Source organism: Tyto alba, unplaced genomic scaffold (genome assembly GCF_018691265.1).
Source record: "Tyto alba isolate M040663 unplaced genomic scaffold, T.alba_DEE_v4.0 Super-Scaffold_38, whole genome shotgun sequence".
NCBI lineage: Eukaryota > Metazoa > Chordata > Aves > Strigiformes > Tytonidae > Tyto > Tyto alba.
In genome coordinates, this window is record NW_024881313.1 from 23,677,931 (window position 1) to 23,821,102 (window position 143,172).

General features: G+C 40.5%; 5 protein-coding genes across 7 annotated transcripts; 3 read left to right on the forward strand and 2 right to left on the reverse strand.

Moving 5' to 3' along the window:
- The first annotated feature begins 532 nt into the window (after positions 1–532).
- On the forward strand, positions 533–31,180 carry ACBD5 (acyl-CoA binding domain containing 5). Of its 3 annotated transcripts, XM_042801849.1 has the most exons (14): positions 533–602; positions 808–990; positions 2,266–2,386; positions 3,906–3,978; positions 7,541–7,652; positions 7,781–7,813; positions 18,164–18,301; positions 19,063–19,263; positions 19,980–20,086; positions 22,112–22,388; positions 23,646–23,845; positions 24,917–24,967; positions 25,263–25,372; positions 29,152–31,180. In XM_042801849.1, exons 2-14 carry the CDS (start codon positions 915–917, stop codon positions 29,162–29,164), a joined length of 1,512 nt encoding a protein of 503 aa, XP_042657783.1. In that variant the 5' UTR covers positions 533–602; positions 808–914; the 3' UTR covers positions 29,165–31,180. The 3 variants fall into 3 exon arrangements, with proteins under 3 accessions (XP_042657783.1, XP_042657784.1, XP_042657785.1); XM_042801850.1 differs by lacking the exons at positions 533–602; positions 7,781–7,813; XM_042801851.1 differs by lacking the exons at positions 533–602; positions 7,781–7,813; positions 29,152–31,180 and having other exon boundaries at positions 25,263–25,376.
- A 2,337-nt stretch (positions 31,181–33,517) lies between these two features.
- Positions 33,518–53,780, reverse strand: MASTL (microtubule associated serine/threonine kinase like). Its single transcript, XM_009965969.3, has 12 exons — positions 53,558–53,780; positions 51,363–51,500; positions 49,773–49,912; positions 48,927–49,015; positions 47,473–47,579; positions 47,010–47,142; positions 46,249–46,421; positions 43,857–45,101; positions 41,787–41,925; positions 38,033–38,146; positions 37,846–37,947; positions 33,518–35,481 (listed from the first exon to the last, which is right to left on the reverse strand). The coding sequence occupies exons 1-12, from the start codon at positions 53,768–53,770 to the stop codon at positions 35,324–35,326; spliced, it is 2,751 nt and encodes a 916-aa protein (XP_009964271.3). The 5' UTR covers positions 53,771–53,780; the 3' UTR covers positions 33,518–35,323.
- Positions 53,781–56,709: 2,929 nt separating this feature from the next.
- YME1L1 (YME1 like 1 ATPase) lies at positions 56,710–80,234 on the forward strand. Its single transcript, XM_032991182.2, has 19 exons — positions 56,710–56,946; positions 59,621–59,752; positions 62,261–62,423; positions 64,481–64,579; positions 66,318–66,427; positions 67,574–67,724; positions 67,815–67,922; positions 68,732–68,814; positions 69,637–69,727; positions 71,271–71,423; positions 72,707–72,839; positions 73,348–73,410; positions 73,900–74,012; positions 74,383–74,538; positions 75,262–75,413; positions 76,280–76,406; positions 76,507–76,580; positions 77,220–77,306; positions 78,424–80,234. Exons 1-19 carry the CDS (start codon positions 56,917–56,919, stop codon positions 78,565–78,567), a joined length of 2,169 nt encoding a protein of 722 aa, XP_032847073.2. The 5' UTR covers positions 56,710–56,916; the 3' UTR covers positions 78,568–80,234.
- A 2,547-nt stretch (positions 80,235–82,781) lies between these two features.
- PTCHD3 (patched domain containing 3) lies at positions 82,782–93,539 on the reverse strand. Its single transcript, XM_032991296.2, has 4 exons — positions 90,110–93,539; positions 89,766–89,887; positions 87,942–88,087; positions 82,782–85,513 (listed from the first exon to the last, which is right to left on the reverse strand). Exons 1-4 carry the CDS (start codon positions 90,842–90,844, stop codon positions 83,919–83,921), a joined length of 2,598 nt encoding a protein of 865 aa, XP_032847187.2. The 5' UTR covers positions 90,845–93,539; the 3' UTR covers positions 82,782–83,918.
- Positions 93,540–106,265: 12,726 nt separating this feature from the next.
- LOC104361927 (highly reducing polyketide synthase PKS6) lies at positions 106,266–126,687 on the forward strand. The gene is made up of 8 exons (XM_042802174.1): positions 106,266–106,701; positions 107,364–107,669; positions 114,699–114,767; positions 116,242–116,395; positions 117,997–118,157; positions 120,006–120,209; positions 120,308–120,489; positions 120,653–126,687. The coding sequence occupies exons 1-8, from the start codon at positions 106,266–106,268 to the stop codon at positions 126,209–126,211; spliced, it is 7,071 nt and encodes a 2,356-aa protein (XP_042658108.1). The 3' UTR covers positions 126,212–126,687.
- Positions 126,688–143,172: the final 16,485 nt, after the last annotated feature.

Here is a 143,172-nt window from a genome sequence, read left to right on the forward strand (position 1 = left end):
GGGTGGTGCGGGAATCTGCTGAGGGTAACCGAGGTCCATAAAATAGGAGGAATATAGCATGCCTTGAAATGTTCATTATCGTGTAATTTTAGCTATACAAACAGGGAAGAGAAAGTGTAGGAAGGAAGCGGAGCAAAAGAAACAAGGGAAAAAAATCTGAAAAAAACTCGAACTGTTTCTTCAGTCCACACGAGACACGCTCCCCGGGATCAGCATTTCAACAACTTCCCGGGCCCCAGGTCCGAGCCCGCCATCACCCGAAGCAGCTCTAGGAGGCCCGAGGGGACGGGACGGGACAGGCCGGCCCAGGGGCTTCTCCGGGGCTTCTCCTCGGCCTCTGCCTGGCCGCCGGGGCCGGCCGGCCACCTCCGCACAGTCCTCGCCCTTCGCTGCGAGGGGCTGCCGGAGCGGCAGCGGCTTGCGATGGCGGCGGGAGGAAGAAAAGGCGCTGAGGGGTGGACGGGCGGTGGGAGCCGGCAGTGCCGCGGACTACGGTTCCCGGCCTGCTCCTGGCGGCCTCGGGGCGGTGCGAGGGGAGGGGAAGGGCAGGGCAGGGCGCTGCTGTGGGAGGCACAACATGGGCGCCTGAAGCCGGGGCGAAGGTAGGGGTGGGTTGCTCGCTGGGCTGGGGGTGCCGCGGGCCGCGGCTGCTCCGAGCTGCTGGGCGGGTTGTGCCCGGCCCCGCCGGAGGGGGAGGGCTGGGGGATTGGGGCGGGCGCCGGGCCGGGCCGGGCCGGGCACTCCGCCCCGCTGCCCCCGGGGGCGTCTGGCTGTGTCCGGGCGCCTCTCAGCCACTCTCCCGTGCAGGCGGCTGCGGGCACAGCGGCGAGTGAGGCTGAGCTGAACCCGCCCCGTCGGACGCGGCCCGGCGGCCGAGCAGGAGGCGGCGGGCGGTGACGGGACGGGACGGGGACATGGCGGAGACCGGCTCCGTGCACGCCACCAGGTTCGAGGCGGCCGTGAAGGTGATCCAGAGCCTGCCCAAAAATGGTGAGTGCGGCCGGGGGGGGGGGGGCGAGGAGCGGCAAGCCCGGTGGCATCGGCGCGGGGCCTGGCCGCCCGGCTGGCACCGGCGGGGAGGGTGGGGCCCCGCTGCTGCCGGCCGCCGCTTCCTCCCGGGCGAGCGGCCCCGGGGCCGGGGCGGCGGCGGCGCGGCCCGCTGGCTGGCTCAGCCCGGGGCGGGCGGGCCGCGCTCCCTCAGCCCCGGCCCGGCTGCCCTTCAGCAGGCGGAGGCTGGAGAACCGCTCGGAAAGCTCGGCCTTGGTGCTGCCGCCCGTCTTTCCTGAGGAAACACCGGTTCGGGGACTTCCGAGCCTGCGCCAGAAGTTCCCCAGAGAGGCGGCTGCAGGAGGGGACCGGTACCGGCTTCCGGCGGTGCGGTGTGGGGAGCGCCAGGGGAGGGCTGCTGCCTCCCCGCAATCCTGAAGTTGGTTTGACGGCTTCGGAACTGTTATCATGAGTTCCCTCTGCTGAAAGAGTTAACAGAAAAGCCGAAAAATCAGAATGTATCTTTTTGATAAGAGTAATAAAAACAAAACAAAACAAAAACAGTTGGTTATTACATACGTGTAAGTAAAACTAGGATTGTTCAGTGTTAAGATAAAGGTCCCTGTAAAATTCTCCACATTACTAGAATTGAACCTCAAAGTGTTTGATTTAACGGATTGGTTATGAATCTTCCCTGACAACTGTTACAGTTTTGTATTATGTTTCCTACCTCTGAAAAAGTGTGTTTCACAAAGGAAGGAAACAAAACCAGGAGATATGGTGAAAGCACTGTCATATACCCAAAGTAAACAAAAACACTGCGAAAGGCTGTGTTTTGGGTTTGTTATGTTAGGGGGATTTTTTTTTTTTTCTAAGTTTGGAGTTTTCAATAAGGTATTGTTTCTAACAGTAAGAAACTTGCAAGATACTTTGTTTACTGGGGTCTAAACCTGTCAGTTTAAACTGAGTGAAAGGACACTTGCTTTATGTTACCTATTACTCTTTTTTTATTCTAATTGTGGAGTCTGACCTTAGGAGTAATAAAGGTTATAGTCCCCTAAACTCAATATGAAACTTTATGTTTGTGAAGTAAATATTGTCAGTGGTGCTGGTTCATGGTAGTTGGAGTGAAAATGTTCTCCGTTGACTTAAAGTGTACTGCTGTGAATCGGGCTGTAACAAACTGCAGGCTATTTTCTCACAGAAATACTAAGCTTGTAAAATACTTGTTAATATTCTTGATTACAATTTAATTGTATTTTAAAATTCTTTCACTAGGTTCATTCCAGCCAACGAATGAAATGATGCTCAAGTTCTATAGCTTTTATAAGCAAGCAACCCAAGGACCCTGTAACATTCCACGACCTGGATTTTGGGATCCAATTGGTAGATATAAATGGTAACCTTTCATGAGTTGTTGTTTTGTTGTTTTTGTTTTGTTTTTGTTTTTTAAATGCTTGGAGTAGAGATGTTTAGAAGAGTAGCACTTGGAGAAAAAGTTTAATGATTTGCTTATAAAAAGAACATTCACAGCCTTTGATGCTTGAATTTGTTTTCTGTCTTGTGTTCCAACTTTTTATCTTAGATAATTTATAACTTCTCAGAGTTGCAGGTGAAAACATTCCCTCAGGTTCTGTAGGTGGGCAGGTTTTTCTTGGTCAAGCACCATTATGGTACCTCTTCAGCGTTTATCTCCTGTTGTAGAATGAAATTGTAGCTGCTCTGGAGAATAAGTGATGTGGATGAGTGTCTGGAATTCTTCCTTCTCAAGTTTTCATGTATGATGTGAGCCTGAAGTAAGTGTGTGCTCATTGACAGCCACTGATACAGCTTCAAGCTCTTGAGGAGCGGTCTGGTTTATGTGTCTTTCTGGTTTGTCTGCTCAGTGTCAGGGCTTCCCACTGTCTGTATTCTCCTTGTGCTGGGAAGACTTCTGATTCACCAAGATGCTAAGATCTATTTGAAAAGCCATAGGATTGATTTGCTTATTATGTTTTAATAATGATTTGTCCTGAAGAACAAGTATTATTGCTGTCTTCATGATCATGGTGGTCTTGGGATCTGTGAAATTTTGACTTTTTTTTTTTGACTTTTTTTTTTTTTTTTTCCCCTCAGTCTCCCCAAGTCAGAGTGAAGGGGGGATCTTTGCAGAGGACTAGGGCAGTAAGCTTCCACCCACCTGGCTGGTTGTAGCTGAAATGTGAGCCCCCAACCTTGAGGTTTTGCTGTAAGTGGGACAAATACTCTGTCAAGAGGAAGGGATGGTGTCAAATCAAGTTTAGGACCAAGTAAACAAATGTTTTATTCCAGTTTCTGTGATGACAGATTCCTTGTGCAATACTGTTAAATGTGATTCGCATTTTCTGTCTTGCAGAATTGGAGAAGGGAAAATTTTGGTTTTGGTCTTATATACTAGGAGTGTAGCTGCTTTGGTAACTGGGGGCGATGGTTAAACTATTTCCCAACTACACTGATGTGTCTTTCTCCAATTGCTAAACTCGAAAAGGACAGATTTTTCTTGTAGCCTGTCTGAACTTGCTGACAACTGTTTGCAAGTGCTAGCTGAAGTGCCTGCTCTTTTTCTGTAGCAGAGGGTCTTAAAAAAAATATGAATTTAACCAAAAGGGAAATGTGTGTGTCTCATATCTGGGCTTGTTAACAACTTACCATGTACAAGATCATAGCTGGTCAGTAAGGAACTCTTTAGTCCCTAGGCTGTTCAGTTTGTTGGTTCTTTGGTGATGTACCACTACGTAATTATCCTAGCAAATAATATATTTGACTTAAAAAACCGTTGTGAATTGTTACTGCGTTTTATTAGTATCAGAGAAACTTCAGACATTACATAACTGACCTACTTAAGGCCAGGCTGAAAAAATCCAGTAGGCCCTGAAGATGCATGCGACTTTCTTTCCTAGGGATGCTTGGAGTGCCTTGGGAGACATGTCCAAAGAAGAAGCCATGATAGCCTATGTTGAAGAAATGAAAAAGGTAAGTTTACTAAGAAGTGGAAGGGATCTTCTAGAACAAATGTTTCAGAAATAAATCAGGGAACGTGAGGAGGTTCTTTGTTGACTACTACTGTCAAAGCTCCAAATGAGTTATTCCCTATGTGAACTGTTGCATTTTAGTACTGTGGTGTTTGGTCTGCAGGGAGAAGAATATGTAGTTCCAAAGCTATAGAATTTGTGTTGTTTTCAGAGAAACAGGAGATCTCTAGCTGATATGAAGCTTAAATGGCAGAGCTAAAGAAAGTGAAGTATTGAAATCATGGTAAAGGGGGCAGTAGGGAAAACAGTGGAACTTGAAGTACAACAAAAGAAAAGCTGATTTACTGCAAACTGCATCAGTTCTCAGAATTGAGAGAGGTAAGTGATCTGTATCTTGAAAAAACAACCCTCCAGAAGGACTTTAGGAGCAAGAGTCTCACTCTCATGAGTGGAGACATGAGTGTAATCGAATAGAAGAGAAGTTGGCAACCTGGATTTTCTGTACTCATCATGACAATATTCCTTGTATATTATAGTTGCAGTTAAACAATTAGCATTGAGTATTTTGGTCTGTCTTTTTCAGAATAGATGTGTAACTTGTAAACAGTCATAGTTACTATAGTAAGGAGGAATTGCAGCATTAACTAAACATTCAGAATTAAAGTTTCTTGTCTTTTATTAACCTTTTCACTGCAGTCTTTTCACTGAAGATCTTCTAGATGGCCTTTCCAGTTTAAAGATTATTTACTGTCAATCCAGATAAAAGTGTAATTGTAATCTATTATTATAATGAGGAGAGATGTCACTGAACTTTTAACATACTTAATGATTGATACACCAAAAACTTTTACTAGGCAAGGAGCTGGAGTCTGACTACTGTTCTTTTACCTGTCTCTAATTTTGGCAATTTAATTCCTTCTGGTATTACCATAGCTGATTTGAAATGAAAAATAAACAACTCCAGAAAACACAGACGCCCAAATATTATTAATTTGGTCAAAAATTCCACTAAATTTTAATAATTCCTTTTGAATGCATGCCACAAGATTTAGTGTTTAATTTCAAATCTTGGATTCAAAATGTGTCGATACTTCAGTATTTTTTTTTTTTTTTCAATGTAGTAATTGGTTTGGTCAGGACACGAAACCTAGGTGAAACTGCAGTGTTTTAAAAAAACCCCTAATAAGCCTCCTGTGAGGAAGTCTGCTTCCTTGACCCTAATGAAGCACAAATATTCTGCCTCTCTACAGATAACATGTAGGGATTAGAGACCAAATGACTTTCTGCCTTGCTCAGCTCTGAAACGGGGCAATCTGTTTACTCTGCTTTGGTGCTGTTTCAGCTCTCATTTGAAATACTAGCTTCAGCTTTTACAACCCAATTGATTCTACCTGAAATGTCAATGGAAGTGCATTTCAAATGGATCCACTGGGTTGTTCTATCAGCACATACTGCACTAATCCTTGTAGTATTACTGTGGGTGTTCTGCTGTTGCTGCATAGGTATCCATGTCTAAGGGGGCAAAAAACCCACTTGTATACTGATATCACAGGACTGTGTTTAAGGTTGTATAAGATTGCCGTATTTCCCCCCCTGCTCCTGGGGCAAGTCCCTAGCAATTGCATGTTGTGTTTGGGCTATACATGCATCAGATGACCCTGTCACAACACACTTTTATAATAAATGTGTTTGGTGTTTTTTTCCCTTTATGTGGCAGCTTGGAAAATGGGAACTGTTGAGGAGCTTGTCTGGGTGAGGTTTTGAAGTGCTGCTGGGAGATGACCAAACACATCTCAGTCTTAGCTAAAAGAATCTGAGCTCAGGTGCATTTTGTTTAAGGTTAATTTATCTTCCAGGTAGCATTTCTGAAAATTTTTATTACAATACCATTTAAACTAATTTACTTACACTTCAGATATCACTCATTTCTCATATATAACAAAACAATATAAAGCATAAAGAAGTGTTAACAGTGTGTGGTATTTCTAATTTGAAACAAGAGTCTTAATATATTAATTGTCTCACCTCCAAAGAAAACAGTAGTTCAGGATACATAATAACCTGTTTTGCTCTTTCAGATTTAAAATTGCGTATTATGCCTAGTGGCTATATAAGGAGTTGATTTTGTTTGTAGAAGTATTTGATGTTTGGCTCACCTAAAAGCTAACATTTACAAAACTAACAGAAACGGTGCGGTAAAATTCTAAGAATTACTTCAAGTTGCATAGAGTATATTAAGGTCTGTTTAGAATAGATGAAGAACAGTTATGTGCAGACATCATAGAAATGCATGTATGAAAATGTTTACTCCAGACTGTACACAGTAAATACAAATGTTATTCTAGAATACGTTTATTGCTTTTCTCAATGCTACTGAAGTTTAAAAAAAAAAATGAAAAAAAAAAAACAAAAACCAAAACCACAAAACTGTCCTGTCTCTGGTTTGTATCCAGCTCTGTATTTGAGCACTGAACAGTTCTCTCTAACAAATATGGAATTAATTATAGACACTGAATAGATCAGAGAAGTGGCAGTGAAACTGCAGTTTGGTAGGATGGTAGTCTCTTGGTGTCCTTGATGGGTTTGCAAGTGTTGTCTTGCCACCTGCTAGCCTGCCTGGACCTCCTGCTTTGTGAAGTAATGCTGTAGCTTTTGCTTCTACTACTTTGTGACATGCTTGGTGCTTTTGAGCAGCATGTTCTGTGGCAACTCGTACCTCCATCTGCTGCCCTCTTGGTGCTCTTCTGGAGGAGGAGGTATATTGTGGCTGTTAGTTTGCTTCTATCTGATTTTTTTCCTGTAGCTATTGCCTCTTAAAAAATAATAATAAAAAACGTAGAGTATGGAAGAGGAACAAAGCTATCAGCAAAAAGCTTGGTTGAAAGGACTTAAACTAGAATGGGACAATAATATCGCATGCTTTTAAAATAATATTAAATTATTTAATATGTTTAATCTATTTTAGATTTATGTTTTTGCATTCCTATCAGATTATCAAAGGTATTGGTTTTGTAATTTAAAATGAAGACATATTTCTCAAAGGAAGAGCTCCAAATTACTTCAAGAGCAGAATTTGGTTCTAGTTTGCTCTGCTAACTATGTCTTTGCACTGTCCCAGTTTTTCTGTATTTTGTCCCTTTCATTGTTTGGGTTTACATCGACCTGGTAGGGCACTTTTGCTCCTTACTTTCTGCAGAAGATGGCAGGGTTTGACAAATACGAAGAGTCCTCTAAGGAAAAAAAAGTTTTTCAGTTGAAATAATGGCTTCCAAGGTCTGTTAATACTGTGCTGAGGCGATCCTTTAGAGATGACAAATGCATTAGCTCTCATCTTCTCTTCACCTAGAAAAAGTTATTACAGCTAGCCAAGATTCTTGTTTGGTAAATTAGGCTTATGTTGTTTTCATTGAATGGCAAAAATTAAAAAATCAGAATAACGTGTTCAGTGACTTAGTGAAATGTTACTGAGCTTTACAATGACCAGCAGTTTCTAAAATTAGTTGAAATGAATGGATCATTGAAATGCTGTTTCATAAGATGCTTCATATTTTGGACTTGTGCAGATTCTTGAGAGTATGCCAATGACGGAGAAAGTTGAAGAATTGCTACAAGTAATAGGCCCATTCTATGAAATAGTAGAAGATAAAAAGAACAGAGGATCTGACCTAACCTCAGGTTCGGACAAGTAACTTCCTTTGTACTACTACTAATCACAACTCCAGATATTTTTGGGCTTGTTTTCTATAAATGATTTTAAAGCTAAATGTTGCATCTTTCTGTTCATTCTCTTTACCATATGGCAGTTCGAATGGAGAAAGTCTCTAAGTATTTGGAAGGTAGGAATAATAAATTATGTGTAAGTCCATCTTTCCCATTGTTTTGGTGCTGTAGTGACTTCCTGCTAACACTTGTGACTTCTGGGCTTGCCACCTCATTAGGCTGGATTTGATTTTATTTTGCTTTTGAGGTACAAACGAAGTTAGTTCCAGGAAGCTGCATTTTTAGTTCTTGTCTACAGGCTTTTTGAGCTCTTGAAAAAAGGAGGGTATTTAAAACAAACAGCTCCCCCAACCAGGTCTAGTTTCTGCCTTTCCATTAATAAAAGGAACAACTATTTGAAATGTGTACTGCTACATCCTGATGTAGCTGTGGATTATCAAACTGCATGCAGAGCTGGTAATCTAGCTCTGTCATATGATCTAAAATAAAAAAAAAAAATCCACAATCAAAATTAATGCTTTTTAAAATCATGGTTTCTAATACATACATAATCTAAGATGGGTTTGTAAAACCTTCAAGTCGAGTTTTCTGAGGCTCAAATTCATGAAAGGAGTATCAATTTAAACATTTTAAATCTCTGACAAGTGGCAAACCTAGTGGTGTCATCGCTGCATAAAAATCAATGTGGTGATTTTTATTTAGCAATACCAGTGTGAGAATGTTTTGATAATAACAGTTATGTTACAGGTAACATGTTCATCAGTTTATAATACAAGGCTTACAGTTGTTTAAATCTGGTTTAAAATTACAGTTAAGTTTTGCTCTGTTGCATTTCAATGTTTGAAACAGTTTTTAAAAACAAACCATTGCACAAATGAATTGGTTGAATGTGTTTAAGAAGTAGGAGTCAGCTGGTTAAGTTGCCTTTTGTGTGTGGCTTTTTTCCCCCCCACAGTCTCAGAGAAACAGAAACAGTTTTTCATTGCTTTTGAGGAAAGGTAATAGTAGAAGTTTTTGAATGGTCATTTTGAAAGCTGTGTGACTTTTTTTCTCAACTAAAATTGTGTTTGCTTCATGTCTGGGATTTAATGAGCTTGCCTGACAGCTGGATTGACAGGCAAGATTATAAGAGTATCAGTAGATTCAGGTCAGTGATCTGTGTAATAAGGATTTAGTTGGACTTGGTGTCTATGGCACAGTGCCAAAAGCCACTTCTTTAAAAAGTGACTTACCTAGGCAAACAGAGAATCTTGGAAGTTAAACAATAACTGTTTCAATAACAAATTTAGCATACTTGTATTTTAAAGAGGCATCTTAAACATAAGGCAATGAAAGTAAAACAGAATAGCAAATTTCAGCTTTATCTTGTTATGCCACCATGAATTAAGACAGAATTTTCACAAAGTCCATTGTATGTTACAACTTTACTATTGCATTTAGGACTTTAAAACCCTTTCTTCAGCTCTCTTACAACCTTCCTGATTAAAAGTGAAGCTGGTAAGAAGTATTTGTTAACAGTACAGGTTTCAAAATGATTCACAGAAGTACATACCTCCTAGTCTTCAGACAGATGGTAAAGAACAGAATCGATCTGTCCAAGTCTGTCTGAGATGGTGTAGACACTGGTGACGATACAGTTAAAAATTTACAGGTGATCATGTTTTCATTGTGTTAGTTCCTCTAGTCCTGTTTCTTCCCCTGCTCCCAAGCCCTTACTCTCTGTAGCTTCTGTTGTGGAAGGTGTTTTTTCATAGTCAGGCAGTTCATATGTTCTGGAAACTGGGACCCGTCTCTTACTTCATACTGTACTCCCCCTCCATCTTCTGGCCCATTCTGCTTTGAGTTTGTCTTCCGTTCTTCTTCCACCACATTTTAATCTGTATGAAGATCATTATCTAGTTGTTTAAGAATTGGATGCCACTTTCTCAAAATCAACAGTATTCTTGAATTAGTCAAAGAGATTTTCTGGAAGTTTAGTGCACATCAACTTGATTGGTGTACTGTGTCTAGCAGATTGCGCCCAAACATGAAAGTGCAGCCTTTTAAAATTGAATTTCTACTCCTTGTGGTTTCATTGGAAATGTTGAATACAAACCATTGAAGTACTGCCATCCTGAATCAATAGAGCCTGTGGCTCTCCTTAATTAAGAACACGGAAGCCTCACATGGCAGCATTAAAATGACTTGTAACATCTACTAGACAACTAGGACAAACTTGATGGATCCATGGGTTACAAATACCCAGATTTATATGTGTTGGTAAAGAAAGGAAAATAGAGAACTCCCTCCAATAGGCTGAATAAATCTGAGGGGTGTTTCAAAAGCATGTAGCCTGGGTAGTGTTTTGAAAGCTCATTCTGCAGCTGCACAAGAAGCTTAGGTTCTCTGGAAAGTTCAGTCAGTGGTCTCTGACAGGTGTGAAGTACTTCTTTACAGAGAAAACTTTTGACAAATTATTTTCAGGTATATAAAATACTAGACATCAAAGAAGAAAGTTGGGCACTTCTCTTCTGCCATGCTGTGACAGCTAATAGGTAGAAGGACCCTTTTGTTTCTAGCTGATGAAGAGCAGAGGAAGGACTGTCAGGTAAGGGCACTTACTAATAAATGCACAAGAGATCTGATGTCCAAGCCAATGCTAAAAAGACAAAGAAGCTTCACAATGCCATTGCTTATTGAATTTGAAATGTTTATAATGGGTATTCAAGCTTTCTTATGGTCATACCTGAAGAAGCCAAAGGTGGACTAGAATTGGCACCTTACTGATCTGATACTGGGTGAAAAATAGCAAGAGTTTCAGAGCCAACTCATCCTTCTGAATGTTTCCTTGATAATATTTGTGCATGTTTTTTTTTTTCTGAATGTGAGTAAATCCAAAGGGTGGCAAGAAATTCCTTACCTGGCAGGCCTGCACTAAGTTATCTCAACAGCTAAGAAAAGTATCTGGAAATTGTTCAGAATTTCTACAGTAGAATTTTCCTGTGTACTCCTTCTGCTTTGTGACAAGGCATTTAATCTGTTTTAAAATCCTACTAAATAAAGATGACCCTTCGCCTTTATACTGAATAATAGTACTCTTTGTAAGCCTTTGTGAAGACTAAATGTTGCCTCCAGTTACCCACTGCAGAGGCTGTGGAAAGTTTCAGCATTATAATACTCCTAAACTTTGTCATCCTAACGAGTGTGTCTCTCCTGAAAACTTTGCTCCCAGCTGTATTGCAGTTGCACCAGATGAAGCCCTGTTGAAGCAAGGTGACTCATGTTGCTGCATGCACTGGCTTTGGACAGTGCTGATTGCAGTGTAGCACGTTTGCGCTAGGAGCCTGTGCAAAGCACTGCTTCAGTAGCAGCTTGTGTGAATGGCAGATGTTGGCCTGGCTCACAGGCAGATACAGCTGTTTAACAATTTGCTCAATGGCTTGCTGGATTGGATATGAGAGCTCGGTTTAAAAGAGGATAGATACTCAGCTCTGTGTGCTTTAGAACAACCAAATACACTTCTATTTCAAAGGCAGTAGTTAGTACAGGACATAGGTAATTTTGGAGGGGAAGATTGCACTTGAAAAAAGTGAGTCTATTCTTAATTACTACTTTCCAGGTAGAAACACTTATTCTGGCTCTTAAAATGCAATGTATTTTCTAATTGTGCTTCTGTAGCTTGCATATGATGAGTTTCTCTTTTCAAATAGCTTTTTCTTCTCAAATTGCTTCTCATGTTGTTTTCAACATCTTTGTTTTGTAATGGAGCATTTGGTGGCATGCTTTTCCTGTTTGTGTTTGGGCCTCATCTGAAACACCCTCTGTTTCATAAACTCACTTTTTAATTTCTGTTTGACTTCAAATATACTTGCTAAGATGATTTATTTCCTTCTCCTCCTCTTTTTCTCACTAGGATTTTTAAGGAACTCAGTGGCTTAATACTTTGTAAGAAGGGGAAATATATAAAATCTCCATTACTCTGATATTACTATGCTTTAGTAGGACATGTTGAATGGGTGGCAGCACCACAGCTAGGAGATGCATTAAGGCAAGGCAAGCATGGGGCAGGAGGAGCTGGTGGGTGGATGAGAGAGGTTTTTAGAATTCTGTCCTTTAAACTTTTTCTCCTCTTCTAGTTTCCAATGATAAGTTAACAGCCATAGTAAAGGTTACAGATTATAGTCAGGGAGGCTAGTGTGAAATTTACTATACAAATATTTTTGTTAATAGCTCAGTAGTTTAATAGCTTGCCTTCAGAAGGCTCTAGAACATTCTCTGCACCATTTGCTGCAGGATAGGATTATTATAGGATTAAGGGCTGGGCCAGCAAGTGCCAAAGTCAGTAGAGAGTCTCAATGAGATGTGGATCAGTGTCTCAACAAGCTGTGGCTTGTCCTGTTGCAATATATACCTGCTTTGGGCCTTCCAGTTCAAATCTGAGTTTACTTTGTGATTTGACTTCAAACAGATGGTTTTATGCCAGTGCTGTCTACCAATGTTGGAAATTAGGGCAGAGCATCAGTATAGCTCAAGCCTGAGGATATCAACAGCTCCTCTCTAGTACAAAGTAGTAGAGAAGATATCACCACAGGGTGAGCAGCAGAGTATCCAAATGTGAAAAAGTAAGAATTAAAATTCTTTCAATTTTTAGTGAAAAAGTGGAGGGAGAAGCTTTCTTCCATGAAAAAACAAAAACAAAAAAAGCCTGTCTATATTCTCTTTCATGCTGGATTGACTCAACAGTTTTTGTTCATAATTGGCTGTCGGAACTGTTTTTTTTTTTTTTTCCTCCAGCCAGACAACAGTTCCCTGCAAAGGGGGAAAATAAGTTGTCAAAAGCTCTTCAAGTTTTGAGAATCCAGCAGATGTACCCACTTGCTATAAAATGTTGGTGTTATACATTTTAGAGGTCTCACTTGTAGTTAAGATCTTGTGATGAGAGACCTGACATCCAATTTCTCCCAGTTCTGTTCTACAAAGACAAGCTACAAAGAAGTAGTAGTAGACAGAGGTATGGGAAGCTGGGGAAGAACAGATGTAGGTAGTTATATCTGGATTGTTCTCAGAAAAGTGCCTAGTGGGCATGAGCTGGTGTTTCATGCATGATGTTACAGCAAAAATAATTACTTTAGTCATAGCCTCTCAGATACATGGAAAAACCATCTGTATTATCTGTGAGGCTGTGTTTAATATGGACATTGTAAAAAGCTGTTCAACTGGTAGGCTTGGAGTAGGTGGCAGAATATAATCTTAATGCTCTTTCCTGTTAGGTTGTTTTTTTTTTTTTTTCTTGTACAGGATAAAATTTTTGATTCAGGTCAGAATATTACAGAGTTTCTGGACTATAAGTGACTCTGCAATACGGTTTTCTGTTGCTTTCAAGCATAATTCAGTTTTCTTTATGGGCTTCAGAGTTCACTATGTCCATGCCTTGTATTTTCTGGAACAAAACTGAAGAGTGAAATGATCCCCTCTACTTGCTACGCAAAAGTTCCAAATGTTGACTGTATCTCTTCCACACAGAAGAGAGCTTAGCAAGTCCTGCTCATCCTTTCAGAGGGGAAGTAATACCAGACATGGGGACATCCTGGATCCTGGAATGATCTTGCTATTCTTGCAAGTTACTACAAAGATCTAAGAAGCAGCTACTCTTTATATTCATTCTCACATGTGATCGTTGGGTAAGGTGTTGACAATAAGTTGGCAAAGTCTGGATCCACTGGTCTTGCTGCACATGCACCATGTAACTGAGCTGCGTGTGCCTGGTGGCCTGATACTCTCTCTGTGCCCTGGCCTTCCTGGAACCACCTGCCAGTGCTGGAAATGCCTGTGGGGCTGCTGCTGTTCTCCCTGGGCTGCTCTCTCTCAGGAAATCCCAGGCAGGTTGTCTACTGGAAGAAGCCTCAGGGTGACAGGGAGGAGGGAAATGTATCTAAGTCAACCCAAAACCTTGGTAATATTATATGGAAATATATATGGAAAATCTTATGAAAATTTAAGGTAACAGGTACTGATGATATGGAGAGAGAAGAGAAACTCTATCCATATTGAAAAGTGTAAAGGTCCAGGATGACTAGTCAGTAAGCCTGAATGCCATACTTGCAAGTTAATACAAATGTCTAAGAAGCTGCTATTGTCTGTGTTCATTCTTATCCACAAGCTATTGTTCTGATGTTTATAAATGGTAAATAAAGACATGGATATTCTTGATTAAATTGTTTTTTGAAATACAGTGGCATCTCTGAGTGTGACAGTTTGGAAAGCACATGAGCGGAGAGAGGAATGCTGAGAAAACAAGGCTGTAGTCTTCTGGAGTATATTAAAAGAAAAAGAAGAGGCTTATTTTTCTCTATTATAATAAAGTTTAGGAAGACTAAACAATAAAAAGGGAAACTATGGAGGAAGACCTGGCTGCTGTGATCTATGTGCTTAGGGAATATATTTTTCAGAGAATTTATACTTTATGCACTTAAAATTACTTAAAGTAGGGAATTTTATATTATTATGTCTCTATTTTTGACAGACCTGTCTAAAATCTCTTTATTTGTGATGGCAGCTTGTTCAAATATTGTGGAACAGATGTTACAGAGCAGGATGGGCCCCTGAAAGTTTTCTTTGTAGTGTGCTATATTGAATGGAAGGAAGTGAGGGTATAGGAACTCTTGTTCTTCAAGCTGAATAGCTTATTGCTACCAGATGCTTGCATGTACCCTTTCTTTTTTACTGCGATCACTCCTTGCAGTAAACTCCTTGCAGTATTGGGATACATCAGTTTCAAAAAGGAGGTGGAGTTTTGCATAAGGAAATGTATTGGAAATGGCAAAATGTGCCAATGCATAAACTTGGATTTGAAGCAGGGAGCCTACTTGGATTAGTAACAAGCATGAAACATCAGGTTGTGATGGCAAGAAAGAATTCTAGTTACCCGATTATCAAAACAATTTTGTACAGCATATAGGTCTCAGACTTAAATTTGACAGAGCTTGAGTTTACTTAAACATAGGAGTGCAAAGAGATCCCTATATAAGGTGATACAATCTTTTGGTGGCTAAGATTTTTTTGCTGTTGGGCAGATAGTAAAGTTACAGTATTTTACAAAAGCACATAATGTTTATTAAATGATGAGGGCATACACAGCTAGTTAAATGTTCTATGATGTGTTTCACCTGCTGTTGTAGACTGTTTCTTGACCACTGCTATCTGTGAAGAATAAAAGAGGCTGTAGGACTTATGTGAGGATTCTGTATTGTGCTGAGCCACCCATCAGTACAGCTCCAGCAGTGCATGTTAATTTTGTATAAGAATTATGTGCCTGTTCAGAAAACCAAAAATACAAGGCATTTTAGAAAAACCTGCAAGGCTAGCTTTTCTCTGTAAAATGACCCTAGAGGTGGGGCAGATTCTCAGAGGCATTTAAGCTCCTAACTACCATCTGGGTAACAAAAATTGCCTTGAGTTAGAAATCAAATATTTTTGAGAAACTTGGCCCTGTTATATAGGTCACTGAGAAGGATTGTAGTGCTGCCTTTAAAGAAGTATATTTAGAATTGCTCTTGGGAAGTGTCTTAATAGAGCTGACACAAGAAAATAAACATCTACTGAAAGCTTGTAGAGAGACTGCTTCTCTTCTTCACATCCTTTCCATCTTGTTCTTTTCTTTTGTTAAATCCTTCTTCCTTCTGTCTGCATGTTGTTACTGTTACACAGCTCTTACTATATAGCATTAAAAAAAAAAAACAGTCCAGGCTTTTACAGTAGAATATAACTCCTTGTACAGCTACAGAGCAGTACAGCTTTGATTTAGAAAGCTCTGCCACAGATCTCACAGTTTGGTGTTGTAGGCAGCGAGATGAAAATAATAAACCGAGAGGGATTCTATAGTATCTAAACGAGGAAAACAGAGAAAGCTACTGATATTTTGCCTGCAGTTGGAGTGGGTAAACAGAAAGAATAAAAGGTGGGTGGATGAGATTAGCACAAAGCAAATAATGTTTCAAAAGTTAGACTCTTATAATTCATATTAAAAGATACATTCCTCAGGAGGGGGACTGTAGAAGTCACTGCTAGTTGGCTCTGTTTAGTCTTTAACCCTGTCACCCACAGCATTAGTCATCATTGCTGGTTTTTTAGCAGATACACAGAGTAATGAGGATGGCAGCAAGCGTTTGTATTACCTTGTGGTAAAAGCAATTGGGGATGGACCTGATGAGAATAGCAGTGTAAGGGTTGTGAGGAAAGGTATACAATTAAGGATGATATTTCAAGTGGTCAAAACTGTGTACAATGCTGTGTTCTTCCAAGAGTCGTCATGAAAGCAATGCCTCTTTGTGGTCTTTAGGAGCACTGTTGATAAGAATAGCTGTGGAAGAAATATGATCCTGATGGATTTCAGTTATTCAGGTGTTCCCTGGCATGGTACCATAAATCTGTTACTGTTGAGACTTTTTCTCAGTTCCATCTCTTTATTTAAATATACGTGATGTATCACTTCAAAGTTTTCCCAAACGAATATTCTCCTTACTGAAATTAAGTGAAGAGGGAACATGCTTGAATATTCAAAGACCTTCCCCTCAAAAAGAAAAAAGTAAATCTTAAAGAAAAAGCTTATGGTATAGCCGAGGCTTTTTACAATATCTTTGATAGAGTAAGGAGCTTTACAGTTCTAATTCACCTTCCTTCACACCTAATGTTCCTCCTATTCTTGTCTTTCTTGTTTACTCCCACAACTCCCAGGACATGTGGATGATTGTGCCCCCGCCCACTTTTTGTCCCAAAGGGAAGGGTGATGCCTGCCTTACCATGCCAAGGGAGCTATCTCTGTGCTTAATGATCATGCTGTGAGGACTTAACTGCTACCTTATCCTCCCTGCACTGCTGCTTCTCAGAAAAACATCTTGAGAATTGGGTTTCACAATAAATGAAACATGCTTATGAGAAATAAACTGGGAATATGTTGGGGGTTTTATTTTATGAAACAAATTTCCTTTCAAATAAGTGTTCTTCAGTAAGGAGAAAATGAGCATGTGATCACTTGTCTGTCCTGTAGACTACAAGGATACAATAGCTTTTCCAGTTCTCTTTTTACAATAAAGAAGCAGGTTTTTTAATCTTCAGATAAAAGGTTGGATTAGATCAATCTAAAACAGCGATGCAGGGTGCCTGCAGAAAACTTACGTTGCAGTAAAACTAAGGTGAATAGGATATTTAACATATTAATTATTTCTATACAAGATAGTAAGTTACTTTGCCTTTTTTTTTTTTTTTAAGCACTATGAATAAGCTTTGAAACTAGAGAAATGTGAGAAGGCTCTTCATTGCAAGATTAAAGCAGAAACCCCTTAGCTCTAAATTACCATGCAGCAAAAGAAGTAGCGGAGCTGGTTTGGCTGGTTTGGTATAAGTGGATATTCTTTTGCTGCTTAATGTTGAGCATAAATGTAAGAATTAATCTTTCAAGGTTTTGACAAGGGAATGTAAAAATTATGCAAATGTAATGCTGTTGTGACAGAACAGACAGACTTCAGCCTTGGAGTCAACATGTAAAATGTGTGAGTGTCTTACAGAAACTGTCTGCTCTTTGTACCTTATTCGCTGTGTCCTAACATAGGAGGCTTTAACAATCATCAGGATGTATTAAGCCGTATCTTTTTTACAGGAGGTAGTAGAATTGTCCCTTCAATTCCTCACATTTTTAAAGAATCTTTACCTCGCAGTTCTTTGTGCAGTCAGAGTAAATTGTTTGTGATCCTTGGAGTGATCAAAGATGTGGAAAATAAGGATTTAGCAGTTACTTTATCTATTTCAATATTTTATTTTAAATATTTATGTAATTAGATGTGCAAACAAATGTTCAGTGTATTTATTTCGTCATCTTTTTCACTAAAATCAGAGAATTTATTTCTATATGACCTTTGCCAAATAAATACCTATATAAACTTGAGTCTTCTTAACACATTTTGCATCTGCAGAAGATGATGAAAGGGATATTGTATTTTCCTTCTTATGTGAGAATTATGTTGCTCACATAACTGAATAGAATGTTTTGAATTTGCCTTTTTGTGGAGAGCAGTTTTGAAACATTCCAGTCAAAAAGGAAACTTCCATAAAAATGCTGACTTCTCGGTTTAAAAGAACGTGGTCACATTGGTTCTAGATAAAATGTTACTGCAGCTATACCATAAATATGGATAATAGTCTTGGTCTGAGAATTGGTAGTGAAAGTGGCCTGCTGTCTCTTTCCAGCAGTCTTCCTCAGAATCATTGAGAATCTTTTCAACAGTAGTCAGGCACTCTGTGGTGAGCCACAAAAGAGAAACATTAAACCAATTAAGGAAGAGCTTGCAGAAATCATGTTGGCATTATTTGATACATCTTCGAATATGGAAATACTTTTGTAGAACTATGACTAATTGTTTGAGAGGGGGGAGGGTTGCATATTTGTTTCTTTTAAAATACATCCTTTTTTTCATCTTTGAATTTTTTCTTAGACCTTAGTAATGTCATGAATTCCACTTCAAATATAAAGGCTGTGAATGGAAAAGCTGAAAGTAGTGATAGCGGAGCAGAATCAGAAGAGGAAGGGCTACGTGAAGAGGAAGAAAAAGAGATGCAGCTAAATGGAAAGGGTATGTTTGTGCACTTAGACCATTGTTTCTTCCAAACTTAACCACCTAAGTGGAAGAAAATCCCAAAGGATCATGAATGCTGAACTTCTTCAGGGGAATTACATGCAAGTACACATGGATGCGTGCGTGAAAACTGTCAGCGTCTCAACTTGCATTGTAAGATTTAGAACTAGTACAAATTTGTGAGCTATGCCATACAACTTCTGACTCAGCTAGAAAGTTCTGTTGGTAGGTTAGCTAAAAGTCTATACCCTGTATTGTTTTGGGTTTTGTTGCCAGTGCTGTTTCTAAGAGCTGTGAATGGCTACATGGGGTGTAACAGTAGAATTGAAAATCACCTTTTTGTCTTCAGAGAAAAAAAACCCAGAACTTTCAATGAGATTCATTTAGGGGGTCCATGAAGAGTTTTGAGAAGTACCAGCATCAAGTGAAAACCAAATTAAATTACATATTTAGAATTCTGTACATGTTTTTTCCTCCAAGGACATTGGGATTATTATTTAATTTATCAGAAACCCCTATTTTAGATTTGCTTACTTATGTTCTAAATATAATCTGCTCTTTATGCAAATTAAATTTTATATTTACACTTTTTACAAGAACAAAATCCCTGTGAATTTGAATCTAGAAGCATTTATGTATTTTGTTCTGCAGTTACATTATACTTACAGTCCATTAGAAAGTTAGCTACTTGAAGAAATATGTTTTGAGCTATTAGTTGCATAGCTTTCTATTTGCAAGGATTTCTTGTTCTTTTACAGACTACAAGAATGTGAAACGAGAATCAGCAGTTGCTAAGGATTTGGAAAGTATTGTTACTAATGGCTGTTGCAAGGACACCTTTATCACAGATATGCAGAATGGCATCCAGACCAAATCTGCCCTGAATGGCTTGAACCAGGAGGAAGAAATGAAGAAAATGGAGCCAAGCCTAGAAATAGCTAATAACAGCGTTCATCAAGGTATTGTTCTTGCAAGACTATGTTTTCATTTACACATGTTTTTCGTGGAAAATATTTTCTTAAAAGCTTAATCTTGGGATTCAGAGGCTAGTAATGGTGGCTTTCAGTTCTAGAAACCTGAAGAAAGAATACTCAAAAAAAAAAAATCAAATTTAGTGCCAGTTTAAAATAAGGCTTTTTTTAAGGATCTCCCGCAAAAGGAGAGATTAATTCAGAGACAGGCCCAAAACCACAGAAATACAATTGTTGTCTTTTAAAATCATTATACTACCTATGTAAATACTGTTTGCCTTTGAAAGCTAATTTGTAATGAAATGAAAATCACTATATCTTATTTGTCATTCTCAAAGGCTGAAAATATTATAAATTCCAGTTTGTTGAAGCTGTTGTCTAAATATGTAATTTTAAAACTAACAGATAACTTAGGCAAAACTGCTTTATACTGAGCATAGGAAGGAGAGTGGAATGAGCAAGGTAAAATTATCAACTTAAAATGTAGAAATGCCAATAGAAGGTATAGTTTTCCCATTATTAAATGTTTTCTGTAATTCTTATATTAATATAACCTCTTCATTCAGAATCTAACTTCAGGATGACAGCCTTAGATAAAAGGGGCACGAGTTGCATCTCACTTAGACATTTTAATTTGTTATTTACTCTTTGCCAGGATTGGCTTACACTTACAAAGCATGTGTGTGTATCTCCTTTCCATACAGCTGCAAATGAAGAGAATACTGAAGAGGTCTCGGCAACTCAGCACTTAACTAGTGATTCAGACAGTGAAGTTTATTGTGACTCCATGGAGCAACTTGGACTAGAAGAGGTAGGGGCTTAGTATTCCTAGGTGTATTTTGAATCTGGTATGCTTATTTTTAAATAAGTTCCTATCTATCAGATAAACCTGGACATGCAGAGGTGAATGAAGTAACTCATGCTTAACTTTCTCATGTTTGGACTATCAGTTTTTGTTCTTTTTATTGCCAGTCATTTATAACTTGGTTACTACTGATCTAAAAACCTTGAAATATTTGCCCTTGGAGAACATATGTGAGGGAAAGGTATCAAAAACAACACTACAAAGGAACAACTGTCAAAACCAACAGTACAAATAAACGAACAGCTGTGTTCATGTATGAGTTTAGGGTCTCATAACATTTGTAGGGGCCAGAATCCTGTTACCTCTAAGAAGCAGGGAGTGTCTTTGTAACAGTGAGCTTTTTACATGGTCTTTTTCTGGCCTGACGGATCCTGCATTTGTTTCTTAGAATAAATGTAGAGTAAGCCTTAGTAGGTGGCCTGTAGGCTAGTGCCTGAAAGTGGCCTACGGCTAAAGAAGTGGGAGATGACAGTAGTTTCTGGCTTCTCTTGTCCTCTCTTCAGCCGTAATGTACATCTCTAACTTCTGTATAAAAGGTGGGCACCAGCTGTGCTGGCTTAGTTGTGACTGAATTTGTGCTTCTGCTGATTGTATTAACTGTAGTCTTAGTTGATTTACTGGCTTGGACCTAATTCAGAGGTCCAGTTTAAGTGTGGACTTTGTAGACTGTAGTCAATCACCTATTTGCCTGATTCTGGGGAGCCATATATGAATGGTGCAAGGGATCAGAAAGACCAGTAAGCACTCTGATATTGCATCATTCTCTTGTCTAGCTGTTTCCTCAGGATCTAGAGAATTCCTTTTAGCAAATCAAAATTTTACCCAGTAATGAAGCATGCGGGGAAAGGTGATTTGGTAACGTCCTGCAAGCTCTCTTAGCTAGATGATTTCCCAATGATCTTGTGTATCATTCGAGCTTGTTTGAGATTCTTTAATTGAAGTGGGTGGATAATTTGTCATAATTTCCCAACCTGCATGAGAAGAGTTCTAGTGTCAAATGAAATAACAAATGTTGAGGTATATGTAAATAAATATACAAGTAGAACTACAGATGGATCAACTCAAACTACAAGAAGTTCATTTAAAGAATTAAATACAACTTTTTATTGGAAAAGATGCAGCAAACACTCTGTCCTCTAGCTCTGATGATACAGGTTTATGAACTGCTACTTGACAAATGGGATTTGGCAACAGTTTTCATTTCTTTGCTGCTCCTTTTGGTTATTTCGGATTTTTCATGGATTTATTTTTCAGCTAGCTGAGGTCCCCAGTCTGCTTCAGCATATACTTGTGCAAGTGTGTGTTCTTGCACTGAACAGAGAGTTGCTTGAACAACCTTAAGGCAGTCCTGTTGCAGAACATGTAATTGTGACCTGATCAACACGTATGTCATCCATTTCTAATAGCTACCTACAGTATCACTGATGTTGAGTGAGAAGTTGATAGAATATCATGCCTGTCCTTTGTTTGGTGAGAGGTACAGGGTGTAGCCAAGCTGTTTTGAACAGGTGACAATAAGCAACATGATCTCTTTGCTGTGAGTGTAAATGCTGCCTACTCAAGGTTGCTAATAGCATGTGACTTTTGACAGCGTGGCTCACAAATCCAAGTTAGGATACCACTTCACTGTGTAGGAAGCAAAGCCAATTTTACAAGGGAAAGCTGAACATTTTCAGATCTTTATCTTCTATTTTAGTGATTACTGAGTATTACTGTATGTTGGAAGTGTCTAAAGGAATTCCAAGTGGTATCACTGTTTTGAGAATATTTGCCTCAAATGCCTTTTTGGTCTGAAAAGGACATTTAGACAATAGTAAGTACATTCTGCAGGAAGACAGCTGCTCCTGTTAAAAGACTTCATTCTGGGCAAACTATTTTCTTAAAGTGAAAGTAGAGATGATGTTTTTTCCTTTTTATTGGTTAACTGTCACATTTTACAGAATTTAATTACTTGCTAATGTTAATTTGTAGCCCTTGGAGATCATCACATCAGCTAGAGGATCTTTAAAGCATTCATCCCATTTCTTGGATGTAGATCACAGTCTTCTGTTAGAAAATACGGATTTGCCAAGGCACGCTTGCATGACTTACGGGAGTCTCCAACCTGGAAATACTGTAGAGGGAGCAGCTCAAGAACAAGGTGAAGTCAAGTGTGGAGGAGAAGATGGCAAAGCCAGTAATGGGGGCCCTCACAAGGAGAAGAAAGGTGGAGAAAAAGCAGATTTCTACAGTTTCAGAAGAGGGAGAGGTACTGTGTATGCTGCTTTTGTGTTTCCTGCTCTCCTGACTGCCATAAGTTACTGATGCCTGAGAAACACTTGCCAGCATTGTCCAGTACAACAGTCATGCTGTATAGTGCTGCTGTCCTTCATAATAAAAATAGATAACAAAATTCTAATTACAGTGGGTAGCAATCAGTTTTTACTTCAGAGTATTTATTTCATTCGTTTCTTCTTCTGCTGTAGAGATCTTATATTAAGTATATTGGATTCTTCTGTTTTGGCTTACCTTAGACTCCAGCTGCTGTTCACGGCACCTGTCTTTTTAGAAAAGAAATCTTCAAAACCTGTCTATGTATGTGAAGAGTTTCTTTACAAGTCACATATTTACTTTTAAATGGATATGCATTTATACCTCCATGGTGTTTTATTTGAAACTGTGGAACATCTTGGAAAGGTGTCAGTGACGCGTTGTTTTCTATATAATTGGAGTGTTAGCCACACCCTTGAGTGATTCTGATACTATCTACTATGATTCTTAAAACTTAATGATTCTTAATCACATAATAGTCCAGATATTCAATTTATGTTGGACCTCTGCTCTTTTTAATTTTGTAATATTTCTAATATGTATTAGAAGTAGGTACTGCTCCTAGGTGAGCAGCATAAATTCCAGTGGTATGATCTGTAAAGTCAAGGATAAAGTTTATTTTTCTTGTACTAAAAAAAAAAGAAAAAGCCAGAGAGTATTTTATTTATATATAGCATACCTTTTTGTATGACACTTATATGTAATCAGATGCAAAAGATAAAATTCAACTGTAACAATTATGTTGAAAACTATAATGGAGAACATATTATAGTTTAAACATCCTCTTCCCTCTTTTGTTGTTTTACTTACGTTTGCTACTTGCAGGCAGAAACATGATAGGATAGCTGGATATAGTTTAAAGGAGTACTGTAGGTTTCCAACGATTCTTTTCTCATCACTCTATTTTGGTGTTCTTTGTTTTCCAGCTGGAGGCTTTTCGACTGGATGTGAATTAATACTTTTTTGATAAATGTTCATGCAGTTCTAGGACCTTGAATGATACTGTCACATGGAGGGAAACATCTCAGATGATGTTGCAGTAACCTCCCAGTGCTTTTGAACTGTCTGAATATAGCTTATGATGAGGAGTATCACACTCAGTTTGGGAGGGAGAAAACTGAACTGTTAAATGTTTTCAATAGAGTTGGTAGCCAGTTCTGTGTGTTATGCATCTGTTTTTTCTCCCTCCTAATAGGGCATAGACTTCAGCCTCTAGGCGATGGTTCACAAGGTGGACAGATGGGTAGTGGAGGGGATGGAGAGCGCTGGGGATCAGACAGAGGACCCAGGGGCAGCCTCAATGAACAGATTGCAGTGGTGCTGATGCGGTTGCAAGAAGACATGCAGAATGTCCTTCAGAGGTTGCATATGCTGGAGGCGGTTACAGCATCACAGGTATCTCTCATCGAAGTTATTTGATTACTTTTTATTAAATTTCCTTGGATGTTTTTATGCTTTTTCAGGTTAAAATTTCAGACAATATTTTCATAAACTGTGAAGATATTTCAGTTACGTTCTGTAGTTTATTACAATCTAAAATTTCTTACTGAAACCTGCTCTCAGGAGCACAATTCAGGACTCTTGTACATGTGAGCAAAAACATTTTGACCTGTGAGATGCACATATTCCAAATCTAAGGCAGCCAGGGAAAAGGATTTATTAAAACCATGATTTCCTCTGTCACCGCTGTTCAAGAACCTGATGTTTAGATACAGATTGAATTTTCTTTTTTTTGCATGAGCAATATATGAAGAAATAAAAGATTCTTCCCCAGTGGTTCGTGCTGTGCTTGCTACCCTTACCAAAACAAAAACAGAAGCTTCTATTTCACATTTACATAAATTAAGAAAGACCTAGAAAACTGACTGCTTTGTTTTTGTGGAAGAACAATAGTGTATGGGAATAGTCCTGAAAAGTTTCTGGTACTTCTCATTTTCTGGATTGCCTGGAAGATTTGGAACAGAGTGTTCTCTTTCCTTTATGCTGTTAGACATGCTGCAGCTATAGCTCAGGGCAGTCTAAAACAGTGCTTCTTGCCTTTGCGTAGACTTGTGTTGAAACATGTAATCGTGCAAATTAAGCTGCTGAGTTTTCTACTCTGGGTTGCAACTGCTGGGGCTGGACCGAAGTTGAGGAAGTTGCGATGACAAGTTGGGCAGGGGGGCCTTGAAGAACCGCAAAGAGGTCCAGCAAGTGACACTGATTCATTTTTTTAACACATAGAGATGTGATAAAAGTGCTATAAAGAGTAATGGAAACATGAGAGGTAAGTTGGAAATTTAAGTGGTGAAAGGGGGGTTGCATGGGGGTGATTCTGTTCCTTAAACTGTCATATATGCAGATTGCAAAGCCTTCACAAGATGAAAAACTTCATATTCTCATTTTGTGAAGCAGAAAAATTTTAATTGCTGTTTTTTATTTGCAGTGTCCTTTTTTATACTTACTAGCCTTTGTTTGTATTTAAAGGCAAAATCTGCAACACTACAGTCAAATTATCAGCCCGCCTCTTCTGTCAAGGTAAAATACTGTTTATTCTATTTGTAAAAAGCAGTATGAATGGTAAAAAAAGATGAGGTGGATATTTTATATCTAGCTCTTAGTATGTGCTTTTTGTATTGTCTCTCCCTTGACTAGAAGATAAAAAAATATTCTGTGTCTGAAGAAGCTATTTGATAGGTTAATCTTTTTTATCTGGTGTTACTAGTATTTCCTGCTTCGATGCTGTAGTGTTTGAAGTGATTGAGAAATACACGTGTGGTATTCAATATGTGCACGCCGATTGCTGATTAGTATTTTTTTCTATTTTCCTTAGAAACCATCATGGTGGCCCTTTGAAATTTCTCCTGGTATTTTAGCTTTTGCTATTGTATGGCCATTTATTGCCCAGTGGTTGGTACATGTGTATCTTCAAAGAAAGCGAAGGTAAAGACATGCATTCAATAGGGCATATATACTGTGTTTCATCTGTTTAAACCAATACGTAGTATAACAGGTTATTTAGATGGGACATAAAATACTGCTTTCATGCATAAGAAGAACGCGAGGGTATGCTCTCAGTAAGGCTCTGACAGTGCATCTGAAACATTGGGTCACTATCAAAATGGGAAGCTTGATAATAAGCGTTTTGATAAATCCTGTTTCCTTGAGTTCTTTCTTTCAAGACATGTCTTGTTAATGTTCCACTATGTGTAGCAGTGACTCAGAGCTGTGAAGACACCAGGCTAAAGCAGACTGTACAGTAGAGCCCGTGGTATGGTTATGGTAGGAATGTGCATGTTTCTGTCCCAAGAACTCAAGCCAAATGCGCAACAGAAAATTCTGGAAGATAGTAGGAGTGCTTTAGGGAGAGACCCCGAGAGCCTTGAAAGTTTATCAGCATAAGAAAGTACTGGTTAATTTGTCTTTATATGTGCTATGCCTTATATGTGGCAATTTAGGTTAAATCCATGAAATGTGATGCAGGGTAAATAATTTCAGTGAGCATACACAGGTGGGTGAGGCTGGAGAGCTTGGAAGTGTCTCCGTGACATTCTTTGACCCTCTCACTCCCAATATCCTCTTGAGCCATTTTCACTGCTGTCAGACTCCTTAGTCCCTTTGTGCCATGAGAAAATTCTTCCCTATCAAATCCTTTGCAGAGTCACATCTGTCACCTATTTCTTATTTAACATTTACTAGCACCTTACTACAATATTTTTGTAACTTCTACTTTGACTTCCTTCAGCTGAAGGACAGTTGTACTCTCATCTTACCTTTTCTCTACTCTCTAAGCATCAGAAGATCAAGTGAATGTTCTCTAGTTGCTATCTACTTCAACCTCACACCTGACTTTGTTAGCTTAGTGTGCTCTGACCTTTTAAGTTTTTTCCTGTCTGCAGAGAATCTGCATATGTGTAGATCTTGTTACGAGTTAGCTTAAATTGTTCTAGCTTTTTAATGTTTGATGGTTTTCATGATAGAGTTTTCTCTCATACAGTAAATCACAGAAGCACAGAATGGTTGTGGTTGGAAGGCACCTCTGGAGGCCATCTGGTCCAACCCCCCTGCTCAAGCAGGGACACCTACAGCCAGTTGCCCAGGACTGCGTCCAGACAGCTTTTGAATATCTCCAAGAAGGGAGACTGACTCCACAGCCTCTCGGGGCAACCTGTGCCAGTGTTCATCCCTCCTCACAGGAGTGATGCTCAAGTCCTTTAATCATCTTTGTGGCCCTTTGTTGACTCTCTCCAGTATGTTCATGTTTCTCCTGTACCCAGAGCTGGACCCAGCACTCCAGGTGCGGACTTTCCAGTGCTGAGTGGAGGGGAAGGATCCACCTCCCTTGACCTGCTGGGAGCGACAGTGCAGCCCGCCATACCATTGGACTTCTTTGCTGTGAGGGCACATTGCTGGCTCGTGTTCAGCTTGGTGTCCCCCAGGACCTTTTCTGCCAAGCTGCTTCCCAGCTGGACAGACCCCAACGTGTACTGGTGGCTGGGGTTGTTCTTCCCCGGGGGCAGGACTTGACACTTCCCCTTATACTTCATGAGGTTCCTGTCAGCCCATTTTTCCAGCCTGTTGAGGTCCCTCTGGATGGCAGCACAGCCCTCCGGCTGATTTTTTTTGTCATCAGCAAATTTGCTGAGGGAGCGCTCTGCCCCATCATCCAGATTATTAACAAAGATTAATAATAATAAAACAGGACTGGACACAGTGCCAACCCCTGGCACACACTGCTAATTACTTGCCTCCAAGTAGGCTTCTGTCACTGATCGCCACCCTCTGGGCTCAGCCCATGGTATTGTAAACAATGCAATGCCCACAAAGGCTGAAAGTCTTCCAGGGAGTTCCCCTGTCTCAGAGCTGTCAGCAGCACTGATGATGGGCTGTCTGATGAAACCAGAGATTTCACTTGTAGGGCTTTTGGGCAGTTAGACACATTTGCCTTATTTTCTGCACTGGTAAATGGAGATTTCCATTTCACCAGCAAGGACAAAGTTTTTTAAAATCAAAATTTTTTTAGTACCTTATTTGAAGCTCCTATGAACGTCAGTGTTGTTTAGCTAGTAGCTCTTGAATGGTCATGTTCTCTCTCTCTGAACAGTATGCTGTTCTTGTAAACCTTTTTTGATCATCTATTCACAATCAATTCACAGGTTCAGTCAGAAATCGGTTTTTAGAAAAGTGTCCTTTTGAGCAATTTTTCTAGTATATTGTTATTATGATTCAGAGCTTAATGTACCATTTGCTTGTTTATTTATTTTTAGTTTGGATTTGTCGAGCTTCAGCTTTCATCCATTGCATTTTCCTAGATCTTTATCTATTGACAAAGAGCCCGTGGTGTGTTTTGCACGGGTATTTTATTGCTATCACGAGGTCATCTCTTAATCTCTTGCTTATACAAAACAAATGGAGCAACTGGAATCTCATTTTAAAGTTATTTTACAGTCTTGGGGTGATTCTGGTGGCTCCTTCCTGAATGCTCCACAGTTTATCTGCATTCTTTTTGAGTTCTGGACACCGAGATTTGTACCACAGTCTACTAATGGTAATACCAGTATCTCTGTGAGATGCAGAGGTAGCGTAGCCCCAGAATAGCCCTTGTTCAGGTTACTCATTCATGGGTTGTATTGAGATGAACTTCAAGAACACAAACAACTAAAGAAATTTCTGTACTCTTCAGCTTTCCTCTCTGTTTCTGAAGAAATCTACCCATAGCCAGAATTTAAGGACTATTTACTTCTGCATCACCTTTCCCTCCAGAGTTCCATCTGCTTTAGCAACAGGTAGGAAGTTGATCGAGTACACTCAGAGAGAAAATGGAATTGTAAACCAGGAGTCCTCCTCCATTGTCCCATTGCCAGTTTCAGCTTGTACTCTGTTAAGGTGTGTAAGCTTTTGGGCAGCAGCTTCACACAGTACATATATTGACCATATCAATGTATTTTTGGTTTTAAAACACATAAACTGCCCTGCAGCAGAAACCAGGAGTCTGTGCTACCCTGTGAAGTTTTCTCATCGTGAAGCCATGACTCCAGCTCTTTTGCACAGTGGAGCAAATTCCATGGAACTTCTGTAGCCAGCAGCTCTGTGTTGAGCTCATGTCCCTGGGAAGGGGAAGCTCAGCTCACCCTTAGCACCCTACTGTATGGTGTTCTGGACGTTTAGGTCATCTTGCGAGCCCCTTAATCTCTCTCATTCCTTTGTAGGGAACTTAATGCTGAAAATCTGGTTACTCATACTGGAGTCTTCACTGAAGAAAGCTTGAAAACTTGAATCCTAAGGGCTCTCAAACCAGATGACAGATAGAAGTTTATTTTTAGTAATAATTGAGAGTTGTTAGATTCGGCTCACAATTTTAGAACATTCTGATTGCACATTTTCCAGAGTCACTGGAAAACCAGCTCATAAGTGTTGCTCTGCTGTGAGCCAGCAAACCACTGCCTGATGTGGTCAGGGCCTGTTCTGAGGAATTTAATCTACAGTTCAGAATTCTTAGTGGTATTTTATACTCATTGCTTTAAATTGTGCCAGTTCTGTAAACTTGCAGATTGTTTTGTAACTTAAGAGGGCAATTTTTCAGGTATCTTGAAGCAGTGTTGTATTTTAATGGATAGGAAATCATTCACATGTAACCTTAATTGATTTGTTTATTTAGACAAATGAAGAATTGTCTCACATACGAAGGTACATTAAACTAGTTTATTTGGTTCCTCTTCTAGGAAACTGAACTGAGAACTCATGACTTTGCTTAAAGACTTCTAGAAGAAGATGGCCCTGGAAAGCAAAGGAATTCTGAATTCTCATAGAATGTCAGAATCTGGGATGATGTTCCTTCTGTTATAGTAATATTTTGTACTACCTTTGAGCTAAACATTTAAGGACTAACATTACTGAAACTTGAATGACTCACAGCTCCTAGGTTACAAATAAATCTAATGATTCCATCCTCAAAACCATATGAACATTAATTATTTTGGAATGTGCTTGTGGATGGGCCTTCAGTAATTACTAGTGTTGCTGATGTCAGATGATTAAGAGAAGATCATCTTTGTAAAAGAATAAGTGAAAAATATGTTAAACTGTCACTTTAATATAGAAATAATTTTACAATCACAACATCCCTGCCTGTTTTTCCATGGGGTTACATATTATCAGATGAAAGCACTAATAAAATATGAATTCAATACATTGTAAGATGTTGGAAAAATACAGTATAGCTCTGAGGAATTCAGCTGGTTATTTTTGCTGCTAAACCAGCATGGGATAAATTTCCATGTAAATTGGTCAGGAATGAAGTCAAATCCTTCACTTATCCCTTAAGATTGTAAAGGAGATCTGGGAACTGATATATGTCTTGGAAGTTAGAGCCATTAATAACAGAGGGACTGTCAAATACAAATTTGGAAACAGTGTGAGGTACCAAGGGATCCATCTAAAGAGGCTGCACCTTATATTTTTAACTTTGATAATTATATTATTGGTGACAACAGCTTGTTTTAACTGAAATACATAGTTTAGGCACAAGGTGTTTTAAAATGAAATGAAAGCTAGCTCTGTAAGTATATCTCTCAAGATTTTAAAAAGCTCAGTGCGCTGTAAGTTTTCTGTTGTCAGTTTATGTCAAATCGAAATAAAATTTAATCTAGCACTAATCTATTGTGGACTTTTCCCAAGTCACATTATGAAAAATATCAGTTCTGGTATTTCTTTTTCTTATCCTCCTTCCTTTCAAAACAAAACTTTTCATCTAATTTCGGTACTGTTTTTTTTCCGCCCCCGGAGTATTTATTAACCAATATACAGATAGAGTTACAACCTTGTGAAGTTTGCTTGATTAAAGCATGCTTTACACTTAATTTTAAAATAAATTAATATATGTTGTCTAAATCTCTGGAAGAGGGAAATGCACTAAAATTAGATTTGACAGAAAACTAAGACATTAATTTGCTATAAAGAATTACATCATAAAATAACCTGTGTTTAAGAGCTGAATCTTCAGAAATTTGACCATATTACTGATGTGTTCTCATTATCTACCTGGACTACATCTGACAAATAATTTTTGAGGAAAGTTATTTTTTGTCCTTCCTGAAAATCTTTTATAGTTTGGAAGACATTTTTCATACAAGCTATACTGTATAAAAATGTAATCACAGAATTTAATGTTTATTTTACCAGAGCAATTTTAATCTTGTTTTTAGTTAAGTGCAGATTCTTTTCAAAGTTATTTTTGACCTCTTCCAGTTTTCTTATTGTAAAACTGAATTAAAAAATAAAATGATCAGAACCTCTTTGAAGACTGCTGTAACAATCCAGTGGTTTCATGTGCCGGAGATGAGTTTTGGCATGAGATGTACTGAAAACTCAGGTTTGAACAAAGCTTATGCCAGAAGGGAAGATCTGCTGTGACCTGAAGCCACTGTGCCTACAGTTTAAAGCTCCTCGAGTGATTGACTTATAAAATGATAGAAATTATTATACAGGAACAATACTCTAGCTGGAAGGTCATTTTTAAAAAAAAGCCTCCTGAAGCAGTAGGTCTTCTGCCAGGAGCAGCACCCAGGAGTGCCTCCTGCCCCAGTTCATAACCATATTACACGTAGGTGTCTAGCTTTTAGAGACAGTACAGTCGTTCTCAAAGGTACTTACTGTTAACTTCCCACAGAAATAATTGTAGGCATGTGCCATCCTTGTTATTTATTCATGTTTCAATAATCAATCATGTTTCAATAAATCAATCCCTTCCTATTTTGTATTTTATTGTGAGCTTTCTTAATGCTTAGTAAGAGCTATACATTGGATGCTTTGGCTGTACAGAAGCAGCTGCTTCTCCATCTCACAGTTGTAATATAAACCAACATCACTTTTATAACCATTTACTTGTAACTCATAACCAGGCCTCAGCTGCTAGAGGTATTTCAGATTCACCCTAACTTAAACAGATTTCAAGTTAGCTGGTGTTTCATCTTAAAGGTAAGGAAAAAATAATTTTTTTATAATTTGCTCATGTACAAAACCCTACAGCTTTAAGTCTGAGAAAGTGGCATAAGCAGATCATTTGAGCTCAGAACTGGGCTATGTTGTTCTAGCTGGTGCTCTCCTGAGGACAGCTAGTGCTCAAAACATCTGGAAACATCTAGACTCAGCTCCAAGTGGCCCTTCTGAAGCAAACGTCCAACTGCTTTCCAACAGTGAATCAAACTTCATCTAAAAAGCACGCTTGCTCTGGCTGAAACCAGACAGAATACATTCCACCTACTAAGAGGTGTTCAGCCAAAGAGCAGGAGGGGAGTGGAGGGCAGCTGTTCTCACCTCACACACCCCTTTCTTTCCTGCTCGGGGCTGGTGGCAGCACCCCAAGTGCTGAGGGAGATGGAGCCCCTGTCTGGCCTTGACTTTTAGTCACCCCAGACAAGCAGACTCGCAGCAGGAGTTACAGACCATCCCAGGACTCTGCGCCTCTGCCATTAAACACACAAATGGAGCTTATAATAAAGATTGCAGTAAGGTGTTAGCAAGTTATGAACAGAAGGGTATGCGTACCTGTATCAGAAAGCGTTCAGTATTTCCCTACTTATACTCACTGTGTGAGTTTCTGTGTAAGGATCCACCTCCTACCCCCCCAGGAGGGTCAAAAGTACAAGACCATTTCAAGACAAAAAAATGCAGAAGCAAGCAACAGCCAGACTGCAGTATTTTATTTTATGTATTTACACAAAAGTGTGCAAAGTAAATTTTTTGAGACTGTAGTAGAGAGGAAAAGAATGCATTTTACTGTAAGAGTAACCATAGGTAAACCTGATCATGCAGAAACTGGAACCTACTAGTTTAAGAACCCGTGGCATCAGTTCAGTGATTCAGCCTCCAAACATTGCACAGCATACAGGTGAACCTAACAGCAAGTGAGGGGTAGCAAGAGTTAGCCCAGCCTGCTATTTATTTCTGTGTAAGCAAGCATGGCAGTTACTGATCTCTACAGGTTTTAGCACACTCGTGTCTAGCTCTAAACAGCAGATAAACTGCCTCCCAAGGTAACATGGAAGCTACAGTTCAGATGTAGGTCACCCACATAAAGTTTAGGCCTTCAAGGAACACCATATAACAGCTAGAGTGTGTGCCAAGTGGTATTCTACAGCTTCTAAGGACCATAAGCTTTTGCCAGTTTACACAAATTTGTAGTTGGTTACTAATGAGAAGAAACTTTAAATCTCTTTCTCCTACTACAGTATAGCTTTTTGTACTTTGGCCTGTAGTATTTCAAGTCAAGCAGTAAGTGGGGATTAAGAGTTGACAAGGAATTCCATGTTGAAGAATACGGCTTTTTAAACAATAAAAAAAAACCCCACACCACCTGCAAACCCCAACAATCAACTTGTTAAATTCAACTCCATGTTTGCTACGATCAGGATAAATGCAAGATGTGAAGCAAATTGTGTATTGCAAGTCTTCAGTGGTAACTGCAGAACTTACCAGTTGCAGACAGCAGTGATAACTCTTTACATTAAACATTCCCCTGTGTCAGTTGGCCTACTTACTGTTCTACAGAATTTATGCTTTTATATTGCATTATACAACTACAGTAGAACCACCATAATTTTCTTTTAGAATAAGGTTTTTATAAGAAGGTTTGAGGTTTCGTAAGAAAAAACACAGGAAGTTAAAGGTTCTTTATGCCTAATGTTTTGGTGTACTATCATCTCTAGCTCTATATACACTAGCATTAGATTACCTAAAAGATTTTAAAGCAGTTCTGTAGTTCATTGTGATTAGTCAAGAAAAAGTTTAGATAGAAACTTACTTGACCCTTGCAGCTGACTAAAATTATTTCAAGATGTTAGAGGTTATCTTTAAAAATGTCATACCACTATTTTTTTTCACTTTGAATGGAATATATTATACTACAAAATGGGAATGGGTTGTAATCATTTGTAAAGTACTGAAGACAAAGAGCTATTGTGGTGTTCAGTTCACATTATTGCCTAATACATTTTTAGAGCGTTTTCATCAGCATGAAACTAATTCACTCTTGTAAGACTAGTTTGCTTAAACCAGATTATTAGAAATGGAAAAATAAATTGCATAAAATACTAGCGATTACTTAAATTTATTCCTCCTCCCCCAGTTTATATATTCTAACTATACAGAGTAAAAATGCTGAAAGAACTTATATTCAGATAGTGTTGTCTATGGATACTGCTTCAGTAATGCATTAATACATTTGATTGCTTGAACCTTTTTCATGTACCATTAATTTCAGTAAGATTCAACAAATTAGACATTTTCTGAAACTGAAGTCCTTAGCAAAGGGAGCGAGTGAGAGTCCCTGTATGTTTTGCAACTTGTCAAGATTCTGTTTCAATGTGTTTGAGTTCTCACACCCAGAGCTGGTGTTTGTCATTCTGAGCTATTAAGCATTAGCTCTCTTTTGGTCCTTCTAGGAAACCTCCCTCCTTTTTCTCCCCTATTCCCATTCCTTTCCCAGCTACGCGAGTGGACAGCAGGAAGACCAGCAGACACTGTTTGCTCAGAATTCCAATAATAAATCTTGTCTTCTAAGAACCAGGGCAATGAAGGGACAACTCACCCCCTCTGCAAGAAGGTTCAGTTCATAAGACTCAAAAGCCACATGGCAAAAATCACCAGCAAAATGCTTGGTTCCTGGCATGTGGCCACTGGCCGGCATCACCATCTAGCGCAAGTTATCTTTATCTAACAGGTACAAACCTGAAAATAAAAAAATCTTCAGTAAATCAGCTGAGGAGCATACCTATGCAAGAAAAATATTGAAGATAATTTAAACAGAATTGCCTACAAATAAACCTCTAAAGCCTAGCAGATGCAAGTTGTGTGGTGTTTAAAAATAGATTTAAATATACTTTCCCCTAATGAGAATTTATAATACTGAATATACAGTTGTAACTTAAGTTCTAGTAAAATCTGAGATCTGGTTGTGAGTTTACAGAACAGTCTGTTGATTTGCAATACATTATAGTGTTTAATATACAGCAGCTCGAGTATGAATAATACTTCACTTGTTAGCTAACACTCAGGTGATTTTTGTTATCCATCATCTGACATGAGTGAGCACAAACACACATACTCAGCATTTTCTATTTAAAACAACTCATTGCTAAAACTTTTGCTGCTCAATCCACTTCCTCCAGTGGAAGTGGCTACAATGCAACAATTCAAACGGAGCATTTGTTGAACAGACTTGCTCCAAGTATCCCTTCCCTATCCTATTTGTCTAGGAAAGGATAACAACCTGTCCAGCTGCTCAATCGCACACACCACATCTAGCCAAGTTAACTTTGAACAACACTGTCTCTCTTCATTCTTCTTGGGATAAGGTAAATAGCAGGAAGACACTGCAGCCGCTGCATTAAGATTTCAATTTTCCACCTAGAATAGAAACACCAGCTTTGCACAGTTGATACATATTCAAACTGGTCAGAAGGGACTACACCCAAACAAGACTGCCATCACACTAAACCACCAATAGGCAAAGTTATAATTAGATGCAATTAGCATGCATTTATGTCCTTTCCTTATTATGTTTAACTGGGAAATAAATTCACACCTCCTAACTGGAGTTACTCATTGCTATTAAGAAAAGCCCCATCACTGCCAAGTGGTAGGAGCTCCAAGAAATACAATGCTCTGGCCTCTTAGTAAGGTGCAGTAAAGGAGATAGAAGTAGTGTGAAGGCACTTGATACCAGCTGAGCTTCATACAGTAGTTTCACTTTAGGAAAAAGGATACCATAAAACTAGACCGCTAAGTTAAAACACATTCTAAATTTGGCAGGGAAACTTAATTAAGACCAAATTAGTGTTACAGGACAACTGGTAAGTGTGCAAAAACATGGAGAAAGTTCACTTTATCTTGAGGTTATAAACTAAATCCAGACACAGTCAGGTGCTGAGCGTTATTCCTAGCTTCAAAGTAAGAGGTATCAGTTTCATCATCCGGCTGAGGTATAAACGGCATAGTTTGATTCTGCAGATTATCCCAGTCCACACCATGAAAGAAGGGGTGATGTTTCAGTTCTGAAACAGAAGTTCATATAAGCGTTAAAAACTTCCTTTTGTTAAATCTCCATAGTCACTTTGTTCCCCTGATGTGTAACTGTACGTAGATTTGCTCTGGTTTGGAAAAATCACAGTAGTGCAAATTGCAATTGGATTTTGATTATCCCCAACTTCAGTGGGATCAAACTATTGTGACGCCAACTAACCACCCTCCCCCAGCTGGAGAACCTACTCTACACAGCACACACAGTGGATCTGGGGTGCCTTACGGATGTTTCTCACGAGAGGGCACCACAGAAATTTTAAGCATCACTTCAATATCTGTTTCTTATTTTGCCAAAGTTCTGTGCTGAGTAGACACGTGGGAATCGCTCTCACCCCTCTCCGCTCCAGGCCACCTGCCTTTCGCTCACTCATGAAGCAGTCCTCTGCTTTGTACAGTCCCCCTCAGCCTATCATCAGACACAGAAGTCTAAACACCCATATGGTGAAGTTACCACTGATCACCAGATTCCTCTTTCCCGGCCTGAAGGTGGGATAACTAACCAAGCTGCATGACTCAAGGGGGACTCCCCTGCCCTGTTTGTTCTGACCAGAAGGTGACTTCCTGGCACCCTGGATGTGATGAATCTTCAGCATAACCTCAAAACACCACTCCCTGATGAAAGTGGCTTTGATACTTTTGATTCAATCCAAGAAGTCACCTTTTCAGCTGAGTGTGATACAAACCCATGTTTTTATCACCTGCACCACAAAAATCAAAAGCAAGTGGAAAAAAATAATAGGACAGGTAAAAGTCATGTTTAGAAGGAAGTGAAAGTTTGACCAAGACACACACTCACTACAAATTTTAATTCTAATCAGGTACCACAGACTTTTAGTTGATAGACAGTAAGACATTAACATTTGTTTATTATTTCTACATTTCCCAATCCAATAATAGCACAATATGAAAGTTTATTTTGGACAAAAGGCAATAAATCAGAAGACTAACTCCCAATAGCTTCAGCAGTCACACATGCAGCAGGACACTGCACAGATCCACTATCTCAGAATTGCATATAGTCCTGCTCTTCAAGTTCTCATGTACTGAAAGCTGTCTTCAGCTGAAAAGGCAGGCAGACTTCATTGTCTTTTCCAAAGAAGTATTAGTGTGTACCATAGCGGACAGCTCCTGCCCATGCCTCGGAAGAGGCAAGTAAAAAACAAACCCCAACTTTGGACACCAGTGTTCTCTGCCAAATACTGCTTTAAAGCTTCTCTTATCTGGAAAGACTGAACCCATAGAAGCGCAGTACTTAGGAAATTACATTACTGGGATTTCTCAGTAAGTTTGGCTTCACACTGGAGAAAAAGAGAGGGAGAACATGTGTGCTAGGGGTGGGAAGAGAAAAGTGACAGACAGTGGTGGAAACTCAATTACAGTGAGGAAAACTTAATGGTTGTCCTGAAAGCTACTCATCCAACTTCACTTCAGTGCCCTATAAATCAGATAAAGACATCAGTTACAGTTAAAGATCCTGAAAAAGAATGAATTTCCAAGAACTTCAGATCAGAAGAAACCTTTATGTCATCTAGTTTAAATTTCTACGCATGACATACAATTAGATTTCACCCTAATATCCAGGAATAAAGACAAGAACTTGTGTTTAACTAAAACACCTTCAAACTAAGGCATTAGATGCTTTTTGCCAGACATTAAAGAGCCGCAGAATTCCCCACTGACGTAATTATGTTAATTTATAGCCATGTGCCTTCTCTAATTTGATTTGGCCTGATTTCAGTTTCTAGCCTTTAGTTTCTTCATGAGTAAGCATTTCTATAATAATTTCCTTCTCTAGTGATTTCTTGAGCAGTTCTCCTAAGATTTCCTCCTCTTTTTCCAAGACGTCTTACTCCAAGATCTCTTAATTTTAAAAATTTTTATAAATAAAATATAGTCACTATTACAATAACAAATGTTTAAGTTCTTCTACAAGGGAAACAAATTATATATACTTTGTGTAATAGATATTGTGTAACTATTGTCAAGGTTCTTAAAATCAGTTAAGTCAAAAAAACCCCAAATGACTGTTTCTGAGTTAGAGAAGACTGAATATTGGTACATTAGATGGCAAACACTAAACATATATAGCAAAGGAGCATTAAAGCAAAGCAAAAGTTCAATAAAAAAAAAAAATCCATCCCCTCTCCCCCCATTTCCTCATTCAAAAGGGCAAAATCCCACAACAAATACAGAAAATACAACTTGTTAAGTGTTGTAGGCACTATATATGGAACCTAAATAGACATTAAAGTTTTTTAGTCTAAGTTTCAGGAGGAGGACATCACTTTGAAGCTTTTAATTAGTTTTAAAGAACACAAGAGAATTTGAATACTAACCCTTCAGTCCAGCTCTCTTAATACTGTCAATTGTTAGAAGAATATCTATTGCATTTTGGGCATTATCAGACAGCTTTTCTTCACCCTCAGGCCAGGGAATATCTACAAAGGTGCAGACGAGTTGTTAATTCCAACCATAAAACAAATGTTGAAAATACATATTTTCCCCAATTACTGAAATAATTACCTCTTTTTAAAATATTTTGGAAGACTTGTGTTGGTGTTTCATCATTAAAAGGTGGAATTCCGGTTAGAAACTCAAACAGACAGACTCCGAGGGCCCACCAGTCTACAGCACAACCTGATAAGAGAAATCCAGATCGTTACACTAGCACAGTGGTTTAATGATATTTGCAAAGATTTTAAGATTTGCCATGGCAGAAATTGAAGTGTTTAAATCCTGCAAAATTTATTAGAAATGAAGGAAGATTCAAAATATGTTGTATTTAATAATCATGCAGAAGATTAAAAAAATATTAAATGGCTTTTTAAAGCCAGTCTGCTCCTTAATTCATTATAGATAATACTGGGGTTTACTGATAAAAGTAAGGGGGCTCTTCAAAAAAAATCTAATTATCAACTCCAATCACAAGGAACCCAGGAGCTGACTTCTCCATGAGATTGTTTTGTGACAAGAAACAGTTGTCTTTTACAACTACCCAAGAGCCTGGATGAATCCTCCATGTTGCAATCCATATCTTTTTTTTTTTTTTTTGAGAAGACTCCAAGGATTAAAACTACTGAACTTAATTTTCAATTGTTTAAAGTTATGTCAAAATATTGAAGACAGCTTGTAGAGAAGAACCAGCATGAAAAAAGCTGGAATTACTTTCCATTACACTAAAGTTGATTAGAGCAATGTATAGCTACTAGCTATCTCTCCTTTGTTATTAAATAATTTTGTTGTTCCAGGTTATTAACCTTCTTAAAAACAAGCAGGCAAAGCAATCCCAGACACTACTGCATACATTCTAAACTTTCTGCAGCTTTAAACTATGCCCACTTCACTGTAGAAAGAACAGATGCCACACTTGCTACCAAAAAAAAAAAAAAAAAAAAATCTTTGAAAGAAGTGTAATTTTTCTTGCCTTTTTTGGCATATAAAACACACCTCCAAGTTAAGAAAACAAACACTTTGAGCTATTTCAAAAGGACTATTGAGTAAGTTTAGAAATGCTGAAAACTGAAATGTATAATTTATAATCTAATGCACTTTCAGCAACTTTTAACAGCAGTGAGTGCCCCACCAAGCTGAGCAAATCAAAGCAGTAAGATCATATCCACTGTTAGAGGTCACTTGGATGTTCAGATAAAAAATTTCTAGCTTCAAATCTATTAAGAACACAACTCTGAACAATGTAGTAACACAGGTTTCAGTAGCAATTTTTCCTACCCAAAGTTTAACTAAAGATTAGATTAACTCCTACCATATCCCTGATAAATTATGTCTATCAATATTTGAATCAAGAAACAGAAATACCATGCCTTGAGCATGTGAGTCTTCTTCACTCATACACAAAGTAAATCAGATTAATCACAAAGTAAAAGGAAGCAATGAGAAAAAGTGCCTCTGGCTTATTTCCTGTTACACAACGTCTTTAAGAACACCGAATTAACTCCTTAAATATAGGCTTATGTGTGTGATTTCTGATAGCCTAGTCACAGTGATACTGATGCTTCCAGAATCTTTTGTGGAAACATCACACATTCTTATGTGGAGTGTGTACTGGACATATCTTTCTATATAGGAACATTTTTAACCCAAAGAATTTTCTTGGAAATTGTGATCTAGTTATACTTTGACTGTTCAGTTATGCTGAACACTCCATTTCTCTACAGTATATAGCAAACTCAGAGATCAGTCTCTGCATGTGGAAAGACAACAAAGCAAGAACATTAGAATTACTGCAAAAAGGCCTAACAAATATAAACATCAAATATCAAGTATGATTCTCTGAAGGCATAGGAATGCAGAGTTTTTTCTTAAGGTTGTAATTCAACAATAAAAAAAAGATGGCAACGTTATATGTGAGTTACAAATAATAGCTTTGTAATATTATAATTTAGGATTAAAACTACATTTACAATAAAGTTAACTCCAGAAATATTTAGTGAGAGAAAGTTTTGATTTCTGAAGCTGGAAAACCCTGGCTTCACCAAAGGTAATGGGAGATTTAACATTTCCTGACAAAGCCCAGACTCTGCAAGTTATCACTGAAGTCCTGAAAACACTCAATAATTCCAAAGTCACCTTGCAACCAAGTTTCACATTGTCTAAGTAGCGCTGATTACATTTCCAAACTATTACCCGGTTTTAATGCCTGCCAAATAACCAGGATTCCTAAATGGAAGTGCTGAAACAAAAAAGGCCCAAACAATAGGCCTCAAACCAAAGTTGACTTCTGAGTGAATTCCCCTACCATCAACCAGCATCTTATCAGCAGCATGAAGCAACCAGCATCTTATCAGCATGAAATGCAACCCTGGGAAAAATCCCTGAAAACTATAAGTAAACAACAGGAAGTAACTCTAAATCCCAAACGTAAAGAAAAACAAACTCCTCAGGCGTGCCTGGATCCTGGCCAGATCCAGACACGCCTGAGTGAGGCATGTCAATCTACCAGATATCCCCTGTGCATTTTGTATAGACTTGTTTGTTCACCTGTATAAAAGCCAGACCCTCTCACAGCACAGGCAGAGAACGCAGACCTCACCTACCAGCGGACGCCCTGCGTGGGACTTCCCAATTGCCGGGAAAGGCTCTCCGACCCTCCTCTGTGAGGGGGGTCCCCAGCTGATGCAGGGATCTGGGTGATGGTAAAGTAGGAGGGCAATTGGTGATGGATCTTTCTTAATCACTATAGCTAGCTTTATGTAGTAATGACCAGGTGCATTACCTTGCTTATTCTTTCTGCTGCTTTAAACTAAAGTAAAATAAGCCTATTTCTTTAGCTTGGTGTCTGTGTCCTTTGTGTTAACCCCGTCAATTGGCAAAACAAGTGCAAAACAACAACTACAGATGTTTAGTAATTTTAGTCATTAAACTGTTAAATCTCCTTGTTGAGAAATAGTGATTACTAATCTGTGGAACAGTAAAATTCTGCTATATGCAGCCAATATACATTAACTAAAACTGCATGAAGATCTCAATTTTCCTAAGACTATTAGCTCTACAAAATGATAGTATACTTTTGAGATGGAATAAAATGTAATTATAAATACAACAAATGTATCAGGGATACATTACACTTATTTGTTAATGATTGTTGCAAATTAGCAAGAAAATATTTCAGACTTTTTGTCGCTCTTAGTGGAGCTCAGAATTTGAGCCAAAGAAATTTATGTACTTTGAAGCTGTGCTATTTTATTTTCTTATAGTACTTTGCAAAAAAATATTTGATGGCTACTACTGTCCAGTTGTATAGAAGATCCTGCCAGAAATCTTGTGTTTTAAGAGGTCACTCAATAACTGATTTTATTTCAACTTTATAAACTTGTTTGGATGCACATAACACTTTAATATCAATAAAAATTGAATAGACTAAGAATAATTGGAGGTTTAATCTCTTCATACTAAATTTCACTAAGTTTCACTCCCCACTCCCACTCCCTCAAGAATCTTTAAGGACACTGAGGATGACAAAATTGTGATTCCTAAGCCACACACAAGCCTCAGGATGCCCATGCACACTTTCCAGAGCATTAGATTAGCAGCAGGCAAGACTATGCTAGACAGTCAAAACCTCTGGTCATGTGAAAAAAAGTAAATGGAAGGAATGGATGAAGCAAACAGTCATCCATACTGGCAAATGCTAAGCACTAGGTATTTTTAAAGAATGGACTACTGTATTCCTTGAAGGGTTTAAAGCACTAGAGACATTTAGAAATGTAGTTATGTCACCTTTTAAGTATTTACAAACTGCATGGTTTGTTTGTCTTACCATGGGGCTTTGTTAAAAGCAGCTCAGGTGCCAGGTAGTCCGGAGTCCCTAGGATGCGTTCGCCTTCTACTGGGGCAGCTCCTCTTCTTACGCTCTTTGGAGTCCTATAAGGTGTGCCAGCATCTCCCTGATGAGGTGTCTTAAAAGATGCAACAAAGATTTCAGATGTCAAACAAAACCAGAGAAACTCCCATTTCCAGGTTTAGTAATGAGTGTAACAGTTGATACTTAGGTTCACGTCAAGAACGTGTCACAAAACGTACATTCTCTGAAAAAGGATGTGAAGTGTGCTTCCATTTATCTATCTCAACCATCCTGAGGCATAAAAAGTTAATCAGTGCCTACTTTTTAATGACACTTTTCTCTAAATTATTCCAGTATTAAATCTAGAAGTAATGTCTCAAAAAAAAAACCCCAACAAAAAAACAACCAATCTTAAACTTCTCTTTCAAATTCAGATCTGATAACTAAATACCATTCAGTTTTAACACTGAGTTCTTAATATTAGCCAATGAAAAGCAAGCATGTGTGTCAAACCTCTGTAAAGTAAGGAGAATCCTGAATTTTCTTATATACTGCATACCAGATGTACTCAAAAAATATATTAAACGAGCACTTTGTTTAACCTGTATCCTATGGGTTAAACTATGTCTGCAGATGAAGCTCTGCTCAAGTTAGTCTAGGTGGCTGTTTACAGCTACACAAACCTTCTGAAAGTAATTTGGAACATTATTTGAAGATAAAATATGCAGGCTTGCAAAGATATCAATAAATTCTCATAGTCAATAGGCCGACTGCAATGAAAGATTTCCTGTTATGACCTGGAGATAGTAAATTATCTTATAGAGTCTTCACTGTTTATTTTTCAAAATACCCTTAATTCCCATATATCTTGTATAATTTTGTTTCTAACTTCATTGTCAGTGCAGCAGAGATCAATTCATTATCACTGTACCATAAAGAATACAGAATCCACTATTAAAATAGAAACCAGGTAACCAGGTTGCAATGATACGATTTTAAAAAGAATCACAAAATTATATGATAAAGGTATCCTCCTGTTCAAATCTAAGTTATAAAAACATGCAATGCCATCAGTCATTTATTTCTCAGGAGATTAAGTGCATACTATTCTGAGTCCATTTCAGATGAATGCAAACTAAGTTTCATAGTCAATTATAACTGTATGCAGATGAAACAGAAGCTAGCAATTCAGACAGAGACATCAGAAAAAAGGCCTTCCCAAAAATATCATTCTGAATGTCCCCTTTTTGTACACCAATCGCTCAACACACTGTCAGTTCTATCAGAAAGCTTTAGATCCTGCAACTATAATCTAAGTAACTATATGAAGGTCTTGTAAAGCTATGCCAAAACAAAACAGAAAGCACTGATTGAAAAGGATACTTTCCGTTTTCTCACATCAGGGCTCTAATTTACTTTGGGACAGTAAGATTTTTACTTATCTGAAAGATTAAAAAGGTCAAAGCAAAAACTTTATAACCTGCAAGCAGCTATTACTGTTTACATCAATCTTTGCAATAGGTTTGTAATTAGTACTTGACAGTATGCATTACGCCGTCACTTTTACCAGGACAAAAAAGGAACATAGCAGATGTTTCAGCAGTTACTAGCAGCTGAACAGAATTTGCAGACCATATTGGGAGCAATGCAGGATTAAAGGAGAAAAAAAAAAAAAAAACACTTCCTATAGTATCAGGAAGCCTATAATTACTCACAGGAAGTACCACACTGCACTAAAAGTAGGATGAAACAAAATAGCACAAGCTTTCTTTACCAATTCAGAGTAAGAACTAAGGGTTTCTCAGAGGTGGACAGACAATGCATGTTGAGCCAGAGACAAACTAGTGGACATACAGTTATTGCTAAGCTCTTACAGAAATTGTAAGTTTGGCCACACAAATGCAGTAAGTTAAAGTCTATCAAAGGTCCCTTTGGCAGACCACCTTAAACTATTTCAATTTTCCTTAAATTAACAACTGAAGGAAATAAATCCAGATCACTAATGTCTAATGCACGCACAAAGTTTCTACATGCCTCCATACATACCTGATAGACCCTATATGGTCTTCCTTTCTGTAATGGAGTAATGGCTGTTGGGTAAGAGCCACTACAAGCAGGCGAAAGATCCATGATATCCAAAGAAGCCATGCTACATGGCTCAGAGACATTGGATATATTAATTGGACTATTATAACTTCGAAAAACAACAGCATTTTTTTTTATGAGATTAAGTGCTTCCATCATCTTTTCTGAAGGAGAAGATACTGTGTCAAGATAAGTTTCTTTTGGGTGTTTTTGGTCATTATCCTTTTCATGATGTAATGGCTTACAGTCCTGGACAGTATGTGCTGCTTCTCCATTTTGTGGGGCATCTCGAGACTCTGGTGATGTTATTAGTATGCATTCTGGTTTTGGCTCCTCAAAGGAGAGGTCTTTAACACTTTTGTCCAAATCTAAAAGCTGCTTTTCTAAATGGCTTTCTGTAACAGACATGTCAGGAAACGATAAGTTGGAATCAGCACTGAGAACTCCTAAAGCTTTTTCATCGTTGGTGCCTAAAAAACTTGAGTTTGCATACTCCTTTTTATCATCTTTTTCATAGTCTGCATCCAGATCACACATAAGACTTTTGGTTGTAATTGGAGTAAGTGATTTTTCTGTTTGCTGGTTACCAGTAAAACTCTTAGCCTCTTCCTTGCTTTTGCAGGTGTCACGTAAGCATCCATCATCACAAAACATTAAGGACTGAATTTCTGTTGTCAAACCTGTACTTTTGTTTGCTAGAAATTCTGAGATCTGACAGCCACGTTTATATTCTGCGTTGCTTTTTTTAACATAGTTAAGTTCCTGACAAGGACTAGTGTCAACTAATTCAAAGCTTCTTTTTACACCTGGCTTTTCAAAAACTTCCTCCTCTTGGATAGACTGGACAGGCTCATTCTGCCTCGAAGGTGACTGTGGTTGATTGGAAGTTTTTGCTGTTTCATTAGTCATACCTCTGTTATTAACAAGGAGTTTTTCTTCCCAAATCTTATTTTCAGAAAGACATTTTCTGACTATGCCTTTCACATCTAATGAGGTCAGAGGAGTATCTGTTATATCAGAAGGTTCACTTCCCAACTTCTGCCTACTGCCAGAATCATTCCTGCTGATGGGAGAAACAGCAGACTCCAGTTCTTTATTCTTTATCACTTTAATACCTTTGCTATTCGGTAATTCTACATTTGAAAGGAGAGCAGACTCACTGTTACTTGATTTGCCTGTTGTAGAACATAGTTCATCTTCACTTTGCTGCAAATGAGCACATTAAGTTTTGAGTATCAAGAAAAATAGGATTACAGCATAATAGAAATACCTTATTCTCCACTTCCATAAGGAACTGCAAATTGGCAAGCATTACTTATTCTTTATAGCCACTAGTAGTGACAAACATGACATGATACATTCAAAAAATTTCAAAACTAAATTAGGGATGATTTGACATTTTAAGAACGTAAAATAAGTTTGCTATAATGCAACAGAAAATGCAGTGTTTTTAAATACCTAAGGATGAAGAAATATAGCAATTAAAGTTGTATTTGTGATTTTATGTTAAGAAGTTAAGCTACAGAAGTTCTGTTTCCAAGAATCACCAAACCAAAGAATACCCTCCTACTATCCTGTGGCATATTATACTTCAGAAGTAACAAAAGATAAATCTGATATTACTATTTTGGAAACATAATACTAAAAACAAGGCCTTGGGAAATGGACAGATAAAGAATTATCAATTGTTTTAATCGTAAGTTTTTGTATGTGATCTAAATAGGAATTGTGGCAAGGGACTAAATAGCACAGCAGAGTTCTGTAGAAATACAGGCCTAAAAGAATTTCACTAACAGCTTAAATTAGGAGAAAGTATTTCGTATCAGCTGTAATTACTGGTTAGGTTAGTTGATACAAAACCCTTCAGTAATATAAACCTTAAACTTTTGAGGTTTTAATAGCTACTAGAAGTTTGAAGTGTATTTTGTTTATTATTTTTCCCAAGGTCTGCCTTTTAAAGAAATTCTTTTGCCTGCACACTGAGCTAATAGAACTAAAGTGACAAGGTCAGCTTCCAAAGAGCCAGTGCTCCCAGCATTGCCCACCTTGTGAAGATCAGGGCTAAATCAATGTCGTCCAATAGAAGCTGTCTCTTTCACTCCTTTGCTGCAGGCTAAATGGCATTTGCTTTTCCTGTTATGTTGCACAGGACTACTTGTCTGAAGAAAAAACAATACTATTTTGATCCAAAACTCCTACTTGGCAAGGATTACAACCCCCTGCACTTTCTCCTGTGGGACAGCTTCTCTACATTTGAAATAACTGTGGGAAGTAAGTAGAGGAGATCTGCAACAGTGCATATATAAGTACAAACTAATTTTAATTTATAGTGGGAAGATGAAACAGTCCTGACCTCTACATCTTTCTCCCACCTGGGGCTGCTGCAGCATTCTGATTCCACACTGGAAAGGTATGTGTGCAATGGACTACTGGCACTGGAGGTACCAAACCTTTTTCTTGACTGAAGTAGAGTAGGAGTTAAACTTCTCACTGGCATCATAGGAGTTAACTGAGAAGTATCAGTATCTTGAGAAGAAAAAAAAATTCAGATGTTGATACAAATAAACAGTCTATATTAACCACCTTCACACTATGTCAAGCTTTCACACTGAAAGAAGTTATGGAAAGCCATGTGTGACATCATAATTTTAGTTTGTCTTTCCTGCAGTCAATTCATTCATTTTTTTTTGAAGTAGAAACTTGCCAAGAATTTAAAAGCAATATGAACATTAGCACCATAGTAACCTTCTTTCTCTTTTCAGGTTAGAAATGAGTAAGCAACAAGGTAAAGAAATTTAAATGAAAGCACCCATTTTTATATTAAACCATTTTTAATGAAAGTATGCCAAGAATTGACACTATTTCTTTAAAATCTTATAGGGTTAATTTGAATTCAGTGGTTGTGCATTTGGGAGGAAAAAAAAAAAAAAAAATCAAAAGATGACATAAGCAGTGTTGGTGAAAACATGTCAGACCTTAAGTACTGGAGGAATGGTAGACAGCGAGACACTGATAGAAGCACACCTTTTATGAAGTGGGTCCAAGCTACTCATATAAAGTGAAAAGACCACAACCTTACAGCAGGAGTATTAATACAAGGCTTGGTATACTCACATGTTTTGAATAATTTAGTTGAAAGAGGGGTATTTTCCTTTTGGAACATTGGTAAGGGAGAAACCACTCCATGCAGGCTGTCAGATGATTGACTTGAATTGCGCTCTGGCATTTTCATTCCAACAGGAGTATACTATCAAGCAGGAAGAAGCATAGTTAAAAGTTAATGGAGCCTGAATAAACATTCAGGATCGATAGTGTAACTTCACACATTCTTTATTATGCTTGCATTGGAGCTTAGCCATGCCCATTTACCAAAATTTTTAAAGCACAACTGATAGTCAGCAATTTGAAATACAGTCCAAGATAATCACTTCAGAACTTCAAAGTACTGGAAACATGTAATAAATCATTCTACCAGCTGGCAGAAGAGGTACAAGAATAGCCTTATCACTCTTATTATTCCATTTAAGATAGCAAGTAAACTAAAAGAATTATTTCAAAGACAGTGAAAATTACTTACAAAACCCAGAGAACTGATGAGAGACAACAATTGTCCTGGAGTACGTGAGTAGTCTTGTTTTGGCTTTGCCATTGATGGTGTAGTAAGGATATCTATCATATTTATCTCTACAAAGAGAAAAAAAAAATACAAAGCAGGTCAGGTTTTCCTTTTGCTATTAAATAACCAAAACTATAGGCATTTACTTAAGTTTTATCAAGAGGGGAAAAAAAAATTTAGTTACATACTGAACAAATATACAAAAGAAGCCACTAAACCCAAGTGAAGACATACCCATAAATTCTTATTCAACACAAGCTGTTTCTTCCTGTACAGCCATCATAAAATTACAGTTTATAAATACTGAAACTGTAAAAGACCAGTTTATTTTCCAACATACTATGTTGGAAGTGTTACATTTTCTAACTTGATACCAGCTTTGTTTTTTAGGTAGCAATTCCAGTCTATGGCTTGTTGGCTAAGATAGTAAATTTGATTCAAAGCCTGCCTTCTCTCCCAAAGGCATCTCAAAAGAAGCTACAGACAAATTTTCATAGGTGAAAAGTTAACCTTAGATGACATTTATTGCTCACTAGATGTAAGCAGGCTTTTATCTTGCACATCATGTTCAACTGGACACAATAATCTGTTCCATTAGAACTTAACAATTAAAGCAGTATATTATAGAAAATACAGCATACTTAGGATTTTCCTCTCTTAAAACTATGAATTGGAAACTCCACTGACAACTCTAAATTTCTACATTCCTTTAACTATATGAAAAGAGTACTGTATGTACCCACTAGCAGCTGTCTCAAACTAAACTGGTTCTCTGCAGCATTAATTTGCCCAATACAGCTAACAGGTTGCAGGTGCAAACTAGTTCAGGAACTGGATATTCACCTTAATACCTGTAGCCTATTGCCTGTGCCAGAGAGTCATTTGACTGTTCAGGTCTACTTGAAAATAGTATGTTCATATGCTAAAGCACTGATCTATGATCTTCTGTTAGGGAGTCACCACCTCCCCATCCCTCACATTAATATCTGCAAGGTCCCAGTTCAGGTTGGAAATTAATATATACAAGGACAGAGAAACATGAACTGAAGGACAGAAATAGCCAGAGAAACACCAAGAAAAAGCCATAATTAATCATTCGCCCTTTGAATTCTCTTAGTGAGCCTCATAGAAAACTCTGAAATCCATACCCCTCAAGATAAATGGTTCTAGATCATATTTCATACACTCTTGTCCCAAAGAATAATTATTTTATCTTCTGAAGTGCAGTGCATAAAGCAGACCCTTTACTAGTATGTACCTTATCAGGACTTCTCAACTGGAAATCAGATATTAGTGCAACATTTGGGCTTATTTAATTGAAAGCTGTCCTCTATAGAAATGTAAAGCATTCAGGAATATGGGAATAACACAAAATTACATTCTAATACAACCAAAAGGATACAGACATCTCTTACCTCTGTTCAGAGTAACTCTGGAAAGCCCAAAGTCTGTCAACTTTATATGGCCCTGATTAGAAATGAGCATATTGTCTGGCTTCAAATCCCTGAAGACATGAATATAGTTGAAATCAGCAAAAAGACAACTGAGCAAAAGTTAACTGACCAGAAACACTCAATACACCACACTGATTACAGCCGTTTCTCAGTAACATCTTCGTCAGCAGAAGATTCCAATTGGAGGAATACACCAGAACAATTAAACATATCTAGCACCAAATATTGTACAAACATTTCAGGCTTTGCAACATGCATGGTGGTTCTATAAGCCACATATTTTGTGTTTCAGGAGGTTTAACACCTGTTCTTTATGAGTACTACCCATTACAACATTTACCAATGTGTAGTTCACACATTTGGCAAGTAAACCTCTAGTAAAAAGTTTTCATGTGTGTTCTCTGTAGCACCAGCGAATGCAGCAAAGAACTGTCACTACAGGGGGAGCATCAGAGTAGTGGATGTCACTTTGTCCTACAGTTACATGCTTGCAGTATCCAGAGGGTTCCTGAACTAACAGTCACTTAAAAGCCACAGCGAGAGGGGACATAGAAGGCAGCATAGCTAATACACCACTGTACAGGGAAAAGCAGTATGTATTTGTCTGCCTAACGTATATGGACAGATTTTACTTCAGGTCTTGTTTCATGACATTGCTGCAGTGTACACATGCAAAAAGAGCTTCCAGAAGCTCTACTAAATGAGGTAGCTGCTACTATGAAATGGTGGTTGGTTAAGTGAAAAATTAAAAACCCAAACTACCAAATACTTATTTGTAAGAAAAAAAAAAATAAATGTAGGTTTTACCTGTGGATTATCCCATGCCTGTGAAGATAGTCAAGAGCCAATGCTGCTTCAGAAATATACTTAACAGCCATTTCTTCATCAAAATATCCATATATATGGAGAAGAGATTTGACATCTCCACCAATAAGGTACTCCATCACCTGCCATTCAAGTGTTTTAAATTTAACATTTTAAAACACACTTCAAATTTGATAGTAAAATATAAAATAGCTTTGACTCATAGGAAATTATTATTTCAAGGAACAGAAGCTGATAGAAGTTTCCTTGTGCTAACTTCACTTCCCACACAATACCCTTCACTTGGATAAAATAACCAAAGCTTCAGCTGACAAAAGAAATAAAACATTTTCTTTTAAATAATATAAAATAAGTGGTCTATTTGCCTAGCCTACTTCCTGTAGTCAACTGTCAAATAACTACTATAGTCAGCTATTTAACTTCTGAAAGATTTCTATGTTACAGAAAATAAATTGCAAAGCACTTCTATGAAACTCAAGGCCTGAAGCAAAAGACCAGTGACATTTTTATTTGTATAGAACAGGTATCTCACTGATTTAATTTTGCAAGTTTATAAACAGTATTAAATTCAGACCTAATCTTTGTGAAATAACGGCAAACTTCCAGAAATGCATACAGTGAGAGCTACTGTGCATTTAAGACATTGAAGTGTTTTAAAAAAACCCACACGCATCCAAAAAAATTATGCCAATGCCACACATTATTATGGCTCATGTCATATTCAAGATAAAAGAAAAGTCCGAAGGGTTTCAGAAACTCACTCTTCAATGACAACAATGAATGTATGGGGTTTTGGTCAAGAAATCTCACCAGTACTTACATTTGAATACACAATACTATTCCATATATGCCTCTAGCATCTCCTTTACAAATCCTCCGTTCTAAGCTCCTCTACTCCATGCAGCAGTTAATGGAGATTCCAGGAAAAGAAGCCCTCATTTACACTCAAAATGGATTGTAGGAGTGCATAGCAACCTTACCTCTGAAGTTAATCAGGCTGTTCATTGTGTGTGCTTACAGCAAGCCAGACAAATTACACTAGACCCTTTGTAGACAGTTTTAATCCATACTATCTTTATGTGGAAGCAGTATATAAAACTATATTCAAGTCCTACTGTACTCCACAGTGCTCCATGTAGACTGACACTTAGTTTTGCCACTCAGTTATCCTCTTGTCATCTAGGCCAGCTACCATAATCAATTTTGAGCACAAGCAACAAGTAAAAGATTTCCTTTTAAGTGAGCCACAGGATATCTTTCAGTCACTTGGACTCCGCTTGAACAAAATGATTTCTTGTATTGTTTCCCCCCAAGATTTCTACATATTCCTGAAATAGATTAGCTATTAGAAAAGACTCCCTTTTTTAAAAAAGGGAACACAGGTGAAAAGATCTCAATGGTACCATGGGAAGGGAAATATTTCACTTGTTCAACCATTCTGAGAAATAAGAAAGTACAATTGACTAAAGAATACCCACTCACTACCATAAAAATATGTTTTCAGACATGAATATAGTTCTGTACTCCATTTTCAACACTAACATAAAATACTACAGCCATTTATTTACTCACTAAATAGACGTTATTAGCTGACTGAAGTGAGTAGTATAAGTGCACAATGAAAGGACTTTTACTGAGAGCCAATGCATCCCTCTCTGCCTGGACCTGGTGAACCATGTTTTTGTTGATCATGTCTGCTTTTTTCATCACCTGAAAAACAAAATAAAATAGATCAACATCCTTTCATTTGCTCAACACACAGTTCTTTAGTCAATTCATTTATCTCTATACTGCAAACTTGCATACATATGTACATATGAAACACAGCTATAACTTCATACACTGAATTTTAAAACCACAGGCTATTACAGAACCTTTTTCATTGCTCTCCTAATTCAATCCTGAGTGCAAATCACACTACCAATATTTACTGCAGTTGCACACACTGAAAAATGAGTGTTTAGGCTGTGTCTGCAATTAAGCTGCCTTGAGTTAATTTTCTTATACACTGTGCACAACTCAGAACCAGGAAAAAAAGTGTTCAATGCCTAGATATACACTTGCTGACCAAGTCCTTCCAACTTTTCAGAGGCTGAGATAGATGGCTTGAGGCTTGAAAACAGAGTACAACAATAAGCCATCCCATCTTGGTATCCTCAAGCACATGACTGCAACTATTCCAGCCTCTAATTCTTAACTTTGCAGAGAAAGCAAGTGAATTTTTGCTTAATTTAAAATTTATGATCAAGTCACCCAACAAACATTTGCTTCCTCGAGAAGAAGCCTCCAAGGCACGCAACTCGCAACGAAGAAATTACAAGCTTAACTGTGAATTAGGCTCCAATTCCTGTATTGAATTACTCTACTATATGTTGATACCCACTCACCATTAATCTTGAATAGAAGATGAATAATAGCACAGCTGACATGCATATGCAATGGTTGCCTAAATACCTTGGAAGTTTGCCCATCTTCAACATCTTTGATCTAGATATGTATGGTGATATTAAAGCAAGTTTAATTTATCTACTCTCTATGCAATACAACTAAAAAGTTGAGTCTACAGCTACCGCCACCGTTCAATAACAGAATTTGATAACATCTAAAAAGAGCAAGATGTAAGAAGTGCAATTTGATACCTTCTATGCAAGCTTTGACCTTAACTGTAAAAATATTTAGCATATATTAAATTCAGTAGCTTGAATCATCCATAAATCTCACTACAATAGGGATAAAGGATTTAGACAAAAGCTTTTAAATCAGAGTACTTTCAATAAATTTGATGTTAAAAGTAATGTAATTGAACCACTCTATATGCAGCATCTAAACTGCAGAAAATTACTTTCCACAACTACCATCACTATTATCAAAGTTGATGCAAAAAAAAAAAATCTATACACAAAATGCATACACCTACACTTTTAATGAGTGTTGACCTTAACTGTACAAATATTTTGCACATGTGAAATGTTGTGGCTGTGAACAATCCACGAACTTGACTGCATTAGCAATAAAGGATTTACACAAAAGCTTTCACCTCAAAATGCTTATAACAAAATCACGTAAACAGACATATATAACTCTGAAGAGCAAGGTCTATTTTCCGTTACTCTCTTACATTTCCTTTCCTTTATGTATTATGCAGCTGGTTATAACCCTTCTAGTTGCAAAGTCAAGCTCACGCAAACCATCAGTAAAGCTTTTACTACTGACAAGCCTAGTTTTTAGTCCTTTGTGTATCAACATAGAAAATGCAACATTTTTCAAACGTGCACACAACAAAAATATTTTTAGCAACTTGTTCTCTTTATACATCTCAGAGACAGACTTCATTCATGAAGAAATGTGAGAACGCCCTCCCAACGGCACGACAGCTGAACGTAGTCAGTTATAACAAGTATTTACAGGCAAGAAGCAAATAGCGCAGTGACGCTTTAGAAGGCTTCCGGCGTAGTTTCCTCCACATTTAAGGTACTTCTAAAAGCAGCTGTCGTTATCAGGTGTCTCCTAACCAAAGCCTCCAGGCGAACAAGAACGCGAGGGGAAAACTAAACCCATCTCCCCAGCACTGGGCTTGTGCCGGAAGAGCGGCAGCTCCCCAAGAGCCGAGTGCCGGAAGGCAAAGGGGACTTACGTGGGGGCCGCCCCCCTTCCCACTCGGGACGCCCCTTTCCTACGGGAGGTTAAAGGAAAGCGGAGGGTGGCAGCGCCGCAACACCACGCAACGAGGGGACCCCCGAGGGGAAGTGCCCCGCGCGGCCCCTCACCTTCACAGCATAGAGCCTGCCCGCCTTGCGGCCCAGGTACACTTTCCCGAAGGCGCCGCGGCTGATGGGCTTCACGATGGTGAACTCCTCGATGGAGGGGGGCCGGGGAACCTCGACGCGCCTCGGGCCGGCAGTTGTGGTGGCGGCAGCAGCAGCGGCGGCGGCGTCCGCCGCCTCCGGCCGCGCCCCAGCCAACGGCTCCACCGTCCCCATGTCGCGCCCCGGCGCTGCCGCCCCGCGCCGATTCAAAGCGGCGCCCGCCCCGCCCCGCCGCGTCCCCGGCCAACGGGCGGGCGCGGCGATCTCGCGAGACCCCTCGCGCGGCAGCCGTTAGCGGCCGCACGGAGGCGGCTGTAATGGTGGCCGGGGCGGGTGGGGCCCGCCCGGCAGCCCCGTTCCTCCCGCGGGGCGGGCAGCGCCGGGGCGCTTCACTGTGCCCGCTCCGGAGCGCGCCCGCCGCCGTTCGAGGTGCCTGCCCTCCGGTATCACCCCCGCGGTGCTGCTCAGCTTCGCCCACAACCAGAAGGAGTAGATAGCGAAATCGGGAATAAAACTCCATAGATTGAAAGCTAAAGATCCCTCTCCTAAAAGCCACCAGCGGCTGCTCAGGACCACCGACGACCCCCCTCGGAAGCCCCTCAGAGACCCAAACCGCATGCCTAATAACGATGTAAATATGATCATTAGTACCGGGAAATTTGATGCATATGTATGTAACAGAGTAATACAAGCCTTGGTTAAGGTAACGTACGATGGACACGCTGGGTGGAATGATTCCCTCGTGTCCCCGTGTTATAGGTAGATTAAGGCCAATCATCCAAATATGGATTAATGAATCTTTATTAAGGTAAGAGAGCAAATGCAGCGCTGGGGTGGCCGAGGAGTCGCAGCTCCGTCCAGGCTCACCAAATTGTTTAAGTTTCAAACCCGCTTTTATCCACCCAGCTGCCGGTTTCAACACCTTCGGCGCGCCTCCTGGCTTCTTCTACAATCTTTCTTCAGTCCTGTGGTCACGTACACCTTGTCCTTCAAGTCTGGGCCAATTTGCAGCTCCTTTGTCTTTTATGGCTCAGTGGTTTCAGTTCCTCTCTTATCTCAAGGACAAGGGATACCAGAGATGGCCCATTCTGTTCTTTCTCATTCCATTGCAAAGGAGTTAGCACCCTTTGATACGGACCATTTGATGAGCATCCCAAGAGGGGGGGCTGTTGGGTTGGTGTTTCCTCAGATCAATTCCCCCCTTTTCTTTTCCCAGTAGTAAAGTCTTTTTTTTTAAATTTGGATCATTGTACTAATAATAGCTTTAGCCTAAGAAGTAATTGTTTAATTACTTTTAGCGAAAGCAAAATTCTTCTATTACTTATCACACCCAGAACAAATAAAGTAATGCCTTCTAAACCCAGAGTTAAGGAGTTTTACTCCCAATTTCGGTGAGAGTTAAATGTTCGTTATTGACACAGACAAGCTGAATAAGGATAGCTGCAATGTTACCCTCGAGGTTTGTGAGTGTTGCTCTAGTGCAACGATTTCTGATGGTCACTGTCTCTAGCTAAGCCCCATTGCAGCCTTGCCAGCTTGATTGGAACTTCCTAAAAATTTCCTTGTTCTCTTTATTGTATATAGCAATTAAAAAAAACCCCACATCATTCATTCTGTGTATTTTTTTTTTTAATATTGTGACAAACTGTCAAAGCATTGATCTGACCAAAAACTACTCAATTTGTCATGTAGGTTTCTAATGTGACAGTATGTTGTTACTTGCTACGAGCAGGTAGACTGTCCTCATTTCCATGGGATGCTTGAAGGTACAGGAATTCAACAGAACTCTGTGAGACATTAAGGAAGGTAATATTTAGAAAGAAACAACTAATGCTGGTCCCACATACTCATCTTCTCATATGCTTCACTCACATTCTCTCAAGCTTGCATACTCACAAGCTCCAAGAGTTGTGCGTCCAAATGGCGTAGCCGGGATGGCTGGTGTGCAAGAGTACACTGCCTATCCTGGTCTTTACTATTGCTGCTGACTCCTTACTGCCTCTTGGCGTCCTCCAGATTGGTGGTGACAAACTGTGTTCTGGGTAGGTCTTTTATGATCAGGACTTCGAATAACAGAATTTGATGTTTCCTTCCAATTCTTGATTACCTCAGCCTCCATTAATCTTAAGCAGGGTTGCTCCCCATTCTTTGTTTCCTTATTTTGGATACACCCATGGCTATATTCTGCCTTCCCGTTGTGATGACATTTACAGCGCGCTCTGACCTTGCTGCCATCCTTCTGTTCCCAGAGCACAGGCCGCCTGACAAATCATCTGTGATAGCGCCTTATCAGAGCGCAGGCCTTCTGCTCTCAGTTTACTCAGCACAGTCCTCAAGTTCACCAGTTTCACCACACTCAGCTGTGCTCTTGGTCGTTCTTTTAACCCCTGCCTTACTGCTTTTATGTTGCTTTCACATACACATTGCTGTTCATAATTCATTTACACCAATCTTAATTGTTCTGTTGCAGTCTCTACATCAGCAGAGAGCTAGCTTTATAGTCCGTGCAGAACTAGGGGGTGTGACTGCCCTGTTTCCAACCTGCACAGACCCCCACACTGGAAGTCCTGGTCTGAGCAGCGTCTTGGAATTTGGGGGTTTAGAGGAAGCCCTTGGGCTCAAAGCACCGTCTGCTTCTGCATAAGTGCCAACACCGAGGCACGGCCACAGCACACCCCGTGGCCAGCCCCGCTGGCAGACTGCAGGCCCCGCCGGCAGCCTTCCTCACTCCTTTGTCACCAATCGTCCCTTCTCGGCCCCGGCGAGATGGCGCCCAGCTCCAGCCGCTCCCCGGAGGTGATGACCACCGGGCAGGGGGTGGCCTGGCAGCTCCACCGCCCCCGAGTGACAGCGGGCACCCCGCGGGGCTCTCCCTGGTCCCCTGGTCTGGCTGCGTCCGCACCCCCCGCCAGCCTCGCTGCTTTCCCTACCGACGGGCCTGCCCGGGAGGATGCTCTGCCCCTCATCCCCCTCCGATAGTTCATGGTTCGCTGCTGCACGCAGAGTAACCGGGAAACGCGGGAACCCAGCGGTTGCTAGGCGACCTGGCTGCGAGGCGGGGAAAGGGAGAGGCGACCTGGAAGTTCTTCCGTCCGCAGCCGCTTCCGGGGCGGCCCCGGGCCTGGTCACCGCCGCCGGGGGGGCGGCCATTTTCCCGAGGAGCGGAGCCGTGGGACTTTCCTGCTGGCGGCGGCGGCGGCGGCAGCGGCTGCCACAGCGACTGAGCAGCGGAGGCTGATAGGCGGGCACGGCTTCTGCGGCCGCGCTGGGAAGCGGAAGGGGCGCCCGTGGTCGCCGCTGCCGCCGCCCCCGCCGGGAGGATGTTTTCCTTCTCCACCGTTCAGCCTCAGGTGAGGGGGTTCGTGGCGCGCCCCGGCCGCGGCCCGTTGCGGGGCGCAGTTTGCCGCCTTCGGGGCCCCCTCTTCACTGGGCTACGCTTGGCGGCTCGTTTCGTGGCCGAGCGGCGGCACTCGGGAGGCCCGGGAGTTGCGGGCCTCAGCTGGAGGAGTTGACATCCCGACTGCCGCGGTTTTAGGGGCTCTGGAGAGCATCGCCCCGGCGTGAGCGAGAGAGGTTGGGGGGGGCTGCCGGCCCGGTGGCAGCGGGTGTCGCAGCGCGGGGGGCTGCAGCGGCCTAGGATGCTTACCTAAAGAAAAAAGTACGTAAATGGAGGAGATGAGGGTACACTAAAAGGTTGCAAAATCTGAAATTAAGAAGTCACCTGGAGATGGTGCTTTTTAATATCTGTTTTTTTATAATAGAAGGGCCTGTTACTACAACTAAAGTGGAACTCTGCTGTTGTAATGGGTGGTTGTTGAAACCAAAAATAAATCAATTGGAAATTAGAAGAGTTAGTGGAGGAAAAGCCCTTCAATTATTTGTTATAAAGAATGGGATGGATGCAATCAAGAGAGCATCTTTTATTAGATAGTGAGTTGGATGAGACTAGTGGGTTTTATGGACTTTAATCTGAACCAGTGGTCTTTTATGTTTTTTTGCTAGAAGGATTAGTATATAATAGTCATATTCCTCAGTGGGATTTGATTGTTCTTTCCAGTTGTGGAGAGTGTGTTAATTGCTTTTGTTAGTGTAGTGAAATGACAGGATTTGTAATGGTATTTTGAGGAACGTGTCATTCCACCTTTTCATAGTGGGAAATGGCGGAGGGAAGCTTGGTTAGTGGTTAGGACACTGCCTTTGACTTCTGGAGGCTTTATGGTTTTACCACAAATGACCAGAGTTTAATTATAACTTTGGACAATTAATTCTGAGGCAGTTTTCATGTCTCGCAGCGTTGTCTCTCTTGATCTCCTGCCTAGTCAATACAGGGATGGAGGTTCTTGCAGGAGGACATTCATAGGCAGAGGCTTAATCGAGTATTGCAAGCAGGTATCATTCCAGCAGCCAGACTTGCACCCCAATCCTCTTCCCTAGTGATACGTAGTGAGACTGAGGCGTTTTGATAGTGTTGGAATTATTTGTACCATATAGCCACAATAGACATAGTCATGTGCTAGAGGAGGAGCCCTGCGATATGGTACACCTGGGTTTCTGTAGTGATTCATGAGGTGGTGTCACAGACCTGATGTGAGTGCTGCTGAGCTGCAGAATTGACTGTGATATGTGTATATGCTATGTATAGGTTTGATACTTAGGTGTCAAACTAACTTGCTGAAGTGGGATCCTGTAGAAGAAAACATAAAGGAAACTTGGGAATAACTTGTATAATGCAGGAAAAAATATAGATCTTTCCAGTTATAAAAGCATTACTTAATAAATGAAAATAGGTGTTGTTTGGAAAATAATACAGAAGTCAGTAATACTGAAGAATGGTAATCTCTGAATCAGTAAGATGTTGATAAATTCTCATGATTTAATGCTTTTCAAAAGCACCCACTGAGCTTTCCGTCCAAGTTGGTTCAAGAACCGGCTTAGTGAGACCTGTTGCTTTGTTGTCTGTCCAGGGATAATCTAGAATTTACTATGTTATAATGTTTCATCTTAAAGTCTGAATTTAAGGCCTACCACTAAGTAGTGTACCTCATCTATCATTCTTTTTATGTTTGTGTTGTTTAAAGAACATTACTTATCTTTTGTGACTGTGTTGTAAAGTCTCAGCAGAATGATGATCATAGTTTTGTCTTGGCATGTGCCAAGACAGGCTCAGTATTATTTTAAGTGAACAATTCTTCCAAAGAAGAGAAAGATCCCAAATGACAGTAACTATAAACAGGTTTTAAGCATTTCAGGAGATGGTGTCAACTTGCAGGCCTTCTAGAATATAAGTAATTTGCTATTGCTTTTCCTCTCTTTTTTCTCCCCATATTGATTGTGTTTCATTTTTTGTCTTTTATTGCTGGGGGGGTGGAAAAAACACCTATTTGGAATGTAAGTTAATTGACTGTGATGGTGACTACAAGGGAAAAACATTGTTTCATAAAGTGTTTTATTTTATTTGCATTAAATAATTGTGAAGTTTGTAATATTTGTCAAAAGACAGCAACAATCCTTGCTGTTGTCATCTGGTTGCAACAGCACATACCTAACACAGCAAACAAGTGGTATGTTAAAAAAAAAAAAAGTTCTGAAGGATGTATTAAGTGTAGTTGCAATTTTGATTCCCTGATGCTTTTGTAATTAAACATTGTCTTAAGTTCAAATTGAGGACAATCTTTGTATTTCCTAAGTGTTGATGATCTGTACCTACTTCTGTATTTACAAATCTACTGATTATTTTCTTTAAACCATACTCATGTTTGAAAACCAGGAAATGTAGCCTTTTTTTTTCTCTTCCAGGCTTCATGACCTGATCTGTCATGCATACTTCAACTTTTTTTTTTTTTTCTTTAGATAGAGGTATCAGCTAACACTGTGGTGTTGAAGCTAAGTTCGTGTGAGTTATTTTGAAGTCCTCAGTTAAAGGGCAGTGTACAAGATACGCAATTATAAGTCAGAGTTTGGAATAGAGATATATTTAAATAATTTAAACAAGCTTAAATCATTATCTGCTATTTTTTTTTCCAGGCTACTGTTCCTCTGAGTCACCTTATCAATGCCTTTCATTCACCAAAAAGCTCCACTACTGCTGCCAGCACAGTGTCCATACAGCCTGTCCAGAGGGACACCTCCCCAGAGCATGATCCTCAGAAGAGTGAGGTACTAAAAACCTTTGGAAAAAGTGGTAGTTTGCTTTTAACTGAATTCAGTCTGAATAATATCAGTTTAAGTTAATTTAATATTTGACTTGTTTTATAAAACAATATGAATAAACAAAACAGAATGTTAACACATAGAATGTAATAGTATTTTGTTAATAAGGAAAAAAGAAAAGCTAGTACTTGTTTCTAGTAATTTGCAAATGAGAGGATTTGTTTTCACTTTCAACTTAATGTTTCTTGCTCTAAAGTAACAGTACTTTTTCTGTTAATAAACATCTTACTGTCTTTTCACTCTGAGTTCTACCAAAGTTGAATTCATTATTTCTTGTGAGAAAACTGACTGTAATTTAAAATGTGTTGAGGGGTTTTAAATAGCATATTAGCATGTTTTCTTATTTTTCTATTAAAATATCTTTCATTATCATTAGTTATTTTTTGTTCTTTACTTTGCACTTTCTGCATCTTGATTGTCAGTGTGGTATCAGGTCTTGCCACTTTCAACTCATTTGTTACAATAAGTTTCATAACTAAGAAAATGTTTGGGAGGAAAAACGTGGAGTCTGTCACTAACTGCAGAACTTTGGAAGTCAGCTTGGATTGTACTAATCATCTATGTGTTGTGATTCCATTGTTGGTTGGTTTTGTGTTTTTTCGTTTTGGGTTGGTTTTTTTTTTTGGTGACTGTGTTTGCTTGTGGTGCTAAAAATTGATTTCAGAGGGACAGCTGGATTATTGAATGAAACTGAAAGTGTGTTTCATTTATTCAGTTCTATATTTGTCTTTCTAATCAGCAAGAGTATCTGGTCTTTAAATATAGAGGGGTTTTCACATTTAATATTTTCTCTCTAATTCATCATATACCTGTTTACTTCCTCCTAGCATGATAAAAGTATAAAAATAATAATTTAAAAAGTATCCCAATTAAAGTAGTTTTAAAGAAAGTTTTTAAAGTGAGTTAGATCATTATAAACCTAAGCTTAAATAAAGGTTAAACTCAAATTTTAAATCAGCAGATACTGATAAAATACATGCAGTTCTAGTATTTAATAAAGCTGAACTATTAGAATGGCAAAAATAATTATTTGAGAACGTGAAGTCTGTCTGCTGTGAAGTTAAATCTGTATTTGGAAGTAGTAACCTCTTCTGAAGGGTCACAGAAAATGTTACATTTAAAAATTTTGTTTAATCTTCTTTGCCTCCCCCCTTGGCATTTCAGTAACTTTCCAAGCAATTATTAAGCTGAGGTAGGAAGGCTTATCTACTCGTTTAAACCATCTGTAAAATTCAAATGATGTTTAAAAATGTATTCACAGTTTTGAGTGTAAGTGGACCAGAAGCAATCTATCCTAGCCTTTAAAACAAAATACTTTGTTTACATAAGAAATCAATTTTAAACTATAAACTTTGAATATGGTGGTATTCTGGATGCATTTAAGAATCTGTCCTAAAAATGCTTCTTTCAGCATTTTATTCAAGTATTTTTTATGTATGTCTTTTTATTTGAAATCTAATTTCACCTTGAAAGTAGATCAACATAAAGCTTACTTAAAAACAATTTAGGAAAAAAATAAATCCACAGTGTTCTAACAATCAAAAATTAAATATCTGTGCAAACACATTTAGAATAGAGTATTTACTTCTCAGGTAAGACAATGTTACTGCAGGAGCAATATTGAGAGGCTGATAGGTATTTTAAAGGGTCCAAACCAATATGTATTTTTAAAACATACTCTCCTGTAAAAAGATCTTTTTCATATCTGTAAAATACAAGATTGAAATTACTTGTGATCAAGGTTACTTCTTTAGTAACTCTAGTGTATGTGCCTTACCTCCTTTGTTTGTTTGTTTGTTTGTTTTTCATAGTTTCTTTGCTGTGTAGGAAATCCTAGATCCTAGTACTTACCCTTTTCTGAATAGAAACTTTTGCCTTTCATTGTGTGTTTACCCAGCTTACAGCTTTATAAGATTTTTAACTGTGGGTATAGTTTCTAAATATCCAGTCTTTGTGCTGCTGCTAAATCTGTGCTATTTGCAAAAAGACTAGCTGGAAAAAAAAGTTTGGGGGTTTTGCTGTTTGTTCACTTGGATGAAATATAATGGGTGGCTATTGCTGTACATCTTTCCCCCTCGCAATCTCCATTTGCTCTGTCGTAAAGAGAACAAGTTTGAAAACTACATTTTATTCTGTGCCTGCTTCAATCAGAGAGCAGGGAGGTGTTAAAAAGACTGAATTGGGAATGAAATATAATTGTTGTAAATGTATGGTGACAGTGAAAATACCAGTGCATGCAAATGGAAAAGTTATTCTCCATTGACAGTGGTAAATATTCTTTCTTTAATCATGTCCTTTCATTCATTTATCTTCATTTTGAATTTTTTTCTTTCAGTCTGAACTGTGAAATATAGATGCTGTAGAACTGAGCCAAAAAGTTAACACATTCTTAATATTTTTTTTTCCCCCAAGATAATCTTAAATAAATTTTGAACATTTATTTCTATTTTGCAGTCTGGACTTAACTTAAGAGACCTGGGATTGTCTGATTTGAAAGCTAACCAGTTCAGAGAATTGGTGAACAGGTTACTTCCTGGCTACTTTGCAGAAAACAAAGTCTCTTCGCAGTGGCATACATCATACATCTCTGCTGAGTCCTTCTTTGAAAATAAGCATGGTAAGTTTCAGAGTAAAGTGCTAATGAGAATTGGTAAGATTAAAAAAGTGAACACAATTATTCTTTAGTTTAATCTCTTGTGCTGTAGATAACTCATAGTTTAAAAAAATCTTTAATACAAAGAGTATTAATATGTATTATAAAATTGTATATAGGTTATTGCTAGAGTGGTGCTTTTGAATCTTGTGAATTTTAGAAAATTCAGCCCACATTTTGGAATTGTTTCTTCAAATTCAGATTTGAAGTTGGCTGCTATTAAACTTGTCTGAACTCAGCTGTAGTACAAGTGCATTGTCTTGTAATGATGAACCTAAGATATAAGTTTTTTCACCAGTTTGTTTCACCAGATAGAAAAACTTAGGTTTTGCTAATCTACTAATGTAACAGTCATGAACATCTCCAGTTTACATTGTTATTCCTTTTTTTGCTTGAAGGAAAAATTACAGGAGGATGTTAATTAGAAAGGAATTCAGAACAGCAAACTGTTAACAGTCCATGTACAGTATTTCATTGCTGAAGCAAACCGAGAGTGGTTCCTTATAGTTAAAGATGTTTTGCTGGGATTGGTCTGAATTACAGGAAGCAAGACCATGGTAGATGCTCAAGAATGTGTTAGAAAAAGAAGCACATAACTGACATTTGAGGTACTGCCTATATAGTATTGCAATTGGAGGAAAGAGTGTAAGAATAGTATCTTAGGGCTACTATTAGAGGAAAAAGTATTAAATTGCATTGTGATATGAGATAAAAAAATTAGCCCAGAGGCAGGTTCCTGAATGGGAAGAAAAAAGTTGCAAATGCTTTCAAGTTTTGATAGATCAAGGTAGAAGCTCACCAGACTGGTTGTTTCATTCACAGTTAAAAAGGCAAGGTTATAGGTGGAAGACTGCCACAGGCAAGGGAGATGCTAAATCTTCGAGAGTGCTTTTGGTGTAGGTGACACTGTATCCTATGGATGACTGTTATAAGTGTATGCTGTGCATATACTTGTGCATAAAGTGAGGAGGATGTTTCTGGTTTTTTTTTAAATGAATCTGTTCATAATTATGTTGTACTGGATTAGCTGATGTGCAGTATTGTCGAAGACTGTAGAATATGCAGCACTGTAGAATTAATAGCTAATCTTTTTTTTTTTTCCCCTTCCCATAGTTCCTCAGTATTTTGCTTGTAAGCTGTTATTAAAATCATACACCTTCAAAAAAAATTAGTAGAAACTTTCTTATGTTGTCCCAGATGTATCTAACTGATGCAACAACTTTCTCGGAATATGTAAAATAAACAAAAAACCCCACCCTTTTTGTGATTAGGTTAGCTTCTGAATTACTGTGGAGGAGTTCATATATAGGCATGGCCTCAATTTTTTTCCCCTCTCTCCTCAGGTCTCTGATGCTTCTTAAGTAATTTTTACCTACTAAACGAGGATAAGTTCTTTGAACTTTTGGTAACTAAACAACAGATAAATGACAGTCCTCTTGTCTTTCAGTCAATAGTGTGCTTGAAATAGTAACTGCTGATATTTCACTGTGATGCTCTTTTATTTCTTCATGTTTCTGTATTGCATGAGGACTGTACAATTAAGTAGACTTAGTATAGCTTAAAATGTTTTCATGCTTTGTACATAGTCTGTTTTAAAATGCCTGTGAGCAATCTGTTTTTTAAAGCTGAAAAACTAAATGATTGGTTGAATGCTGGTCCTTCAGCTTCATTAAAGTCTTTGGATTTCTGTCCAGGCTAGATAATTTTATTCAGCTCTGTACAGATGTGCAGAGTTTTCCCTCCTAGATACAACTTCAAAGTCAAGATTCTGGGTACCAGTATTTTTTAGAAATTCTAATTAGAAAAAAAAATGGTATATTACAAAGTGCCTGTCATAGGTTAATGAAAAGAAGTTAACTCTCTATGTACTAGTAATGGTTAATTTGTTTAATTACAGATGCCTGAAGCACCATAGTAAAATAGAATAATATTTAAGAAAGAAGAAACAACGTATACGGAATGTAATGTTTATCTGCCATTTAATATAGGGTATATTTACACTTTACTGTATCTTTTTTCAGGTTTTGTGGATGTTTTTGGTGCTTTACGCTCATCTTGTTTGTACAGACAGCATTCTAATCCCCTCCAAAATTTCTGTTCAGATGTTCGGTGTTGGCCAGGTATGAAACAATAAACTGCACTGTTTTTAATCTATATAGTATCCTTTTATTCAGGGAAAGTGTTTTATTTTTGTCTCAGAGTTGTCACTCAAGAAATACCAGTAAACTTTGAGGAGGAACTTGATAATAACACTTAAAATCATGAAGTTATTTTTGCATTTGAGTAGTATGTTTCCAGATTTCTGTTAGTAAACATGGTGTATCTATAGAATCCAGTTCAAAGATGTCAGTATTTCTGGCTTGTATTCTTAAAAGACAATATATGAGCTGACTACTTTTGAATCAGTAAATATGTTGAGTCTAGTATTCATCCAGATGAACTTTCTAAGGTGTTTCGTGACTGGTTTAAACTACTGGATGTATGATGGGTAACAACAGGGCTGCGTTAGCAGGAAAATAATCAGGAGCCCAGTGGATTCAAGCCTCTTCAGTTCTTCTGATGATACATCTGGATACTGTGTCTGGTTTTGTGTCCCATGGTTAAGAGAGAGATGCTGACAAAATGGATATAGCCCAGTGATGGGCCACAGGGAAAGCTGCAGAGTTTTGAGCATTTAATGTACAGGAGAAGCTGAAGGACCTGAGGTTTTAAACTTAGCAGAAGAGAAGGCAAGGAGTGATCTAATTGCCATTGCAGTTGTATTACTTACCCTTCTCTTGCACATCTCAAAGAAGAGGCAACAATTACAAAGAAAAGCAAAGGAAATTCCTGATGGAGAATTTTCACAGTGTGAGTGGCTAAATTCTGAGATTACCTGGAAAGGTTGTATTATCTTAATCCTGGGATGTTTTCAAAACTGAGCTGGATGAGGTCTAGAGCTACCTGATCTGATGTTGAAGTTAGACCTTTTTTGAGCAGGGGTTTGACTAGATCACCTCCAGAAGTTCTTGTTATCTGGTGCTATTCTGTGATAACAGAAGGCTTAGTTAAAACTGCATAGTTGACTGGTATTGGTGATTATTTTAAAACGCAGTAGTGAAAGAAGAGAAATATTCTTGGCTTTTGTGATTGTGATAAAATCTCCATCTCAAGGTTTCTGATGTGATAGATGACATGTAGTGCTATAAGCTCAGTGGGGTTAAATGATCTCATTGCTTCTGTCAGTTTCTGTGTGAACAGCACACCAAAGCCATTCCAGATCTCTTCAGGGCACCTTATCAGCTGATCTTTTAGACAAAGCTTATCTTAGGGCAGGAACCTTCATTCCCATCCTTCTGGATTAGCTTCTGAATGTTTCCTGCTTGTCAGCCTGCCTGGATTTAATTCAGCTGTATGTCTCTTCTGTTCCTTGAGGTGGTGATAGGCTTGGCCAGTTATCTATCATTCACCGCATGAACCCTTGATTATTTTAACAAAAAAATTTATGGGAAAAATATATTGTGAAGCAGTAAGCAGTTCACTTGCAAATTCAGATTTCAAACATGGTTCATGATCACATAACTATCCATTTACAGTACTACTAAAATTTATTGGTTTATTTATCTACTTTATTACTATTAGATCCAGAAATGTCTTTCATGCAGTTTTCTGTTTTTCACTTTTTTGGTCAGGCATCTTAAGCAGATTTCTGTTTGTAATTCTCTTTACTTTCTACTGTGGATATGTTGGGAAGATTATATTCAGTTCAATCACAGTAGTCTGTCATATAATAGTTTCTGAAATTTCTTAGGTCTTTTTTTTTCTGTAGTGGAGTAATGGATAGTTTTTAACTTTTTTATTTATTTTTACTACTTTAAGTTTACATACAATCACGGAACTTTAAGACTTTGAGGTCAAGAGCAAGGCGTCTGCAGTCAACATCTGAACAATTCACAGAACCAAAAAATTCACTTTCTTCACTTTTGAAGGTAAATAAGAGTAACATTATTTAGTTGTTTTGGGCTTACTCAGACCATCTCTTTATTTTGAATGAAACTTCATAATTTACCAAAGGTGTTCTGTTTCACTAGTGTGAAAAAATTTCTTAATTCTAAAACTTGAGCTAATGACAGCATGCTGTTTTTCTTACTAATACACAGATTTTCTTCATATATCATCAATGTAAAGATTATTTGAATTTTTTAGGAGAGTAGTTTGAGTATAAACGTGGTCTTAAACTCTAGAAAGAAAATTTTCTGTATTCTGTTTTTGTGGTTTTGTTAAAAATAGCCTGGAGTCAAATGAAGTATTTGTTTAAACAGAAATACAGATACTTTAACATACAAGAAAGTATATTTTTGTCAAGCAGTTCAGCATGTGATTGATGTTTTAAAAATAGATTTACTTGTGGCTAGTGTATTTTTAAGATACAAAAATTTTAAACTTGGTATTTTTATGGGTTACAAAATTATATACTTTTAATTCAGCAGATAACTATCCAGACTTGGGATAGCAAAGCACTTAACAAAACCAAGTTAACCTAGGTACCTTTTGCTTCTAATTGGTTGTACAGAAGCCAGGCTAATTAAAGCATTTGATCATATTGTATGTGTAAATTAGATTTGAACTCTCTCCTTCTTCCAGGCATATGTGTTTTATTTTATATGTGGACTAAGTATACTGTGGATGAAGATAAACCAGAGCTAGCTCCATGCAGTGCTGCTCTTAAATTTGGTAGAACATATGAGATGTATTTGATCAAGATTTATCAAAACTATATTTACAAAGATATTTCACATTTGGAAATAATTTAAATTGATTTCATGAGTCAGACCACTGCATCCAGAGTACAAAGCTAGCTGTATACAAATCTGCCTTAGGCTGTGTTTTGTATTTGGAACTGAGGTCCTGGAGGACTCTGATCCTGACCTGGTCAGCAAAAATCAGGGTGCACCTGCTGGAGCCATTGTGATTTCACACTCAAGCTATTGCCCTGTGTCATCCAATTAACCCCATAGCACCTGAATTACAAGTCTTTTTGTTACTTTATTTTTTTTTTTGCCTCACACATGCTAGCCAGATAGTTATGTATCAAAATTTAGTGTATACTAACACTGCTGTGGAAAATATTTTAGGGTTTTATCCTGAGAAAGCGAAGAATTGATGTTGAAAACTTAGATACGCTAATGAAAACAAAAAACATCCCAGAGGCACACCAGGATGCTTTTAAAACTGGTTTTGCAGAAGGCTTTTTGAAAGCACAGGTGTTCCTGCAAAAAACACTTGGTAAGTTGTTTTAGTTCATACATCTTGTCTTTGCATTCAGAAAGTAGTTTATTTCAGCCCATACTAAAACTTTGTTGTTTTCTTTTACAGATTCCTTAAGAAGATCACGTTTGCTTTCTTTCTTTCTCTTTGTTCTTTGTTTTTATCTTGCTATATATTCATCATTTTTACCTGGGAAAGGTTCCTTCTCTGATGCTGGTTAGTTAACTTTTTTTCACCGCACTGTTTTGCTTGTGTTGTTTCTTCCAGCAGGTTTAGAACAAATTAAATGTGTTTTGACCTTATGATTGGTTTAAGATAACATTTCCATGTAGTAATGAAAGAGTTAGTTACTGCTTTTAGGCTACAGCCTTTCAGACACCAGTGTGACAAAATGTTTATGGAGACAAAAAAGTTGTCTGTTAGTATAATTATTTTAATTACTTTGGTGAAACAATTACATGGAACCAAGCACAGAAGAAGTCAGGGCTGTTCACCAGCTATATATTTGTCTTTGAATTTAGATGATGTGTTATCTAGGTCAGCAGTAGGCAAAATGTTTTGGTTTTTATTTGTAATCACAGCCTAGTTGATAGCAACTAGCTACTTGTATGATCAGAATGTCATCTTGAGAAATCTGTTGGAAATAGCAGAACAATCAAAAGCTGAGCTAATGTAAATGGAGAATTTCAGCTTCATGGTAAGTTATCGCCTGGGTCTCAAGCAGGTTAGGGTATGTGCAGAAACACTGAGGGCAAACTTCTGGCTTTGTGTACGTGCTTTTGGATGCAGGGCTTTCTGTACTACAGATGACTAAAAAGCACTTACGTCACTGAAATAATTGCAAATATTTTAAAGATATTTTAAAATAAATCTTATACTTGCTGGACACTTGGAAACATGCCATTTTAAAAGCGCAGGTGTAACATTAGTGGCTTAATGGTATGCATTCAAGTGCAGAGTTCAGTCTTGGAATGAAATGACTTCATGTGTAAATTTGTTGTTTATCATTTGCTGTTTGCTATTAGTACGCTTCCGAACATCCAGTATCTTTGATGCAGCAGTTGATCCAATCCAGTTGAAAAATGTCACCTTTGAACATGTAAAAGGGGTAAGTTCAAAAGTGAAATCTATGTGAGTTCTTGCTTAGCTAATCATTGTGAATCTGAAGAATGTCTTATTCAAGAAATACCTTTGTATGAACTGAAGCCTTATTGTATTGACCACTTCACCATCCTGAAAGGTTTTAACCACTCTTGTTCTAGTTTATGTCTTTGTGGCATTTAATACCGTATAAAAGGTGCACTCTTGACTTGCTGAATCACATTTTTAAAGTCTAGAATAGCAAAAGACAGACCATAAGTATCCATGTTAATCTATTTTTTGCAGAAGTTGACCAATACAAGAAGATGGTAATTCCATTTGATCATTTCTGTCTTGGTATCTGATATTAGGACAGGAGATATGGAGATTCGCAGAAGGAAGTGGGCATGTGACTGCTGATGGCACAGCTTTATTTTTTCTATTCAACCGTTCTTTGGCTGTCAGTGGCAAAACGAGGACCTTCCCCTTGCGCAAATAGAATTAATCTCTCTTTAATCATTTAGACTAATATCTTGATACAGAATTTTTGATTCTGTATTTATCTTGTTGTTCAGATCTGGTCTTGAACTGTTGAGTTACTCCTTCAGTATTCCTAACTTCAATGTTTACTGAGTCCCATGAACAGTTCTAGGATATAGGTTGAATTAAACTCATGGACACTTGGTGTCCATACAAATTCTGTGGTATGCTTTTATCTCCTGTTCCTGTTGTATATTTTTGATCAATACACAATTAGAGACTTAGTCTCTAAAACAAAATTCACCTACAAAAAAGATGCAGTATTTTATAAATGCTTCGTTATGTTTTGTGGCATGTTTTTAACGTGTAGGTTGAAGAAGCTAAACAGGAATTACAAGAAGTTGTGGAATTCCTGAAAAACCCACATAAATTTACTGTACTAGGAGGTAAACTTCCAAAAGGTAAGAGTCATCGCTCAGTAGAAGTGTGAATCATATGTAGCTGTGGCTATCTTTGTAGCTTTGTTCTATACTGAATGATTCAGAGCCGAGCTTCCGAGTATTTTTTCCTTTAGTTAGGGAATCAAAAAAGTATATAACCAAAATAGGCCTGTATCTGGGAAAAATAGTGAAATAATATTGGACACAGGTAGTGAATTTCCTTACTTGTTTAAAATATTTGAGGAACAAATGAATCTTCAAAGAGGGCTGCGAAAGCTGCTTTATTAAAGCATGCCTGTAAATTGAGGTACTTGGTGGTGAGGGAGTGGGGGTTAAGGCAGTTATGCTGCGTGCTTCCTGTCTTACCTTCAGTTCCCCAGATGTAACAATTGGTCATTACTGCCTGTCCCAGATACCTCAGATTTTATGTGGGGTTATTCAGACAGAAGAAGCAGAGAGGCCTGGATGCACCTTACATTTGGTATAAATTCAGTAATAACATTAGGCATAATAAGCTACAACAGTACAAAGCAGTGGACTGTAGATTCCAGGCAAGACGACTTTCAAAAATCAATTGTTAGCAGCCTTATTTACAGGGCTAAGAATCGATATTTCTTTGAAGTCCCAAGAAAACCTTTTAGAGATGATGTACTGAACTACAAAAATTCTTTTACTTTGTCGCTGAATGTAACGTAGTATTAAAAATTATTTACTGATAAAGCTATGTATTATTGGTGTTGATGCCTTTTTAAGTAGAAATTTATATAGCTCAGAGGTTTTTAGGTCTGTCTTCCCCCCGTCTCCCCTTAACTGTCTCTATAAGGATATCTTTTTTTAAAGTTAGCTCCCTGTCACCATATTTTTTTAAGTCTGTTGTATCTTTTCTCATCTGAGAAAGATATATAACATAAGTTTAATATTGAAAACTTAGCCAAGATTATGCAAAAATGTCCAAAAAATAACCTGTAGTATGTGAAGTAATATGTTGGGTTTAGACAAAACTTAACTGTACCTTCTTTAGTTATTAAACTAATACACAGTAATTCTTTTATCTTGAAAGGTAGGGGGTTTTATATAACTGAACTCTTAAAGGGACTTTATTTCTTTCGCATGTCTTTCAGCACCTTTAGCACTTGCTAACTGCTTTAGACAGTTCAGAAACAAATGTTTTCATTTAAAAGGATGATTGAGCTTGATCATAGTAGGAGGCCAAGTGAATCTGAAATACATAAACCTGTGAAGTCTGATTCCTGTTAGTGCTTTACACTGTTTAAATCAATTACGTGGAATGATTTAATTAAAAAAAAAAAAAAAATTCCGAAATGGCTAGGAAAGTGTCAGTTTGAAGAAGACACTGTTAAGGATTTAGCTGCTAAACTCAACAGTAATTTTGTAGAATACGTCAGGTTTCTGTTTCTATTTGATAGAAATGGGATGCTAACAGCTTTTTTTGAAGCCAAGTGTAAATTATTTTTTCTAATGCATGGAAGAAATAGTACTGTATAATAAGATTGTGTGGGTTTGATGTTTTTGTTGTTGCTTGTTTTTTTGTTTGTCTTTTTAGGTATTCTGTTAGTTGGACCACCCGGTACTGGTAAAACTCTTCTTGCACGGGCTGTAGCTGGTGAAGCTGATGTCCCATTTTATTATGCATCTGGATCAGAGTTTGATGAGATGTTTGTTGGTGTAGGAGCTAGTCGCATCCGAAGCCTATTCAGTAAGTTAAATATTTGTGGTTTTGAAATCTTTTCACATGCAAGATGAAGTATTCAGCATTGTTTACAAGGTTTGATTAGGTACAGCTGTGGTGTACAAAGCTAATAAAGAAAACCTTAATTGTGTAGGTGAATCTTGGAATTCTGTGAGCATCAGTTTAACCATAGAATCTTGCTAGTTGTCAGATGAACACTCCTAGAGAGAATAGAAGTAATTCTATTCGAAATATAATGTCCTATAAACTAAATAGAATATTTAAAATTTAATTTATATATGACAGTGACTTACAAGTTTGAATTAAATAGTAAATTTAGGATAAAAAATAGTGTTAACCATCTCAATTACTTCCCTCATCGTTTTATAATTTTTTTTTATTCTGAATTAGAGCTTTATGGTATCACAGCATAGCACTAAACTAAGATTTCCTTTCTCACACCCATCAACAGGCCCAGAATAAAGGGCATTATAACAAAACTTTTAAAATTAATGTTTAGATTGATAATTTCCACAGAAGAGGCTTTCTGTTTTAAATATGCAAATAAATACTGTCGGGGAGGGGAGAATTCATCACCTCTTAAATAGAAGATTGATAGTGTTAGGCATCTACAATGTAGAAAGTAATTTGCACTTGTAGAAGAAATGTGACTTGCTTCACACGGAAAGGATGCAAAATGTAACATGTATTGTACCTTAATATGTGCATTTCTCTCCATTGGCTACAGAAGTTGAGATGACAGAGTTGTACATTAATATCTATGTTACAGATATATCTAGCTGGGTGAGATGAGAATGCATCCTGGTATGGGTGTACCAGGTCATGGTCTTAAAGTTTATCATTGCATTTTTATTTTGTGTATTTAATACCTGTAAACATGAAGGTAAGGTCTGTTGTTAAATAACAAGCAGGTTCTATTAAAATAAGTTAGCGTTTAGACCCATCACATTTACATATTATTTTTAATGGGTCAATGTTCTCTACCCAAGCCTATGAAATAAACTGTTGTAGGGAGTTGATACAAAATACAAGACATTTCTTAATTTATTTTACTAGTAATTTCTTGTAGCAGAATAAGGATAAGCTGACATGGGGATGCTTCTCTTTGTATCGCTTAATTTCAAAAATTTATTTCATTTTTTTAAGACTAAAATGAAGACCGTTCTGATGATGTCTAACAGAACACTTTATAATCTAAGAGTAATAGAAATAGTAGGATCCTAAATTACATGATACACTGAGTTGCTTTGTGTGGTTGAAATGTCCTTCTGCTATTTTTCTCTTGTCAGGGGAAGCAAAAGCAAATGCACCATGTGTTATATTCATTGATGAGTTGGACTCTGTTGGTGGGAAGAGAATTGAATCTCCAATGCATCCCTATTCAAGACAGACCATTAATCAACTTCTTGCTGAAATGGATGGGTAAATATCTGGATTCTGAGGGCACGAAAGGTGCTTGACTGGCTGATATTTTGAATATTTGGGTGAATTTTTCTTCGTTCTACAGCTTTGATGTTTTTATTTTTTTTTTTTTTTGACGCTTTTAAGGGTATAAATTTAAGAAGTTCTTAATGACCACTTTCTAGTACTGCCAACAGTAGCATTAATGGCCTTACTGTAAAGAATACAGAAGCTTCTGAGTTGTAGTAGCCCAATAGCTGTAATTATTTTAAATGATTTCTCAATTTTTTTAGGCTGGCTATATATATCTAAAGGAAAAAGTTCCACTCTGAGGCCAGGGCATGTTTTTAACCAGTTGCTGGGTTAAATGTGGTCATTCTTGGATCACATGTTGTGGTTTGATAGCATGTTTTTTGCTGTCCAGTTGAGGTCATCTGAAGTGAGAAACAGAAGTAGTTACAGACAAAAAAAGGTGTAAATTCTGTCTCAAAAATAAAAAAAAAAAATCTCACCCTTTTTTTCCATACAGCTTTAAACCTAATGAAGGTGTTGTTATTATTGGTGCGACAAACTTCCCTGAAGCATTAGATAAGTGAGTATAATGTATTGAACATTTTTACAGAGCATGTATTAAAAAAACGAAATTAAAAAGCCCACAAAACAACAACAAAGTTGCTTGTGATAATCTTCAAACTGGGGGGTTTTCTCTCTTAAAAAGGATGTGTATTGATCAGTTTTTGGCACTTAAAAGGTTGTTGAGTTAAATATGGAGAAATAAGTAACATGTATCTAAGCATCTAAAACTTTTGGAAGTTTTTATACTTAAATTGACCGGCTGCATTCATTGTTCACAATGCAGAATTTTAAAATGCAAAGAAAAACCTTAAAAATGGGTTGTTAATAAGTATCTTTCATCTGTCTTAAAACAGGTAAGAAAAACATATTCTTTGCATCAGTGCACCAGATACAGTCTATTTAGATGGCTTTAGACATAGCAGATGGATTTTTGTTCCTTCTGTATGTTAGTAACAGCTTACTGCAGCATTTTTAAGTCAATGTATGAAATTGTCTTTTCCCTTAGTGCTTTAATACGTCCTGGTCGCTTTGATATGCAAGTTACTGTTCCCAAGCCTGATGTAAGAGGTCGTACGGAAATTCTGAAGTGGTACCTTAATAAAATAAAGTATGATCCATGTAAGTACTTTACTGTAACATCTTTATGTGACAGGTTTTATATTGGATCAGCCCACTCGTGTATTAGTCCTTTATTCCATCAGCAGTTGTGGCTTTACCATGTGTCTCATTAAAGGACACAAAAATTGTCTAGTATGTAGTGTTACGACAGTTTTCGGCGGCGGTGTTTCTTTCTAGTCCTCAACAATTCATAGTGTCTCAATAAGTAGGCTTCATTTCTTCTAACGTTGATAATTTTTTTAACACATTATTTTTAATAGAACACGATTCTTGCTTGTAATTCGATTGTTTTTTGATATTTCTCCTTGATCTAAGCTTTTCCAGGAGCAATATGGACCCTAATGACAAATTTATTTGGTTTTCCCCACAGCTGTTGATCCAGAAATAATTGCACGAGGCACAGTAGGATTTTCTGGAGCAGAGCTTGAGAATCTTGTAAATCAAGCTGCCTTAAAGGCAGCTGTTGATGGAAAAGATATGGTAACCATGAAAGAACTGGAATTCTCCAAGGACAAAATTCTAATGGGTAGGATTTTATACAAAAGACCTACATATATGTCATAGTACACAGGGGTTTTCTTGTGCGATTAAGACTTAGAGAGAAAGAGTGAAGTTTTTATGCTGTTGTTTTTCTGGTTTGTTGTGGGGTTGTTTTTTTTTGTTTTTTTTTTTTTTTATTTTTTTCTAAAAACAAGTAAATCCTGTTAGTGAATGCCGAATAGAATCTTTTGAGACCAGAGAGTAGTATGTAAAATCTAGCATGAAATACATTCTTTAAGACTCGATACCTTTTTTTTTAATCAGAAATGCTGCATGCTGTACTTCAGCCTAGAGGAGGACACAAGCTTTATTTCTTACCCTTTTCTTACGAAAGGAAAGGAAAGGAGAGAATAAATGACTAGAAACCTGGAACTTCTGTGAAACTAACTTGTCATATGATAACACAAAACTTAAACATTGGAGACATATGCACTGGTATATCTGGTTTGTTCATACTTGAGAGAATAAATGGAATTTTCTCAGGTACTCAGACTGCATTTTAAATCTATTCCTTTAAAGGCAATTTGCCTGTGGAGCATATTGAGGTCCATTTTAGACATTAAAATCCTGCTTATAAATGTTTTGCACTTACTGAGTGCTGGTTGATTTTGCTGGCATGCTGTTCCTCAGCTGCTTTGCTCTGTTTGAGTATACATGTTGATTGTGGTAGTCAGCTGTACAAAAAAGTTTCCATATCCTTCTGTTTAAGGACCTGAACGTAGAAGTGTAGAAATTGATGAGAAAAACAAAACTATCACTGCTTACCATGAATCTGGACATGCTATCATTGCATATTATACTAAGGATGCAATGCCAATCAACAAGGCTACAATCATGACACGAGGAACAACACTCGGACATGTGAGTATTTCTAGGATTTTATGTTGGTTTAGTGTTGTTGAGGAATTTGCCAACAATGCTATTTGTTCTAATTATGTTAATGCATATTGTATGTTGAAATAGTCAGTTATGAGCATTCTCTTGAAAAACGCACTGATCATCTTTTCTGTGTGATAGAAAGCTTTCTTCCTTCATTTTGAAATAAAATGGCATATTCTAGTATAATAGTTAACATGTACAAGGAAAGAAATGCAAGTATGTTTGATTCTGCTGCAGTTAAAATAGCAGCCAATAGTGGAACTTGGACAAATTTCTAAAGGACTGGAAGGTAGAAGCATTGCTCAACTGTACTTTTAACACAAACATCCTTTATCGAGTTGTTCTTTGTCCAATGTGACTTTTTCTAAACCTAATCGGTTACCTACCTTGTTTCTAGCATAGATATCCTTAAAGTTTTCTATTCTGCCTTTAGCTGCCAAGCTTTTGAACAGAAAAAAATACTCTGTCTGTTTCTGTTGAACTTTACCCAAATTATTGTGTTAAATAAAATCATTGGCCTGAATCTTCCAGGCAAGTTGATTTGTGCTCAGTACAAGTGTAGGGAATAAGGAGAAATGGATAAGTAGATTGTTCTGTTTCTTCTGGTGGTAGGTTTAAGTTGCTTAATTTTATGTGGTGCTTGTGGTCTGTAGGAGGCTATTTCAGCTGGTAGACTAAGCACCTCCAAGCAAACCTGATGAGTGTGTAGACTGGGAGGAGACCCAGAGTATTTGAATTGTTACATAAAAGCCTTTATATCTGCTTTGGATATAAACAAGAATATTTTTCAGATTGTTTAAGTATTTCTTCTGTCTATTGCTACCTGACGACAGTTCTGTATCTTACAGGTATCTTTGCTCCCAGAAAATGACAGATGGAGTGAAACTAGATCCCAGTTGCTTGCACAGATGGATGTCTGTATGGGAGGAAGAGTAGCAGAAGAGCTGATATTTGGAAGTGATCACATCACAACAGGTCAGCTGATGTGTAGCTAAAAGAATTTTTGATCAAAGCTCGTGCACTGGTGTGTTCGACTCGGGTTTCAATATTTAATGTAAATCTGTTTTCTCTCTAGGTGCTTCCAGTGATTTTGACAATGCTACTAAAATTGCAAAACTGATGGTGACTAGATTTGGAATGAGCGAGAAGGTATTATCATCATCCTTAAATATTTATACGATACAAAGAAATGTTCTGTTCTGTAACTAAGTGCCTGTTTGGCTGGTAGTGATCCCAGAGACCAAGTAGTTTGACAAAAAAAGAAAGTAAGCCTTATGGTTGGCCCTGCTATAGAGAACTCACTTAGAAAACCTGTATATTTGACAGTTTAAAAATTAACTTGCAAGATCTTCGCCTCAAAATTACCTTGAAAGTTACTAATGTCTGCAGAAAATTTTCATAGTAAAACCAAACATTTTGGAATTGAGGATAGTCTTAGGTTTTGGCAAGGGGGGGACCAGCAACATTTTTAGACTTCTGAAGAAACTTCTTTAGTCATCTTTATTACCCATCAAGTATTAGTAGTCTAGAGATTTTGATTTGCTTTTTAAATAAGAAAACACTTAATCGGGATCTGTACTGTGACCTGTTGAAAGAGAACTCTGCAGTGACAACATAGTTGATGAATAGGCTGCTGCTGCTGCTTCTGCTTCTGTTGCAAGCACTTCAGTAAGCATTTGATTAATTATTTGTTTGCACCTGGAAGCAATGGGTAATGAAGCTGTTAGTGTTTTATGTGTATTATTGCAACAGTGTCAAGATAAAGATATTTTTGTTGTTGTTGTTTAGCTTGGTGTTATGACCTATACCGATACGGGGAAAGTTAGCCCTGAAACTCAGTCTGCAATTGAACAGGAAGTAAGAACACTTCTACGGGTAAGATTCCTTTCCCCTCTGCTCTGAAACACTTTGAGATAAATTGGGCGTCAGATTACTTGACTATTCAGTTTGGTAATGTATACTGGTGAAAATACACAGGTACATGAAAGTATCCCCAAATATTTTGCCTTTTGAATCTCTGCGTATCAAAACTTTTTTGGTGATTGTCATGCACAGGTAGTGAGAAACAAGTTGGTGGTGTTGGGTTCTTTAATGTATTCTTTAACGCCTCCTCTGACATTTGGTCAGGATTTGTATTTTGCCTATTCCTTTCATAGGAAAAAAGGCATGGCTATCAATTCTTTTAGAACAGATGTGAATGTTTTCTGTTACTCCCAGATTTCATAACTTGCAGCTAAATCATTTCGTATAGAACCACAGGAACGGCCATATCAGATCAGAGAGCTGTCTTCTCCAGTATTTGTAACATTCAGTAGTCAGTAATCATGGAACTTCCAGATCACTGTTCTGATAATCTGAGTTAGTTTGGTAGAGGCAGGGGAATTATTTATAGCATAACATTTAAACAATTAACACTTTTGCTGTAGCTGGTTTTAAACTGACTTGGTCATGTAAGAACTATTTATGTAGAACTAAAAGTTGAAGCTGATGATGCTGGTAATGTGCATCTACTCGCAGCAACTGGTAACACGGGTAGCTTTATTATAATATTTCGAGAATTTTATAAGCTTTTAAAAACTTTAGTCTTTGAAATCAAATACATTTAATCAGCAGATTTTCAAATCTAGTAAGTCTTGTCAAAGTCATATAAATATACTAAGGTTTGTCTTGGGATTTTATTTTTAGATCTACTTCTGCAAAATGTAAAGGTGGCATAAAGTAGGGTTGTGGTTTGTTTAGATTTGTTGGTTTGTTTTGGGGTTTTGTTTTGTTTTTTTTTTATTAATTATTCCAGCTAGATTTTAAATCTTCATGAGGCAGGAGCTGTGTTAGCCATGAAATGTAAGGCAAAAGTTTAATTGTTTGTTTCAAGCTGTATTTAGGTGGAAACAGTTTTTAAAGTGGAATCTTGCTGCTGGTTTTGTTTGTTTGTTTTTTTTTTTTTGTTGTTCTAAAGTCTTAAAATCTCCTTGCACCTTTTTTTTACTGTTAGGAATCATATGAGCGAGCAAAGAACATCCTGAAGACTCATGCAAAAGAACACAAGAATTTAGCAGAAGCTTTATTGAAATATGAGACTCTGGATGCCAAAGAAATCCAAATTGTTTTAGAGGGAAAAAAACTAGAAGTAAGATGATAACTTCTGCGATACAGTAACTGATAATTTGAGGAATACACATCTAGCAATGCAGTAGTCTTACGCAGCATAGCCTTTTTTTCTCTTCCTGATGTGTGTATGGCATTAGTGACACTTTAATATTACTCTGTCTCTTGTGAGCTTCTGTTACTCATCTGTTTGTCGTGTCTCATCAGAATAAGACACACAAAATAAATCAAGTTCCTCATCCTCTGCTCCCTATGCTCTTCCCACAAGAATTTATTCAGAAGGATAAATCTCAGGGTTGAATTTAGCATTTTGGTTCAGTCAAATGTGTTGAAGCTGAGAAGAAAAACATGCCAATGTACTGGTGGCTTTTGGCATAGCTTCCTGGGTCATGCTGCTACGTGTGTTTGAAGTGATACTCCACAGTATGCGCTACGGAATGTTTTATGGATAGTGACAGATTGATTTGTAGAACAGTAGTACACAGTCTAACTAATGCTCATACTCTGAGGCTTGAGATCACTTTTAGAGAAGACTTCTTCTTTAGAAATGTAACAAAACGTGTCTAAGAATGAAGCAGCAATGCAGTGCATCTCTATTAAAGGGTGTTGTGGGAGCTCCATGTTAGACAAAATCATCAGTGATTGTGTTTTCAGTGCTCTTGGGGTTAAAATACACACATGTATGGCTGGGAGAGAAATTTTAATGCAAAAACAACAGGCTAAACATGTCTAAGCCTCTTTGGACCATGTTTTGGGCAGAAGCGTGGTAGGGATAAGAAATACCTGTGACCTCTGATGTGCTGCTGACAAGATTATTAGATTTTTTTAATTACTGCAGTAGATGGATAACAGTGCTTTGATGACAGTGCTTTTACACTGCTGGAGATTCTACAGAACTAGTTTCTACTAATACTATGTATGGGCGTTTGATAATCCAACAGATAATTTCTTAAGAGAGGACAATATTGCTCACTAAAGAGTAGTTCAGAAAATGTTTGAAGCATGTGTTGTTTCAAATAACATTCCCAGTTCTGTTCTACAGTAGAAGCAGGGAAATAAAACCTTCTATTTCAACCCTTACAGAAACCTCTGGAAATTCTAAGATAGTAAGTTTTTGAAAACGAAAGCAGTTTCCAATCAAGTGTCCAGAAGTGACTGCTAGCAATTATATGCCAGCATTCTTATCTCATGGAGCTGGTTTTTAGGTATTACACATCTTGATGATCTTTCTGCGCAATTAATTGTAGACTGTTGAGACTATAAACTTCTGCTGCAGAGAGGGCCTTTATTAGCACATTAATGTTGATGGTTACCATACTTGGACATTAAAATATTTGGGCTGGTGCCAATAAATGTGAATGGAAATTGGTAGCTACACTTAAAACTAGAAGTAACATAGTATTTTAGAATTTTCTGAGTGTAATGCTTGATATAACCTAGTTTTTTAGTAAGAGCACATGCATTTTTTTTCTTTCAAAACCAGAATAACTTTCTATTTGCCTATTTTTGTCAGTTTACTATAGTGACATCCCAGTGCAGTGTGGGAGAACTTCCACATGTTATAAAACAGCATACCAAATGTCTAGGCTGACTAGTTACAGTTGTACATGTATTTTATGAATATGCCAACAGAAACAGAAATATACTGCATATTTGGCATCTGTTTTTGGAGTAATAAAGGTTAATTTTAATTATGCATATTGGTTTTCTTTTTATTCACTGTAAATTGCTATAAAATGTAATATCAAGTTCCCTACTATGTAAATTGAGGTGTATAAAACATTTAAACTTGTAAATAAATCTAAGATGATGGCAAAATTGCACTTTTTCTAATTAGATTTCTAGGGTATGTTCTCCCTAGAAATTTCAGTTGCTGCTTCAGTAGTGGGACTTGAATGGGAACTTTTCCAGCTAAATAGTGTGAATGTGCATTTTGAAATAAAGGCAAAAAAGCTTTTCACTTTTACAGTCACTAAAATCTATATTGAATGATCTGGTTTGGAGGGTAAGCCCTTGAAGTCTAGCTTAACTTTTATTGAGAAGCTTCTTGCTATATGCAAAGAAGTGAGCACAGTCTCAAAAAAAACACCAAAAATGTTCTATCTCACTGGGCCGTGGAAGAAGATTGTTAGAGATTAGCCATCAAGTGTAAAATCTATCTTTGCTTTCTGGCCAACTTAACAGCAGAGGTGTTACTCAAGTTTCCCCTCTTACCTAGATGTGTGCATGTGATATTTGTGGAGTTTCTCTGAAACTTGTTTATTCAGGCATTGGGTTTGACCTCTGGTGTTCTTGGGTGCATCTAGGAGCTGAAATTCTTCCTCACAAAATCATTGGACAGAGGTTTTAAATAGCCCTAAACTGGTCACAAGCATGGTGGCACATAAAACAGGGACTTCAAAATTGGGCATGATTCTGAATTTTCTGCATTCCTGAGCCTGACTTACACCACAATTCTGCCATCGAGCTTAATACAAAGAAAACGCAAACTTGCAATTGGCCTGCTCTTTCTGGCAGCTTCCTACTGTGTGATGACCCGAGTCAGCTGAAATGTCACAAGAGTTTTCTAAATCTTGATCCCTTATACTGACTGGGAAAATAGAGCAATCAAGCCATTGGTAGTTGTCTGCTCTCTTGATCTCCTTGGAAACCTTTCCTAGAAGCGAATACAACTATTTTTGCTTCTAAAACATGGCCAAAGAACAGGGCGAGAGGTGAGTGTACTCACTTTAGGCCACTTGCTCTACTTCCCTCAGAAGTGTATTTCCATGTTCTTTTTTTCCAAGAGCATGAATCCTTTTCCTTCTGTCTAGTGTTTATCAAGATGCCTTCCTCTGGTGTTGGCCAAGGTGAGTGCATAAGCTGCTCCTTTGGCAGCTTCATCAGCGCAGAAATGGCTGTATCATTTGCCTCATTTAATGGGAGAAGGGGGGACTCCGGTGCATGGGGTTGGGTTTTTTTGGTTTGGTTTTCTTAAATCTAGCTTTGTGGTTAGTGCCCGGTCCTGGAAATGTAATGCTGCTGGCTAGAATACTGAGATTCAGGTGGTAAGGGCTGTAGTAGCACTGGCGTTTGACTTCTACCTCAGGAGCAGATTTCTTCCAAGACTGATAACTAGTTTTCAGTCTTTGACTACTATTTCAAGAACTGCTTCTCCTTCTATGAACAAAACTTGATTTTCAACTTTGGAGTGCTGCAAGACCCGTAACTTTTTATATTTACCCATTATTACAGAGCTACTTTCACAGACTATTCAGCTGCCTTAGTGATGAAACAATGCCAGATTTGGTTTGAGTATCTTTCCAGGTAAGAAGGTTCCACAGAAAAGCTGGAATGAGAGGGAAACAGCATCCTTTGGACATGGATATATGCAGGAAAGTTCAGGATACCTTTTGCAAAGAATTTCATGTAAGAATTCTCAGGCTGTCGTAGGTAGAGGGGTGGGTGGTAGGATGATCAGTAGTTTTGATCTCCACAAAGTAAAAAAAACCTATTGCTCTAGAACCTAGGGACCAAAGTAGGTATGGAAAGATGCATCAACTGAAGCGCGCTTCTGGTTTTATGCACATTAAGTACTCCTCCAAAAACCATCTTTGTGCTTGACTTAATTTTGCTTTTACAAAGGGATATATGATGTGTCTTAATGATGACTGTAGCTGTTACTCTTCAGAGCATCTCTAAAGGTTTTACCTTCATCCATCACTGTAGTATCTGAGCAACTAACATAAAGTAGTATTCATACCAAAGTTTTGGGTAAACTCAGTGTAGTCTGGCACTTGCCCCTTTCCCAAAATTTGAGAGGGTGTGCACAGAATCAAAATGTTTTGAGAAGTTTTGGTGTTTGATTTTTGTTTCCTTTATTGTGGTACTTTGTTAATAACAGTTTTTGGACATAAAGTTGTGAGTGTTCTTTGATAAATGCTTTTGTTTCATTCAGGCAATATTGAGTAACTGGACACACAATTTTTCTTGTCTGTCAGTGGCTTATCTTAAGCTTTATGTCGCTTTCATAGTGAGTCTAAGTGGAAATTAATTCAATGCCCGTAGACTATGATTCACTGCTCTGAAAATTAGTATCCAGTTTGTGCTGAAAGTAAATTACTAATTTGTGAGTGACTTGACTTCCAGTCCATTGTCCCCTTGTAAGGATTCTGCCCTGTCAACAGGTGAGAAATCTGCACGGAACAGAGGCAGACCCTTGCTTTGTCACATCTGATGCGTTTCTCAGAAGAAACACTCCATAGCTGCAGATTTGGATGGAATGCTTTAATAACTCCTAGACCAATTTTTCCAAAATTACACACATCAATTACCATCAGTCACTGGATTTCCAACAGGTAAACTGGCAACCAGTGATGAACTGCCTTTTCATCCAGTGTCTCGTCCTTACAGGTTAAAAGACCTTCTCATATATCCTTACTTCTTACGCAGTGAAAGCTCCTCTGCTCTACTGATACATCACAGGATGGCTTGTCACTGATGAACACAGTAGAATTTGTACGTATATAGTTTTCAGACTGACCAGCTGAAACCCAAGTTGACTTTTCACTTTGTCCTCAGTCAGGGTGCGATTTGCTCTAGTGAATCCTTGCCCTGTCATGCCATGGCACAGCATCTTCCCTTGTGGTTACTCAGCAGGTCCACACAGGTTCTATCACTTACAGCATATCCCTTCACAAACCACAGCAAACAAAAGCTGCAGCCAATCTCCTTAAAGCTACATGATTAATCTTAGTGAGAAAAGGGGACACCAAGAGAAGATGGATTTGAATAGAAAATGTGAGTCAATTTGTGTTTCCCATGGGCTCTCATGCTGCATTAGAAGCCTAAGCTGCCTTCATCTCCTGAAGGCTTAAGGAGTTACTGCAGTCTGAGGCACATGTGACCTCTTGTGATCTTGCTGTAAAACCTCCAGGTTTGAGCCTCCTGGGGAAAACCTGTCTTTGGGCTCAGTGTTGGGCTGAGTTACAGCACCAGGGTACAGGGAGTCAAATGCAAACCCGTGGGAGTTACTCTTCCCTCCTGGGTGCGCTGCCTGACAAACCTGTAATGTCGTCCACTAAGCTGATGCCGTGGTTGCTGTTTATGATACTTTTACTACATTCAGCAAACAAACACTGTTTATAGTAGTTTTAATACATTCAGCAAGTCAAAAAAAAAAAAATAACAACATTAAGGTGATTGTCACACACACACAAAAATGAGAAATGCAAATCCATTCCGTGCGCTTTCTTCTTCTGTTATTCTTGCCTTTCTGAAGCCTTTGCTTCTCTGTTGTATTTATTTTTCTATCTTTTGTTTTCTTCACTTCTTATATTCCCCGAAAGTCATTGCATTTTAATCTACATATAATAAATATATACCGTATTACATTTAACTTTGTCACGGACAATCTTTATCATTTCTAAACCTAAGCTCTAGCTTGTTAGATTCGGTCTTGTGGGGTGATCTGCCACAGTTTCCAAAAAAGGTTAAAAACACCGGAATAAATATGAGACCGTGAAGAGCCCCGAACAAAATGACAAGGAACATGATCTTGAAAAACGTCCTGAAGATGTAGGTTTTTGCTGCAGCCAGGACAACTACTCCTAGTATAGTAGAGACTGCACCTTGTAATACTGGGTAACCTAGCAGGGACAGAGCTTCGCTTGCCCTTTCATTGGCTGACGCCTCTTTACTCGTAACAAAGGCATAGGAAATATGAGCAGAAAAATCGACTGAAAACCCTATACAAATGACCAGGTTGATCATGGATATGGAATCTAGATTGACGCTCCAGAATGTCATGAAACCGGCAACACCAACGATAACAGAAGCTATAGCAAAAGTCACCCACAAGCAGCACAGCGGGTTGGGAATGAGCCAGAGAGAGACAACGAGCATTGCCCCGGCAGCGACGACAACGTTCTGAATGGTGTTCTGCACTATCACCAGGTACTGATCGTAGTAGATGAAGGCGGGGTGGTACACCATTAATGGAATGCTGCACTGCTCGGCCGTCTCTCTTAACTCATTGAGAAGATTCTTCTCATCAACGGCCGAGGTCACGTTCACCGTCTGGATGAAAAAACGTGAAGCTTCTATTTTATCCCGAGTCTTGTTAATGTCCCACTTAAAACTGTGCACAATTTGGAACAGTACAGTTAAGTCATTAATAAAAAGAGTCTCATCGTTTATATGTACCAAGCCACTCTGGGCAAGTTTTGAGTATACTCTCAGCCACGAGACTGAGAGGTTCTTATCTACATAGGCAATGCCCTCCAAGTTCTGCATGCAGTTCTCAATGCCAAGGCGAACAGTCTCATTCCAGTAATCTACACTTTCAGTAATGACAACCATGACCCTGGGCCCGTACGCTGAGAAGTATTTGTCGTCGTCATAGTACGGAATAACGTAAGAGTCATCGCTCGCCAGATTTCGAAGATCGATGCCTTCCCTGATCTGAGTACATCCATAAATGCTGCCACCCAAATATGCTCCGTACAGCAACACCACGAGTAGCTTGATCCAGGTACTTGTAAGAAAAGGGCCATAATACTTTCTAAAGAATATGCTCATTGGATGTTCACCTTCTGGCTGAGCTGACTGCCCAGAACAGTTGCCTATACAGCAAGCACTGTACAAGCAGGACATCTCAGCCTGGTCTTTATCTACTCCCACAGGCATGCAGGTTAGCCAGTGTCGGTTCCCTTGCTCCCTTCTGTGATTTAACACAATAACTGCCCCAAAGAAGGTCATGGTATATATATAGCAGAAGACAAAAGCAGTGCCTGTATAGAGGCAAAATGATCTCACGGACGGAAAGGCAGTCCAGGTGCCAATGAAGAAGGCCAAAACGTCTGTGAGAGTGGTGATGGTCACAGAAAGTGCTGCTTCTGCATAAGTCTCAGCCAGGAGAGATTTAACAGATTTCCCTTTTTTTCTTGAACTTTGTTCCCAGCAAGCGATCATGATGAACATGTCATCGACACCAACTCCTGCGAGAGGAGAAAAAGTTAATGCTGCATTGCAAAAGGCAGCTTCCACTAACACCCAACAGCAGTACAAAATTCATCACCTTTAAGGCTGCATAAAATTTTGAAAAAGAAAGCTAGGCTATTAACATTGCTTTAGTGCTGATGCAAGTTAAGCAGATGCAGGAAAACGGATCCTTTGTGTGCAGCTGAATCTGTTACGTTTCAGAAGCTTCTGGTGACCCGACAGGCTGTTAAGCTCACACCCTGAGCTGCTGAAGGACTAAGCACACCTAGTCCATCTCTGACAAGTGTGTTGTAGCTGCTGTCCGGGTGTCCAGTGATGTCGATCACATGGATTTAAATGCATTGCTTGTTTTGATGCTCAACTGCCCTTATCACTGGAATCGTCCTCCATTATCTCTGGACTCTCTGCAGCAAATTAGACGAATAATTCCCTGCTCTGCCTTCAGCAGATAGGGAGAACAGTTCCCATCACATGGGAGACCAGTGATCCCAGTTTTCCAGAGGTTCACTTTTTTATGCTCTTTGCTCTCCACTTCTCCCCAGTTTATCTTTGAGCATTTGTTCATGATTTAATTTGCATTTATCTTCACATTTATACCGATGCGCTCACATATATTACCTACCAGAGTGCTGGGAAACCCTGCCAGGAAGACAGGTCCTGGGCTAGCGTTTTTGCTAAGACACAAAAGTAAGCAAGCCAAAGTTCAGAAAGGAAGGGCCAGTGTGCTCTCAGCTCTGCTCACTCTCAAGATTGTAATCACAGACCTTACGGTTATTTTAATCACACAAACAGGGAAAGCAAGACCACGTGAATAGAGGAGCAAGCACAGATGATACAGCTAAGCATGAAAGAATAGATGAAATCACTACGTCCTGCCTGAACAGACGGTTGCCAGTAGACATGCAAAGATGAATTAAGCAGCACATCAAAGGTACTAGTGGATGGCAGCAAGCCAGGCTGCTTCCAGAAAGCAGGCAGGCTTCAAAGCAATTAATCTGACGTGCTGATAATTTGTTTGCTTTAACACACAGAAGACAAAAGTCTGCATGTGATTTACAAAGAAGAGACTGGCTTAAGCCCTTTCCCAGGTACACAAAAGGGTCCTTCTGAAATTTAGAGCCTCTGCAATTGATGAGCAAACAAAAGCAAATACAAAATGCATTTGAATTATGCAGAAAACAAAGAAACAATATGTGTCCTAAGGAGCATTTACATTTGGCATCTAGTATGACACAGAGCCTTTACCAACCCAGAAGTTCCATGTGCTTTCCTCTGCGTGAGACCAAGACCAAAAAAACATCACATGAATTTCTCATACAGGACACCAGGTAAGGATTTAAAAAGCAGTAATTTATTTGCAGCAACATTATCTAACGGTATTTGGAAAGTTCTGCACTGGCTGTCAAGCAGTCTGTGCAACCATGATGCGATGATACTAACTTCCTTGCATTTTTTGGGGGAGCCGGTTGCACGAATGGTGCATCACTTCAATTGTATAACTAAAAGAGATTATTTATTCTATATTGCAGAGGAAATTTTGTATCTTAAAAAAATGAGATAGATTTCTTCTTTGAAATTACAGACAGTCCTGCCCATTGCTTAAGCTGTATTCAGGCCCAATTTTATCTGACCAAAGACTACACTCTGAACATGGAATACAAACACAGTAACTTACTTCCCAGTAACTTACTTCCCATATTCACCTCCTAATACAGGGACCAGGTTAAGTCAGTGCTGGTGTAGCCCGAGCTGCACACTGGACACATGTTCCATGGTGCTGCCGTTGAGCTACCGTGAGGCTGACTAACAGCAGAGAAGCAGGGAGCTCTCACTGGACTGCAAAAAGAGGGGGTCAAGAGGTGGATGGTTTGGGGGAGACCTCTGCACCTGCTTGAATTGCTGACAAATTCAGCAGTCCCATAGGTCAGTACTGACAACAAACTGTTTTGGGGTGGACAAGCTTATCCAGACCTTATGAGATATGCAAATGCTTACAGTATGCCTACAGAAAACAGCAGGGGAATGAGGTGACAGAACCCAGTTGAGCTCACTTCAAGTATTAGCACTAAATAAATGATTAATCGTCCTGGCTGAAGTACCAGGGACGCTGGTGAACAATGCCAGAAGTGCTAACTGTACCACCCTCTCCTTTACCATTTTCAGGCCGTAGCACTGGAAGCAGAGCAGGTGTCGTTTTTTTGGAAAGAGCTGCCGTTGCGGCAGCGCCCAGCTCCAGCCCCAGTGTAGGCACACTGAGCTGAGCCGCTCACCCCCGGCAGGAGCTCAGAGGCGGCCGCACCACCAAGTGTCTCCTCCCCTCACTGCAGGACAGAACTGCTCACATCAGAAAAGACTAACACCGACAGGTTGTTCTAACTCCCCTTCAGTCTTTGTATCTGAATCCGATTCGCTTTGCCTACTTACCCAGAATAAGAAATGGCGCGTTTGCTACAGTGACGACAAATGGCACTCCACAGAAGAGCATCAGTCCAAAGCTACTTAATACAGCTAAACCGGCAGAAACCACTCCACAGCATGCAAGCCAGACATTATTCCTTATACAGCTCAGTCTGAAAATATTTTAAGGAATATCTTAGTTACACGTCCAATATTTCACCGAGGTAATTTGCATGACAAGTGCACAGATACCAATGACATCCTGTCTGTAAGAACTCTTGCCGAAAGCTGCTATTTGCTACGAGAGCTCCCAGGTGCCAGCACTGGACAAGATCAATTTATGTAGGAGGTGCTAAATACATTATTCCTGCTGGCCAGTTGTATACCTGAGTGAAGATGTGTACTGATTTTTGCATTGTAACAAGAGAGCTGGCAAAAAGAAGATACGTAAGCTCTACCTGTGAGAGGCTAGATTTAGGGTGACGCCGCAAATGACGGGAATTTTAGAAGCTCTTTCCTTTTACATGGGTTCTTGGTGCAGCGTAGCAGTATAGTATGGAAGCATCTCACAGGCAGCAAGTGCTGCGTAGAGCAGCTTTCTGAGCAGGCAGATTGGCTACCGGCCATTTGCCAAGATGCCTGCGAGGGCGGGCTCAAGGATTCCCCGTAAAACGCTCCCAGTGGGAGACTTCCCACCACACTGAGGGAAGAGAGACAGCTGATACCCAGAAACTGCAGAGCCTAACGGGCATGATGCCTAATGCAAGCACGAAACCAATAATCCACCCCCCCACTAGAATTTCCTTTCTCAAGCACAGCACACAAACACTGCTGTACAGCTGTTGAACTCACAATGGTTCACTCTCCACCAGCCCAAAGAAAGGGGGAGCAAAGTTCTCTGTGGACAGCAGCTAAGGCTCAGGCCCTGCTAGCAAGCAGAATACCTAAAGCTGTACCCAAACTTGCGGTAATCTGTGGAGCTAGTGCTCGTTCATCTGTACCTTAACTGAGAAAGGGGAAGGAAAAAGGTGCAAACAGGTCTTTAACATGGTAGACTTCCTCCTCCCTCCCCTGCCTCCTTCCCCTTTTTAACTGATCTTCACAAAGAATTAGTATCTCAACAGAAGGATGAGCACAGCAGCTACAAGGAAAGCAAGAAAGTACTAGAATAACCTTAGCAATAGCCCCACTGATTCCTTCCCTCCCCCAAAAGGATGACTTTTCTGTTTGACTTTCGTGCATCTTTTTGGTGAATGCCTCCACTGGGGATGCCAAGTTGAGCTGCTAAGTTTTATTCAATGGAAGTGCTTGTGTGGAATTCTGCCGCTGCCAGGCTGGCTAGATCACGCTTCTGGCCCCCTTCCCGCACAGGGTGAAGCAGAGCCCTTTCATCATTAAAAGTGCTTACTCTGGCATAGTGCTTTTCAGTGCCAAATCTACAGCACCTCAGCCCTCTTAAAAAGATGAAGAATAGGGGCTTGTTTTAGTTGTTCAAATAGCTTCAAAAGCGTCAGCTACAAAAAGGATTCTTATGAGGTGGGGACTACGGGAACGACCGACGGCTCCAGAGCACAGATGAATGGATACCAGCATTCAAGCTGTGCATCTCTCAACTGAATGCTTGTTCAAGTGTTTGTCTGGTATGTACCGTGAGCCCTGTTTAGGCAGCTGGGAAATATGCACATGGAGGAGAGAAGGAGCGGAGACACACGTTTTGCCTATCCCTAAGTATCACGTGAAGTCTGCAGCTCCAAGAATGCCTTTGCTTGACAAGAGCAGAAACCAATTCAGGCAAGGTAAAGAAGAGCGCCGGTCACTTCTCAGTGATCCACAGCTTAGAAGACATTTTACCTTAGGCAAGAGATGACCGAAAAGGTTATTGTCAAGAAGTACGTTATGGAGAAGAGTGGGATCACGCTCTTGGTATTTCCTTCAAACTCCTGTTGTCGGGACAGCGAGGTGAAGTAAGTCACCTGTTGTTAAAACAAGGCCAGAAAAGATGAAGCACTTCGACTCTTCTGCTTGGTCCTTATCCACACGCGTGGGCAATGCTAAACGCCGTGCTGGCACCAAGGCCAACATTTCTGTGGCCCTCGCAACCTGCGGGTGCTCCCGCCCTGCTCCCTCCACCGTCCCCTTTCCTCTCCGCGAGCACTTCGAGCCCCCCCGCACGGCTGCACCCGCCCTGGCCTCACCTGGATGGAGGCGAAGCCCAGCGCCTCCAGCTCCGACGGGATGTCCCGCAAGAAGCTCTCCAGCCACCGCCGGCTCTCCGCCGCGCCGGGGCCGTCCTCCCGCAGGTAATACAGCAGCTTCAGGGCCCGCGCCGACAGCACCCGCCCGCCGGCCCCCGTCCGCACGCCGCCCAGCGCGGCCCCCAGGAAGACGCCCTCGTAGACGGGGAAGGTGAGGTTCTCCAGGGCGGCCGCCGCTGCACCGCCCAGCCGCGGCAGCAGCGGGTTGGGGCTGGCGCAGGCGCCGCCGCTGCGGGCGCAGAGCTGGGGGTAGCCGCGGGCGCGCACCGCCGCGTCCAGCCGCAGCACGTCGCGCCGCGCCGCCGGGGCCAGCACCGAGCCGCCCCCCGCCGCCACGGCGATGAGGGCGGCGAAGGCGCCCTCGGTGGGCAGCCGCGGGGCGGAGAAGCGCTCCGAGTCGTTGGTGGGGAAGTGCTGCCGCACGAAGTCGCGCTCGGCCTTGGCGGGCCCCCACGTCGGCGTGAACTGCCCCTCGATGTCGTTCGCCTGCCGCTGCGGCAGGAAGAGGAAGCCGGCGCCCAGCCCACCCGCCAGCAGCAGCGGCACCAGCGCGAAGGGCCAGGGGCAGGCGGCCACGCCGCTCCCCAGCCTTTCGAAGAGGTGCCTCAGCGGCCGCTCCACGCAGTTTGTGTTGCGGCAGGAGCAGCTCTCCGCAGGACGCTGCGGCCCCGCCATCGGCGAGGCGGAAGCCCGGGCTGCCGGCGGCAGCTCCCCCGCCGCGGGCGCGCCTCACGCCGGAGCCCGGCGCTTCGGCCTCTTGCTGCGCCGAAGGAGAGCCGCCCTCTCCCCGCCGGCGCCGCGGAGGGAATGAGCGTTTTCCCGCGGCGCGGCGAGGGCCGTCCCGACGGGCCAGGCGGCCCGGGTCCTCCCCCGTCCTGACTCACCGGGGCTTCGCCCGCCTCCCCGCGGCGGGCGGGCGGGGATACGCGGCTCCCCCCGCCGCGCCGCGCCGCTCCCCGGGCTCGGGTCTCCGACGGGCGGGCACCGGCTGCCGCCGCGCCCGCGCTCCACCTGCCGGTTTGGCCCCGAAAGGGCCCGGCCCGCCGCGGCCGCGGGGCCGTTACCTCGCCCGCCGCAACGGCGCCTGCAGCCGTAGCGGGGCGCGGCGGCGATGCCTTCTCAGCGGTGATGGTGCTTGGAACCGCTGTCTTTGCCATCCACCACCTCCTACCTGTGCACTTCGTTTCCTGCCCCAGTCGGTCGCCATGGCTGTCTCTGAAGCTACACCAAAGGGTAGGGTCTGCAAAATGATCTGCAGTGACGCAAAAGAAAGTGCCCTTTTGCACAGACGAGTGTGAAGCATGGGCACTTTTCTCTCTCCGCTGCTACTGACGACACGTTGTTTAATGGCTGTTGGAGCCGCTTGCTTGCACTGATGGGGAGCTCTGCCAGCCAGGTGCCTTCACCGTGCCCTTTCCTCTTGCTCAGGCACTTGCCAGGCTCCTCGTTTAACATAACAGGGTAATCCTGCAAAAAGAAAGTGACTTTCTGTGTGTGTAAAGAGCTAAACAAACTCACTGTGGGTCAGGTGAGTCTCGGGACAGATGCAAGGGGAAGGCTGAGGTACAGCAGGAGGAAAGAGCACAGCTGGTAGCAAGGCTGTGTCATGAACAGTTGTCTCATGAAAGCTCACATGTAGTGGGGAGCTGGGATTACAAGTAATTTTGGAGTTTGGGTTCAGGAGCTCATGTCTTGAGCTCCCTGTAGTAAACAGGATTCTTGGGTATGTGAACAGAGAAGCCTAGGGAAGGGACTTCCATAGTATATAATGGAATCAATTAGACTGATGTTACAGTATTAAGTTTAGCTCTAGCTTCCATGTTGTAAGACAGAGGCTGCATAATTAAGAAGTGAGGGATGAGGTATAGTGATCCTGAGCCGGGGAGCATTCCATATCGAGGAGTTAAGAAGACCACACGTAAGTGAGCCTGTGCTGTGCTGCGTGCCCAGCATGGCCTTCAGGCTGGGTTGTGCTGCACCGCTCCCTTCCCGCAGGATAACCTCAGCCAGCCCATGCTTACAGCCTGCAGGCAGCTCCCGCTTGGTACCAGCGATTAGTCAACGTAGACTTATTTTTCTTTACTGTTTTCCCCAAATTTGCTCTAGTCCTTAGATCACCACTAAGGATTATTCTCCTGCCTGGGAGCAAAACATAGAGAGTGGTTATGTACATCTTGCTGTCTTTGCTGTCTTGGTAAACAAGCTCACAAAACAGGGGAGTGAGGGCTGAAGAAATTAAAGACTTTGGAACAAGGTTTAGTGAACTCTGGATAAAAATAGACCTGTGTCTGGGACTACGCTACAGAGACACACCTATCCTCATAGCCACACACCAAGAAGACTTCTGGATAACGTGGCAGTGGACCAGGCTGTGGATGATCGGTTGAAACTGCAGCAGACATGAGGAGACAGTGTCTAGCTGAATGCTTTCAGTGTGAAAAACAGCCATGAGGGGTTACCGACTGTTTTAAGCTCAACGAGGTAGAAAATAAAAGTTGACCACTCCTCATAGGCAGTTTCTTTCTGGCTCCTCAGGAGCTGAAGACAAGCTCTGGTAATGACCAGGAGGTAGGAAATGGCCTGGTGGCAGGAGTTACCTGATCAGGGTACCCAGTGCCTTGGGCACAGGCAGGTGCCTTTAGGTTCACTTTCTGAGGCTTGGAGGCCTGACTTACGGTGTGGGGAGATGGCTCCACCAACTCTCACTTCAGAGTGGTCTTTAAGCAGGAGGTATGTGCTAGTGTTCTCCAAGAATCTGTATTCCTAACCTTGTTCCCTGGCCTATTAATGCATTTTGTATTAACTTCTAATAGGATAAAATCTGAAACACTCCTTGGGGCAGGGCCAGGAACTTCACTGCAGGACTCCCAAGCAAGTTGTGCTTTTTCTGTATTTGTGTATGAAGCCACAACCTCTCTCTTGAGAGTTACATTGTGTTTACTCAGTCTAAGACTACTGAAGATGAAGTGGATACTGAGCACAGGTCTCCCTTTCAATGGATGTTTTCTGCTAGGCTAGTAAATAAAAACGCAGATGATAAGCCTTTTGTTGCCAGGCTTTGCAAAGAAAGCATCTGTTGTTCTCTTCCTTTCATAATACAGTTGGTGGTTGTTGGGTGTGTGCTGTGGTAAAGGCATTGGCTCTTCAAGCAGACTTCATATAGTTTGTGTTTCCCGGTGGCTTAGAAGGGTTTTAGAGGCTGGATGCTAAGTCATGACAGTTCTCTCTATGTGTGCACAGAACTGTGGGACTTGAATCCAGATATATTGAAAGATTAAAAGATAGTAGATAAGAGAATTTGAACTTCCCAGTTAGAAGACTATCTTTGATGTTTAAACTGATTTGTGATGTATGTTGGCTGTAATATTTTTCTCAACAGCGAAAACGTAATAAAATCTGATTTGTGTGTGAATTTGCATAGCTGACAAATACAAGTTGAAAGCACCTCACAAGGACTGATAAAATGCTGACATGATTTCATGGTGTGTGTGCAAATTGGTGCCAGTGTCTTTGCTGTGAAATGCCCAGAGACATTTCAAAGTAAGGTTCCAGAGAATTACTGTTTGGAAATATCGCCACACAGGTCAATATTCACAATACCATATGTCTCTGTGTTTCCCAGTGGTAATGAAATGGTGACAAGCAAAGCAGACACATATCTGACATGTCTAGAAGAGAGCAGAGAGGAATAATAGCTCATACCCTATATTTAAGCAGCATATGCTTGTGTCTTTGCAAGATCTGTGGAGATGCAGAAATACAATCCATTAATTTCTGATCTGCCCAATGGCCTCATCTCTAGATGGTGTCAGAATGTGTCGAACACAGGTACAGAGTCCATTCCAGGCCCACATAAACCAGTGAAGAGCAGCTGTAAGAAGCCAATCAAGAAACAAACAGAAAAGCAGGTCCCTTTCAGTTGTCCGAGTTGCCTCCCCGTTGCACAGAAACCATGGTCAGACCATTTCCCAGGAGGGCAGGAGACCTGAGTTCAACCCCACCTTCAAACCGAGGTGCCAGAACCTTCTCTCTTCCACAGCAGGGCCCACCGACAAGCACTGGGGCATCTGTACCCTGCAAGAAGCAAGGAGAAAGGAGGAGAATTCAGCCCAGATCTCCCTCAGGCACAGCCCAGGAAGGCTTGTCTCTTGCAAATGCAGACAAGGCTTTGGTCCTGGCTTGAATGTCACGATGGTTCCAGGGCTGAACCAGCTCCTAGCTGAAGAGACATCGGGGCAGGGAGATCAAATGCATTTTCTAGCGTGTTTGACTTTCTGCACACTGCTTTGAAATTAGGAAACAACATATGCCTGGCTGGTAGACTTCCCACTTCACAATTGTTTGAAAGCTCTTTTTCAGTTTGCCTCAGCCTCCATTCCTGCTCTAGCTGTGCTTCCCTGTCTTTTTTGCTCACAAGCTCTGTGAGAATAATTATTTATTTTGAAGGGTAGGCTGTCCTCAGTAATGTGGAGACAAACGTGATCTGATGTGTCTCTGTACTCCTCTGTCTTCCAAAGATTTACTGAGACTGGAAGCGATTCAAACAGTTTTGTAGAACCATAGAATAATTTGGGTCGGAAAGGCCCTCTGGCACTCAGCTCATCCAGGCCCCCCTCAGAGAAGGGCTGGCTTGGGCATTAGGCCAGGTTGCTCAGGGCTTTGTCCAGCTGTATTTAAAGTACCTCCAAGGACGGGGATTCCAGAACCTCTGGGCAGCCTGTTGCAGTGTTTGACTACCTTCACTGTGATTTTTTCCCCCTCATAATTGTCAGGGTTTGGTAGTGGGGCTGCAGGGGTGGCCTCTGTGAGGAGAGGCCGGGGGCTGCCCTGAGCTGGTCACAGCCGGTTCCAGCCGGCTCCAACGGACCCACCGCAGGGCACGGCTGAGCCCATTCTCAGGGGAGTCTGTGACACCTCTGTGAAAATGTCACAAAGTAAGGGTGGTAAACACCAAGCAAAAGGAGAAACAAGGCCAGAGCAGGAGGAGAAGCAGGAAAAAAGACCAGGCGGGAGCAGGAGTGATAAGCCAAAGACAAATGTTAATCCACTGTGGCCTTGCATACCTTGCTAATCATTGGTCCTCAGAGGAGGAACTTCAAGGACTGATAAAGGAATCATCTTGTTACAAGAAAAGATAACCAAAATGAGAGAATTATGCCAGGCACGAACTCAGCAATTTCTGTAGTAACTAGGGGAAAAATGAAGGTGGCAGGGGGAGACCACTACCACTGTCTCAATTAAAGACCAAAAAGACGCACACTCTCACACCCCTCCCCTGGCCTGTAATGAGCATGTGTGCTAATTTACATAGCAAGCGAGGTTAATTTAATTATAACTAAACAATGAGGGACAAAGTGATAAGAAACTAACCAATGGTCATTACAGTAATTGTGTATTCGTGTAGTTGGAAGTGTATAAATACATAGCAGTTCTTTTGTGCTGTGTGCTAGCTTTGTGAAATTACCATGTAGCGCCCATCTCTGCACAGACATGAAATAAAAGAAATACCTTGACCTTGTGTGTATTGGCTTGCATACCAGGTGAAAGAACACTTCTTTTGGGATAACAGGAGGAAGAAAGAACACCATGCCTGGGCAGGGGCTGGAGCCAAAGGGCTGCTTGAGCAGGAGCTGAGAGGTGCAGCCCAGAAGGGGCTGCTGCCAGGGAAGGAACCATCATGAACGCACTGGCCCCAGTCTCTTGCACTGCCCACCACCTTATCCAAGGGGCTAAGCATAGCTATAGTGAAGGAACTGAAAAGCAAAAAAGGCTAGTGGGGGGAGAAGATGTGTCTGAAGGGATGCAGGAATGTTTTTCCTTATGGTTGGTTGTTTTCAGTCTTCTAATAGATTGTTAATTGGCAAATAAATTACATTCATGGAAATTCTCTGAATGAGTAAATAGGTTTTGCTGACAATATCTTGAGCAGCCAAATGGGAGGTGAATTTGTGATTTCCTCTAGGGTGGCTTATTTCTTAAGAATGTACACTTCCAGAGAAAACCCAAAAGTTATTCTGGCACCAGGAACCGGAACTAACGGATGTTTATTCATGTTGAAGGTCTGCCCTTATTTGCTTTGGAAACACACAGTGACTCTGTGAAATTGCCATTTGCAGGTCCCTCAGGATGAGTGACAGCTGCTCATCTACTTGATGATGAGTCTGGTATTTGCTGTGAATATGGTAACCTTAGGCATTATGTAGGAGGGGTCGACATCAACACAGAGGCAGCTGTGTTGTGCAAAAAGCTGTTGCTGCCTTACATGATGTATCCAAGCTGTCAATATCTGTTAGGCTTGCTCTGAGGCCATCTCGATGTGAGGCTCTTCAGGAATTTCTATTTTAATTTGAGTTTTCTTTTTTATTTTTAGGAAGAATGAAGTTGCATAAGTATTTTAACTGTCCGGGCAATATGCTGTTTCTATTGTACAATATAGTGATGGACAGAATTTCAGCTTATCTGTATAGGATACTGGAAAGGCAAGGTGAGTTGCTGGATTTTATTACTTTAGCTCTAGGAATATTTCTTTTCAAGCTGACATAAATAAAATTCCTATATCCACTGAGATTTCAGAATCCTGAGGTTTTCCATGACCACTAATCTAAATTACACTTTTAAAACCCTGGACTGCTATGAGCATGATGTAACTTGAGGATACTGAAGAACTTAATCAACTTTTGTACTTGTACTTCCTTATAAAAGATCCAAAAAATTTCACTTTCCTTAATGCATATAAATGATTTCACAACTCACTTCCATGCGAACTGTAAAAAGTTTGCCTCTTTAGTCAGTCTCTTAATAAGGAGTATGTTATCTTTGTAGACTGCTTTTTTATTACATACTTGTTTATAAGCTTCCTTGTAAAATGGTCAGTTAGGTCCTCAGTATCTTCAGAAACTGTAAGTGCATGTTATTTATGGAGAAAAACTGCAGAGTGAAACTACAGTGACTTCCCTTACTCTTGCTTTGATCAGTTAATATCTGTTTTGGCTTTGTTTTTAGTTTCTTTAGTTTTCTGAAACAGTAAGATTATTTTGAATATTTATGTATCAGACAATACTGATCTGAGCACAAACAGAACTTTGACTCAGCAGATCTCAGATGCCCAACGAAGATACTGAAGGAGCTAACATGAACATTTATTCTGTTATCCATATAAGGGATGACCTTTCATAACTCTCCCCATTTCATTTATGGGAAAGTAATTGCATACATCCTGAGATGTAAAGTTTCTGCCAACCACACAAGCAGAGTAATCATTGCTCTTCTGTGTTAGTGTTTCTGTGCCAACAGGAAGTTAGAGAAGTTATCCACTTCTTAGGTCAATACAGGCACTCCTGCCGTTTATTTATTATGGGTATGTGTATCAGACTAGTATCTTCTGTTGCTGATGCACCCATGGAAGTCTGCTTGTGTGGCTCTATCTGTGCCTATGCCTTTATATTTTTATTGACATATGAATTTAAACGTTTTTGGGGAGCCAGAATATTTGCAGAAATGTCAGGACCCAGGTAACCTGCTTTACATACCATACAGCTTCTTGAATTCCTATGCTTGGAGAGCATTTGAAAGTCCTCCTGAAGTGAAGCCCCATTTGAAATTATCCTCTGGAGCATTTATTTTCAAATTTAGGTTAAGGAAGATTCTGAGGAAGTACTGGAACAAATGTCTGCTGGTTGCAAAGCGGGGAGTCTCACTAGCCAGGCATATGTTATTTCTTAATTTCAAAGCACTGTGCAGAAAGTCCCACATACTAGAAAATGTATTTGCTTTCCCTACCATGCTGTCTCTTCAGCTAGGAGCTGGTTCAGTCCTGGAGCCATTGTGACATTCAAGCCATGGCCAAAGCCTTGTCTGCATTTGCAAGAGACAAGCCTTCCTGGGCTGTGCCTGAGGGAGATCTGGGCTGAATCCTCCTTCTCCTTTCTCCTTGCTTCTTGCAGGGTACAGATGCCCCAGTGCTTGTCGGTGGGCCCTGCTGTGGAAGAGAGAAGGTTCTGGCACCTCGGTTTGACAGTGGGGTTGAACCCAGGTCTCCTGCCCTCCTGGGAAATGGTCTGACCATGGTTGCTGTGCTGTGTGTCTATGTTTTTATCTACATGTGGATTTCAGTTTTTTTGGGGGAGCCAGAATGTTTGCAGAAATGTCAGTATATGGGTAATCTACTTTACATACAATATATCAGAAACCTGTAGAGAATCTCAGCTTCTTGAATTAATGTCATCTTGGGAGTGCATTCCCTGGAATGCTGACATGTCCCACAGAGACTGCCTGTCCTTGAGAAAGGACGTCTTTGGTCCCTGAGTAGTGACAGCCGTGTTAGATACTACTTCTCATAAATGTACCAGAGTGCATCCTGATATCACCTTGGTCTTCATCTTTCTTCACCCTTTTGTTTTTCTTCACTGGTCACCTACTGGAATATTGTTCAGGGAAATCACTCCAGTTAGCAATCCTCTCAGATTACCAATGGTAAAACACAATATAATCCTGGCCGTCTTCCTTTCCATTTCTCTTTCTTGGATAGGAATTATCCTCTAACTGAAAGAATCATTTTCCTTCCTTTCCCAGGCCATTCCTCAAATGTTCATTGCTTCTGCTCGGAGTGGGAGTGCAGTGATCACCTGCATTAGTCAAACAGCCACACCTCTGCAATGCTCCACTGCCTTTGTTGACCAGATCTCCATAAACTGTAAAAGGTGCTTAGACATTCATCTCCAGTGTAAGTAGATGCTTATACTGTCACCATCTAGAAAGGGTGGGCTTTACACTCCAGGTAAAGATACTTCCATTAATATGTGCTACATATAGTATTTAAATCTGCATCTGACTCCCCCGTCCTGTTCACATGTCTGTCTGCCATTTCCATAAAGTCTGTTTGGAAGAGGATTTTCTTATAAAGGACTGTTCTGAGAGTAAAGCAAAAGTTAGGCTGTCCAGATTGTTGTGGCTCATTTTAAGATTACAGGGTTACAGAAACAAGATTTTAGGAAGAGCCAAATTGCCAGGAACTATTTCAAATCCCTTTGATATCTCATATGTTACTGTGAATGGGCTGAGTTTTAAAAAAAATCAGTTATCAGAAGACCAACAAATCAACCCGCTCTTCCTTAATAGGGAGGACTGTATATTGATGTGAAACAGAAACTCAACAGGTAGGCAGACCAAGTCTCTGAAGGAGTGCACAGCCATACATTGCTGTTTCCCTCCCAAAGTCACCTTGAACATCTGTAATTACCTGTTTTCCTTTCTCAATTTCATGACTGCCCATCTCAGATTGTTCTTATCATGGAAGATAGCATAACCCTAGTGGGGAGTGCCCTGCTGAGGGATAAGCAAGGTAATAGTCCCTTACGGGCATATTGGGTCATGTGCATCTCATCTTCTGTATGTTTTCATTTGGAGCAACACAGTATCTGTCTCTGATCTTCTCTGTGATTTTGAAGGTTCAGTGGGGTCTTTTTGATTCTCCTTGGTTTTTTGTTGGTGTTTTTTTGGTCATGCAGGAAAATATACAGATGAGAAATATTAGATTATGATCCCTTCTAGGTTATTTTTCCATGACACAAAGTGTCAAGAAATGCCATTTCACTTGACACTTTGAACCTTTTCTACAGCTTTCAGAAGAAATCATAAATTGTTTGAACTTTGCTCAATATTTCTGTATAAGGGGAAAATAATCCATTATCTTTTCAGGAAGCTGTTCTACTTTATGTGACTTTGGTATAAAGTCTGCAATTATGGTCATGGGCAACTGTAAGTTTATGATATTTTACACTTCAATACTAGCTGTATCAATACTTAATGTTATGAATGTTTTGGAAGAGTATGCCCCATAGAAGTTCTAAACCAGGGTATGGTATAACTTCCTTTTACCTTCAAAGAGAAACTTTTTTTTTTTGACATAGGGGAAATCCAGGTCTTCACGGCAGCGTAATGTGATTTCCTTGTGTTTTATGAATGCAATAGTCCTCAGTCCAGCCTCTGTCACACCCATAACCATGCCCTGCTCCAGTAAAAGCCCCACCACAGACTGGGAGAGAAAACTGCCAGTGAATTTTTGACACTGTGGGAAGCCATAGGCTCTTTTATTTTCTGTGGTATACTATATAGAAAAACATTGGTATCAGCTGAGGTCTGAGCTGTAAGAGGTTTCATGTTTACAAGCCAAAAGTCAAACTCACAGACTTGCTGCATGTTTTGCCTGTGACCCCTTGACCACCCACTTCAGGGTGACTGCCCAGCTACACATACAAACAGGGAGACACCCAGTGCTTCCCCTTTACTATTTACCTCAAGGCTGCATGCAGCGTTTTGCTTACTCATCTTTCTTCTGCCCAAAAGTCCTTATGCTCTGTGGCAGACCCCTGTCGTGTGCTGGTGCATTGTACATGTATCTGCCTGTGTTCTGGGTCTGGTCAGGATGGAGTTAATTTTCTTCATAGAAGACCATATGGTGCTGTGTTTTAGATTTGCAACCAACAGGGGTTGGTTATTGCTGAGCAGTGCTTGCACTGAATCAAGTCTTTCTGTTTTTCACTCTACGCCTCACAATGGTCTGGGAGTGGGCAAGAGGCTAGGAGTGAACACAGCTGGGACAGCTGACCTAAATTGACTGAAGACATATTTCATATCACACTCAGCAATAAAATTGGGGGAAATTTCTCCCAGTAGCTGTTGCTTGGGGACTGGCAGGGCATCAGTCTGTTGGTGAGAGGTAGTGAGTGATTGACTTTGCATTACTTAGTTTTTTTACTGTCCTTTTCCTTATTAAACTGCTTTAAACTTGTTTTTTTCTGATTCTCTCACACATCCCACTGGGTGGAGAGTAAGCAAGTGACTGGGTGAGGTCTTAATTGATGGCTGGGGTCAATCCACAACAGACTGTCACATTGACCCAGTTATAAAGAAAAATGACTGTCTAGCTTTGCCATGGCAGTAAGAATTGATCTTTGCAATTTCAGATTATGAGGCACAGGGCTGGGCCACTTCTGCTCTGCTGCCCATTCTGGAAATCTAGCACAGAGATTTTTCTTCATTGTGATTTACATCTGAAAAGTGTTGAGTATCTTCTGTGAGGTACAGAGATGTCTGTCACGTTGTCTAGCATCAGAAGGGAATTTGAAAGGTCACCAATCTGTTGCTCTCCGCAGGGTAGGATGAACTGTGCTTATGCCATTTCTGAAGAAATCTGAAGTTACTACTACTAGCCTTTTCTAAAAAACTTCATCAAGGAAGATGGGCACTTCTCCTTTGGGTTTTATCCTGGGCGAACTGGGAATTTTTGGAGAATTTGCTCCCTCATGTACCTGATTGGCATCCTCTACCCATTTGCATAGGGCTTCTCTCTGTATGGGGCAGAAAAACATAATCATGCCTTGCACTTTGGATGAGGGAGGCCCTGCAGGAAGGAAGGGTGACTCAGAGGCATCATCAGTTATCTTAGGCTGGTGTAGAGTCAGTAAGGGGATAATTTGCTTTTCCAGAACTATGATACATTGTAGGCTTCCTTTTATAAAGTGTTTGTTTTTCTGTTTGTTTTCTCCCAGCACAGTAGAAATTTTCAGATATTCCTAGCACTGTCTGAATTATGTTGGTAGACCCCCATTAACTCTATAGTGAGAAGGGAAGGGTAAATCAAATCCTTTGGGACTTGTGTCATTTTGACTTTTCTTTCTGAGGAGAACTGTGGATGTATAAGGAAGACCATAGCCAGAAAGGGCGATGAACTGTAATTTGGTGGGTAGGTCCACTTGAAGACTTGGGTGGTGGACACTCACCTAGCTGATAAGTTTACAGCCATTAGCAGCAAATCCAGAAGCTAAAGGTAGGTAGCTATAGTCTGCCAGAGGGATGAGGAGACAGGAGCCTCAGAAGGCTGAACAACAACAAATGCAGAGATTAAGGAGTGGGAAGAACTCCAACCTACCAGTAGACTTGAGGAAATGACAACTCTGAGTGGCACCAATCACCTCCTGTTTTTCATGCCTAACTTCAGGTTGCAGATGAGTACTTCTGTGTACCTGAGTTAAAAAGAAGTGAATAATCACGGGGTAAAGAGGTGCCAACTTCTTCAATAGCATCTTATTGGTTACAGCCCCTATCCGGGAAGGGTAGAGCATAGGAACGAGTCCCTTTAGCTGGGTGGCTGCATAAGGAGAATGAAGAGGACACCAAGAGGGCAAGCACAAAGGATCTTGGCTCTGCAGCCTAGAGGCTAGGGTGTTCATTTGGGAGGTTGAAATGATTGATTCTGGTTCCCAGGCAAGACTAAGGGTTTTATCTGAAACAGTTATTGACTCAAATAGCAAAATAATGCAGGGTAGAAGGTACAAATCTCCCTAGTGATTCCCTGGAACCTAGAGGAGCATTGTAGGACAGATGAGTTGGAACCTCATTATGGTGAACAATTTATTAGCTCTGACTGATGGCTGAAAATGTGTGTCATGATCTCCAGTGTCAACCAGAACAAAGCTAAATAGATGTTACCAATGCTGTATTTTGAAATGGCCCACTCATGTTGGTTGAGATAGGTGTGCTCTGGGCCTGCTAATCAGATTGGATTCATAGGAGTGTGTAGTGTGTCTGTCCAGAACCTTGTAGGCTTGTCTAGAAAGTGTTGCTTACTTTATCAGCCCATAGCACATTTTGTTGTGAACAGGATGGCAACAATAGGAGCTCAAGAATCTTTAAATTGAAGATAGAGGCATCTTGTCAGCTCACCTCCCAGATTAGATGACTGCTGGGTGAGCAAGTTTGGGGTGTGGGGTTTTTTTGTTTTAAAATTAAATTTGTCTTTTAAGTGCCTAACAGTCACTGAAATCCTGAAGTAGGTCTTGAAATCTTTACTTGGATCCAGTCTGTGTTGTATTCCTGTTGACAATGGTAGATGAACACATGCTTTGTAAGATGTTTTTAATCAGAAAACAAAAATAGTCTTTGTTAGTGATTCATCATGGAGTATAGAAGATAAAAGGGTCATTTGCATATGGGTATCTACACCATGGAATGCTTTTTTTAGGCAAGTCAAATTAGTTCTACTGCCATTACTAATGTGTTTTGGAGCCTTGCTTCAATTTTCCTGTTTTCACAAAATTGCTGACAAGATTTAAGTTTAGGTGTCCCACTTGAGCAGTGGAGTTGAACCAGATGACCTCCAGAGGTCCCTTCCAACCTGAACCATTCTGTGATTCTATGAAAACATTTCCCACATCTTTGTTGACATGCCACTTAGTCATGCTTGCAGGGAAACAAGAAATCGGTGAGACAGGCCCACAGGTGAGCAGAAGAGTCATCAATAGTCTTTCTCCTGGACTGTTGTCCACATGTTTGTTCCTTGTATTGGAGATAGGGCTGTTAAGAATTGTAAATAAATGCTAGAAGTGTGCCCTGAACTGCAGAAGTCTGAGGTGGATCTTAGTTTACTTTGCTAGGAGCCTATAACACATAATACATCTCTAGGAGTTCTTTTATTAGTGAGAAGCTGTCTCAGTCTGCCTGCTTCTTAGTCTCAGAGGTATCTCTATAGGGGAATGTTTATCTACAGGTCTAGTTATATGTTCACTGACTGCTTTTTTTAACTGTAAATACGAATGTGTGTGTACTTGGTGAACCTGAGATCCTGCAAGTAGATTATTTGATTCCTCTGATTTAAGTTTTTTCTCTGTTGGCTAACATTATCCATTTCCACTTCATGAGCTGGCGTACATTTGGAGTGTGTGTGCATGTTTTGTGTGTGAATGTATGTGAAGTTTCTTAAAACAGTGAAATGTGATATTGCTGCCTACAAGACTGTCAAAGCAACCTGTACATTTGGCCAGTTAGAAACTCCCTTCAGTAATGCATATGTATATTTAAACAGAGGTATATGGTTGTCTCACCACTTGTGTAAGACTGAATAAAAATGAATTGCCAGAAGGTGCAATTTCTGTGAAAGCTTGTTTGCTGTCTGTAATCCTGTACTAGCCTGTAAATCTGCAACGGCTGATACATGCTCTTGAGCTGAGGGCTGTTAAAAGGTCTGTAGGAACCAGAAAGAAACCCGTTTTTTCTTAAAGAAACAGTTTTGAGTTACTGGAGCTGTTAGTTGAGGCCTCAGGCTACAATTCATTAACTGTCAAATAGAGGGCTTTTGTTGTACTTATTTGGGTTACAGGCTAGATTTAAATTTACACAATTTATTTTTGCATTAAATATCTCAATTGTTCAATGATTTAATGCTAGGGATAAGTATAAATTATCTGCTCCTGAATATTAAGGCAAGTTGTCAAGGCATGCAGCTGCAGCAACCTTAACTCCTGTGTCTGAGCACTAGATTGAGGGGTGTACAGGGGAGTTCACAGAGCCAGGGACACCCGAGGCAGAACAGAGCCCCTCCCGGAAACAGCAGGTCTCCTGAGAGAGGCTGACACAGTTTGGGTCTTGCCAGGAGCAACCATGGGAGATTGAAACAGCCCTGGGGAGCGCTGCAAACAGGGATAGAGAGGGTACAGCTGTTTGTGTGGTAACAGCTGTGCACCCTGATTGTAGACCCACAGCCCCGGGAAGCGCTCTAGGTCTCTGCCATAATGGTGGGCACTTGCCTCAGAGTTAAAACCAGTGTTTCTACAGAGAAAGCCGCTGAGATATCTGATGCTTCAACCCAGATGGAACTGGTAAGGAAGGAGACTTCAGTACAGACAATAGGTTGCAATGAGTGCCCAGACCCTTCTCCTGGAGAAAAGGTAAGTACCTGCAAAAGATGTGCACAGGCCAATGATCTGTTGGGTCAGGTGATGGAGCTGTGGGAAACAGTTGAAAGGCTGCATAGTATTAGAGAGGCCAAGAGGGAAATAAGTTGTTTCAGATCCACACTCCTGTGGCAGACATGACAGAGAATGAGGTACCTTAGACCCTGGTGACACAGAGGCAGAACTGTGCTTCAGTTCCCACCCTCCAGCATTACAACCAGAAAAAGATACAAAGCTTTAACAGCTGTAGACACCCACAGACAAGGTCTGCAAGGAGAAACTGTACCAGGAGCACACAGTGGACACTGCAGAAAGAAATTAAAAGTGCTCATAATGGGTGACTCTCTGTTGAGGGACACTGAGGCACCTATCTGCTGGTCTGACAGGGAGTCACAGAAGGCATGCTCCCTTCCAGGAACTAAGGTATGAGATGTTGTCTAGAGGGTACCACAACTTGTCAAGAGCACAGACTACAATCCACTGCTGCTCTTTCATGTGGGCACAAATGACACCACAAGCTGGAACCTGGGTGGAATCAAGGAGGACTACAAAGCCTTGGGGGTGCAAGTGAAAAGTATTGGTGCACAAGTTAGCTTTTCTTCCATTTTACCAGTTAGAGGAAAAGGTGCAGCCAGAAATAGATGTATGATGCAAATCAACTTCTGGCTTTGTGGCTTGTGCTGTTGTGAAGGTTTTGGCTTTTATGACAACGGGGCATTTTTCAATGACTATAGCCTGTTAGGGAGGGATGGGATCCACCTGTCTAGAAGAAGCAAGGGAATCTTCAGCAGCAGGCTGGACAACTTGGTGAGGTGGGTTTTAAACTGAAGGTTTTTGAGGGACAGGGTCCAAAGTGGCAACGCTCATGCCATTGCAAGCAACTGGGGAATAAGCCAGGCCAACCAGAGAAGCAACAAATGTTTCTTAGCTGCCTCTCAAGATGACAACCAGAAGACCAAACACCTCAAGTGTGTGTATACCAGTGGACACAGCCTGGGGAACAACAGGAGGAACTGGAGCTCTGTGCCTCATCAGAAAGTTATGGTATCATAGGAGTAACTGAAACATGGTGGGACAACTCACGTGACTGGAGGATTGTGATGGATGGCTATAGGCTGTTTCGTAAAGACAGGCAGGGAAGAAGAGGAGAAGGAGCGGTGCTCTATGTTTAGGAGAACCTTGAATGTATAGAAGTCAATCATGGTGATTGTGGAAGCCCTAGCAAATGCCTCTGGGTCAAGATCAGAGAGGTCATCTCCAAGGGGGATATTACAGTAGGCTACCAACCTCCAAACCAAGATGATAAGGCCAATGAAGAAATATTTGAGCCATTTTAGCAAGCTTCAGGTCAACAGAACCTGGTTCTTATGGGTGACTTCAACTATCCAGACATTTGTTGGAAGAACAATACAGCACCTCACAAGCCATCCGTTAACTTCCTGGAATGTGTAGAGGACTGCTTCCTTATACAAATGTTAGATGTGCCAACCAGGAATGAGGCACTGCTGGACTTGCTACTCACAAACCGAGAACACCTGCTTTGTAATATCTTGGTTAGCAATAGCCTTGGCTGCAGTGATCACAGTATTATTGATTTTGGGATCCTGCTGAGCATGCAGGTTTGTACTAAGACAAAGGGTTTAGATTTTAGAAGATCAAACTTCAGCTTGTTCGGAGTTCGGTTGGGAGGGATTCCGTGGGAAGCTTCCATGGAGGATAAAGGAGTTAGCAAGTGCTGGGAGTTTTTCAAGAACGCTCTCCTGGAAGCACAAGAGCAGTTCATCCCCTTTAAAGATAAGGGAAGTAGGCAGAGCAAGAGACGTCTCCTGGCTTAACTGTGATTTTCTGAGTCTGCTCAAAACCAAAAGAGAAGCATACCAGAGATGGAAAAGTGAACAAATACCTCTTGAGAACTACAAGGGCGTTGCCAGGGTGTGCAGAGATGCAGTTAGAAAAGCATAAGGTCAGGTCAGATTGAAATTGGCCAGAGATGCTAAAAACTATAAAAAACAGTTCTTCACGTATGTAAACAACAAGCAGAAACAGAAGGAAAATATTGGCCTGCTGTTAAACATGAGAGGTGACTTAGTCATCAACAATGCTGAAGAGGCAGAGGTTCTCAACACTTTCTTCACCTCTGTCTTTACCAGCACTTTTGGGCCCCCGGCCTTGGGAACAGAAATCCAGGCTGATGCAAACACAGCCCCACCATCAGTGAAGGAAGAGTTGGTATGTGAAGTATTACAGGAGCTTGACCCCTACAGATAGATGGGCCCTGATGTTATCCACCTGAGGGTGCTAATAGAGCTGGCTGACATCATTGCAAGGCTGTTCTTCATAATCTTTGAGAAATCGTGGAGATCAGGGAATGTCCCAGAAGACTGGAAGAAGGCTAATGTCACCCCTATCTTAAGAAGACCTCGAGGAGGACCCAGGAAATTATATGCCCATTGGTCTTACTTCAGTTCCTGGGAAAGTTATGGAACGAATCCTCCTGGGGGCTATCACAAGTCAAGTGAAGCATGTGATTGGGAAAAGCCAGCACAGACTCACCAAGGGCAAGTCGCCCTTGACAAACCTGAATGCTTTCTACAACAAAGTAACCTGCTTGGTTGATGTGGGGCGAGCAGTGGACGCTGTTTACCTGGATTTCTCCAAGGCTTTTGATATGGTTCCCCATAGCCCTCCTCCTCGAGAAACTGATGTGTTATGGTCTAGACAAGTGGTCTATGTGGAGGGTGGGGAACTGGCTGTCAGGCCGCACCCAGAGGGTAGTGGGAAATAGCTCCTTTTCAAACTGGCAACCTGTCACAAGTAGGGTGACCCAGGGATCAATATTGGGCCCAACACTGTTTAATATCTTAAGTGACCTGAATGATGGGATTAAGTGTAAACTGATGAAGTTTGCTAATGATAGCAAACTGAGTGGAGAAGTGGACACTTTGGAAGGGAGAACCACCCTGCAGGAAGACCTGGGATAGGCTGGTAGAGTAGGCTAACAAGAACCCTGTGAAGTTCAACAAGAACAAGCGTAAGGTCTTGCACCTGGGAAAACATAATCCAGGAGTGCAGCATGGGCTGGGATCTACCTGTGAAAAGGTACTTGGGGGTCCTGGTGGACAACAAGCTCAATATGAGTGAACGGTGAGCTGCAGCAGCAAAGAAGACCAACAAGGTGCTGGGTTGCATCAACAAGGGCATCACCAGCTGAGAGAAAGAAGTCATTATCCCACTCTACTCAGCACTTGTCAGGCCACACCTGGAACACTGTGTTCAATTTTGGGCCTCACCATGCAAAAAATGTGGACAGGCTGGAGAGGGCCCAGAGAAGGGCCATGAAGATGATCAAGGGACTGGGAAGCCTGCCATGTGAGGAAAGTCTGAGAGAACTGTATCTGTTCAGCCTTGAGAAGTCTTAGGGGACACCTTATCACCATGTTCCAGTATTTAAAGGGTGACTACAAAGAAGATAGAGACTCCCTTTTTACAAGGAGTCATGTGGAAAAGACGAGGGGTAAAGGGGAAAAGTTATTGCAGGGGAGATTCTGATTGGACACAAGAGGAGAATTTTTCACAATGAGAACAATCAGCCACTGGAATAATCTCCCCAGGGAAGTGGTGGATTCCCCAACATTGGATGCTTTTATGATTCAGCTGGGCAGGGTGCTGGGCCATCTTGTGTAGATCGTGATTTTTCTGAGAAAGGTTGGACCAGATGATCCTTGAGGTCCCCTCCAACCTGGTATTCTATGATTCTATGAAAATGCTTGTTTATATTTACTGTAAAGTTTTCACACCACTTTTTCCAGTGGTTCAAGGCTACTTTTACTTTTTTCTTTTTTTTTTTTTTTTTTTTAAGTATACCTATTTATGCACAGTTATGTTCTATTATTTTAAAAAATAACAGTTTATATACCTCAGCTTAAGCTTTGATATCAGATGCTATTACTCAATAGTAGAATTGTCAGGGAAACATTTTGAAATAGCTAGATGCAACGTCATGAATCAGAAATAGAGATAGTTGGGGGTTTTGACAGGATGTGGTATTTCTTTCTGAGAAGTTGTGATTCTGAAGAGGAAACTGGTAGTCTTGTTAGATAACCACCTTAATTCAGATCTAAGATTAAGTGTATGGTAAAAAGAATTAATGGCATCCCTGCATATAAAAGAAAGAATATTGGTTATGTTTAGGGAAATTATACTTCTATTGCATTAATCAGTGAAAGTAGATTTATCTAACTTTAGCCATATAAATTGATCTGATTTTCCCACTGCAGGCTTTTTGTCTGTTGTCTTTGAAGAAGAAAGCTAGATGACTAGCATAGACTACATGCCTAACATTTAGGTAGCGCAGGTTAAATGAGATGAACCCTATTAATGAGCCAACAGTGTGCCCTTATAGCAAAGACCAATGGTATCCTGGGCTGCATTAGACAGAGTATTACTAGTAGGTTGAGGGAGGTGATCCTTCCCCTCTTCTCAGTGCTGTGTCCAGTTCTGGGCTTCTCAGTACAAGAGACATGGACATACTGCAGAGAGTCCAATGAAGGGCCATGAAGATGATTAAGGGACTGGAGCATTTCTTAAAGAGGGGGAAGCTGAGAGAGCTGGGTCCATTCAGTCTGAAGAAGAGAAGGCTCAGGGGGGATCTTATCAGTGCATATAAATACCTGAACGGAGGTTGTAGAGTGTCCTTCCTCAGAGATACTAAAAAACTATCCAGACATGATCCTGGGAAAGAAGCTCTAGGTGTCCCTGCTTGAGCTAGAGGTTTGGACCAGAGGATCTCCAGAGGTCCTTTCCAACTTCAACCATTCTGTGATTCTTTTTGACAGTCTTGGAATAATGTCTTCAGTCTGAGTATCCTTAGCTCAGGGCAGGTGCTGATCCTGCTCATTCAAGACTTGGGGAACATCAGATCTATAAGACAAAATGTAAGTTTCATAAGATTTTTCTTGCTTCATATTCACATGCCCTATGATTATCACTATTAATAGCAATATCATTTTCATATGGTTGGAGAAAGTATTTATAACAGGACTATTACTGTGACCTGGAGCAACAGAGTTCATTTGATGCACAAAACCTGTGTTACTTTAAGAACCATTTTTGTTCCAGTGTGACTGTTTCTATTAATATAACCCAGTGACCTTCAGAGATTCAGAGTTTATGCAATATATATCTAGCTTCCAGATTCCACCTCTAGGAAATGAGGAGGAACCATCTTGTGCTCCATCCTTTCCTTATCATCCACATTTTAGGAAAATTAGGCAAACAGCTTCATTCTATGATGTCATGTCTTCTACCTGTTGTTAATCAGGAAAATAGTTGCTTTTGTCCATGTTCAAACTATCAGCAATGGCACTGGCTTCTCCACAATTAGACTGAAAAGGGCAGGGCGTGGGGACTTTATTGTTTCAGGCACTCAGCAAGTTAATGCAGACAGCTTTGTGTCACTTACTGTCTTGTAGAAGGCTTGTTTTTGCAATCATAGATGAGATTACTATTAAAATGGGAAAAAAAATAAAATCCAAGACAAATAATTTAGAGGCCAGAAACTGGTCTTCCTCCTGTTCCTCATGACTAGGTCCATAGTGCAGGGCACTGAAAATTAATAAAAAGAACTAGGGATTGTCACACACATTACTCTTTGTGTTCAGGCCCTTTTTCTCCCTGTGGATTAGTATAGCTCTTGGCACAGTAGAGCCCTGCTGTGCTTGGTGTCATTATCAGTGTTATAACAATAACAACAACAGTGACAATAATAATGTACTGGAAAACTTCATAGATGTAGAATGAAAAAGCGAATACTGCTCCCTCATCCAATGACACATAAATATCCATTAATTATCATTATGTACTAAGCTAATTTTTGAGATTTGATTTATTAAAAAATTATTTGCCCAAGAGCCAGTGCCTTTTCTTAATAATGCAGAATGTGATATTTGCGTCACCACCTCCTAGCTGTCAGAGCACTGCTTCAGTGAAGAAATAACTTCTAGTGATTTGCATAGTAATCCTTTTTGTGTCCTGATGGAAGCAGAGAACCCACGAGTATTTTTTGTCCTAATATCTACTTGGAACTAAAAGCCTTTCAAAATATTTTTCTTTTTTCGCTTTTTCTCTATGTTGTTTCTGAAATAAATCTAGTCCTACAGGAACTTCACTCATGCATGTTTTCCCACCAGAAGACTCAAACAAGGAAAAACTAAATTAAAATAATGAAGACTAAGCAAATAAATAGCTATTTTCCTATGTATGAGTCTTGGCAGGATGGAATTATTGGTTTGAAAACCTGGGGAAATACACAAGTTTTATTTGTCCTTTTGGAATTATCAGACACAGATGTGGTTAGAACAAGCCAAAGGTTTGGTTTAGATGTGGGCACTGTAATGACATGGGAGACAAGCAAATGTAGTGCCTCCCATATGACAGATCTTTGTTTCTTCCATTTTGAAATTTTAACTTTTAAATTTAGATCAAATGTGTAAAAAACTTGATGACAAACCAACTTCTTATAATTCAGTTATAAATAGGCTGCCTGTGCCAATAATAGTAGATTCAATCCGTTATTGCTACATGTAATTCCATGCTTACTTCATGTTTTTGTTACTGGCATTGCTCAGCAGGATTGAGCAATCATTGCTTTACTTTGGATTTGTGAATATACCCTAGCTGTGATGAGACTAGTGCAAGTCATCAACAACCAGGCAACACAATGATAACTATAAACAAAACACTCTTACCTTTTGAACCAATGATATTAACAGCACTTTCTTGATATTGCACTAATGTCTTTATTGGTCATATTGTGTTTGAGTCACTGGTGTTCAGATTTGCTTAACTTTCATTGAAATGAATGGCCACAGCTGTGCAGGATTAATTTCAATATTCTTTCCAATACCTAATCAATACCTTGGAATATGGCTTAGCATTTATTGCTTTCAGATGGTGATTGTGAAAATGTAATGGAGGTTCGACAGTGCATTCCTAGTTCACCTGATGAAACCACGTTCTGCTCTGACAGGGGATGTTAATGGTACCAGCAGACAAGACTGCTCTTTAGACACATGTAAAATATGGGGATTCTCAAGTCAGCATCAGACTAGCTACCTTGTGCATTGGCCTAGTAACGACACTGGGGAAGTGGGTTATTTTAGCTAAAGAAATCACTAAATAACTCCCAATAACCTCAGAATTCAGAAAAGTGAGTGAGCTGAGATTTACAGCTATGAAATGGAGAGCAGAATTTGAGCTTTTCAGAGCAGGTTACGAAGCTATTCAGTGGCAGAATAAAAGGTTTCTTCTCAGCACAGTGTTTTTTTGCTGTCTTTTTGGAAAGAGTTGGGTCCTGTGACCAGGGAAAACATCAACCGTATATGAACTCTTCTGGCTCATCCAACACCATGATTCCATTACAGTGTCAGAAGAGGCGAAAGATGAGTTTGGGTGGTTGGGGTGAAATCAGATGCAGGGGTGGGGGGAGAGTTAAAAAGGCATCTAGTAGAGACGAGTGGAATTGATCCCTTCAGAGGTTACTTCTGGATATTCTATATTTTGCCATTTGTTTTGCTTTTAAGAAGATGACAGTTTTTAGAAAGAAAGCTCAATATTTGTTTTAATGTCCTGGTGGACTCAAATGTTTTAAGACTATTTGTCTTCCGACAAGGATATCGTGCTTGCATATTTAAACACTTCTGCTCTGTAAAAGAATGCAGCTGTGGAATCAAACATGAAACTCAGATTTTAAGCTGACAGAGAGTCTGTGCTTAGTTTTCACAAATGTTGCTTCCAACAAATAGATGGGGCTTTAAATGCTAGTCCAGACTGTTGATATTAAGAGCAAACCAAATCGAGTTGTTATTTTAAAGACAGGGTCTTTTAATGCATATTCTTAAGATCATAACATTCTGTAAGAAGCTAGATAAGACAGAGATTTTACTCTTGTCCTGGTGTAAACCAGATTTCATCACAAATTTACTACTTCAGGGAAGTAGTTTTGAACTTTAGCCGTGGCCACTGACTCATCATGTGACTCATTTGCTTTTTCTTTTGAAAGGCGTTAACATTTTCACCGCATTGTAGCATGTGTATTTGAATAAGAAACCTCACAGAATCCTATATAAATGATTTCCAGAGACTCAGCCTATTAGTATACCCTACTGGGATGATATAAGGTAAGACTTACATAGCGCACTATAGATGCCAAAGACACGGTTCATGTTATAATTGGAAGGTCCTTATTTTTCTATTATATGCTATTTAAGTGCTAACTTAGGAACAATGCTTAAAAGTACCTTTGTGCTAAGAGACTATTTATGTTGGGCTTTGCAGCTTTAGGTTAGCAATGAAATTAAATATGAAATTGAAAAAACATAGAAATCATAGCAAATTTTGAGAGAAGTAAAAGAAAACAATTTTTATAGCATTTTAGAATTTGTATTATTGGTAAAATAGAATTTACTCCTAGAAGGCCAGATTCTGGTCTCCTTATTTTTGCTAGGTGGCCTTTTAATTTTCTCTGTCTTAGTTAATAGAACCATGAAGTAAATTTTTCAAAGATTGAATCTCAGCAGTTGCTTTTGCTTTCACGTTTCAAAGCAAACCTCCAAGAAATGGTAACTATGAATGATGTGTGGGGCTGTAAAAGAACCTCATCTCTGCCTCACTGCTGTCAGCCAACAGCTGAGAAGGGTTCTTTGGGACCTATTGTGGCATCACTGAGATGTGACTCTGTCACCACTGCTGAGAATCCCCCCAAATCCCTTTCAACATGAATCTTCTCCTCTTTGTGTGTTGGAGCAAGTCCAGGAGGACTGAAGGGTTCTGAGGTGGGCACCCTAGTGAGTTCCAAGTAATTGAATTGAACCAATTTTTATCTCACAACTTCCCTTCCCAGAATTAAGGGAAAAAAAAATCAGCTTTAAATTCCATACTGAGGTATTTAATCTGATCCCAAACATTTTTTTTCTTTGCCATCTAGTTTGTTGAAAAAATTCAGGTTTTATTTTGAGTTGCTTCACAACAAAAAGCTTTCCCGGTGAAGCTGCAAATGAGCTGAACGGCTGCTTATGTACATGGCTGTAGTGGGACTACCTGGAGACTGGGCACTGTCAGGAAGAGAGAGATCTTGTAGCTGTTGGTGGCTTTGAGCGTGGTCTGTGGGGGTTAACCTCTGACTGCAGAGGAGACTGATTTAGACAAAAGCTAAGCGGCCTTGGGATTCAGCAAAGCAGAGCTCTGAATAAGGTCTGTCTTTCTTTCCGGTCCCTTTTCCAGGGTGTGGAAGACACATCTTCAGCTACTTGATGTGATTTGATTGTCTGTTGCTTGTGTAGGGGGTCTGATTTTAACTGGCAATTTGTCTGTTTGGGAGATCTACTTTGTGAATAGGATAGAGATGACAGAGCTGAAAGTGTGCCTTGGCCAATGCACAGTTCACTTCTGTACAAAAGAAGTGAAGCAGGACGGATCTAGAGAGAGGCTCAAGAGCAGATCAGCTGGTGGCAGGAGTAGCAGAGGATGAAAGGTTAAAAGGAAGTGTCTGTGAATGAGGGAGCCTGGGGAATTAGTCAGGGATTTTCCTCTAAAAGTAGAGACAACAAGAAAAGTGCAGTGCAGCTCTGGTCACCTGTGAGGAGTGTCATTTCTCATCACGACCAAAAAAAGATCATTCAAGTTTAATCAAGCTTTGAACAAGTATGTGTGTTTGTGGGAAGTTCACCTTTTAACTTACTATTTATTTAATGATCAATGCATAATTGTTTGAGCTGGCTGACACTTATGCCTGTATTGTGCAGCCCAGGAGAAGGAGATGGAGACTGGAGATGAAATTGCTATTGTCGGAATAGGATGCAACTTTCCTGGAGGTAAGTTTTGGGTAAAAGCAAAGCAGGCTGCTGAGTGAGCATTGAAAAGCACAGTCACTCATTAACATTGAGGTGAAGGAAAACAACACATTCCTCCCTTCCTTTTGTAGAATTCATTGCTTTGCTACTTGTAGGATCTTTTTAAAAGGTCACACTGTGGTGGAAAGTAAGTGGTTCAAATTTAAATAGCTGTGAGAGATTTCTAGGATCTGGCTGCTGCTGTCAAACTGTCCATACTCTTTACGTTCGATAGACAGAGGTTTAAAAAATCCAGAAATAATCCAGGGAGTGGAGCACAGTTCTGTCTTTGCAAGTCGGCATTCAGCCCCAAAGGTGATCATACCAGTCTCCTCCTTTCCTTGTTTTCTTTCTTGCCCTCACCGCATTTCAGTTCCTGGCTTCCCTTTGTCCGAGATTCAACTGGTATATGTGGTACAGCAATAACTATGTGGCCCATGGCTAACTGTGAGCAAACATGAATGGTTCTGAATCTAGTAAAGTGCTAGTAAATATGTAGCAGCAGTCTCTTGCCCGAGCATTAAATACTAATTTGGTGCAAGCCATCGGTTGGCCAGACGTGCCAGTAAAGGCACTCTCTTCAGAAACGCTGTTCTTAATTACCTCGCCACACAGTAAGTGAACACGTGTCCTGGTCCTGCTCTGTGCATGCTCAGTACTGTGTTTCTGGACTGGCCTCAAAAGAGCCGCTGAGCGATGGGAGTGGTTAAAGTACCCCATGCCTGTCTGGTGTCTGAGGCCGTGTCTGTGATGATGGACTCACCATGGGAGGGCTCAGGTGGGAATGCTGTCCTGCGGTCGCCGTTAATGAGCGGACAGTGGCTGGATGTGGCAGCTGGAGCTCTCCTGGTCAGTGCTTGTGCATGCCACAGGTTAGCACCTGCAAGGGACTGTTTCCGGAGCGGGGGCAGATGTGGCCACTACATCTCTTGGGGGAAGTGGCAGCTGGGAGGAGGAGAAATGTGGGCCGCTGTGTGGATGCCATGTTAGTTGGTTTCAGGGCTAAGAAGAGCACCTAGACATATCCTCAGTGCCTGGAGCTGGAGCTCTGGATCTCAGCCGACAAGGACAGGGTCCCTCACAATCTCGTAGTGAGGTGTTGGGCTCTGTCAGCGTTGAATATGCACATAATTTTATGTTTGATTCAGATGCTCTGCCAGTGTTAGGGACAAAGGATGCCTCTGGCACTTTCCTGGTATTTGTAAACTCAGTCTGTCTTCAAAGAGGAGCTTAAGGATTTTGTGGGGTTCCTTTGCTTTTGGGCAAGCAGTGGAGGCATCAGTTGTGCCTTTCCAGTTTCCTCTCACCAAAGAATGATTATTCCTTTCTCTGGTGATTCTGCTTGAGCAACCTTGCTTTATACGTGGGAGTTTCTTGCAACTGAGTGCACACTTCTGTGTCTGCCTGGGGAGGGGGAGCACATAACTTAATCTACTTTAAAACCTTTGTACAACAGGTGATGGAATTGACAGTTTCTGGAAAGTCCTGGAGGAAGGCAAAAACTGCACAGTAGAAATCCCCCCCGAGAGATTTAATGCCAAAGAGTGGTATGATCCAGATGACAACAAGCCAGGAAAAATATGTACAACGCGAGCTGCTCTTCTCGATGAGTAAGTCTGTTACTCTGCTGTGCCACTGATTTTCTTTGTACTTCCGCTAATGTGTCCAGCCTGTCAGAGCGTGCAAGGCACAGGGAGAGCTTATAAATGGGACCTTGGAACTGACTTTTTTGTATCTGACACGATGAACTGGCAGTTGTCAATCTGCAGGAATTCCTGGTGCATGACATCGATGAACAAATCTAGTTGCAGGCCATGGTAGGCACATATGTACATGGCTGGGAACACGTATGACCTCTGATTACATAATCCAACATGTAGGTATGTACTCAGCATGTGTTGAGATGTCACCCGTCATGTGACGGGGGTATGTTCATTTTGAGTAAACAGAAGTCCACAGGCATGATGCATGAGGGGGTGTGTGCTGGGTCTGAGGTGGGCTCCAGCCTGTCAAAAAATTCATACCGTCTGTAGTACTATTGGTTGTGGAGGAAGGTGGCAGTGTATGGACTCTGAGCTGTAAGAACTGCCTGCTAAGTCTCCTCCAGTTTCAGCCTGAGGGTAAGCCAGCTTTGCTGGTCCTCAGGACCTAATCCTGTGCTTGTGGGGAGAAGTAGCTTAATTCATGTGCCGGTACGACAATTAAGAGACAAAGTAAGGAAGTCTGGTTTTGCTAGATAGTCAAGAAAGGAATCTTATGCTTAATTTGAGTGTTATGCTTGCTTGCAAACCTGAACTATTAATAATTTCATAATAATCTTGCTTTTCTCTAGGGTCATACTGTCATGTCTTAAAAAAGGAAGCTTTTTCTTTATTCTGAGTCACTCCTCCATTACACTGAGGGATTATGTATGTACAAGTATCAGGTGAAGATACTAGCGTAAAGAGAAAATCTGGAGGAGCAAACTGCAGTATGCTTCCCTTAGCTTGTGTCCTCACGTCTCGTGTCAAGTTACCCCAGGGATATGGGTACAGCTGTATGGGGGCTATGACTCATGTAAAGAATAGCAAATTACAGTAAGAAATAACAAATGATAGGAGGCCATATGAATCTGATCTTGGGATACAAGATTAAGGCTGGTCTTGGTCTTATGTAAGCATGGCCCAATTTGAAGATTTTTGAAAGGTAAGTACACACATACACGCATAAAATATTTTGAATTCATTACTAGAGCAGTATGGGAATCTCTTGGAAACATCTGAGCTGATCCTCTACTTACTGGTTTTAAATTGCAAAACATCAGTCTATATTGCCTTAAAATAACTTAGAAGACAATGTTTCTTTAATGCTTGTTGAGTAAGACCACATTACAGCAGAGGGAGTCTCATTCTGCAAATTTTCATAATCTGAGGAGTCCTGTTGATACTAGTGGAATAACCATGTGAATAAAAATTTCTAGGAGCGGGGTCATAACTCTGAAATGCAGAATCATTGATAAAAATGATTTTATCAGTGTTTTGTGGTGGGACGTAAAACATCCTTGGCCTCTAACCATTTTCTTCCAAATTTCTTAAATGGGAACTCTGATCTAAACACCAGTTACTCCTTTGCTTTTCATGAAATGGCAAAAAATGTGTACTTTGAGTTTAGAAGTAAATCCTTATTGTATATGTGTATATATAGCATCATTTTCTGGTCTGCGTTATTTTAGATTTAATTCATTTGACAACCACCTGTTTGGGATTAATAATATGGAAGCTGAACGCATGGATCCGCAACAGAAGTTACTGATAGAATGCACATACAAAGCCCTGGAGGATGCAGGAGTGCCTGTAGAAGCTGTCAGTGGCACCAAAACGGGTGTTTTTATTGGTAAGATGAAAATTTCATGGTAAAGAAAGTATGTTTGAACCTCACAAAGCTCGGAGCACTCCTTCATAAGCTTTGCATACGTATCTAGCACTGGAGATCTAAGACTACTGTGCTATGACACTGTTGGCTGTATTTTGGTAAGAATTACTAGGCTGCTCTAGAAGTTCATTATACGATTCACATATCTATTTTAGGTGCTCCTTTTAGTGTCTTCAGGCACTGAAGTTGAAGCAGGAAATAGTAAGTTGAAGCACCATTAGTAAGTTTGCTGATGATACTGAACTGGGAGGTGCTGTTGAGTCTCTCAAGGGACAAGAGGCCTTGCAGAGGGGTCTAGATAGATTGGAGCACTGTGCAGTCCTCCATGGCACGAAGTTTAACAAGAAGAAAGGCCAGATTCTGCATGTGGGTGGGAGTAACACCGGACCCAAAAGAGCAGCCCTGCAGAAAGGGATCTAGTGCAATAAATACAGCGTAACCAGCGGGTCAAGAGAGGTGATTATCCCTCTGTACTGAGCATTGGTGCAGCCTCACCTTGAGTATTCTGTGCAGTTCTGGGCCCCACAATTTAAAAAGGAGGCATCCAGAGAATGGCAACAAAGCTGGTGACAGGGCTGGAAGGCATGTCCTGTGAGGAACGGCTAAGGACTCTGGGTCTGTCTAGTTGGAGAACAGGAGACTGAGGGGCGAACTCTGCTCTCTACAATTTCCTGAGGAGGGGAATTGGAGAGGGGGTGCTCATCTCTTTTCCCCGGTATCCCGTGACAGGATGAAAGGGAATGGTTTGAAGCTGCGTCATGGGAGGTCCAGACTTGACATTAGGAGGCATTTATTTCCAGAGAGAGTGGTCAAACACTGGAATAGTCTCCCAGGAGTGGAGGTCAATGCCCCACGCCTGTCAGTGCATAAGATGCATTTGGACAGTGCCCTTAATAACATGCTTTAACTTTTGGTGAGCCCTTAAATGGTCAAGTAGTTGGACTACGTGATCGTTGTAGGTCCCTTCCAACTGAAATTACTCTAGTCTAGTCTAGTCTAGTCTAGTCTGTCAAGGAGCTAGAATAACAGCATATTTTTTATTCTGGGGTAATCTGTGTCATTTTTTAGGGGAGTTTCCTGGGATAGTTAGGCAGATGTAACTATAGGGGCAAACTCTTTAGATTACCTTTTAGTCTGAGTCATGCTCTTCTTTCACAGAGGAGACTATTCCTAGCTCTCTGAATAGATGTACTGCATTTTCCACACATGCCCGTGGACTTGGGCTTGCACTGTATTTCAAGCATATCTGTTCTCAGAAAGAGGACAGAACTCTTCTCACAGGCTCTGTTCCTCTTTTCTATTTCTGTCTCACTGGATCATAGTCAGCAAATCAAAGATAAATAAAAAGCATTGGATATAGCTTATGCTCTGACCTTTAATGTGGAACATCTGAAGAACTGAAGCTAATGTCCTGTATGTTTATATCCCAGCTATCCTCGTTGCAACTTGTTAATACCTATGTTCCCATAGTGAAACCAAAGCAGTCCCTCTCGAACTGAGATACAGGGGTCTCAGGAGGCTGCACAGAGCTTAACTGCATCATACAGTGCGCTAAGCCATCAGGAAAGGCCCGTCATTTACTGTGCAGGTAGAAATTTCAAGTGTCGGGTATGTTTGTGTAAGTTGCGACCAGGGGAATTGCTGGGAGTTTTGCCTTTGACTTGTGCTGAATCAAAATTTCACCATAGGAGCACTGATGCCATGTAGTTTACTATTAAAACAGAAAAGCAAAACATGCTATCAAGTTTAGATCTGTGGATTCCTTTTGTTTGCTTGGGTTAACATGACATGTATTTGATATTTTTACAGGTCTTATGAATCGAGACTATGAAATCGTAACAAGCAGAGCAGCAAGTGAAATAAATCATTATGATGGTACCGGAACAGCAATGAGCATTGCTGCCAACAGGGTCTCATTCACATTTAATCTGACTGGACCATCACTGGCTATCGACACTGCATGTTCATCTTTTCTTTTTGCTCTGCACTATGCCTTGCGAGCAATTAAATCAGGTAATGGGACTGAAGAGATGCTGGACAAGCAGGATCGCTACTGTTTCTGTCCATCATCCTGGCCAGCTCAACATGAATATGTTTCTAATTTACTCCAGGAGATTGTGAGGCAGCAATCTGTGGTGGAGTGAACTGCATAATAGATCCTCGCACCTTTGTATCTCTCACTAAAGCAAAAATGATCTCTCCGGAGGGAATAAGCAAACCCTTCTCCAAAAAGGCAGATGGCTATGGAAGGGGAGAAGGCTGTGGTGTTGTTTTTCTCAAACCACTAAAAAAGGTAAGATTGCTTGTGAAGCAGCGTAAAATAAGACGGGTTGCTTACCTGAATTTTCTATCTCCAGATCTAATAATCAGTCCAGAGAAGATTTTCCAATTCCAGATTAAGATTAATGAAGCACTTATTAAGCATTAAGCATTAATTTTACATTTTTATGAAACAGGCAAAGGAAGACTACAGCAAAATCTGGGGTGTTATAAACATCAGCGCAGTAAATCAGAATGGTAGGTCCATGACTCCAATCACAAGACCGTCTCCAATAGAACAAGAGAAGTTACTGCGCAGCATTTATGAAACTCGTGTTGATCCCTCAGTTGTGCAGTACATTGAAGCACATGGTACAGGAACTGCTGCTGGAGATCCTACTGAAGCTGAAAGCCTAAGTAGTGTCATTTGTAAAAAGAGGTCTTCACAAGTTTCCATTCTGAAAATTGGTTCAGTGAAAGGAAATATTGGTCACACTGAGTCAGCTGCTGGAGCAGCAGGGTTAATCAAAGTGCTCCTGATGATGCATCATGGAAAGATGGTTCCATCCTTGCATTACTCAAAGGAGATGAGCAGCATTGATACAGAGAAATTAAACCTTGCAATTCCCACAACTGTAGAGCCCTGGGAAGAATCCAGTGAGTATGGGAGAGTAGCTGGCATCAACTGCTTTGGGTTTGGAGGAACCAATGCTCACGTTGTAGTTAGGCAGGTTAAGCAGCTGGAGCCTCTTCCTGCCTTTAAGAGGCCCCTTGAATTAGTTCTGCTGTCAGCAGCATCCAGTAAGTCCCTTCAGATGACAATGGCCGACACAGCTGACCAGCTGAGCACAAGAAACTCCGTAACTCTCCCAAGCCTGGCCTATACATCTGCCTGCAGAAGAAGCCATGCCAACTATAGGTACCGAAAAGCATTTGTCACAAATTCTCTGCAACACTTGCAGCAGGAGGTTTTGTCGGCAGCGAGCACTGAGCTTGCCATGTCAAAGGTGGAACCCCAGCTGGTGTTTGTGTTCTGTGGCAACGGTGTAATGCTGAAGGAGTGCAGTGAGGCCCTGCTGAGCTCAGAACCAGTGTTCAGAGAGAAGTGTAAGGAAATAGAAGGGCTTTTTCAGAAGCACGCTCCCATCAGCCTCCTGCCAGCAAGAGGTCATATCCCAGAGGATTTGTTGAATCCAGAGCTTTCCCAGCCCTTGCTTTTTACCCTGCAGGTTGCCTTATCTTGCCTTCTGAAAGAGTGGGGTATTAAGCCAGTCGCTGTTGTTGGCCATTCAGTAGGGGAGGTTGCTGCTGCGCATTTTGCTGGGTACCTTTCCCTGGCAGATGCAGTCAAAGTGATTTACCACCGGAGCAGGCTGCAGGCAAAGACTGCCAGCGGCAGAATGTTGGTGGTTGGAAACATCCCTGTTCAAGAGATTGCTGAACGTCTAAATCCCTATTCGGGAAAGGTGTGCATCGCAGCTTTCAACAGCCCAGTTTCCTGCACCTTGTCTGGGAACTCAGACTCTGTGGATGCTGTCCAGAGAGATTTAGCTCAAGCTTTCAGCCAGAGAAACATCTTTCTTCATGTTTTAAGTGTCCCAGCTGCATACCACAGTCCCAGCATGGATACGATACTTGGGGAGTTGGAAGAGATCATAGAGCCTGTAGAAAAACAGAAGGGGGAAATTGAAGTGATTTCAACGCTGACTGGCGTGGCCGCTTCTGAAAATGACTTTGCTCAGGGCAAATTCTGGGCCCGGCATACTCGTGAGCCCGTTGCTTTCACTCAAGCCATCAGAACTGCAGCTAGAGACAGGGAAAATGTGGTGTTTGTGGAAATAAGTCCTCACCGAGCATTGCAGCGGAGCATAAAGGAAACTCTAGGAACAGACACAAAGGTGTTCTCTTCTTTGCAAACTGGTGCAGAGTATCAGACACTCTTCACCCTAGTAGGAAATCTGTTTGAACTGGGATATAATCCCAACTGGCAGCACTTTTATAATGGGTATCAAAGTGTCCCAGTGGCCATTCCACGGTATCAATTTGATCGCAAAAAACTCATGGCCTGTCTGGATATCCATCAACAAGCAAACCAAAGAGGTGTCAGCTCCAGTCATCCTTTGATTTATGGCATAAACAGGGACAACATGGAGTTTGCCTGCCTGCTGTCTCAGGACACAACATCGTACTTATATGAGCACAAGAACAGTGGCGTGGCTTTGGTCCCCGGTGCTTTTTATGTGGAGCTTGGTCTGGCTTCTGTGATGAGCAGCTTGAGGCCTAAAGTGCCTCTGAGTACTTGCCAGATGAGTATCATCTTTTCTGCGCCGTGTGTTCTCACACAGAGTTCCCAAGTGTTGAGTATCAAGCTGAGTCCACAAAAAGCAGTGACGACCTTTGAGATACTCTCTTCCTCCAACGCAGTATATGCTGCAGGCCAGGTTACAAAGGGGCCTGAAGCTGTGGTGGAAGAAAGTACCATCTCCTTCCAAGACATCTATCAAAGATGCAGGTCAGTGATCAGCAGAGAGGAAGTTTACGAAGCACTGTCTCAGGTTGGTTTTCAGTACGGCTCCGTATTCAGGCAGCTCGGTGACGTGCGTTATTGCCAGGAACTGAAGGAAGCTATAACAAGCATCAAGGTGAACAAGGAGACCGTCAGAGAGATGTACAACTACTGTATCCATCCAGTGCTGCTCGACTGTTTTCTGCAGATGACTGCTGTCATGACCTCAAGGACATTCCGGTCTAGAGCAGGCTTTCCTTCAGGGATAGGCAGCCTGGTGGTGCTCCGACCGCTGGAGGAAGAAATGATGATATATATGAGAACAAGCAAATCCATTGGGAACTGCCTAGAGGTCTGTGGATGCTTTATGGACAAACGTGGCTCTGTTTTGGCTGAACTCAAGCGCGTTGCCATCACTTTCATGAAGCAAGCATCTTCTAGAGACAATGAGTTCATGTTTGAAAACAAGTGGAAAGAACTCCCTCTTTCACAGACGACTGGGTATCTGGGGGCTACGCCCAGAGTCCTAGTTTTTGCTGACAAATTTGGGATAGCTGAGCAGCTCAAAAAATATTTGCATCCTGATTCGAGATATATTACATATGAAGACTGGGAAGCCCACTTGGAGGGCCACGCACAGAACAAAATGAGAGCAGAGATGGAGGATTATAATGAAATACTGTTCCTGTGGGGAATTCAAAAGTTAAGCGAGGATTTCCCCAGCAAAGTGGTAGACCAATTGGCAAAGTGTTGTGAAGCCTATCGCCAAGTTATTGTGGCATTAAGAGGGAACACCTCCCCTTCTTCCGTCAGAGTGATCACATACAGAACAACAGAAAGATATGTAGACCACGTGAACTGTGGGTTTGCATTGTATGGCATGACCAGAACTTGTGTCGTTGAAGTTCCAGAAATCACATTTCAGATGATTGACCTCAGCTCTTCCAGTTCCCTGGACATCTCAGTGCTAGCAGATGTTCTTGTCAAATACAGAAGTGCGGACTATCCAGAAGTTTGCATCAGCCAGGGCAGAGTTTACATGTCTGAAATCAGACGCAGCCCTTTTGTAGATGCAGATTACAGCCAACCCGTAAGATCTCTCCAGAAGTCAGAAACGTTCACTTTGTACACTTCCGATCCGTACACAGCAAAAGACTTGACTGCTGAATTATCCACCAGCACTGCTACTCAGCTTGACAAACAGAGCGTTGAAATTCAAGTGGACAAAATATGTCTCCACTCAGAAGATTATTTTCCCGTTACTGTTTCCAGTCGTAATTTTGGTACTACACTGTATTGGAATTCACAAGCAATAGACAAACATGGACTTTTAGCTCTTGATTTCAGTGGCACAGTAACAGCAACAGGCATCGATGTGAAGAAAGTTAAAGTGGGAGATCACGTGGTTGCATGTTATCCAGCTGCTGCATCATCCAGAGTTTGCATTCCAGGAGCAGTTTGTTTTAATGTAAAGAAATTCCCATGCTTTCAGAACGTTCCTTGTGTGTCATACTTTATCATTGCATGGGAGATCTTCAGTCAGAGGTTACCCAAGGGGAAACATGGCAGAACACTGGGAATTATTTCTACAGAACCATCCTCAGTTTTGTGCCATGTTCTTTCTGTGGCAGCAGAAGAGATGGGTTGGAGAACGGTACTTGTGAGGCCCACTCCTGATAAGTTCCAGTCTATAAACTTATGCAATGCCCTTGTGGTTCTTCCTCCAGTAAACAGGCTGTCTCAGGAGGATCTGGCCCACATGTACTTCCTTAAAGATGTGGTGATAGTGTGCGGCAATCGACAGTCTGAATGTATCCACAACGTCAGTGGAACTGATCATGAAAATATCAGCTTTCATATCCTTACACTCACCAGCATTTTCCAGAAAGCATCTCTAAAGGACTTGCAAAAGACTGTGCATGCATGGATCAATTCCATGGATATGAAACAGTTTAGACGTCTGTCAGGTTCTGTTTTTCAGCAGACTGAGCACTTCGAAAAGATAAACTCTGTGATGTCCTATTTTGCCTGCAAATCTGTCCCACTTGCTGTACTGAGAAGGCAGAAGGACATGACCGTGCTTTCAGATATACCGTTGTATGAATCCCAGAAGCAGCTGTTTAAGCAGAACACTGTTTACATAGTAGTTGGGGGGCTCACTGGACTTGGCTTTGAAACGGTGAAATTCATAGCTGAGAATGGAGGAGGGTGTATTGCAATTCTCTCCAGGAAAATTCCAGACAATGAGAAGCAAGAAGAGATGAAGGCTTTGCGGCAGCAGTATAAAGGAAGCAAAGTAGTGTTCGTGCAGTGTGATGTTACTTCGACCAGTGATGTTGAGAAAGCTTTCCAGTCCATTGCAAACATCTTTGCAGGGAGTCCAGTCAAAGGTGTATTTCAAAGTGCTGTTGTTTTACGTGATGGCCGTCTTGAAGTTCTGAACTTGTCTGACTTTCAGGAAGTGCTGAGCCCAAAAGTAGCAGGGACCCTAAATCTTCATTGGGCTACCAGAGGCCAGGAGCTTGACTACTTTGTGTGCTACTCCTCTGTAACCTCCTTTCTGGGAAATTCCACCCAGGCAAACTATGCGGCTGCAAACTCTTTCTTGGATGCCTTCTGCCTCTACAGGAGAAACTGTGGTCTTTCAGGCCAGTCCATTAACTGGGGTGCTTTGAACCTTGGCATACTGCTCAGTCAAAACCGTATTCAGAACATTCTGGGATCCAAGGGCATAGACATTCTGCAAGTGCATGAAGTTCATGAGTATCTCAGGAGGAGCTTACTTATGAATAACCCACAGCAAGCTGTCATCAAATTAAACTTTCAAGCTTTATTGCATCATGTTTTTACTCGAATTATTTCACTCAAAAGTCGCTTTGTATCACTCATGTCAGAAGAACTGAGGAACGGGCTTGAAACCCCTGTGGAAACTCAAGTCCAGGACAGTGCCTTAATCAAATCTGAAGACTATATCACATCACTGGTGAGTGACCTCACCGGATTAAACCCAGATGAACTAGCCATGAATACACCACTTTCATCATTGGGCATAGACTCTATGCTAGCTATGACAATTCAGAATCGTGTCTTTCAAGAAAGAAAGGTGGACATACCTCTTCTGAAACTGCTTGATCCTCATACGACTCTGTCAAGTGTTGTAGTAGTCTTAGAAGAAACAAGCAATGAAAATGGAATAGTTGAGACAGAAAACGCTGAGGTTGAAAGTGCAGAGAATGGGAGCTGGCTATAGGAGTCTTCTCTTTCAGGAATCGTGTAATTTGACGGTACCTGGATCCTTTGTAGTGTCTCAGAATATGTCACTGCAGACAGGGTAGAACATCTGGTAATGCTGAATGTGCTCTTCTGCATTGACCCAGAAAAACCCACACCAGCTTCTTCTGCCATTGTGGTAGCTGTATTAATTCTGGTCAATCATTTGACTTGTTACTTTCCATGTATTTTACCTTCTTCTTTTCGATATTTTTAACTGGAAATAGGTAGGTTAATACATACATGTTTTCATTTGGTAGATTTGTATGTTCAATGCACATTGCATTTTTTAAACCGTATTAAAGTCTTGATGGAAATGGTATGTTTGCACCTCTCAATGATGAATGTACATGTAAAGCAGCATAGGATTATCACCCTTTTTTTCAATTATTGTATTCTCAATGTCTTTTTTTTTTTTTGAGTATTATCAAATGTTTATAAATACGGGCATCTTTTTGAAAGACTTCTAGATGTTGTGAATTTCAAAGGTTTCTTTTCAAAAAATTAAACTTATATTTTCCTTATGTCTGCAAGAAAAATAAAAAATTTACCAGTTGCAAAGCATACAGTAAAGCAACTGTTTTCCTTTATTATTTAACCATTTTTTATGAAAGCCCAAATAAACAAGAATTATAAAAAAGTTTGAAAAAGCAAAACCTAAAGGGTATCTTTCTCTTATTTTTTGTCCTCCCTCCACTCTCCTAGTTTAACTTTTCTTAATTCTAACACCTGCCCGTATTTTACTTCAGTGAGACCTAGCCCACAATTTTGAAAGCAGAGCCCACAGATGGAGAAATTTGGTGATACTTATGCAGTAGTGATCCAATCATGGAAATTCTGGAATACTTTAAAATGTATTATGATTAAAAATCAGAGCACTGTATTCAGTTTCAAGCCTGACTATAATAAATCATTTTCATACTTCTAAGAAAATAATTTCTATTGCAAACTTAAAAGCAAATATTATGCACTGAAGTCAAATGCAGAATACAATTTCCATGCATGCAGTCATTACCTGTGACTTTATGAAATAGCTGAAATTCATTAAAGGATGACGGTCTTATTTATTGTTTCAAACTCAGACCCTCTTCAGTTAGTTTCTTCAGCTCAGACCAAATAATTCTAGATTAGTCTACAATAAGAACAGGTTAAAAATGCAGGAATTATCATTTTAGAGTCATCTTTTCCTACAGCATGTGCTAATATTATTTAATCCTCTACTGTAAGATACATTTAGTGTTAAACCTTCTCAGCAAATTTTATATAAAAGAGATATTTGCAAATCTTCTTACCAAATTATACACAAATAACACTTTCCTAGAGACTCACCAGTAACATCACTGGGATATATCCAAGAGGAATGAAACAGAGAATTACTATACTAGGTCAACTGTAAAATATTTGCTCTTGATTAGGGAAACTCTTATTCTTCCTTTGGAATTGTTTAGTAACCACAAAGTTGATTTAATTTAAAAATTAGGTATCTTTTTACATCTCCTCTCTCCAAAGTGGATGGAGACTTTTAAGGACTTTTAGGGAAAATCATAGAACGGTTTGGGTTGGAGGGGATCTTTAAAGATCATCTAGTTCAACTCCCCCCCCCGCCATAGGCAGGGATATCTTTCACTAGATCAGGCTGCTTAAAGCCCTGTCCAACCTGGCCTTGAACATGTCCAGGGATGGGGCACCCACTACTTCTCTGGGCAATATGTTCCAGTGTCCTGATATGATCATAGTAAAGGATTTCTTCTTTATGTCCAATCTAAACCTACCTCTTCCAGTTTAAGACCATTAACCCTTGTCCTGTTACTATAGGCCCTGGTAAAATTCTGTCTCGATCTTTCTCATAAGCCCCCTTTATATATTGAAAGGCCATAATGTTTCCCCAGAGCCTCCTCTTCTCCAGGCTAAAGAACCCCAACTCTCTCAGCCTTTCTTCATAAGAGAGGTGTGCCTTTTTTCATGAGAGGAACACCCCTTGTTACTGATGTCCATTTGGACATTGAGCCATTCACTCTTTGGATGGGGCCATCCAGCCAATTCCTTATCCATCCAATTGTCCACCCATCAAATCCATTTCTCTCCAATTTACTGACAGGGGGGTTGTGTGGGACTGTGTCAAAGGCCTTGCAGAAGTCCAGATAGATGACACCAGTTGCTCTCTCCTTAGCTATCAATACAGTCATTCCATCATAGTAAGCTTATTCAGGCATAATTTGCCCTTTGCAAAATCATGTTGGCTGTCTCTAATGACATCTCCGTATGTCACTGTCATTTTTAACTGCTGTATCCCCCTCCCCCACTACACACACAAACCCAACACAGCATGATGCTTCCTGTAGGTTTCCTTTGTTGGCTTGGTCTCTTAATTTGCACCTGTAAGATCCTGACCTGTACATTGCTGTTTTTCAAAGATAGCTCTGTGCAATCAATCTATTTTTTTTTCTTTTAACAAAGATAACAACCCCCCATCCCCATTTTATTCTTTGCCCATCCCTCCTGAACAGTCTGTAACCATCAATCACAGTGCTCCAATCATGTGATTCATCCCACTAAGTTTCAGTAATAGTGATCGAATTGTAGCCTTCTAGCTGTGTAGTGGCTTCTAGCTTCTCCAGTTTGTTACCCGTGTTGTGTGCACTGGCATAGAGACACTTCAGCTGGGCTGTCTCACCTTTTTGTCAGAACCTTTTTGGAGGGTTGTGGGACATTCCTCACTACTCTGGTTGTTGCACTCATCTAACCTGTTGCTTGTGAGTACAAGCATCATGGCTTTGGATTCCATCCCCCTCCCACTAACTGTTCGTTAGTTTAAGGCAAAATTCATTAAGTCAGCCAATCTGCTAGCAAAGAGTTTCCTTCCTCTTCTAGACAGGTGAATCCCATTTCTTCCCAACAATCTGTGTTCATCAAAGAACAACATGTGATCATAGAAGCCAAAGCGCTGGCTACAACACCAACCACAAAGCCAGGTGTTGATCTGCATGATGCATCAACTTCTGTGCATGCCCCTCTTTCTGCCTGGCAATGCTGAGATCACTTGTGTCCCCAGGGCTCTCAAGTCCTGCTTGATCTTGCTCAGGCTGTGCTTTGCTATGTCATTGGTGCCCACGTGGGAAAGAACTATGGCATAGTAGTCTGTGCTTTTACCAGTTATTGCAGTGTCTCTGTGACACCCTGGATCTTGGCTCCTGGCAAGCATCAAACTTCCCTTGACTGTACGTGTATCAGACGAGCAGATAGCTGCCTTGGTGCCTCTCAGCAGTCACCCACTACTTGCACTCACTGCTTCCTTTTGCAGATTTTAGTGCGTGAAACTGGTGCATTTTCTCCGAGTCTTGTTCATACCTGTTGCTGGTTGCTATGTACGAGGAAATGGGGGGATGTGATATCCTGTTGCCACCAGCTACCAGAGACCATGGCATCTCCTTGCCCACAGTGCTGTTTGCTGTCAATGCTCTTTGGTAGTCCTTGGAGTTCAGTGCCACAGGGCCCTACTACTTCTTCTTCCAAAACCTCAAATAATCATTGCCTCTTTCTTGTTCCCCCTCCCTAACATAGCATAACCTGCTTACTTCCTCCACCTGCTGAGTGACTTCACCAGAGCACACCTTCCACAGGCAGAGCTGCACCTTCCTCCACCGAGAGCGTGGGGTACAGACTTTACAGCCCTCCACCCGGACAACAGCTTCCCTGAGAGGGTGGCCATCTCCAGTGGATCCAGGCCAGCCTGGCTACGTGGATGGCTTAGAGCACCACGCTTCCCACCATCTCAGAGCACTGCCTAATCAGCCCCGTCCACTTCTCTGGAGACCTCCTGCTGCGGGGTATGTTTGCACAGCCGAAGCCCGTGAGCGAGCATTACGGGTAGCAGCTCAAACCGCCCCCGGCTGCGCGGCGCCGCTGCCCTGCGCACTCCCGCGCTTTGAAATGGCCGCGGGGGCGGCCGGCGCTGCCCAGCTCCCGCCCGCCGCTCTCGCGAGACCTGCCCCGTGCCGGCCGCTCCCGCCCCGCCCGCAGGAGCGCCGCTGGCGTCGCCCGCGCTGCGGTCTCGGCTTCTACTGGTTTGAACTAAAGGCGTAAAAATCACGACTGCTCTCCTGAAAAGCTGTATCCTGTTCACGCTGTCTATCGGGACAGGACGAACCAATTCGGAACTCGGAAGGCTGTCCTAAAACCAGCAGAAATCAGCGCATAAATATGACTTACTCAGAAGAAACTGGAGTCCCTCCAGGATCGCTGGGCCTGGCACCGGCGGTGGTGTAGATGGACAGTGTAGTCAGGATTTAAGCCTGGAACAAGGCTTAAGCCAGGATTTAAGTGGAAACATTTCCTGCTCGTATTCAAATGAAAGATAGAAAATACTTGCTGCCCTTCAGGTTCCCTGCTCATTGTGATGAAGTGTTTGCACGGCTCTTCATCTCACGTGTCCCCAGCGCAAATGTAAAAGGGATTCATGGATTCCATTTGGTTATGAAATAAGCTAATTATAGACAAACCACTTAAATCCTTGGCAGAGGTGAGAATAGCTGACACACCTTACCAAACACACTGTTTTTTTCTGCTGCCATGTTAGTTTTGACAATTTTGGCAACAGCATGTGACTCTGGAAGGAAGAGGCTGACCCATTCTTACATAATTTTCAAGGGTGGATTTAGCAGAGGGTGATATCTTTGATGCAAAGTTAATCACCCCGCCCACCCTGAAAAAGAAAAAAGAAATCCTATCCCAGAAAAAAATGTGAAATAAATTTGAAAAGCTGTACTGTAGAAAGGTTTTGAGGCCAGTAATCTCGCATTACATCATTTGCAGCATAAATGAATCATGTATTTCCAAGACGTAGACTCAATTTGTTATGACAGGCTGCAGTCTGGCAGACAAAATGTGGAAGACACCGTAAATTTCAACATGTGCCATGCTGTTGCAGGTAATCCCAAAAAAGCTGTTTCAGGAAAATGAAGCTAGTATGGTTCAGAGACTGTTCAAAGCAGATGCACAATCCGGAACGGAGCCATATTTTCCTCTTTAAACAAGAACTGTTACCAATTCCCTGCAAGCTGAACTTCCCGATTTAGGACAAAGTGTGATGGAAGATAGATGCTGAACTGAATATATGTAAATCAACCTGATAAAGACATTTAAATTATGTTCATTATGCATGAGTGGCACTCCAAGCTCTGCAGCAGGGACATGAGTTTCATGTACAGTGACGACGAGTGGCCTCAGGGGCTGCAGTTGTGGAAAGAATGGTGCTTCACTCAAGTTAGTACGAATCTCAGAAAAGCAGACATATCTGAGGCACATGAAGCAGAAAGTGTCAGTTTTCTGGTAAAGAAGGAGTTGGAGCTGGAAAACACAGGGTGTGATGTGAAAGAAATGGAGGAATGGAGGACTGAGTAGGGCCACTACAGAATGAGTAGCAGCAAAGCATTTGGAATTTGTGACATGGGGACCAAACATACTGATCCACATTTTTGGGGGGGTCATAAAGTCAATAGCCTCAGGATGAGAGAGAGGGTTTTTTTAACAACTTGAGACATGTATCCCCTCAGATACATATAAGTAATTAAAAGCTATGGGCACACTAGGGTTGTTGAACGCTAAAGTCACCATGGTAGAAACAGCTTCGATAACTCTCATTGACATTTCTGAATGAGTACTATGGCTGTATTTCGTAGTTTATATGGCATAAATACCAGTCTGGCAAATCAGAACAGATGGTCCATACTCTGGTTGCAAACCCAGCTCAGTTTCAAACCAGAAATCTCCTTTTGCTCTATTTATCAGTTGAGCAGTATTCACAAGAGCTTACTCTGAAGATTGACTTGGTTAAAAAGCAACTGAGGTCAACTAGATTTGCTCCTAAGGATGTGTACATCACATCAGTAGAGAGATTGCTCAATATTTGCATTCCTTAAGTATCTGCGTAGCAGAGTTATGAAGAAGTGTAACCTCCCATTTTCGGCATCTCTATGCAAATGAGAAGCAGCTGGTGAGTTTGGGACACACAGAGATTGAGCAGGGTTTAGGAGAAACGAGGTCTCACGTGGTTTATGCAAATATTGGCTGTTCCTTCTGCTTTCCGTGTTATCCTTCACTCATTTTTTGTTCTCATGACTTTTTCCCATCCCTCTCCCCTCCTTTTCCCTTCCTCTTTTCTCTCCCCTTTCCCTTCTGCTTCCCCATCCCCTTTCCATTGCCCTTCCCCTTCTCCATCTGTTCCCTCAAGGTTACCATCCAGGATGAAACAATCAAGACCTATGCAGGAACAGGATTTCAATCCCGCTCGCCGTTAGGGACGGGTGGTGCGAGGCTGCGAGGGCTGAGCCGTGGCTGCAGCTGGGACGTGCCGCCCAGCGCGATGGAAGCGCCGAGAGGGCCCTTCAGCCGCATGGCTTCACCGGGGCCAGCTTCGGGCTTCCCCTGTGCCGGGGGGCCCGCTCAGTCCCGGGCCGCCATTTCCCGGGCGCCGCGCGGCGCTCCCAGCGGCAACAGTCCCGCGCGCGGGCGGCGGGGGGGCGCGCGCTCGCAGGCAGCGCGCGGGGTGAGGCGGGGCCTCACCCGCTCCTCTTCCTCACACCGGCCCCGGGGTCCAGGAAACGTGTTTTTTGTTTTTGTTTTTTTTTTTTTTTTTTTTTTTCCCCCATAAGGCTCATTTTCTGTTTTTAATTCACATGTTTATTTGGCACTGGAGCTTTGGCAGCGCTTTATGTGATGGCTCAAATTTGAGGTAGCTGTCATGATCAGACAAGCCACATGAAAAGTAAATACTGAGAAGACTGGCTAGAATGAGAAGCGTCAAAATCAGGGAAGGTGAAACAAGGCAGGAGGCTGACAGGGTCTAACAAGAGAAGGCTCTATAAAACCTCTAAGTAAAAGCACAGTTAGCTCTGGACGGTATGTGGGAAGGTAGGAGAGATTTGTTCCAGGATTTTTTCATCTGATTACCATATTGAAGAAAATAAAAGATCATAAGAGATAATCCAAAGCAGGATGTATTCTTCTGAAACCTTTCTTGGCAGATCCTTGCTTTGCATGATCCTTGAAAATTTCCAGCAATGGCAATTCCACAGCACCCTTACGTAACCTGCTTCATCACTTAAATTTATTGCAAATAAAGCTTTTCCTAATGAGTTGCACTGCTTCTTAATACTTCCTTCTTTGCTGTATTTCTGTCTGTTCTCGTGGAATAGTTTTGATCTTTATTTGTGTGGCTCTTCTGAATCTTTGAAGCTCTGTATTTGGTTTCTTAAAACACTGAGGCAACTTGTTTTGTTTAATAGTTATCACTTGCTGATGACTCAGTTCCAAAATCTCTTTTAATTTCCCCAAATTATTTCACTAATATACATTCATTATGGAACTATTTGGGCTGCATATTTTTAAAGCAGCTCATTGTTATGAATATACTGCTATGAACCAGAGGCAGCTGTCTGTGAACCACATTGATAAAATTAATATGGTAAAAATTATCCTTTAAGAATTGACCTTGGCTGTTACACCGTCTGCAGTTGCTTACATTTTCCCCTAGTGATTTTCCTGATATTAGTTATAAATTCAGGGCTGGGTAAATGGTTTGGCAAAATATTCAAAGCTTCCCGACTTGGCAGACTGGTGAGCACCAAAACCAGATGTTCATCCTGACGTTTCAAAGAAGTAGCAAAGACACTTATTGCACAATGAGCAAAAGCAACAGAAATCAAATTCTTTTCACTGTACTGTGGATTAAAAAAAAAAAAAAAAAAAAAAGTATGAGGTGGGAGAGGACATGTCTTCTTTTCCCCAATGGCAAAGTGAAATTTTTAGATTTTTTTTTTTAAAGCAGAGCAACAACACTCCCTTTGGCATTACATGAGAAAAAAAGAGAGAACACTGGTTCTGTTCCCTGCAGTCGGCTTACAAAAGCAAACCAGAAGATATGCGTGGAAAACTTCTAAATATCCTACTTCCTGAGAGACATGGAAATAACTGGAAATCACTTATGGTGAGGATCGAAGTCCTAGTTTCAGATAGAAAGAGGAATGCATCATGACCTTAGATGTACAATAAGTGGCTTTGATGCTTCTGCTTTAAAGGAGAGGACCTAAACCACTGCCAACTTGAACAGAAATCAGAGGACTTTCCACATCAGTTCAAACAAGGAACAAATATGCTGCTATCTCCTACAAGCTGCTGCTTGCAGGTCAGGCACAGGGAGGAAACATCCATTTTGTCTCATCCTCCAGGCTTTGCAATGACTTTGTGAGCAACAGTTGTAACCACTTGCTACTTAAAATTTTCAGCACATAAGCCTCTGGGCTCGGTATTCTTTCTGCTGCTTGTTATTTTCGGCACTAATCCTGCCATATTGTTAAGGAACTGCATCGTGGCTAAGGGCTCTGCTGTATTAAGCACTGTGCTGACACCACTCAGAAGCTTCAGAACCCTCAGCTTTCCAAACGCAGTGTTAAATCTTTGAGTAATGTTTTCAGTCATGTCGAAGTGACTTGGGCCCCTAAACCAGAACTGACTTAGAGATGTATGTTTGTATTGACAAAAGCATTTATGCCTTGTTTCATTCAGCCTCACTCAGTGTCCATCTGTACTTCTTCATGCTGAAGGGCAAGAGACAAGGAGACATCCATGCAAAACTTTCAGTTCATCCTTCTTTTACTGCAGAGTTACCTTGCATTCATGGTGGTAGTCAAGCTGCAGCAGTAATGCTAGAAATACACACACATCCATCTCTTCCACTCAGAAACATCTAATTCTTTGTGAGATTTACAGTGAGAGGAGTAAATATTTTGGGACAATGACTTCTGGCTTTCCCTCTCAATTCCTGGTGCCTAAGTCATTTATTTACAGAGCAAAGCTCCCAAAGCTGACGGATTCTTATCATACTAAGCTGATGAAATATGTGCACTTTCTTGCCAACTAAGGAGATATTTCTCAGATAATCCAGCCAACTGGCAGAACAGTGTCTCAAAGGGAATGTTTCCCAAAGGCATCCTGGCTGATTTGTTGCAGGAACTTGCAGGAGCTCCAGGCAGCATCTGAGACAGGGCAAACTGGCATGTGGCTGCCACACCGTGAGCCATGGCTCCACAGAGCTGGTGCCTGGGGCAAATGCGAAGAGGTTCAGCTGGGTGGTGGGAGACCAACCCATCTCCATGTTCCCAGCAGCTAGAGAAAGGGCTCAGCTTCACTGTCTTCAGACGTCTCCTCCCAGGCTATGCCATGGTGCCTAAAGTCCCCCCAACGTGCTCTTCCACTAGGAAAGAAAGGTGCATGGGGATTTTTAGCAAAAATGCAAGAAGTGGGCTTCTGACACGGTCTTAAGCTATTTTCTAAGAGTAATTGAATCTTTTTCCCTTCACAGCTGCACATACTTCAGTGTAAGTTTATGTATGAACACTCACTTCGGAGGAGTAAGAATTTCCTATCTTGACTTAATTAAAGTTACTTAAAAAAAAATCTCCTTAAATTAAGTCAAGCCTCTTAATTTTGTCCTCACAGTAGCTTTGTATCAGAACTGCTGGAAGTGTGAATGAGACCAGATGTAGTCAATTCAGTTGCAGCATGTGTGCTGAGGAAATGCTCCTGTGAACTGATCATCTGAGGATTTTGCAGTATATTTCTTGTCAGTAGTTGCAATGAAGCACTTCAAGGCCTAAGCCACAGCAGCACGGTTGGACGACAGAATCTATAAACAGCTCACCATGGCCTGTGATTAAAATAGAAAATGGCTTATTTAACTTCAGGCACAAATCCTATCACAGAACTTGGCCCAAATCCACATGAGTGCTTCTTGAGGTCACGGAGAATTTACAGTTTGAGCAGAGGTCTTGGCAATGCCTGGCTTCTTGCCATAACAGTTCATCAGAAAATAATTATAAAAGCCAGATTGGTGATGCTTACAAAGTGCCTGTAAGGACACATCAAGTCAGGTATTGTGCTTTATCTGCTAGCTACTTCTGTATACAGAGAGCTGTCATTTCTCAGCCCATTAACTGCTCATTTTTCTACACAGAAACAAAGACAATCCAGCTCCTAGTCAAAAAGCATAGTGTCCCATACATGTGCCTCCCTAAAGACAGCAAAACTCCTAGTGAAACGCAGCAACTAATATTTACTGATCTACCAGGAGGAGGTTTTCTCTGCTGGGCTCCAAATGAAAGAGGGAGAAGGCCAAGGGGCCAGCTTCCTCAGGCCAGAATTTAAAAATCATCATACTTGTCACATACGCCTACATTTGCATTTCCACTAGCAGGTATTCCCATATTTGCTCCTGGAACACCATGTGAACAGATACGTGATTTGTACCTACAAATTCAGGCCTTATAAATTACCATTGCGAATGCATACAGAAATGTAAGCCATTTTGAGATGTCTGCTCAGTAGTGTATCTGGTAGAAAAGAAGCAAGCAAATAAGCTGAATATTCATCTCTGATGAGTGAATCACTTTCCAGTCTATGTACTGAGAAGTGTAATGAGCAGTAACATACAATGAAGGCACAGAGAATATAGGAAAATGGAAAGGTGACCCTTTAACACCCATGAAAATATAATTAATTTATTGTCATGGTTATTATGGAGGTTTCTTTGGCTGATGTCTTCAACTGCAGGGTTATAGTACCTACAGAAAAATTCATGCCATCTTATAAATACTCTATAATTTAGCAAAACACCATGATCTGGAAGCAGATTGCTGCCCATTCTCACTTCATCTCCCTGTATCATTCTCACTCCTTTGCTGTTTGTGAATTTTTGAATTAAACTCAAACTACCTGACCTGCTTGAAGCTGAAGTCACCTTGGCAGTTCAGTAAAGAAAACCTTTCAAAACCAAACAGACATGTCCCTGTTCCAAGGGGAATGAATAGGAGGCTGGATGGTGCTAGTGTTGCTCATCCAGGCTGGCTCTGCAAACAACCTCCTTCCCTTCATCCAGCAAGTCCACTGTTCCTTACTGTGGCTTCACCCCCTCCACAGCAGTCTTTCTCATCTCCCTCTCCTTCAAAATAGTCCAGAGTTATTCCAAGGTCAGGGAAGTGATGCTAGTTTGCAAGGAGAGAGGATGCAAAGAGTATGGTTTGAGAGAAAGAACAGAAAGAAGGGAAAACTCCCAGAATTTGGGAAAGGTGTTGTTTGGGGTTGGGGAAGAGGAGAAAAGTCAAGTAGACAATGGCCCTAAATGTTTGTTGGAAGGGCATATGGCAAGAATGCATTTCTTGGAGGGGTAAAGCTTTCCTATAATTAGAGCTTTCCACAGATGTACATTCACACTGTGTATAGATGAGCAGCCCCTGGGTGAGGAGTGTCCTGTTTCTGGGGTTCCAGAACCGCCAGGCTACAGGGCTACCTTGATTTAGCCTATAAACACTGCGGCAATGGGTCCCATGCAAAGGCTCAATTTTGTGAGTCAGTTGCTTTTTTCAGCCTTCTTTTCAGAAAAGTTTTGAGACTTCATCAGTGTCTGAAGCAATTGATGAAGTCTCAAGTCTGACATCAGACCCCTAAATATCTTTCAAACATCCTGCTCTTTCCTTGAGCACTTGTGTGTGGGGCTGACACAAGTTTATTTGTAAAACCATGTTTCAGCTGTCTGCAGAAACAACCAACAGCTTCTGCAACAAAACTAAAACCCTTTGCCAAGTCCCTGTGAGACAAATTTACCACCTCTGTCCGTAACACTCACTTGGTGACATTATTTTTTTTTTTAATTATTTTTAAATGCCAATCTTGGCCTCTAAATACCTGTATAGAAACTGGAACAAAACTCATGTATCCTCTGAAATTATGATTACAGACTATCTTAAAATGATTAAACATTAAGAAATTATCAGTGGAAAATTTTCTGGGCTTCCTTTCAGCTGTTTGAGGAAAAGTTATCCCAGTGCTCTTACAGAAGAAACAGGTTGTCCGTTGTTTGGCAGCATTTGAGAAAAATCCTAGTTGAAAATCATAGATTTATTTTCATTTTAAAACCTGGCTTTGTGGAAGATGACATCAGATGGTGATTTTTTTCTCAGATTACCTGCACACACTTTTTCTGTCATCAATCAATCTTCCTGAGCTCCTCTTCTCATAATTTCTTGGCTCTCCCTTATGATTCATGCCTCCTCTCAAACTCAAAAGGGTTTTTCTTTCTCAACTTTCTCTACCATCCTCCAGTTAGCTAAATCGTATAGTAACCTCCTGGGATTGAACTAGTCACCAAATTTGCAAGCTAAAATACCTAAGGTGCTTTTTCATTGTAATATTGCAATTTTCAGGGAGCTGAAAATAAATTCTCGGTCACCCAAAGTCTGAAATTCTGAAAATAGGAACCACCCTCTGCTTCAGACATTTCCAGCACCCTGACTTCCTAATTCACCCATGAAAGGTACCATTACCTCACACTTGCACAGATCAGTGACAGTGGCACCTCAAACCTTGCCACTATCACATCTTTGAACTAAAAATCAGGAGGTAGAGCTGAGAGGGAGAGAAGAAAGAAGAAATGTGTGTGAAAGCAAAGTGATTTATCCAACTATACCTCACTTCATTTTCTAGATTGAGAATTTAGGAGGAAACTCTGCTTCCCATTTTCATCTGCTCATAGAGAAAAAAAATAGAAGTGCCACTGACAGTATAGTCAGTTTGATTGCCTGCAGGAACGGCTCCCTTGCAGATGTTTTCCTAAATGGTTGCAAGATTACAGCACTGGAGATATCATAGCCTTGGGGTTCCTTTTGAGCATTAGTTTATTCTAAAATATGATGCATACCAAACCTTCTTGCTGTGGAGGAGAATCATTCCCTTTCCAGAGTCCTTGTATATTCTCTTCCTGCACACCATTACCCTGTGGCTGCTTTCTCTTGCTCCCTTTAAGCATCTGGTCAACTCTGCAAGGCTGTGGCATGCTTTGTAAGTGGCCGTTAATGATATTAGCATCAGGATTAATTGGGAGGAGATGGTAGAAATGATTTGAAACAGGGTGGGGTGGGAACTGTTGTCTCTGTTTCTGTCACTGGAAAAGAAGGAGTGGCAACAGGGAGGTGTCCTTAATGGGAGATTTCAGAAACACACATGTTTTGTTCAGGTTTAATTCTGAAACTGGAAGTCAGTCAAGGGACATGGAAGGAAGAGCATGAGGTAGATAATGTTTAAATCTTTGTATTTCCTTAAAGCACTTAAGTTGTGTTCTCATTAAGGGTATGGTAGAACTTTCCAAATATGATACTGATTTTTGACCTTGCAAGTTATGTGCCTCAATATCTATATGACACATATAATAACTACCATTAGTTTTGAACTTCAAGTAGACATTTTTCATGCTTTTGTCACAAATATCAAGCTTTTTTTTTTTTTTTTTTTTTTTTAAGGGCCTGAGTTTCTTAACTTGTAAAGAATATGGAGAATTTAAATTTTTATAATATAACAATTTTATACTGCTTATTACTAAAATCTCGAAAGTCAAAACAAAGACATGAATGTCAGAAAGCAAAATTTTCAATAACAATTTTTAATATTGCTGCTGGTGATGCTGGGACAATAAATGGGAAAGCAGGTTTCAAATCAGGACTTTAAATGTTCATCTATTCAAAGAAGTCTGCGATGGTTCAGTGTTATCCTGTACATAGAGTCCTTTAACGGTGAAACTGGTTCATTCAGTAGGTGGAAGGCTGTTTCTAGTAACAATCACCTGAAAGCGTGCCTGACCGCCAAGAGAAATGAGAGCGCTTCTTTCCAGGAGGCACCTTCTGGAGCAGACCTGCGTCTGACCGGGAGAGCTGCAATATCAGAAAGGCACAGGAGGGGGCACCAGCCCCCCAGCAGTGACCCCGGGCGGCAGAGCCGGGCTCAGGCTGGCTCTGGGCGAGGTTCATCTGCTCCCTCTGAATTTACACTCCCAATTCCTCCCAAATACCGCTAGCCAGCAAGTGCTGGGGGTGAAGTGAGAGCACGGAGGTGGATGTTCACTACGCTGAATGCAGAAGCTGAGGAAAATAATCAGTGCTGATGGTGTTGAGAGCACATTTCGCTGCCTCTCAGGAGACCTGCAGCACTGAAAGCTGAAGTGGCCGTTTAAAGGGCTGTATCACAGGCACCTATGATATTGAGGGTGGTTTGGGGAAAAGACTGGACTCTGGGGAACTCATTGCTATGACTGGTTAGAAGGTCAGCAATTTTTTGCTTGCCAAGAGTGGTATAAAACCTTGTGCAGATCCTGTTTTGAAGGTCTTGCTCAGGCAATGTGTCAAGTGTTTGGTTAATGTAAAACATATATTTATAGTGACTTTTAAAAGTGTACTATAATTTAATCATTAGTAGCCTGGTTAGTGATGACATGAGTGAATGGATGATGGCACAAAAATATTAGCAAGAATAGCTGTGAAGGAATTATGAGGACCCTGCGTTCCTACAGCATAAAGTTTTATTTTGAGGGAAGAGGTATTTTTTCTTTCTTTCCTTTTTTTTTTTTTTTTCCCCTTCTTTACAGAGAGTGCAGAATTCAAAGTGGAAAATCCAAGATTAAATCTAAAGCTGCTAGCTTACAAGTGAGAGGTGAAAAAGTGACAGTCTTCATAGTAATACTATTCCACATGGCAACCAGCAATATTTTCCATTCCTGTTTTTCTTTTTAAATGTTTCTTTCTGGTGCTGCTGAACTTCTTGCCCTCTTGAATGCTTTGTTTTCTAATACAAGAAGCACTGCAAGCTTATCCTTCTTGAAAGAGGCTATTTATTCAGTGAAGTTTTTGTCAGTCCACTTATGTAACTTCAAAACCAATTCCCAGTGCTTTTCTTTCGCTGCCTCTTTGTGAGAAGCATCTGGATTCTTGGCCTGAACAGATATTATATAAATACAATACACTGTGCTGCTATATCAACATCAGTTGCTGCAGTTGGATCACCAATGCTGTACAGCTGCAGAAAGGAAATGGTCTTGACAAATAGGATACATAGGATTTTTCCAGTACAGTGTTTAGAAAGAGCTGCCACGTGAAATCCCCATTAGGCAGCAGCACTGCAAAGATAAAGGCAAGCTACATAAAGTGCCACAGCAGCAAATATTAATATCTCAGTTTCTTACTGAATTCTTGCGTGCTGCAATCATCACCATGCCTAAATGAAGAACAGCAGAATGTATTGGATTATCAGGCATAGGGAAGCTGATGACTGATAGAGAAAAGCAACTTTACTCCAAGGCACAGATGGGAAGCACATACTGTCCTGAATTTGTCTGCTTCTCCATTAGAGAATGACAAGTATTTATCATCATATGTCCCCTTGGTATCAGTGTTGCACCATGAATGTTAGCTGCATATAACATTTCAAAGCAATCGTATTGTTAGCACTATTACAAACACACTTGATTAAACTATCCTATGCTATGAAAAGCAGTTACAAACAATAGATTCAGGGCTAGTTTTTCTCCTTGACATAGACCTGTCCAGACAGCTTCAAGTAGGTCAATTTACAGGCATAATCTAGGAGAGAGCTGAAGTGGTGACGCAAACTGTGATGTTCAGTGAGTAAATTATACTCCATTGCTAAATTATTTTTGCTTTTCCATTTGTTTTCCTACTACTAAGCAGTGGGGTTTGTGTACAAACTAGCAGGGAGACTTTGCAGTACAGAAGTCCTGACACTATTCAAACATGCAGTCATATGCTCAGATCATTCCATGCTCTTTCCACTAAGGATGATGGCGCCCAGCTCTGTCAAATAAGCCATACATGGCCCATTGCTAGTAAAAATACTCTTTTTCCGTTAATGGATCCTGACAGGAGGGAAGAGAAGAATCAGCCCACAATCTACTGTCTTGAGGTTGCCATTGACTAAACATTTTACCTAAATATTTTCAGTCATTTGATGAGTATCAGTATCAGATGGATTGGAAAAAGAATAGAAATGACAGGAAGATTGTGAAGATTTTTGGGAGAGACCTGAAAAATGAAAATGTCTTTTCCAGATCTTTCCAACATTCCTCAAGTTGGCCAAAAAAGGGAGGGCATTTTGCATCTAAAGACTATTTTAGTAGAGAATCCAGAAAGTGCTACTGGGAGAAAAAACTTACCTTTGAAAACATCTTGGCTATCAAAGGAAAGAATTAGACTGTCACTTGGACTATTAAATTATTTGAAATATGAAGGATACTATTGAAAGGGGTATTGGAGATGATGGATTATACCTATTTGCTACACAGTGTCAAAATAGATGCATAGTAGTATGGTTTCTAGTGTGTCTCTTTTATTTCTAGTGATTTATTGGCAGAAGGCCTGTGAAAATAATGGAAAATCAAACAAAGCAACCATTTAGTTAAAAAATGATAGCATTAATACTCTTAATCTGTTCGAAAGCAGTATTTTTATTTAAAATAATATTAGTCACTTTTTAAATAGGGTATTGTATGCTTTGTCTGAGGTCAGAGCAGGTACATGGTGTTTGCATAACTCACAGAGTACAAAGCTCTCTCTGCTTTTTCTGGATGCTCAGAACACCACTGAACCAAGACTGCATATTTATAATGCACGTTTTCTTCTTGAAGCTCATGTATATCTCTGATTATAATTCCTACAAATTACTTGAATGACTCCGTGCAGTTTAAAGTCATGTGTCAAAGTCAAGTCATTTTAAAGAAGTGATTTGCAGAAAATGAAAATACACTAAGCCTTTTTATCTTAAATCTCGTCCTCTCAGCAGAAGAAAAGAATCTGAATAGAAGAATACAAACCTGTTCTTATGAAAACCAGTGGAAAATGTATAAGAGGAAAAAAATACATCAACTGCTAATATTGGCAATCTAAATATTTTGGACACTCTAATATTGAGAATTGAGAGAATGTGCGTTCTGCTGATGAGATATATACACTGATGGAGAAGGAACAGCCTGAAAATATATGAAAATTTAGGGGGTACAGTCTAAAAATAATTTACTAGAAAAAACCCCAAGTTTTGAAAAGCCCCATTTCA

What these genes read in the sequence shown, in the direction of transcription:
- ACBD5 (XM_042801849.1), top strand. Translation starts at nt 915, where the DNA reads ATGGCGGAGACCGGCTCCGTGCACGCCACCAGGTTCGAGGCGGCCGTG. An exon ending in CAGTTTCAGAAGAGGGAGAG is followed by an intron (nt 22,389 to 23,645) that starts GTACTGTGTATG and finishes CCCTCCTAATAG; the next exon opens with GGCATAGACTTCAGCCTCTA. An exon ending in AGCCCGCCTCTTCTGTCAAG is followed by an intron (nt 24,968 to 25,262) that starts GTAAAATACTGT and finishes TATTTTCCTTAG; the next exon opens with AAACCATCATGGTGGCCCTT.
- MASTL (XM_009965969.3), bottom strand. Translation starts at nt 53,770, where the DNA reads ATGGGGACGGTGGAGCCGTTGGCTGGGGCGCGGCCGGAGGCGGCGGAC. An exon ending in TCATCAGTTCTCTGGGTTTT is followed by an intron (nt 47,143 to 47,472) that starts GTAAGTAATTTT and finishes CCTGCTTGATAG; the next exon opens with TATACTCCTGTTGGAATGAA. An exon ending in CCAAAATATTTTAAAAAGAG is followed by an intron (nt 37,948 to 38,032) that starts GTAATTATTTCA and finishes GCACCTTTGTAG; the next exon opens with ATATTCCCTGGCCTGAGGGT.
- YME1L1 (XM_032991182.2), top strand. Translation starts at nt 56,917, where the DNA reads ATGTTTTCCTTCTCCACCGTTCAGCCTCAG. An exon ending in ATGATCCTCAGAAGAGTGAG is followed by an intron (nt 59,753 to 62,260) that starts GTACTAAAAACC and finishes TCTATTTTGCAG; the next exon opens with TCTGGACTTAACTTAAGAGA. An exon ending in AGGTTCCTTCTCTGATGCTG is followed by an intron (nt 67,923 to 68,731) that starts GTTAGTTAACTT and finishes GTTTGCTATTAG; the next exon opens with TACGCTTCCGAACATCCAGT.
- PTCHD3 (XM_032991296.2), bottom strand. Translation starts at nt 90,844, where the DNA reads ATGGCGGGGCCGCAGCGTCCTGCGGAGAGCTGCTCCTGCCGCAACACA. An exon ending in TCGGTCATCTCTTGCCTAAG is followed by an intron (nt 88,088 to 89,765) that starts GTAAAATGTCTT and finishes AAATATTTTCAG; the next exon opens with ACTGAGCTGTATAAGGAATA. An exon ending in CGCGCCATTTCTTATTCTGG is followed by an intron (nt 85,514 to 87,941) that starts GTAAGTAGGCAA and finishes CTCCTCTCGCAG; the next exon opens with GAGTTGGTGTCGATGACATG.
- LOC104361927 (XM_042802174.1), top strand. Translation starts at nt 106,266, where the DNA reads ATGGGTGACTTCAACTATCCAGACATTTGTTGGAAGAACAATACAGCA. An exon ending in CGAGCTGCTCTTCTCGATGA is followed by an intron (nt 116,396 to 117,996) that starts GTAAGTCTGTTA and finishes GCGTTATTTTAG; the next exon opens with ATTTAATTCATTTGACAACC. An exon ending in CAAAACGGGTGTTTTTATTG is followed by an intron (nt 118,158 to 120,005) that starts GTAAGATGAAAA and finishes ATATTTTTACAG; the next exon opens with GTCTTATGAATCGAGACTAT.